Source organism: Peromyscus californicus, unplaced genomic scaffold (assembly GCF_007827085.1).
Source record: "Peromyscus californicus insignis strain IS unplaced genomic scaffold, ASM782708v3 Scaffold_8__1_contigs__length_139910024, whole genome shotgun sequence".
Taxonomy (NCBI): Eukaryota; Metazoa; Chordata; class Mammalia; order Rodentia; family Cricetidae; genus Peromyscus; species Peromyscus californicus.
The window spans coordinates 63,814,545-63,938,582 of record NW_026294606.1 but is presented as its reverse complement, the minus strand read 5'-3'; the positions used below and the strand labels follow the sequence as shown (position 1 = coordinate 63,938,582).

Below are 124,038 nucleotides of genomic sequence, written 5' to 3'. Positions count from 1 at the left end.
TAGCAGCAGGAACCTTGACCCACTGAGCCATCTTAAAGGTCCCATACCACAGGGACCTGTGTTTTAGAAACACAGGCTTAGTATGGTAGTGCACAGCTATAGTATAAGCTATTCAACAGGAAGACAAAGAAGAATGGTGAGTTCAAGGCCAGCCTAAGCTACAAAGCAAGATCCTGACTCAAAATTTAAAAAAAAAAAAAATTAACTAAAAGGGGTTGGAGGGAAGTTTAATTGTAGGAGCCAGAGAAAAATCCACAGAAACTAACCTGGGCTCAAGAGAGCTCACGGAGACTGAACTGACAAGTAGGGAACCTACATGGGACTGACCTAGGTCCTCTGTCACAGTTGTGGAGTTTGGGATTAAAGGTGTGTGCCGCTACTGCCCAGCATCAGGAAGTGGAATGGAGCTAAATCCTGTGTTCCAGGAGATGAAAGGATTAAGAAATGGAATAAAGGGAGTGGTGACCTCAGGGCAAGACCCCACCCAAATAAATTTCCAACTTGTGAAAAGGAATTAAAGAAAAGTTTAGAGCTGGGTGTGGTGGTTCACACCTTTAATCCCAGCACTCTTGGAGGGAGAGGCTAGCAGATCTCTGAGTTTGAGGCCAGCCTGGTCTACAGAGCAAGTTCCAGAACAGCCAAGCTTAGGCAATGAAGGTAACCATCAAAACAGAAAGCTGGTGAAGATAAAATTGAACGAGGGGACCATATTCCAGCCCCAGCAAGCAGTAGAACTTGGTACCTTCGGCCATATAGTTCTGGCTTTAGAGTCAAGGAGCAACTAAGGAAAGCCGCTGAGGCCAGGTATGTGTCATGGGTGTCCCTGAATGGAGGCCTAGTGAGGCCATTGTGTGAGGTTATGAAGTTGAAGCCTGGATTGCCTTGGAGACCCCAAGATGTTAGAGATGCCAGAGCTGTGGGATACCTGCTGAAGAGAACTGCTAAGACGGGGTAGAACCAGCCTAAGAGAAAGAAGTGTGCTGTAGTCAACAAAGCTGAACAGAGTTGGAGATCTGAAGAGTGTTTTGACATCAGACATGGAGATGCAGAGTTTGGAGTTTGCCCAGCTTGTTTTCAGTCTTGCTTTGGTCCAATATTTCCTTACTATGCTCCCTTCCCTACATTTTGGAATGGTAATGTATATTCTATGCCATTGTATGTTTTAAGTGTGTGATCTGGTTTTTATTTTTATTTTACAGGTGATTACAGTTAAGAGATTTCATGAATCTTAGAAGAGCCTTTGAACTTTAGACTTTTAAATAAGTTGGAGATTGTGATAGACTATGGAGACTTTTGTAGTTGAACTGAATACATTTTGCATTATGATATCAAAAGCTTATGGGGGCCAGAGAGTGGAATGTGGTGGTTTGAAAGAAAATGGCTCCCAAAGGGAGTGGCACTGTTAGGAGATATGGCTTTGTTGGAGGAAGTGTGTCGCTATGGAAGCAGGCTTTGAGGTCTCATGTATGCTCAAACCACACCCAGTATCTCAGTTCACTTCCTGTTGCTTTTGGATTAAGATGTAAAAACTCTCAGCTCCAGCACCATGTCTACCTGTGTGCCACCATGCTTCCTACCATGACGATAATGGACTAAACCTCTGAACTGTAAGCCAGCCCCAGTTAAATGTTTTCCTTTATAAGAGTTGCCGTGGTCATGGTGTCTCTTCACAGCATAGAAACTGGAACTAAGATAGGGCTTCATGAGGTAATTTGGGCATTAAACATAAGGTAAGAATGTTGGATATTTTTATTTTCCATTTTTATCCTCTGTTGAGCAACCCATTCAGAGATCTTTTGGTAAATATCTTTAAAATGGAGATCATGCCAGGTATGATAGTGTACATCTGTAATGCCAGCATTTGGGAGGTAGAAACCAGAGGAGCACCAGGCTCAAGACTAGACTATGCCACATGACAAGACCCTATTTCTAAAATTAAATTAAAATAAGCAAGGGGGCTGGAGAGATGGCTCAGGAGTTAAGAGCACTGGCTGCTCTTCCAGAGGTTCTGAGTTCAATTCCCAGCAACCACGTGGTGGCTCACAGCCATCTATAATAGGATCTGATGCCCTCTTCTGGCATACAGGCATACATGAATAGCACTCATACATAAAATATAAATAAATAAAATTATAAAAATAAAAAAAAGTTCAAAGCAGGGACTAGCAATGTAGCTCAGTAGGTAGAACATTTACCTAGCATGCATGAGGTCCTGGGTTTGATCCCAGCACTGCATAAAACCGAATGTGGTTGTACACACCAGTAATCTGAGCACTTGGGAGTCAGAGACAAGAGGAACAGAAATTCAAGGCCATCCTCAGCTACACAGTAAGTTGGAGGCCAGCCTGAGGTGCACAGGACCCTGACTATTCACAACACCTGACCTTCTCAGTGAAAATGTATAAAGCCGTCCCACACCAGTAACAACGCCATTTAAAACTTGGCTTGAACCATTGGGAGGGGATCGGTATTGTTGTAATGGAGCCTTCAAAGCTATACACCCTTAAGTACCCAAGGGTCTTTCAGTGCCTCAGGTAATTCCAAAAATGAGTACAAAACCAAATTTTCAGTGGGACCAGAGAGGGTTAACAGGAGTAAATGCAATTCAAATGCATTAGGAACCAGGTGGTGGTGGCACATTCCCTTGATGCTAGCACTCAGGAGACAGAGGCAGGCCCGATTGATTGATTGATTGATTGATCGATTGATCGCTGAGTTTGAGGCCAGCCTGGTCTACAGAGTGAGTTCCAGTATGGCCAGAGCCAGAGAAACCCTGCCTTGAAAAAAAAATGAAAGAAATGAAAAAAAAAATGAAAGAAATGCGTAGGGTAAATGTATGAAAATAGCATATTGAAATAAATATATTACTGTGTATAATTAATATATGCTAATAAAATGGTTTTTAAAACTGCAAAACAAGTAAGTCATAATTTATTTTTCAAGAACACCTGGGCCACATACATAGTGTGGTGACCTGCTTGTTATTGGGACTGTTTATCTTGTTAAATTCTTATTCCTTGAAAGGGATGTGGAAAGCTCAGCTCTCTGAGTGGGAAGAAAAATAATGAAAGGATTTGAAACGAGGGTTTCATAAAGGGCACAGGCAGCCTGAGGAAATGGTCGCAGACTGTCCAAATGTTGAGGGACCAGAAACATTTTTGTACATTCCTGGCGTGCCTCTGACCAGTCTCGGAGACTTGTGCCAACCATCTCAAAGATGTACCCAGTCCCCTGAACAAGCTCCCTTTCATACCTCCTCTCACAGGAGACTTGCTTTATACAAGCTCTCACTCACTCACCTAGTTAACACTTGAGCTGTTCACAGTCGCCCATTCATGCGTTTCCTCGTTTGTGTGTGTATACATCACACACCAGCTGCCAGCCTGGTTCCCTCGGCTTGGCCTGGCCAACCCCCCACCCCACCTCTGTGCCTTCTTCTCCAGCTTCTATCCAACATCCCCACATTAATCTCCACACTGTTGGGACCCCTGGGAGAAACAGACCTGAATAAGGCCTGGCCTGTTCTCGGAGAGTGGAGTCTTTTGGAGAAGGGGTTGGGGCAACCCCATAAAATCTTGTGCACAGAGAGAGACGGGCTGTATAAGTGAGGAGAAGACAAAGAAGTGTGAACAAAGAAAGAAGAAGGGGGCTCTAAGAAAGGAAGACGTAAGTGAGGAAAGAGACATTGCAAAGAAAGGGCTTTGGAAAAACCATCAAAACTGTCCAAGATTTCTCTAGAGAAGGTTGCTCACCACGGCATGTGGAGAGGGGGACTTCATGGGCATGGCCAGAGTATGACGTGCCAGAGAGCAGACAACAGGGCAGCCATGAGGTTGGAGAGCACAAAGAGAGAGCTAACAAAAATCCTGGCATGTCATGCCAAGTAAATAGATTCTGTTCAGCTGGGTGTGATGGCATATGCCTTTAATCCCAGCACAAGGGAGGCAGGGGTGGGGCAGGGGCGGGCAGGCAGGTAGGTCTCTGAGTTGGAGACCAACTTGGTCTGCATCGTAAGTTTAGGCAGTCAGGGCTACACAATGGGACCCTGTGGGAAAAAGGGATGCCCAGTGGTGGTAGAAAAACCAGGTTGTTTTTACTTTTTACTGGATCTCTAATCTATCCTGGTAAATTTTATGTTATGTGTATTTTGCCATATTTTTTTTAAGGTTTATTTATTTATTATGTATACACTGTTCCATCTGCACATACCCCTGCAGGCCAGAAGAGGGCACCAGATTTCATTACAGGTGGTTGTAAGCCACCATGTGGTTGCTGGGAATTGAACTCAGGACCTTTGGAAGAGCAAGCAGTGCTCTTAACCTCTGAGCCATCTCTCCAGCCCAGTATTTTGCCATAATTATAAGTAGGGAAAAAAGAGATAACATAGTCCCTTTAAATTTCTGAATCTTTAAACAAAGATTTATTTATTTATTATTTTTTATTATTTATCCAGCATTTTATGTACATGTGTTGACATGTTCTATGTGTGTGTAGTACCCACGGAGACCAGAAGTGGGCATGAGATCCTCTAGAACTGGAGCTGCCACATAGGCGATGGGAACTGAACCTGGGTCTTCTGTAAGAGCGGAGAGTGCTGAGCCCCATTCATCAGGGAAGTAAAACCCTCCAGGAATATCTGCTGTACGTGTGTGTGAGGACTGAACAGAAGGACCCTCGGGCCCTGGCTCTTGCGGTTTCAGGCGGTAGTCTCGCAGTAAGGGTTCAAGGACTGAGAGGGAACGATGTCTAATTTCGAACTGCTGAAAAATATCCTGTTCTTGTATGTTAAAAAATGGCTAGTAGTGGCTTTAAACTCACCACTGTGTTGGGAGTCCATTAGTTTCGCACCATAGCCATTTTACTTAAAATGTTAATACCTACGACATGGCTAAAAGGATTTGTAATAATTTAAACTCAAAACAAAACTGTGCATGCCAATCCATATTGTAGAATCAGAGAATGGATTCCCCCAAATTGTCTTCTGACCTTCCCATACCTGAGTTATGGCACACTTGCCCATCCACACACCTCTGTGTGCGCACACACACAGATACTAAGTAAATGTGATAAAAAAAAAAATGTGAAGACCTTCATTTCAGAATCTGTTTTGTCTTGACTTCATTTCTGTTTTCACTTATGTATAGCAAGGAAGTGGTTGTCCGAGGTTTCAAGATGTCTGAACACCGTGAGGCATGGAATCTGATGAATTATCATAATTTGAGAAGTTTTAAAAGCCCTGAAGTTCTTGCCACTTGATCTCTTGGGCAAGACTGGAGAGAAGGGCAGTGAGTGCTGGGCAGGGCAGAGAAGCAGCCGCTGGCAGGCCAGGCTCTGGGCTTCCTGGGGAAGCTGGGAGAGAGCAGCAGAAGGTGGTTGGGATACAACTGGGAAGTCACAGAGCACACTCTTTCCAAGTAAGATGCCCTTTGACCTCTAACAGGAGAAAAGAATCAGAAGTCATCAGGGGTCAGGGCCACCATTTTCCAATCTCCTTGGTTCTCTAGGTCCACTATGACCTCACCAAACAGAGCCTCTACACAAGGCTGGCCTTCAAAACCATGCCCAGGAGGAGAAGAGTGGGTTCTGTGTTTCTTCCTTCCCTTGGCATGGCTCAGCCAGGCCCAGGCTTCCTCCTTGCTAGATCTAGCTGAAGCACAGACTAAGCTCAGAGCATAAGCCACACATTCACGGATTCCTGGAAGGCTAGGGGCCAGGCAGTTAGGCAGATGTTTCTTACCCACAGACCTGATTTATGTGCTCCCCTGGGGCTCTGCCAAGAGTCTTTTCCTGACTAGTCCCCATAAATTCCATCATGAGATCAGAAAGCAGGCCTGTGTCTGAGGAAGGGATAGAGAGATGGAGGAAGGAAGGGAGAGAGGGGGAACATTTATAATAAATGCATGTTCTGCTCTCAAGTGGGTACAGCACAGCGTGCCCCGTGGCGCCTTATTTTGATTCCAGTTTTCCATTTTCATGGACAAAGGTGCTCTCAACTTGCTTGCGTGTGAGTCTTTGTAAAGAGATGAGATGTTGATGCGGCTGGGAGTAGAATTTCAGGATGGGAATCAAGAAGAGATAGGAAACACATAGGTCGAGTTCAGGAGACAGACTTAGGAGCAATAAGACAACGCTGAATTCAGAGGAAAATTAAAAATACTTCCCGGGCCTAGGACAAAATTTACCATCTAGAATCAAGCTTCTCTGTGGGCACAAGCAGTTTTCTGGAAGGCTGGACCAAGCATCAGCCTTCGGGTCCTGGACTATGGTGACGTGAGGCCTGAGAAACTGTGGTTGAGGGCACTGTGGCAGGGCTCAGGCAAGTAGCTTTTGCTCAGCTGGTAAGGATTGAGGGTGAAGGTACTATAACTTGATCACAGGGCCTTCTGCGTGCTAATGGCTACTCTACCGCAGGGCTATGTCCCCAACCCTTTTAAATTAGTTTGAGACGGTCTTGCTAAGTTGCCCAGCTGGCCCTGATTTAGGAGCCTCCCTCCCTCACCTCCCATGAGTAGCCGGGGTGACAGGAACTACGGTGCCAGGCAAAGTGTCTTGATGTCTGAATAACTGGGTAGCCATAACAGTGCCAACGTCCTGGGTTGGTTAGTTTGATTGTCTACTTGACACAACCTAGAGTCACCTGGAAGACAGTCTCACTGAGGGACTGTCTGGATCAGGTTATCCTGTGGGCATGTTTGTGGGGGATTATTTTTGTCTGTTTGTTTGTTTGGAGGGGGGTTTTGAGACAGGGTTTCTCTGTGTAGTCGTGGTTATCCTGGAACTCACTCTAGACCAGGCTGTCCCTGAACTCACAGAGATTCTCCTGCCTCTGCCTTCCGAGTGCTGGGATCAAAGGTGTGCACCATCACCATCTAGCATGTGGGTAATTAACCTTGGTCAGGTCATCCTGTGGGCATCTTTGTGGGTGATTATCTTGATTGCCTTTACTGGTGCAGAAAGACCTCATCTGAACATAAGCAGCGCCATTAGCAGGTTTGGGGCCCGGGACTGTGTGAGAGTAGAGGGAGCAAGCTGAGCGATAGCGTGCGTCTGTATTTCTCTCTGCTCTTGACTGTGAGGGGACCGGCTGTTTCGGGCTCTTGCCGCTGTGGCTTCCCTAAAATAATGGATTATAAACTGGAACTATAAACTAAGATATACCTTTCTCCCCTAAATTGCTTTCTGTCAGGATATTTTTATCACAATAATAGAAATGAAAGGAGGCCCTTCTGTGAGGAAAGGTGCTGTACAGATGCTCTGTGATGCTGTGGGCCGGCACTCAGGGAAATGGACGGCTTTCACAGAAAAAGGCACCAGGCAGGATTTAGAAATGTCCCGACTCACGGAGCTCTCATGTTCCACATCCACCTGTGTCAACACAGACAGCTCCAGGAGGGCTTCAAATAAATTGATTAAAAAAATTACAGCCGGGCGGTGGTGGCGCACGCCTTTAATCCCAGCACTCGGGAGGCAGAGCCAGGCGGATCTCTGTGAGTTCGAGGCCAGCCTGGACTACCAAGTGAGTTCCAGGAAAGGCGCAAAGCTACACAGAGAAACCCTGTCTCGAAAAACCAAAAAAAAAAAAAAAAAAAAAAAAATTACAACCTTGCTGGGCGGTGGTGGCGCATGCCTTTAATCCCAGCACTCAGGAGGCAGAGGCAGGTGGATCTCTGTGAGTTCGAGGTCAGCCTGGTCTACAGAGTGAGATCCAAGAAAGGCGCAAAGCTACACAGAGAAACCCTGTCTCAAAAAAAAAATTACAACTTGTCTTTACTACAATTTGAGTCTAATAAGAAGGTGTTCACATTTGTATTAAGATGCTTCCTTTCTGTAACTCCTACAGCTGGAGAAAGGAGGAAAGATGATCATCTCTTCCCAGGCAGGGCTCAATTCTGGAAACTCCTTGGTTCCAAGTATCACAAATTCCTCTTGTGATACAACCCTTACTTCACCTCTTTAAATGGAGGTTATAATTAGTCCATTAAGAATGAAGGAAAATGAGGCTGGGAGTCGTGGTGCACGCCTTTAATCCCAGCACTCATGAAGCAGAGGCAGGTGGATCTCGGTGAGTCTGAGGCCAGCCTGGTCTACAGAGTGAGTTCCAGGATGGCCAGGGCTATATAGTGAGTGAACTGAGTGTGATGGTGCACTCCATCAATCCCAGCATGTGTGAGGCAGAGGCAGGCAGAGCTCTATGAGTTCAAGACGAGCCTGGTCTACATAGTGAGTTCCAAGCCAGCCAGAACTACATGAGACCCTGTCTCAGAAGAGAGAGAGTGCATGCATGGTAGGGGCCTGGAGAGATGGCTCCCAGTTAAGATTGCTCTTTCAGAGGACCTTGGTTCAATTTCTAGCTTCTGCATATTTGCGCACAATTGTCAGTGACTCCAGTTCCAGGGAATCCAATACCTTTTTCTGGCCTCTGTGAGCACTATACACATGGGATGTACAGACCTACCTGCAGGCAAAACACCCATGCACATAAAACAATAACAAATTGCAGGAGAACTGAGCAACTATTCCCTCATCAATATAGTATAACAATTGCTTACATGCCATTTACATTGTATTGGAGATTATAAGTAATCCAGAGATGACCTGAAGTATATGGGAGCCAGGCATCATGATGCAGGCCCATAATCCCAGCATTTGGGAAGCTAAGACTATGGGATTATGAGTTCAAGGCCAGCCTGGACTACTGAGTGAGTTCAAGGTCAGTTTGATCTATGTAGCAAGACAATGTTTCAAAAACCAAGCAAAATGAAGTGCATAGAAAATGTGCATTGGTTGTATGCATGTATGATGCCACTTTCATATAAGGGCCCTGAGCCCTTTTCCTATCCACAGGGAAGCCTGGAACTCACTCCCCTCAGTCGGGGAGGATTTATCTTCTAAAGTGAATGCTCCATGAAAAGGTAAGTTGGGGGCCTCAAAGCAGAAAAAGATTTGTTTAAAGTTTGACTAAACTGAAGGAATGTTAAGGGCATCTTGATGGCTTTTTGTGCTGTCCTTCCTAAGTACATCCCAAATTCACTCTTGCTGTTTGAGAAGGACCTTAGCCACAGGAACATATGGATGTGGAATGCTCAGGTCCCTGAATGAGTTCCTTCTCATGAACAGCCCATTGAGATGAACACATGAATGTTCCCTTTCAATGCTCTTAGGCAAGGGTATTTTCATTGAGTGATTCAATAAACATTTACGAGGCAGCTAGGCTGTGCCAGGTGGTATGGTAGGCATGAGCCAGGTGGAAATTCCCCTCAAAGAGACCTCAAAGCACCAAAGGAGACTGATGAATAAGGCAGATGAATAACTGAAAACTTTAGATATGAGAGTCCTTCAAAATATTAAACATAAAGTTGTCCTGGGATCCAGACATCCCCAAGAGGAATGAAAGCACATGCCGGCACAAACACCCATACACAAAAGTTCACTGTAGCACTATTCAGAGTGAGCAAATGGTAGAAATAACATATTGATCTAATGGACAAACATACCCTACCCTATTCAGTATTAGTCATCTAATAAGTGAAGTTCTAATTCTTACCACACCATGAGTAAACCTGGAAAACATTTTGCTAAGTGAAAAAAGCCAGGTACAGAAGACCACATATTGTATGATTCTATTCAGTGAATGTCTAGTGTCTAAACTGGGCAAATCCATAGTCATAGAGCATGAATAAGAAGTTGCTTTGGGGTTGAGGAAAATGGGGAAATGGTTACTAATGATATAGGGGTTCCTTTTAAAGGACCGAAGTTAAGTTGATTATGGTGAAGGTCGCCCCATTTTGTGAATAGGCTGAAAGCTGTTGTGCTGTGCACTTTAAATGGGTAAATTATATGGCCCACAAATTCCATCTCAAAAAGCTTGTCACAATGGGGGCTGCAGAGATGGCTCAGTGGTTAAGAACACTTGCTGCTCAACCATGAGGACTGGAGTTCAGATCCCAGCACCAACATTGGGCAGCTCACAAATGCCTGTAACCTACAGGCGTGGTGGCTCACACCTTTAATTCCAGCACTAAGGAGTACGAGTTTGAGGCCAGGTTGGTCTACATAGTGAGTTCCAGGTCAGCCAAGGCTACATAGTGAACCATTGTTTCAATAAAACTAAAAAACAAACAGAAACTCTAAATGTCTGTAACTCCAGCTCTTACGAATCTGATGGCCTATTCTGAACTCCGCAGGCACCACACACACCTGTGCATACACTCACACAGACACGTGCACATCCACACAAAATCCTCCCATGTGGAGTCCAAGAGCCGGGTGAGGTATGAGGGACTCAAAGGGACGCGAAGGCTGAGAAGGTGAAGCTAGAAGCTTGAATGTCAAGGTTTCCACAGCTCTTGAGAACAGAGGACACATGTTAGAAACGAGCTCATGGATATTTTCTTTTCTTTTTTCTTTGTTTTTCAAGACAAGGTTTCTCTGTTCAACAGCCGTGGCTGTTTTGAACCCACTTTGTAGGCCAGGCTGGCCTCCAGCTCACAGAGATATGCCTGCCTCCTGAGTGCTGGGATTAAATGCATGCACCACCACAACCAACTGGATGTTTTATTTTTCATATTCTCATGCAAGAATGTTTTCCTTGATTGACTCAATAAACATTTATGAAGCAAGTAGTTTCAGCTAGTTATTATGTTAGGGATGAATGGGGTGTACATCTTCCTTCAGAAAGACCCCATGGTTCTAACAGATACATGCAGCCCTATCAGAACACACACACACACACACACACACACACACACACACACACACACACACACATAAAGAGGAGAGGCTGACAACTAGGCACACAAACCTCAGAGCCAGGCTGCTTGGGCTCAGTTCCATCTCTGGCTTTACTGAGCTTTATGGCCTGAGCAAGTCACTTAACTCCTTATTCTCCAGTGCCCTCCTTCCTCTGTGATAACAGATTGACAGGAGAATTAGAACTGAGGTCCTTGCAATGGGGCCTGGCAGGCTCTGAGCATCGGTCACGTGCATTGACATCGTATGATAATGAATCACTGACAAGTGACCAGAGGGCAACTCAAGGTCACCCTCCCCAGGGTGTGCAGGATGAAGGGATTAGACTGAAGTGATGAGATGTGGAGGAGGCTGCTGCAGTCATCCGTGGCAGATGATATCCAAGGAGATCAGGAGCAGCAGGGATGGCAGGGAGAGAAGTTTGGATAGACTTCAGAAGAATAAGCACTAGGACCTGGTGACTAACAGGCTAAGGGCAGGAGAGGTTGAGGTGGGCCTTTAGGTGGCTTCTGAGTTTCTGATTTGGATAACTGGATGGATGGATGGATAGATGGATGGATGGATGGATGGTGGGATCATTCATGGAAATAGAGAAAATATAAAAAAGAGAAAATGCAAACATCATGTCACTGGCCAAATCTAGTCCATGGTACTTATGGGATCCAAACCAAGCCTTTATCAATTACTATTACCATTACTGTTATTATTATTGTACATTATTTGTGCACAATAATTTCATGTGAACTTTTCACATATGTATATTCTTGGATCATATTCACCCCTGCTTTTCTTCTCTTGTCCCCTCCTACCTCCCAATAGTTCCTCCTTACCTCCAATATAAACTGTGTTACACGAAATATACACATTATATAACATTGTATATACAATCTGTGTTCCACCTATGAACCTCAGACTCGCAGAGATCCGCCTGCCTGACTCCCCAGTGCCAGGATTAAAGGTGTGCGCCACCACTCCTAGCCTAAGTCTGGTTTGTTTTATGTAACGTGGTGATCTCCAGTTCCATCCATTTTCCTGCAGATGATGTAATTTCATTTTTCCTTATAGCTAAATAAACCACCATTGTGTGTATCTCCCTTCTTCCCAGTCTCCTTCCCTTCCCTCCCCCCTCTCTCCCTCTCCCTCTGTGTGTGTGGTAAGTGTACTTGTTAGTGTATACACATACATGTGCAGAGGCAGGAGGTTGACACCAGGTATCTTTCCTTGGTTACTTTAAAGGTCTTATAATAAAAAACCCAGAGCCAGATATCAGGGTGAAAGCTGAAAGATCAAAGAAGCAGAGCAGCCAGCCACTAGTTCTTACCTCTACGAAATCCTCAGCCTAAAGAGAGTGAGTTCCTGTTTCCTCATGCCTTATATACCTTTCTCTGCCCTGCCATATTACTTCCTGGGATTAAAGGTATGTGTCACCACTGCCTGGTTCTGTTTCTCTCATGTAGCCCAGTGTGGCCTTGAACTCACAGAGATCCAGATGGATCTCTGCCTCCCTAGTAATAGGATTAAAGGTGTGTGCCACCACTGCCTGACTTCTATGTCTAATTTAGTGGCTGGCTCTGTCCTCTGATCCCCAGGGAAGTTTTATTGGAGTATACAATATATCACCACATCCACCTTTATTGTTTTTTGAGACTGTCTCCCTGAGCTCATTGGCTCTGCCGGGCTGGATGGTCCATGAGCTTCTGTGACCTGCCTGTCTCTGCAAGCCTCAAGCATTCCTTCCCCTGCCTTTTTACACAGGCTCTGCGGAGCCAGACCCAGGGCCTTGTGCTGGCATGGCAGACATTTTACGAGCTGAACCATCTCCCCAAGCCATCTTCTTTATCTGTTCAATATCTGTTGATAGGCAACGAGGCTGATTTCATAACTTGTGACACACTCAGAGCATCACTATGAATACAGGCATGTGGCTGTCTTTTTTGTATACTGGTGGTGATGCCGTCAGGAATTTACACACGTGTCAAACTAAGTCCTCTGCTTTCAGATCCTGAACTTTTCTCATTTGCTCCCCTTCCAGTCGCTAGAGTGGTGACCCTTTCTTGAGGTGACACGGATTGTTATACTACAGGGTGAAACATCATGAATCAGCCAGTTTGGCCGTGTGCCCAGCCTGGTGGGCAGCCCTGGTGTAGAAGGAAGACTGAAGACTATGACAAGCTGTGTGCCAATGGTTTGGGATAGAAAGTTCTGAGGGAACTGGGAGATCGTGAGAAGTGGCTAGGGACCATTTTGTGGACCATCTCAGCACAGCTGGTACAAATCTAAGGCCAACAGCATAGAAATGTGAGATTCACACTTAATTCTCACTTAAGGGCTTTAGTACTCTGCTCAGAGGCTCCGATCTCTGGCCATCTTCTCCCAGCCTGGTCTAAGAGAGCAGCATGGGTGGGGGGGGGGGTTACTCTCTAAGTCCTTTGGCGTAGACAATGGCTATACAAAGCCCCAGAGTGGGAATAAGTGACTTTGGGGAAGAGGTAAAGTTTACCCCAAAGTGACTGGTTGGTGACTCGTAAAGGGGCTTGGAAGAAAGTAGTGCTCAGCAGATGCCTGCATTGAACGGGATGGTCTTTCCATGGGCATGGGTAGCTAGGGGGATGTCAAGGTGGCCACAGGTGTTTCCCACAGCTACTCTTTCACTAGGATTCCTGTCCAAGTGGCTCTGCCCCGTGGCCCATTCCTGTCCTGGGACTACGTGCTAGTATAGTCGATCACCTGGAGATCAGAAGACTGTGCCCACCTCTAGCCCTCTGCAAGTGCAGCAGGCGCTCTTAAATGCTGAGCCGTCTCCCCAGCCCAGTTATAAAGAAGTATAACTCTTCTGCTGTTGTTGTCTTCTGCAACCTCGGTAAGCCTAGAGTTCCACGTTTTAAAACTGTTTATAACTAATTCATTAAATTTGCAGTCCTGGGGATTGAACTTAGGACCTTACACATGCCAGGAAAACTCCCTACCACTGAACTATATCCCTAGGCCAAGGGATCCATGTTTCGCTTGACAATAATCACCCCAGGGAACAATGGATCAAGAGAGGAAGGCCTGTAGGCATCATCAGAACGGCCCACATGTCTCAGGGAACATCACCAGACATTAGGGTATAGTCCAGATATTAGGGGCCATCCTTGTCTGACATTTGAATGCAAATGATCTCTCAGTAATTCCCTCTTCCCCTGGCCCCACATGTTACAGCCATGGTTACCAGGATCCTACCCTCCCTCAAGCAAATGCAAAGAACTCATTCTAACATGCCATTGGCCTCCCCCACCCGGACTCGGGCTGAGGATTCTTCAAAGCTCCTCCTTGGGCATGGTTGTTGGAAAGGACACTTCCAATCTGTCCCTGCCAGGACCCCCACCAACTACAAGCTCCGCTTCTGTGGAGGTTTTGCCAGGCGCCAAAAACGTCTCCAGTGCTCTGGCCAGGAGCAGCCAATGGAAAGCACAGCCAGGACCCCTCCCTCTCTCCTCCAGTGGCACCCCAGCTTCCTGCCTCCTGTTGCTCTCTCCTTTGCCTGTCTGCCTGACTCAGAAGTGAGGACTCACAGGGCAGCAGCTTCAGCAGTACTAGGGGCTCCAAGACACCTCATCTTATCCTCTGCCCTGTGGTTGGTCTCTGGAGGTGTACGACAAAGATGTCCTGGAGACAAGTCATCCTCCTATCATCGCTCTTGGCCATGGTGCTCCTGTGTAGTGAGTATGGGAGGGCAGAAAGGGTGGGCTGCAGTAGCTACACAGTAAGACCTTCTTTATATAGGTCAGCTTGCTCAGGTGCCACAGGTAGGAAGGAGTGTGTTTGTTAAGGCAGCTATGCTTGGCGTGTGTGTGTGTGTGTGTGTGTGTGTGTGTGTGTGTGTGTGTACAAGATAATATAACACAGAGAAAAATAGCAAAGATAACAAATAGGAAACAAGTCAGCTCATATGGTCGATTCTCATAAAGATTGGCTATGTGACTGGTATGTTGAGGGGCAGAGGGCCCCACATGTAGTCTAACGAGCTACTGCACCCAGAATTATTGAAGCCCCACTGGGGGCTCTGGTGCTGCAGCCTGTCCCTGTACCCTATCCCACAGTGCTACAAGAGGGGACCAGTGCTTCCGTGGGGAGCAGACCGGCAGCCGGAGAAGAGGCACCAGAAGGTGAGTCCAGGGGACATCCCTACACATGGGACAGGTGGCTCCTGCTCCCCCACCCCATGCTGGTTGCAAAGAGCACTTTTCTGGTTTCAGGTGTGAAAGAGAAGATTTTCATGCAAGAATCTGATGCCTCGAATTTCCTCAAGAGGCGTGGCAAGAGGTCTCCCAAATCCCAAGACGAAGTCAATGGTAAGGAAGCCGGATGGTCTCCCTCCCACAATGGAATACAAAAGCCCTCAGATATTAAGGTGAACTAGAGCTCTAAATGAGCAATCATACCATAACTGGGGCCAGTGAGATGGCCCAATGGGCAAAGGTGACCCAAATGCAATCCCTGGAACCCACATAGTAGACGGAGACAACTGACTCCTACAAGTTGGCCTCTGACCTCCACATGCACACCGTGGCATACATGTGTTCCTAACAAATGAAATAAAAATGTAGAAACAGTATCATATTTCACTGGTTGTGGGTCACAGGTTGGATTACTGTGGCATCAAGATAAGGAACAGTAAAAACTATGCCACATCAAGAGCACCGAGATGTATTCAAAAAGTGAAAAAAACTTAGAGGGAATGTCTGCTAGGTCTAAAAGGAATAGGCCACTTCAGTGTGCTTTAAGGATTAGTGGCTTGGTACACCCAGGACAACAATGTGGCACTCAGGGGACCAGTACTAGGGACCTAAGTGCTGAGAAGTGTAGGCTTGGTGGCAGTTCTGTTGCTGAGTGGCCACAGCCACTTCCTCCCTCTGATTCCAATTTCCTTACCTATAGACCCAGGAAAGAGGCAGGGGGCAATGTATCAAGGGAGGGAATTTTTTGTTTTGCTTTTCTCCAATTTAATTTTCTGTGAATTTTGAAGTCTCCAGGACCTGAAGACTCTGGTTCTTGACCTTCCGACCCAGGAGGCCTTGGACTTTCCTATCCCTGAACTAATTCTTCCAAGCCTCTGAGCTCAGACTGTCCTGGCTGAGTCTATGGCTTGATTAACTTTCCTTGTGTGTGTGGATGAATGAACTCTTTGTGTCCCTTACCGCAGTCAAGGTGACTTCTTGTTCAGGAAAAACAGCAGGATTATTTTCAAATGATGGGGAAAAACAGAGATAGACATGCTTGCAGATCATTCTTTTTTTTTTTTTTTTTAATTTGGAGAAGTCTAACCAACCACAGTAGGAAATTGCCAGACTGCACACACAAATGTTCAAATTTGAAGTAGGCCAATGTCGAGTAACATTGAAAGTCTGGGCTGTAGGTGCAGTCCCTGATTGCAATCAGAGAAGCAACCTCTGGCAGACTTTGTGGGAGGAAACAGGTATGGACAGGGAATTATCTTCTGTCCTGTGAAACTGAGTTGGAATAATGAGGGGTAGGATTAAGCCTGAGGTCTCTCACCTTGCACGGAGGCTCAGGCAGGCAGACAGTGGGGGAGGCCCAGCATATCCAAGTGAATACCCAGGACTTCACAGAAGTACATCAGCAGGGGGCTGGTGAGATGGCTCAGCGGTTAGGAGCACTGGCTGTTCTTCCAGAGGGCCCAGGTTCAATTACCAGCACCCACATGGCAGTTCACAACTGTCTATAACTCCTGTTCCAGGGGATTCAACACTCTCACACAGACATACATGCAGGGAAAACACCAATTTACATAAAATACAAATAAATAAATTCTAAAAAAAGAAGTACATCAGCAGTCACTGGGGCCAACTTCTGTGGACAGGTAGAGGAGCGTCACCTTGGAATAACCTGAACTTGAAACTGCTTTAGAATAAGAATCAGATGTATTTGTGTGTGTGTGTGTGTGTGTGTGTGTGTGTGTGTGTGTGTGTGTGTGTGTACATGCATGTGGAAACCAGAAGACAATTTCAGGTGTTGTTTCTAAGTTGCCATCCACTTTTCTTTTTTAGGCAGGGTCTCTCAGTGGCCTGGAACTTGTCAGATAGTCTAGTCTGGCGGGCCAGCAAGCCCCTTGGACAGCTCTTCCATCCCTGCTCTGGGATTACAAGTGCATGGCACCATGCCCACTTACTTTTAAAAGATGTATACAATGTGTATGTTGGCACATCCTATAAAACACTGTTTTGGTAGAGAATGAGATCATTCTTTGTTATTGTTACATCAGATGTGCAATATTTGGATGGCTTCTTTTACAAAGCTGCTTCTTCAGGAATGGGTAGTCACTCAGAATGTCCTGCCCAAACCTGAGCACTCCTGTGGCAGCTTTCTGATATCTGGAGCCACATCAGAGCTGCCAGTGAGTCAGAAGGGAGATACTGCTATGTAAGTGTCCAGGCTGCTGTGTGGCCTCCATTCGGTCAGCGGACCTCTCTGAGCCTGAGTCACCTCCTGAGGAATCTGTAGGATGTGGAGACGGACTGGACTGTGGACTGTTTCTGTCAGGATAAAGTTTTCTGTCACTGTAAATAAAGGCAGAACTTTAGGAAGAAACAAAGGCCTTCCCTCAGAAATCTGTACTACGGCAAATACACAGATAGCCTAAAAAATTTTTTAAAGGGTTTAATGAGTTAATTAGTAGTCACATGTTTACTTATCAGTATAAGCTTCTTGCTTCCAGGAGGGGTTTGAGGTTTTCTTCCTTTTTCCCCCTTATTTCTTTTTCCTTCTTTCCTCCCTCAACAAAACACAACAAATGAAAACCTCATTCATTGATTCACGCTGGGTTGTGTGTATGTGTCCATGTGCACACCACAGCGTGTGTGTCAAGGTCAGAGGACACTTTGTGGACGCTGATTCTCTCCTTCCACCATGTAGATTCTGGGGTTCACATTCAGGTTGCCAGGCTTGGTGGTAAGTACCCTGCTGCTGAGCCGTCTTCCTGCCCCCCTCTTCTCTTCTCTTCCCCTCTCCCCCCGTACTAGGTATTGACTTCAAGGCCTTGTGCATGCTAGGCAAGTCCAACACTCTGTACCATGGAGTGCTGATGAGCACTGTCCTTGCCTTAGCTTTTCTGCTTCTCTTTCTCCTCTTGCATGTCAGTGTCAGAGGGCAACAAGCTCTATAGTGCAGTCTGTGATGTGAGGGGGGCCTTGAGAATGTGAGGCAATCTGAGGGGCCCACTCTTCCTGAAGTGCCCATGGCCTTCAGTGTGCTTTCCAGTTGAAGGACACCGTTGGGCGCCAAATGTAGATGTAACCAACCGTCTTATTAAATAAGAAACACAGAGCCGATTCAGAGAAGAAAGCCAAGAGGTCAGAGCTAAGAGCCTCACCCTTCCTGATTCAGGGATCCTCTTCAGTCAAGAGAGCTCTCCAAAAGGGACCTACTTCCTGTGTGTATGTTTTTATATAGTCTAGCTGTTCTGCCTTCTCATTGGTTGTAAACCCAAACACGTGACTGCCTCATCACTGCCTGTATGTACCGCCTTCCAGGTCCTTAAAGGCGTGCGCCACCGCCAACACGCACTTGCTATGGCTCTAATAGCTCTGACCCCCAGGCAACTTTATTTATTAACATACAATTAAAATCACATTTCAGTACAAGTAAAATACCACCACAGGACACATTGTAAGAACCTTTAAAGAGCTTTAAGTATCATCTTCCAGAGCATCACAGCTCTCAGACTTTTATTATAGAAGCCATCATGCTTGGTGAAAACTTGTTTGAATATTACTGTTATTTTGCAATGTTGGGAATCGAACCTTAGGACTTGCACATTCTCAGCAAGTGCTCTACCATGGAGTCACACTCCCTAGCTTGTTGACATGTGATTTCACACCCTTCTTAATGGCACAATGGGGTTGTCCCTCCTAAGAAGTGGAAGAATGGCATCTTATCTGCTTTTACTTTTTAAGTGACATTTATGCATTTACTTTGGGTGTGTATGTGCCTTTTGTATGTAGCAAGTGCACACCCGCTACAGTGCACAAGCAGATGTCGGAGGACAATCAGTGGGAGTCAGTTCTCTCCTACCATATGGGTCCTAGGGATTGGATCATGTCATCAGGCTTGGTGACACGCACTTTCACCCACTGAGGCATCTTGCCAGCCCCTCTTATCTACCCTTTTAATCTCACTGCTAACCCCACATCCTTGCTGAGACAGAAGGTATTCATCCATGTGAGATGAACTTTAAAAATTTTTATTTTTACTTGATGTGTACGGGTGTTTTGCCTGCATGTATGTATTATGTACACAGCATGCATTCCAGTACCCATGGAGGCCAGAATAAGGGCACTGGATTCCCTGGCATTGGAGTTACCAGTGGTTGTGAGCTGCCATGTGGGTGCTGAGAATCAAATCCAGGTTCTCGGGAAGAGCAGCCAGTGCTCTTAACTGATGAGCCATCTCTCCAGCCCCTAAGTTAACTTCCAAACCAATTAACCTTTAGAGAGCTCCTTTCCCGTCGTGGGAGTTCCAGTTTCTAAGTGGCCTGGTAACCACTAACTTTGTGACCAGAGCCAAAGCACTTTCCCCTTATGGGCCTCCATGTTCTCTGCAAAATGGAGTGACTGGAGAGGGTGGTCTCTCAGGCCCTTCGTGTTTTAAAGTCCAGGTGAGGCACAAACCACTTCAGCAAAGTCCTCGATCACCCTCTTCACATCAGCAGATCCGGTTTCTCGGGTACAGTGTGGTGCCGCGCACACAGGTGCTCTGCTTGCTCCTTTCTCAAGGGTATCTCTGTTTTCACAGCGGAAAACACACAGAAGCTGCGGGATGATGAGCTGCGGAGAGAGTATTATGAGGAACAAAGGAATGAGTTGGAGAACTTCGCGGAGGAACAAAGAGATGGTAAGAGCTCTCCAGCAGCCTCCTTGCGGGAGGAGAGCATAGTGAGGACAGGCAGCCCAGGCTTGCCCCCACGCTTCCCTGCGGTTGACTGGAGGAGGGAGGCAGGGGCAGGGGATCCATTTTCAGTACCTATCCATGGTAGATGTGAAGAGAACAAGTAAAAAAAAAAGGCTATGCAGGCTTGAGATGTTGTGGAAGAGGACAAAGGACATGTAGGGTTGGGGACACACTGGCTTGGGGACAGAGGAGACCAGGGAGTTATTGGCTGACTGTATGGAAATAAACCCCCCCCCATGAGCACCCCAAACTGTGACTTGGCTCCTACAGGGTTGATGGATGGATATCAAAGTCATGATCATGAGTTCCTTAGAAATCAATGTACTAATTCCAGGTGCTACTTTATCCAGTAAAATCAAGACCACTTACTTATCTATTCACTGCAAGCAGTGTTCTCTTTTTCTTTCTTTTTTTCATTTTCATGTGTGTGTGCTCATGCATACATATGTGGAGGTCTGTGGTTGATGTCAGGGATCAACCTCGATCGCTCTTTCACCCCATTCACTGAGGCAGGGCCTCTCAATCAAACCCAGAGCTTGCCAATATGACTAGTCTCATTATCCGGCTCTCTTTGGAGATGCTGTCTCCACCTCCTGAGGCTGGGGCCACTGTGCCCACTCAGCATTCTACATGGATTTTGGTCTTCACACTTGTAGGTGGTAAGATCATTATCCACTAAGTGATCTCCCCAGCTCATAACACTCTGGTCCTGAGAACAGACGACACAAAAGCGCTGGTTCTTTTTACCCTGCCTTGTACCCGACTTCTAATATCTTTATTCTGTCTTGGCTTCTCAATCACCCAACAGCAACATGGATCCTGGAAGGTTCCCCCACCCACCATGGGTTTCTGTGCCTTCACTCATCTGTCGAAGGTGGCCTTTTTACTAAGCCTTCGTTCTTGTCAATAGAGGAGAACAGATGCAGAGAGCCCAGAGTCTCTGACAAGGCAATGGGCACATCCATTTCCTACACATGGGGCTCTTATCTGCCCTCAGGACATGCTCACACCAGGCCTCAGTGGAGGAGGTGTGGGCGGGGATAGGAGTTCCGGAAGGTTCTGTCTGAACCACAACAGGCTAGTGGTCTTGAGTGTCACCCATAGCAACCATCCGTAGGGACACTTAAGTGAGAGAAGACTGGGAGATTGGAGAAAGGGAGATGGGGGAGAATGAGGATATGAACATTTCTCTGTGGGTCTTTTCCAATTTCAAGCTGACACGCTCCCACACAGTCTCTCAGAGCCTCCTGGTGCACAAGCTTGGGTACAAAGCCTTCACTCAGGTTTTGTCAGCTCTCTGTTCTCCTGGCTTCTGGGCTCTGATGGCTGAGGAGGTCCTTCCTCTAAGGGCGTAGTGAAAAGACTATGCTGCTAGGAACCAAGGGCTGAAGCTGTGCCCACTCCCCTGCAGGTGGCACCTAGCAAAGCCCTGCAGGCAGGTGTTGGGTTCAAATCCTAGGAAATCAAACTCTCTTGGGAACACAGCGTAAGGAACTCAGATTGTCACCTCAGGAGCAAATGCTTCTGTTAGAGATTTGTTGATCTTGGCGAGCAGCTGAGGAGAGCCGTCTTGTTTTTAAAATCCGAGGGTTTGGAATCCAAATTTCCTTCAGTGTAATTTTTACTCACACTGTTCCTAATAACACTCGACACAGTACCATTTTAAATGTTTCAGGCCTTTGCCAGGCCTGGTGATGCTGGTATGGAATCCCAGCACTTACTTGGTGGATTGAAGCAGCTTTGAAGCCAGCCTGGGCTACATAGAGAAACGGTCTCCAAAAACAAACAAACAAACAAACAAAAAAATAAAGCAAGCAAAACGTATCATTTTCAAATTTCTAGCATATGGATGGAATAACACTACTGTTTTCTCTTTGGTGATGAGATGGGATGTGGGGTTTCAGAGGATACTAGGACTGTGGTCCTTGAGTCCCACCTGAACAGAGAGGACTAGCAGGGCAGAGGGTGCTGGGGACTGTCAGTACAGCAGCTGTTGGCATTGAGCATTTGTATGATAATTCCCGCAACATTCCTCTGAAGACAGGACTTACCATTTTCATTTTACGGTTGGAAAGAGTGAGGCTTGGAAAAGGCGCACAGCCACACACGGTGATGAGGTAGGAGACGCCCTAGGAAGGGAGGTCAGGTTTGCCGGCCAGCAGCAGCTGCTCTTCTCCATCACATTCATGGAGGCCTTGGGGGATTGTCCCGCTGGTCCACAACGATGAAGACATGAGCAGGGAGAAAGAGAGTGACCTAAATGGTCTCTCCAGAGCTTAATAAAGAAAGGGGAAAGGGAGCCAGCCTAGCTCACCACAGAATCAGTTTTTGACAAAAGTGGAACTCATTACACCCTCTCCCGGCCCTGCCCCCTCCTACCTTTCTGCCCCCAATGACTGTCACGGTGGTCCAGCTGCCTGGACTGTTACCTTGCATATACCTGCAACTTGTTTTTCCTGTAAAATACTTTTATTTATGTGATTTTTTTCTTTTTCTTTTTCTTTTTTTTTTTTTGGTTTTTCGAGACAGGGTTTCTCTGTGTAGCTTTGCACCTTTCCTGGATCTCGCTCTGTAGACAAGGCTGGCCTCAAACTCACAAAGATCCGCCTGCCTCTGCCTCCCAAGTGCTGGGATTAAAGGTGTGCACCACCACTGCCTGGCTATTTATGTGATTTTTAAGGACTCTGGGTAGTGAAAAGTAACAAATATTGAAAGCTATAAACTAGACGTAACAATTGGCAGGCAATAAGATACCCCTTTTAAAATTATTAAAATTATTAATTAAATTTATTCATTTATTTTATATCCCAACTGCGGTTTCTCCTCCCTCTCCCCCACCCTCCTCACCTGCCAATCCACTCCTCCTGTTTCTGTTCAGAAAGGGGCAGGCCTCATGTGGGTGTCAACAAAGCATGGCATATCAAGTTGAGGTAGGACTAAGCTCCTCCCCTTGTATTAAGGCTGGGCAAGCAACCCCATATGAGGACTAGGTTCCTGGAAGCCAGCCAAGGCGTTAGGGACAGGCTCTGTTCCCACTACTAGGAGTTCCACAAGTAGATCAAGCTACACAACTGTCACACATATGTAGAGGGCCTAGGTCAGTCCCATGCCACCTGCAACTCTTTTTCTGAGCCCCATGCCAACCTGCTTTCAGTTAGCAGTTTTATGTTAAGCCACTGTAAATTTGAGCTCTCCCAGGTGAGCTGCTTCCTAAAAGGGACACCTGATCAACAAAGAGACGTTTAATCAGCATCTATGTCAAAGTCATACCTGGAAGAGGAATCGCTCCACTGAGCTTGAAAAGTGTCTGGAAGGCTAAAACCCCCTACCGGGGCTGGGCTCTGTATGTACCTGGTCATTCCAGGTACCAAATACGAAAGGGGCTCACACAGAAATGAGACATCCTCAGTAGCCATGGTTTCTGACACTTGCATCATCCATCCCTTTCCAGCTAGTTTTGACAACAAAATTTTAGTTTTGAAGCTTAGAAAATATAGAACACGTCAGGTATGGTGGCACATATCTGTAATTCCACCACTCAGGAAGTTGATGCCGGAGGATCATGAATTCTAGGTCAGCCTAAGCTGCATAAGATTTTTATCTCAAAAAAGCAAACAAAACAAAAAACAAAAACAAAAACAAAAAGCAAAGCCACCCAATTTATAGAGAGAAAGTACCATGATCCACCACTCCATGCTGTCAATAATTTCCATGTTTGTCTTTATTCTGTTATTTCTTTGTGTGCATGTGTGCATGCGCATGTAGAGGTGAGAAAACTATTTGTGGGAGTTGGTTCTCTCCTTTCACGTGGGTTTTAGGGTGGAACTCAGGTTGTTGACTTAACAGCAAGCACCACCCCAGACAAAGCACCTCACTGGCCCTCATACATGAGTTTTTCAAGGTGTGGCTTGTCCCCATGTGGCCGTGATGTTCCTTGTTAGTTTGGTGTCTAGTCGTCTGTTTAAGTGACCGAGTAAGGCTCTTTCCCTCATTGGTAGTAAAGGTAAGGCAGCCTGGGTGTCGACCAGCTACGACTTCGACCTTTATCCTCTTGCCTGTGTACACAGGCTCATCGGCCCCTTCCAGCTCTGATCCTGGGAGTCTCCTGGGCACACAGGAACACTTAGCTCAATGTCCCGTCAGCACGTGCTGTGGGCTGATCAACAATTGCAGCTGGGCTGGGTGTCCTCTAGACTGCACAATGACCTTTGTCCTTCCTCCTCAGAGCAGGAAGAGAGGACCAGGGAGGCAGTGGAGCAGTGGCGACAGTGGCACTATGACGGCCTGTACCCTCCCTACCTCTACAACCGCCATCCCATCTGACCTCCCATCTGACCTGGACCTGAAGCAACTGGGGAAAAGGGGCCATGAGACACGCCCCCCACCTCCCCGCCCCACCCACCTCCTGCCCACTGCCTCTCTCCTACAGACAGGCCCACAGGGTAACCCTGGGGGCTGCTCAGGCCAGCAGCTCCTGGGAACACACCACCTTATTCTGACGTCTCGCAATGCCCGGCTTTTGCTTCTTTGTGGATGATTTTTTTTTTTTTTTGAGGTGAGCAACCATCTGTTTTTTCCCCCGTGATCAAATCTACATGTTGTCCCCTTGCTTAGCCACTGGCAACACAATCAGAATGCCCATCTGATAGGACAGCTAAAAGGATCGCAGCAGAAAGACTCTAAGTCTGCTTACGGCCTATTAATAAAAGTGCTGAATCAACCTTGCGTATCGCCGTCACAAAACTCCAAGGGAGCCGTGTGATTGTCGCGCTAAGCACATGCTCTACCACTGAGCTACACCCCTCCCACCCACCCTAACTTTGAATGCTGAGACACTGTGGACAGACAGAATGGAAGAACCACCCTCTTTTCCAGTACCTGGTGCTTTCCTTTCAAAACTAGGAGAATCCAGCTTGAAATACAAGTCCCTTCACAGCAAAAGCTAAACTCACGTCCAGTTCACAGTGGCATGACACTCTTCTGTTGTGCCACGGGTACTTCATCTCTTTCCCCATTTCTCTTTCCTATGGGGTATTCGTGTGGGCCTCTTTACTGGAAGCGTCAATACAGTGGTCATGGTGCAGGTTGGTCCAGTTTCCACTTGAGGAAGTTTCTCTGTGGGGTAACAGGTACTTAGAGAACTTTCTGTGCTTGTTTTTCCTCCATAACTGTTTTATCTTGAAACCAATGGTGTTCTTGGGGTGTGTGGCTAGCTTCGGTGTCCCTATTCCTTATTCAGTAAAGGGGTGAAATGTGGGCCTGGTGACATCAGCAATTTGAAAACATTCACAGGTAAGTCTCAGGGAAAGGGCCCTTAAATACACACTGTTGTTGGAGCCTTCTCACTCTTACCCATCAGACCTCACCAGGTTATCAGTGCACACCCACCTGATTTACGCGTATTCCTACCCACAATGCTTCTGGGTGAGGCCCAGCCCCAACGGAAAAGGCTGTTCAGGAGCCTGTCTGCCATAGTTTGACTGGACTATCCACAAAAGCACGGGGTCAAATGGTTGGCATTCCATTTTGTGCTACTGGAAGGTGGTGGAAACTTCTACAGGTGGGCCCAGAAGGAGGTGTTCTGGGACAAACACCTTAAGGGGATTGCGTATCTCGATGACTTTGCCATATGTTCCCGCCATAATGACAGGCCTCACGCAAAGCTCCAGGGCCAGTCAACCATGGATTGAAGCTTCCCAACCAAGAAGGAACCCAATTCCTTTCTCTTTATATACTGTTTGTCCCCCAAGTATTTGTTATAGGGATGGAAAGCTAACAGCTTTTGCTCTACATTGTCCTCTGGACATGCCATGTAACTGGGGAAACTGGTATAAGCCAAAGGCTTGGCAGGTACCTCAACATTTGATAGCTATCTTTATTACTTATTACCTGAGGATGCTGAGGTTACGTGGGAGGAATGGGCATCTCAATGTTGAGATAAATCTCAACAGGAAGGATTTGACTGGTTGCCTTCCGTCAGCCCAGTCTCATCCAAACTGGAGACTGCGCTCAGGTCTGAGTAGAGCAAAGTTCAGAGATGTTCCCGATTTACTAGGTAAGAGACTCATAGATTCCACCTGCTTCCCGTCCCATCCCAAAGGGACAGGATAAGCGCCCAAACTGTTTTTTATTTTTAATTCCTAGGTTTGTTCTCTTGGGGTTGGCTCCTGTACATCCCTGATCCATTTAGATTGATCCACCTCCATTCAGACCTTCCGGGCTACCAAACATGAATGGTAGTGAACCTTTTAATGGGGCTAATGTGTGGGCTGTGATGCAAGTTTAGCCTGGAGTGAGTTCAGGTGGCTGGATTACATGTTGTGCTAATGATCCAAGAGAGACTAGCCTGGGGTTACTTTTGGTTGGCCAGGACCTAAATAACAACACAGGCCTTTAGGGCAGTACTTTTTTTTTTTTTCTCGAGACAGGGTTTCTCCATGTAGTTTTGGTTCCTGTTCTGGATTTCGCTCTGTAGACCAGGCTGGCCTTGAACTCACAGAGATCTACCTGGCTCTGCCTCCCGAGTGCTGGGATTAAAGATAGGTGTGCGCCACCACCGCCTTCGATGAAACGTTACTCTTTGATGGGTAATTAGGAAGATAAGGCACTTTCCAACTTGATTGACGGTTGTCTCTTGGTGTCTGAGAAGACCAGGTCCCAGACTTACCAATATCTAAAGATGCTCACTTCTTACATAAACCGCGTACGCAGTAGCATTTGCACACACACCCCCCCCATCCTCTTGTATGTTCCAGTTCGTCTCTACATTATGTAAAGGTAATCCAATGTAAATGGTATTATTCTCAAACTATTATTTTGAGAACAAGGACAAAACCATCTGAAGTCAGTGCAGATGCAATCTTTTTTTTTTTTTTTTTTTGGTTTTTCGAGACAGGGTTTCTCTGTGTAGCTTTGCGCCTTTCCTGGGACTCACTTGGTAGCCCAGGCTGGCCTCGAACTCACAGAGATCCACCTGGCTCTGCCTCCCGAGTGCTGGGATTAAAGGCGTGCGCCACCACCGCCCGGCCAGATGCAATCTTTTTAATCTATGGTTGTAGAGCTGGTAAAGGCAAACCCTACACACATCTGCATGTAACAGAAGAAAGGCAAAGTATGGCTCGCTCTACTCTCCAGGGAAACAGGGGTCCTAATCTGGTTGACCCTGCCCATTTGACCCACTTTTCTTCACACCTTCTTGCTGTGGGATGGTCTGTATGTCAAGTGTGTTGCTGATTGGTCAGTAAATAAATCACTGATTGGCCAGTGGCTAGGCAGGAAGTATAGGCGGGACAAGGAGGAGAATAAAGCTGGGAAGTGGAAGGCTGAGAGACACTGCCAGCCGCGATGACAAACAGCATGTGAAGATGCCGGTAAGCCACGAGCCACGTGGCAAGGAATAGATTTATAGAAATGGATTAATTTAAGCTGTAAGAACAGTTAGCAAGAAGCCTGCCACGGCCATACAGTTTGTAAGCAATATAAGTCTCTGTGTTTACTTGGCCGGGTCTGAGCGGCTGTGGGACTGGCAGGTGAGAGAGATTTGCCCTGACTGTGGGCCAGGCAGGAAAACTCTAGCTACACACAGGCTAGTGGACAGGTTGGTAACAGCTGGCTGCGTTCCTATCCAGGGCCACACCACACAGCAGCGGTGTGTCTGAGGGAAGGAAAGCCGGCACCAAGTAGATGTCCAAAAGTCAGATTTGGGAGAACGGCCAGTTAAAAAAGAAGTAAATAAAACAAATCCCTAAGCAGTCCACCCTTGCCTCTTCAATGGCTGCACTTGGCATGCTGGCTCTAGATAAAGAATTCTGGCGGCAGAGGCTGGGGAGAAATTCTTTTACCCTCATTCACCCCTGTCTCCAACAAGGGGTCCATTATACTTAGGTTTCCAAATTCAGCCTAGAGCTCCTTCACTACAAGCCAAGCACTGTCATTCTTGTTAGAACGATGCCAAAGGTAACAGGACCAGGAATCCGAGCGACCAAATTTCATAGGCGACAGAGCAATTTGTCCTTTTCTGGCCTTGTCAAGTGTGGCTTCTGGGCCAGGCTTTCCCTCTTTTCTGAACTTTCATCATGATCCCTCATTCTGAAGAGGAGGTTGAGAACACGTGTCAAAAATGCCTTACTAATTTCATTAGTTTCACATTTTATTTACAGATACTGGGAGGTAGGAGCCTACTGGGAGGTAGACTGGAAAGCACATGCTTACCACGTTCAAGGTCCTGGGCTCAATTCCCAGCACCACCCAAAACAAACTGAGACAGTGACCAAAGACACTGTGTGCTTCAGGGGTGATTTTATTTACTCAGACTTCCTGGGAAGAGGCTGGCGGTGATTTTCCGAAGCCCCACAATGAGCCTTGTATTTTCCGTGTAGTTGTCATGTGCGTCCCCATTTGGCCGCGTTACTTGATTTCTAATTTTCAAACAGTGGTGTTCTAATGCTTTGGTAAGATCTTCATAATTTGGGTTGGTGAGATGGCTCAAAGATGGGGGCAAGACTGATGATGTGTGAGTTCGATCCCCGAGGCCCACATGGTAGAAAGAAAAAACCAACTTTTGCCAAGTTGTCCTCTGACCTCATGCACATTAGCTCTATCTATCACTTGCTATATAATAGTCTTTAACTCAATGAATATATATATTCATATATCTACTCAATGAATTCACACATTCAAAATAAAAAATATGGCTAGTGCAGATCATTCTCTAGACCAGAGGTTCTCAACCTGTGGGTTGTGACCCATCTGATAAACCTCTATCTTCAAAACTATTTACATTATGATTCACAACAGCAGCAAAATCACAGTTACAAAGTAGCAATGAAATAATTTTATAACTGGGGTTACCACAACACAAGGAACTGTATTAAAGGGTCGCAGCATTAGGAAGGTTGAGAACCACTGATTTAGACCATACACAACAATCTTCAGAGTCCTTCATGATTAAAGCAAACACTTGTATTCAGAGTACAGAAAGGATTTTTCTAACCCAGCCCAATGATACACACACAGTTGGCTGGTGAACAGCATACAAGATGATGAACAGTACTGGTGATAACGATTAAGACCGCAACGAGATGCCTCTACACACTGATCAGAACAGCTAAACTTAAAAAAGACTGACAAAGGGCTGGGGAAATGATTGACAGGAGCACTTGCTGTTCTTCCAGGAGGTGAGTGAGTTTGGTTGCCAGGACTCATACAGGGCAGCCACAACAGCCCATAACTCCAGCGCCAGGGGATCTGATGCCCTCTTCTGGCCTCTATGGATACTTGCATATACACAGAACATCTATGTGTACACACACACACACACACACACACACATTAAAATTTAAAAAAGGCTGACATCAGGTGTTGGTAAGGCTGTGGAGCAAATGGAAAATTGAATTCCCATACATTTACTAGATGGTGTGTATGAAGGTACAACCACTCTAGATAAGGCAGGCAGTGTCTTAGAAAGCTACCACACATATATTTATGATACAACCTAGAGAGTCCATTTCTAGACTTTATCTAAGAGACCCAAGATGTATACACAGAATAGAGTGGAGATTTGTAGCAGCTTTAGTCACAGCCCCAAAGCGGAAATGATTCAACCAAAATGTCCAGCAACAGGTGACTAAAAAAACCAACGACAGACAGGCACACCCATACAGTGGGATACTTAGCAATAACTATGGACACATGCAGCAACATGGATGAGTCTCACAACGATGCCACATGAAATATGCCAGCCATTGCAGTGTTCTATGTTATACTATTTATCTTAAACTCTAGGAAAAGACAGAAAAATGGGTTCTTTCCTACATTATTTCCTATGGGCAGGGTCTGGGTTGAGCTCTGACTGAAAAGTGGCTTAAGGACAACTTCCTAGTGATTGTGCTTTTAATTTTAAAGTTTTTAAGTTTTTCTACAAATGGCTTCCAGTTTTAGCCAACTGACCTTTCATTTCTTTTCCAAATATTGGCAAAGGTAGAATTTCACTTTTTGAACTCTCCACAGTTCTGGAGAGACTCAGCGTATCCAAGCTCTACCACAGACAGTAAAGCTGGCTTTCGTGGCAGAGCAGACGTTTTGATGGCTGCCAGTGACATACTCAGCGCAGACTTGTGTGCCTGCTTTAAAGAAAAAAGATTTTATTTATTCGTGTTTTACACGTAGGAGTGTTTGCCTGAATGTAAGTGTACTACAGAGGCCAGAAAGCGGGGTAGGGTGAGTTGGATTTCTTGGAACTGGAGTTACAGACAGTTACTAGTTATCATGTGGGTACTGGATGTGAACCCAGCTCCTCTAGAGGAGCACTGACTGTTCTTAACTGCTGAGCCATGGATCCATCTCCTGTGCCCTTTAATAAATACCTTGAGACATTACTTAGCCAACTGCTGTTTACTTTGTTAAACATCAGCCACCCTGCAGCATCTGGTGTTTCAGCTTCTCTTGGGAAACATTCAGTCATTCAGAAGGTCCCTATCTGCTATTCTGCAAGATTGTTATCTAAAAGATTTCAACTTTCCTCTCCTTGTTTGGAAACAGGATTTTGTTTTTTTAAAAAGTTACTATTTTCTAAACAGAAACAAAGAAAAAACAAAAACAAAACAAACAAGCAACAACAAAAAATCATTGTGGTGGTGCACACCTTTAATCCCAGCACTTAAGATGTGGAGACAGGCAGATCTCTCTGAGTTTGAGGCCAGTCTGGTCTACAGAGTAAGTTCGAGGACAGCCACACAGAGAAACCTTGTCTCAAAAAAACTAAAAACCAGCCTAGCGGTGGTGGCGCACGCCTTTAATCCCAGCACTTGGGAGGCAGAGCCAGGTGGATCTCTGTGAGTTCGAGGCCAGCCTGGGCTACCAAGTGAGTTCCAGGAAAGGCGCAAAGCTACACAGAGAAACCCTGTCTCGAAAAAAAAAAAAAAACCAAAAAAACCCCCCAAAACCAAACCCAAACAAACCATCATGAAGATACATTCAGATCAGCCAGGTTTTCTATAAAGGATGTAACCAGTTTCTGCTAATTGCTAAGCATTTACCCTATTCTAACTGCCTGATGATACAGTAAGGCACCAATAACATCAAGAAAAAAGAGAAACACAAAGTGAGTTTGTATGAAAGTATTTAATAGTTGGTAAAAGCACTAAAAAACAGGATTAAAAGACTAATTCCATTAATGAATATTTTCAAGGCTCATAAGTACCCCTCATTACCCCTGAATATTCTGGGAAACCACACACACAATGCACACAAATTAAAGCCTTTCAATATTCAGTATAGTGGGAAGTGGTTCCACTGTGATTCCAATTATTTAAAATTTAAACGTTTCAAAACAAAGGTAAACATAGACACATTTTAAAGACAGCATGCAGGTGAAGACGCCAGTCATGCCCTGTTCAGATGAGAACACGTGTCCCACACAGTAAAGGTGGCTCCAGGAGCAATCCACTGTTCAAGTTCTAAGTAGCCGTGCCACCGACTTCAGATACACCTCTGTTCTAAATATCAGTTTTAAGTACCTTTTGGTTTAATAAATACTTTATTTTTCTTTGTTAAATTAGAAACCAAAGTCCAAACCCTCCTGTAAGCACAGCACTCCTAAGAGGATGGTGGTCAGATCTCAAGGGAAACGCTACGGTGGCACCTTCTGCCCAGACAGAGCAGGAACACCGCAGTGTGGAATCCAGAGTATGCGACTGTATCTGTCTCCATACCTACTTTCCATAGGATTACACTCTTGACATGTTGTTAGCCTCCAGGGTAACGATCCTTCCGGCTTATTCTACCGTTAGATAGCACCAGCACTCATCCAGGCCAAATACTATTTGAAAAATAGGCTGTCCAGCCAACCTAATCCCAAGAACTGTTTCCTGGGGTAAACTACAGGCTTTGACCTCTAAGGTGCTTGACATACACAATAAAGTTACCTATAATGCCCAAAGCCCATGGGATCTGTCTGCTCAGTTAGTTTTCGAGTCATGCTTTACAGCTTCTCGGTTGTACGTCTGCTTTATTTTACATCAACCCACCATTAGGGATTTCTCTGAGTCCCACAGCAATGTCAGCAGAGCACTTCCCTCTCTGTATCAACGCACTGACTTGATGTCCAACACAAAGCTGAGACAGCTGGAACTCAAGGAAACAGTGTGGCTCTGGTGTCAGCACATCCAGACTCAGCAAGGAAAGTCTAGAACCTGAGTGTTGGGGCATTACACGGACATGTAGCCCAGGCTTCATTTTACATACAAGGAAACCAAGTCTAGTAGTTGGGAGACAGCCATCCTAAATTCATTCTTTTGTCTTTCGGTGTCCATATTAACACTTGAACTTGACTGTGATTTAGGAAAAAAATGTATTCTCTGCCTCCAACAAGGAGACCCAGAAGCACAGCTCTCTGGTCACCTTTCAGTTTCGGGGCAAAAATCTGTGTGGCTTGCTGTAAGGCAGGCACTGACATGTGAACAGGAAAGACCACGGTATCCTGATTTCCCACGTGCATGGTGATGTCAGCTATGTGTCAAACTAGCACACAGGGAAGGAAGTGAGTAAGCAGTGTGCTCACCAAGCACTTCTTTCTCACGGTGTCAACCAGGAAGAAGGGCCACACACACAGAGCCAATCTCCTGCTTTCTCAGAGCCACAAGGAGGAAGGCCAGGTGTGAGAAACCATCTGCAGAGGGTTATTTAAGGCTGTTCAGAAACTTGGCATGCTCTTCGCCTCTTGGCAACAGGGTCTCTCCCCCTATCTTTGGACCAGTCTTCTCCTGGAAAAGAGAGAGCGTGCATAAGAAATGGCTGACCTTTACTTTCCTGGGTCACCAGCTTAACTATGAATTAGAGTGCAGGTAGCACACAGCTACAGGTCTAGAGTGTCCCCAAGGCCATGTGTTACAGCTAGTGGGACCAAGTGCGATTCTTAGATCACTGGGGATGAGACCCTGAAGGAACAGGACGCAGGGTTCTTTTTAGTTCTGAACTATGAGGTGAAGAAGCCTCCTTTGACACCTTCTCCCACCATGTTTGCTGCCTCACCACAGGTCCAAAACCAAGGCCGTAGACTAAGCAGGCAGAAACTGAAGAACTGTGAACCAGACAGAGTAAAGCCTCCTTCTTTTAAAGTTGATTATCCGGGTCATTTTGTTTCAGCAATGAAAACACATTACCATACATACCTTTAGCATTCCGTCCCGCTCCCACTTGTAAAGGCCACAATTACTGAAACAGAAGAAAAAGGCTTTACTCAGTAGTAAGGGATTAAGGAACTCCCAACCCCATACACATAAAGACAACGGAGCGGGGTGTCACTTCGGGAAAAAGCTGGCCCTTCATTCAAGGAAGGTGGTCAAGGAGGTACTCATGTTCTATACTTCACCTACGGTTATGCTCTACAGCTACAAAGAATAAGCCTTCCATGACCTGAGAAATGGCCTTCAACTCCTCTGTAATCTGGAGACTTCAGAGATGAAATTCCAGATGCCGGCAGAACAGGGCCATACACAGCCAGCCCAGTGAGGAACACAATCTAGGCACTAATTTACGTTTACTGGAGAAGAATGTTCTAGGTCAAGAACGGACAACAGAGAAGCGGGAGTGGGGGGGGACACCATTCTTAGAAGTGCTGTCTGCTGACTGAAAAGCTCCAGTTCTTCCATCCATGGGCTGTACACACGCTCACCCAGTGAACATCCACCAGCCCACCACCATGCACACCCTTCACCTGGGGGAGGCCCTAGCTCTCAGGGGTCCCAGGTAACAATCCCAGCCCAAGGGTTAACAGGAGCTATAGGAAGGCATGGGGGTGACGATCTCATGTTCCAGGGACCATAAAGGAAGTACCACAGAGACAGAGAACCCCATGCGAATCTCATACCTGCAGTGCTTATTTGGGAGCCTGTCAAGGGAGATGGTCCTGTTTCCACAAGGACATTTGAAAAACCTCTTCACACCATCATGCCAATGGAGGTTATGCTGTTCGCTGATGCAGGTCTCCAGAGGCCTGAAGTGGGTGTAGGTGCACTGCACAGACCAACATAAAGCCCATGTCAAGTGAGGGCTTTGAAGGAGGGACCCGCAGCTGCTATCAGGGCCCTCCACACTCTGTCACTGCTGGGACTTGACCAACTACTCTTCAAGGATGGTTTTTTTTTTGAAAATTTTGGAGACAGGGTTCTGTAGCCCACACTGGTCTTAAACTCATGCTCATGTAGAGACTCCTATTTCCACCTCCCAAATGCTGGGACTGGAGGCACAGAGTCACCACAGCAGGCTCAAGTGGGTTTCTGGACTCTCTCTTATACCGCCTTTCCTAATGTCTGCCCCATTCCCAGTGAAGCAGAAGCCTGGACTAGCACTCACTGACACCGAGACGGTAGGAAGGCTGAGCTGTGCATGTCTCCATTGCCAGCACTTGGGAGGCTGAGGCGGAAGGGCTACAAGCTCAAGGACAGCCAGGACGCAGTCAGTTCCAGGACAGCCTGAGTTACATAGTGAGATTCAAAAAAAATTTTTCTCTATAAAAATTTTTTTTAAAGTTTGGCTAAGTTCCCAGAGACAGCAATCTTTGACCATCAATACATCAATACCCGACAAACAGCAATAGGAACAACTTGGTCCCGGTGGCCACAAAGCAGAATCTTCCTGCAAATGTTCCGCTGCACAGCTCTGCACAGCTCCCAGTCCGGCAGGGAGCCTGAACCTTGTCTATCTTGTGCTGTTCACTTTCCCGCCTAAGTAAACGACATTACAAGACATGGCCCCACCCCCAAATTCTGAACGTCCCGCTGACCCCCTTATAAAAAGGGGCCCACAGTCCGAGCCCCGCCTCGCACGCACCATCTTGCATGTCACCACTCGGCATTTCACTTCTCTGATGCTCCTCATCTTTTCTTCCATTTGTTCTTTCTTCACCAGTGGCTCAAAATAGGAGTTCTGTGCCTCGGCCTCGGCCTGAGGAGGAAACCCACAGGAGTAACTGCACCAAGTCCAACCAGCTCAGAAGAGTCCAACAGAAATGCCAGTGATTTAGTTCAATAACCACCAAAACAGAACTGGAGACCGACAAAGTGTCAGAACCCTTCCCAGAGTAAACCAACTGCAAGCCAAAGATCATAATACATAGAGAAGAGTCCTTCAACTAGGGGACAACAGGATAAAAACATCTACAGGCATTTGGTTTCTAAGACTAGCACTGTCACTACGCAGACTGCTCCAGTAGACTCCACCGAGGAAGTGCACATGGCCCCATGAGTGACCCTCCACCTGCTGGGAACCAGTCTCTACAAGTGCTCAGGGCACAAGAAGAGCCCAAGCCATTAGAACAGGAGGGATGAGGGCAGGGAGGTGTTTCTGAAGAGTGATGGCACAGCTGTGGAGTTGGGGTAGCTGCACAGGACCTTTGGGGAACACACAGGGAGTTCAGCCTGGGGTCTTTGGGGCCGGCTTTGCCTGCTTTCTGAGTTCTAGCCCAGTGGGAAGACTTTTACAACTTCGTTGTTAGGTATTAATCAATTAGAAGAACGGATAATTAGGAGTAGCAGGGCACTCCCCAGGGGACATTCTGAGAATCTGTTATCGAAATGACGGCTACCTTGACCTAGCAGGTACCAGGGTGCTATTTTTTTCTGCACTCCCCATATGACACAGGAACATTCCTTGTCCTACACAGACACGGCATGCTCTAGGGGACATGTGTGTAGGAACCCGGCCATAACATAGAACAGACCTGTTTTCTACACAACTTGACATACTTGTGCATGGTTGACATACACTTGACTATTCCAAGAATGTGACTAGGCAGCTCCTGTGTGTACTGAAGGAGGACTGTACTTTGTTCTCAGGATAACTCACTCTTGCTCTGCTGAGGCCTTATTTCTAGACTGTCTCATTTACACTTACAGATTCAAGCCTCTGACTACTACATTATTTCTGCTAGGGTAAGCTATAGCCAAGCATTTACAGGAGGAAATATGTATCGTCAGAAATACTTTCCTGTTCTCCCTCATACTAGTTCATATATTATAATGATATCTCTGAAACTGTAAGTATAGGCAATTTATATTATTCATGAATTTTAATAAGGATGCTTGTTACTACAATACTTATTATTAAAGGGGATTGGGAGTGATGGGGTTAACTGTTGGCTGGATGAACCTGAGATGTCAACATAAAAATGTCTGAATGAGGGCTGGAGAGATGGCTCAGAGGTTAAAAGCACTGGTTGCTCTTCCAGAGGTCCTGAGTTCAATTCCCAGCAACTACATGGTGGCTCACAACCATCTGTAATTCGATCTTGTGCCCTCTTCTGGCATTCAGGCATATATGTAGGCAAAACACTGTATACATAATAAATAAATCTTTAAAAAAAAAAATGTCTGAATGGAAAAAATTCCTCTCCTACTGCAGAGACAAGGAAATTAGCAAGTAGTTAGTAAAGAACATTATTTCAGCATAACACAGTCAAACTATATGTAAACATTTTTATGATGTGGAGTCTACTTAATAATACAACAGCTGTTATTCTTCATGGCAAGGACAAATGCAGAGTTAAAATGTTACTTGAGGGTGCCGGGCAGATGGCTTAGTGGGTAAGAACACCCACTTTGGAAGCCTGACCACATGAGTTGGATCCTTGGAACTCACATGAAAAGCTGACTGCAGGAGCATGCCTCTGTAACCGTAGCACTACTAAGGCAGAAACAAGGGAGACGCCCAGAAATTTGTAGACCAGCTAGCATACAGCACAGCAGCTGAGTTGTCCTCTGATGCACACACACACACACACACACGCACACCCCCCATCTGAACTATTCCTGCTTCTCAAAGCAAGCCACACAGCCATATAGGTACTTCTTCACCTGTGTAGAGAAGCAGAAAGTCCGACCAGCACCTTGTTTTGAAGGACACTGATCTGATCCCTTAGGCGCTTACCTCTTTCAGGATGTCTGTGTGCTTGGACTTTGCTTTTAGAATTCTCTGGAATTCCTCTGACTCTAAGTAGGCAAGTTGCTCTCTCCTTTTCTTCCTGGCAGGCTCTAACTCATCTGAAGAAGAACAGCATTGGCTATTGCTGAGAAAGAAGACTGAGGGCACCAGCGCGCTTCACCCACTAGCTCCCTTCTCCTCTTCCTTTGCCTTCCAGGCTCCTCAACCCCAACATCAGGACCCCGCCTGTAACCACCAGCTCCTTCTCCTTTTCCTTTGCCTTCCAGACCCCTCAACCCTGGCATCAGGACCCCACCTCTAACCGGCAGGGTGACTTCAAGAGTGAACAGAAAGCTGGGCAGGAGGGCCCGTGAACCCATTATTGGCCAAGGTAAGGCAGGAGGATCGCCAAGTTTGAAGATAACCCGGGTTACATAATGAGACTTTGTTGAAAAAAACAAAAACAAACAACAACAAAAACAAGTAACAAAAAATTAAGCAGAGAGGTAGAGCCTGGAGCATGAGGTGGAGCATGCTTGACAGCAAGAACAGACTGCTCCTCACTTCTGATTATGATGATAGAAAAGAACAAAAATCGGAATTAGAAGTCAATTTTCAATGACATTTAGCAGATCCTATGCTTTTAACAATAAAAACAGAAAATTAAAACAAAGGAATTCCATTCCTTTCAAAAATCTTTATGCTAATATAAAATACACAAAGATGCAGTGAACAAACAATCCTTTCCCCGTGTGCTCAAACTGTCCATAATTCCATTCCAAGCTAATGTGATTATACAAAAATGACTGGCTGAGCCAGGCAGGTGATCTGTGGCTGTAAACCCAGGCCTCAGGACACTGGAGCAAGAAGAGAGTTGGAGTGAGCGCACCTGGATTATTTAGAGACCAACTCAAAACCAACAGTGTCAGAGCACTAGCACCGCTTAGAACACTTCCTTTACCAACAGGAAGTGTCCCCCACTACGGACGGTGAAGCTGCAATACCTTCAGGAGAAACCGTGCTGCTCTTCTCTGCACGCTCCTTCACTTCCAGCACATCTTGGGGGTCCATTTGCTTCCTTACAATACTGTTTGGATCCGCTTTGGCCAGAATCTGGCCTTTTGCCCTTAATTTGGCAATAGCAGCTAACTAGAAGGAAAAAAAGAGTTGAGATGAGACAGGCACCTGGAGCCCCATTCCCTTGTCCTCTAGCAGAAATTTGGCTGGTGATGGCCCCATGGGAAAAGCTTGATGATCTGGGTTGCATCCTGGGAACCCACACGGTGGGCAGAGAGAGCCTCTCACACAAGCTGTCCTCTGACCACCAACCACATGATGGCGTGGCACGTACACACATCAAAAAGACTAGGCACAATTGCTCAAATTTGACAAGTTGTCCTCTGACCACATGCATGGCGTGGCATGTACACACACATACATTAAAAAGACTACACACAATTACTCAAATTTGACAGAACAGAAATAGGTCTATAAATAACTAGCAGAGAACTAGGTCTATAAATCATGTTTCACAGAAATAAGCACTATGAAATAGCAGAAGTATGTTTAGGGCCCTTTTAGATATTGTTGGAAAGTCTGTCCTAATCTCAAGCCAAAAAATTCATTTAGCAACTTTTAAAATTAAATGTTCTAACACAATACATTTTAGAGATATACTAATTTGATACCTATATGCTGAAGAATGATAGGAGGAAAATATTAAATGTCTTTGTTTACTATAATTAAACCACTATGTTTAATTTCTGTAACTAAACCACTATGTTTCTGTAAGAGTAGAAAATTGTGCATACAGCAAAACCACTGCACATTATAATATAAACCAATATGGAACCTGAGCCAAGGTGTTTCGGACTGTGTTCACTGGTGCTGTGTGTTGTGACGGCATGTAGGGTAGACAAAGTGTGCATGTGGTGGGTTCAGAAGCAAGCCTGTAGAAGTGTCTCCATCAACATGGGCAAGGATTACCAGGAGCAGCCTGGATTCATCACATGTTGGATTCTGAACTACTTTTCTGACATCGTGTGCTCATAACCTTTTATCAGTAATAAAATTTTCATGACTCGTAACTTCAGTCACGAGAGCCTCCTAAATACAGTTGCAGCCCCGGGTTAAGAAGCTAGACCTTTCACCATTATTTTGCAGTCTTATCTCACTAATTACAGGAATTTTTTGTCTAATGCTACTGTCTCAAGCTGTAGACAGTATCTTCCCAAAGGCTGCTTCCTCTAGACTGACAAGAAACTGGATTGAGATAATGGCTCTCACTTTCTTGGATTAGATTAATGGCATTATGCTGACACCGTTATCATTGCAAATTACTTTGAAACTCTTTGGGATGATTGGTAAATGGTTGCTAGGGACCATCTTTCCTGGACATTAGCATACGGTCTGTCACAGAATGCAAAGCTAAGCAATGAAAACAGAAGCCAGGAAAAACCAACAATAAAACAGAACAAACCAACCCTTGGATGTTTATAGTGTATGTGAGTGCTTGTGTGGATGTGTACGAGCATGCAGAGCATGTGAGTGCTTGTGTGGATGTGTACGAGCATGCAGAGCATGTGAGTGCTTGTGTGGATGTGTACGAGCATGCAGAGCATGTGAGTGCTTGTGTGGATGTGTACGAGCATGCAGAGCATGTGAGTGCTTGTGTGGATGTGTACGAGCATGCAGAGCATGTGAGTGCTTGTGTGGATGTGTACGGGCATGCAGAGTATGTGAGTGCTTGTGTGGATGTGTACGAGCATGCAGAGTATGTGAGTGCTTGTGTGGATGTGTACGAGCATGCAGAGTATGTGAGTGCTTGTGTGGATGTGTACGAGCATGCAGAGCATGTGAGTGCTTGTGTGGATGTGTACGAGCATGCAGAGCATGTGAGTGCTTGTGTGGATGTGTACGAGCATGCAGAGCATGTGAGTGCTTGTGTGGATGTGTACGAGCATGCAGAGTATGTGAGTGCTTGTGTGGATGTGTACGAGCATGCAGAGCATGTGAGTGCTTGTGTGGATGTGTACGAGCATGCAGAGTATGTGAGTGCTTGTGTGGATGTGTACGAGCATGCAGAGTATGTGAGTGCTTGTGTGGATGTGTACGAGCATGCAGAGTATGTGAGTGCTTGTGTGGATGTGTACGAGCATGCAGTGTATGTGAGTGCTTGTGTGGATGTGTACGAGCATGCAGAGTATGTGAGTGCTTGTGTGGATGTGTACGAGCATGCAGAGTATGTGAGTGCTTGTGTGGATGTGTACGAGCATGCAGAGTATGTGAGTGCTTGTGTGGATGTGTACGAGCATGCAGAGTATGTGAGTGCTTGTGTGGATGTGTACGAGCATGCAGAGTATGTGAGTGCTTGTGTGGATGTGTACGAGCATGCAGAGTATGTGAGTGCTTGTGTGGATGTGTACGAGCATGCAGAGTATGTGAGTGCTTGTGTGGATGTGTACGAGCATGCAGTGTATGTGAGTGCTTGTGTGGATGTGTACGAGCATGCAGAGTATGTGAGTACTTGTGTGGATGTGTACGAGCATGCAGTGTATGTGAGTGCTTGTGTGGATGTGTACGAGCATGCAGAGTATGTGAGTGCTTGTGTGGATGTGTACGAGCATGCAGAGCCAGAAACTGACACCAGTGTTTTCCTTCCTCGATTACTCTCACCTTATTTATTTAGATTTTAGTTATTTGTAGGTCTGAGTACCTGCTTGTCTGTATGTGCACCATGTGTACACGTGCCCTGGAGGGCAGAGGAGGGTGTTCGATCCCCTGGACTGCAGTTAGAGCTGTGTGAGCTGTCTGATGTAAGTGCTAGGAACCCAACGTGGGTTCTACAAGAGCATCCAAGTGCTTTGACCAGTGACCCACCTCTCCAGGCTCACCCTCCTTATCATTTGAGACAAGATCTTTCCCTGGGCCCAGAACCCCCCACTTGCCAGAACGGCTGGCCAGCTCGGATCCACCTGTGTGCACTTCTCTCCTCCCCAGGTTACATGCAGCCCCCATGCCTAGCTTTTGACACGAGTGCTGGGGATCCAGCTCAGGTCCTCGGGCACAGCGAGCACTTTACTGGGCTGCCTCCCAGCACCCCACTTACCTTTTTAGCTTCTGCCGCTGCACTCAGTTTTGGTTTTGGTGGTGGAGATTCATCAAAAAAGAGGACATCATCCCCTTCTGAGATGCCTCTACCAAGCTTGGGCATCCGGGGGGCTGTGGTTCTTTCCAACCTGGGGAATTCGGCCCCAATCCGAGGAGACTGGGCAGCAGACTGTCGAGACGAAGATGGCACTGCTGGGCTCTGGACTTCACTTGAGCTTTGAAGGAATCTTAAAAGGAACACGAAGTAACTAATATGGGGTTGGGCATGTGGCTAGACAAATGGTGCTCCAGGCTCTGGCCTCCATCCCACAACCCAAACCCCAAGTAAAGAAATGTAAGTAAATATACACTCAGGGCTCAAAAAACTTCAGGTCTAGAACTCTGTCTTACCCTGGTCTGGGAGACCCTCGATAAGCAAGTGAGGACAACTAGCTGTTGGTAAACAATTTCCTTTCTTTGGTTAAAATTCAAATTAGCAATTAAGATCAACAGCAGCTTAGACCCCCAGGGCCTCACCGAATTTCCTTGCTTTTCAGTTTATCCTACAGGAAGGGAATATCCTTCACAAGGGAGGGGGGATGAGATGACTAAAATTCCTAATAGACATGTATGAAGCTTACAAAGAACTAAAAAAAAAAAACTTAACAAAAATAGCACTGCAATCTACACAGTGATTACACACACACACACACACACACACACACACACACACACACACCCCCGCCAGGATTTCTCTGTGTAGCTTTGGAGCCTATCCTGGAACTCACTCTGTAGACCAGGCTAGCCTCGAACTCACAGAGATCCGCCTGCCTCTGCCTCCTGAGTGCTGAGATTAAAAGCGTGCACCACCATTGCCCAGCTACAGTGATTCTTTTATATAGATTTAACATATTAGGAAAAACATTCAAGCCAGGTGTGGTTGTATATGCCTGAAACTCCAACACTTGGAGGTAGAGCCAGGAGGATAGATTTCAAAGCCAACTCGGGTTACTATGTAGCACAGGGCCTTGAACAGACAATTCTGACCTAGCTTCATCAGTATCAGGATCACAGGTATGCACCACACTGTCTGACTTAGAATCAACCTTCCAATAATGATCTAGCTATACTTTATTTAAGACAATTTCCATGTGAGAACATTCTACACACACATGAAATATCCACCCAGCCCTGATCAATTATAGCACAGACACAAAATTAGATGTTAAGTTTCAGGAGATGCAAAAAGCACAAGAAAATATTCTCTTAGTAAAAGAATGTCATATTTTATAGTTGTTTGCAGCACCCACAAGACAGTCCCTTACCTTCCCAAGAAGGATGTATGGCTTCCTACAGGGCCACCCTGTTGCTTGAACTTGTAGCCCCCCTGCCTCTACCTTCAAGGGCTGGGATTATAGGCATGTGCTACCACGCCGACACTTTTATAAAATTGCTTTTACTTATTTATGTAAGTATGTGTGCATGCATGCATGCCCACCATGGTGTACACACAGGAGGTCAGAGGACAACCTGTGGGACCTGGTTCTACACTCTTACTGTGCTGGCCTGGGGATGGAACGCAGCTTGGATGGCTTGGTGGCAATCATGCTTACCTGTTGAACCACCTTGCCAGCCTGACACCTTTGAAAAAACAAAATCTGGGGCTTTAACTTCAGAACCACCACACCCAAACTTCATTTTGTAGATAAAATACTGAGGTCAAGGTCAGTGCTCAGAAAGCCTCTTCACACCTTCCTTCTTCCTCCTTCCCAGGGTCATACTAACTGATCTCCTCAATACCAGCAGGCTCTGGGAGCAGCAGCATAGGTTAGTGGCAGACAACTGAATGTCACTTCAGTTATAACGGAGCCAACCTACATTAAAAACCATTAGAATGTTCTGAGGGTTCCTGGGACGAGCTATCCAAGCAGGGAGTGGAATCTATTCCTCTTACCGTTTCTGTATCTCTTCTGACTTCCTCTTCCGCATTTCTAGCATCTGTTGCTTCTGCTGCTTCAAGAGGGCTGATGCGGAGATAGACTGGATGGCAGGTTTTGGGCTCCCCATTACGCCTAAAACACAGACCATATACTGGGGAGTTATTGGAGAGGTTTGGGGAACATGGGCACACACACTATAATCACATACGCTGACTGTACCTGAAGTCTTGGCTTTGGCTAAATGCTTTAAGTTTCTGGCTCCAAATGTGGGCAGGGACATCAATTCCCTGAACTCCTCAGAGCAAGACAAGCTCTTCTGGGGAATTCCTGAAACATGCAAACATTTATTCTAGAGGATTCAAAATTTAAATGGTTTGATATCATGTGACATCACTTATTAACCTCTATAGTCATAACTTAGTAACTGGTTAGTGAATAAGATGGACTAATAAAAGAAAATGTAGAACTTTTAACTTAAAAGTCAGACTAGCAGGATAGCAAGGGGATCATGAATATCAAATGCTAAGCCCCCAAGGTTGGTGGGGCCCACGGATATGCCATTTCCGGAATATGCATGAGTAAGAGGCCATGCAGGTTACTGGTCACTTTTAGGACCATATGTACAGGTGGACTGGCGGTGTCAGACCTACGCCTATTTTTAACGTGACTGATAAGATCAACCTGGCACTAATGTTGGATGCTGAGAGCCTGACCAGCTATATTTCACTAAGTATACGAAGCCAAGACAAGGTTAAGATTGAGCTGCAGATTTTCCTTACCACTTCTCACCAAACTTCTTCCTTTAGCCTATGCCACATTGCCCACTAACCAGGTGATGAGTGGGCATTCATCACTGGAGAGTATAAGCAAGCCATAACCATTCTCAGTCCCAAATATTGCATCCACTGGAGGCAGAGGAAGGGTGCAGAAAAAATTACCGAGTTTTTGTTTTGTTTCCTGGATGATGGCGTTTGTGCCCTTCACAACCAGATTAGTCAAAGTGGTTTGAACCTTCTTCTTAGGGGCCATAGCTGCTGCCCTGCAAAGACAAAAGCCACCACAGCTGAAAGAGAGTTACTGAACTGCAATGCCTGCAGAAACAAATCATGAGGATTCCCATGCATTTGTTACCAATTGTCCTCAAGCCTCACACAAGCAGCCTTTGCTAGTAACCCAGTAGTTCCGGTTTGTACACAACAACACAGACGGAGAACAGGCAACCTACGGATCTGCTTGAGGCCTTGCCAAAGGGCCAGAAACTTCAAAAAATGTCAGTACTGTGATACAGAAGACGAAGAATTTGTCTTAAAATAATGATGCCGGGTGGTGGTGGCACATGCCTTTAATCGCAGTACTCAGGAGGCAGAGGCAGGCAGATCTCTGTGAGTTTGAGGCCAGCTTGGTCTACAGAGTGAGTTCCAGGACAATCAAGGCTACACTGAGAAACCTTGTCTCGAAAAACAAAAAACAAACAAATAAAAAATTAATGACTGCAAAATTTTAGTATTTTACAATTATAGGTCAGTTTAAAAGTTATTAGAAGCTGGGCAGGGTGGCATATACATATCCCAGCACTAGGGAGATGGAGGCAAGAAGATCAGGAATTCAAGGCTAGCCTTGACTGTATATTGAGTTCAAGCCAGCCTGGACTACATGAAAACCTGTCCTGAAAAACAAAAAAACTACAATGTTGCAGAAATACCATTAGCACTCACCCACAGGGAATACTTAAAATAACCATATAAAGGATACTATATAGCTACTAAAAATAATGACTAAAGAGGCCCAATTCTGTAAGATCAGAAACAAAATCTTTTTCTGTTTTTAGATCAACCACAGTTCCTTTGTACATGTTCTCACCTGTCACATGCTCAGATGCTATCTTTATGGTAAGATGACAAGGCCACACACCATCCATCTGCTCTGGGGTTCCTTTGACAGTCTCGGATCCCAGTAGAGGGCCATGGACACCTGTCCTACCTCACCATGCCCTGTGTGAACTTCATCACACATGTGTTCATGAAGTTAAAGTGGTTTCTAAGAGGTCTACAACCTCACTATATAACAACAACAATAGTAACAACAAACAACAATAATAAAGGGAAGGACTCAAGATGTCCGCACTTCTTTGTTTTGATACTGTAGTTCACATAGCCTAAGCGGGTCTGAAATTTTGCCACAGCTGGGCATGGAGTTCTGATCCTGTTGCCTCCACCTCTCAACTGTTTTCTTTTCTTTCTTTTTCTTCTTTGTTTTTTTGTTTTGTTTTGTTTTATTGTTGTTGTTGTTTTTGAGACAGGGTTCCTTTGTGTAGCCCTTGCTGTCCTGGAACAAATAACTCTGTAGCCCAGGCTGGCCTTGAACTCACTGAGATCTGCCTGCCTCTGCCTCCCAAGTGCTGGGATTAAAGGCATGTGCCACCACCGCCTGGAGATTGTTTTTTCACTTTTAAAAAAAAGTTTTTTATTTTTTTATGTGTGTATGTATGTGTCTGAGTGTAGGTTTGTGCACAGTGAATGTAGTGCCCAGAGAGGTCAAAAAGGAGCATGAGATCTCCTGAAGCTGGAGTTACAGCGGTTGTAAGTCACCTGACCTGAGGACTGGGAAGCAAACTCGGGCCCTCTGCCCAACAGTATGCACTCTTAATGGCTGAACCATCTCTCCAGACTGTTTTCTCCATTTGCAGCAGGGTCTCCCTCTATAGCTTAGGCTGGCCATGGACTCATGTTCTTCCTGCCTCAGTCTCCCAAGAGCCGGGACTGCAAGTGTGGACCACCACATCTGGCTAAACCTAAAGCATGGGCTCTACGTCCAGATCACATGACTCACTCTCCAGCCACTCTGAATGTACTCCTCTCTCCCTAGGAATGAAACCACTCTGGACCACTCAGAGTGGTCCTTAACCACTCTGGCTTCAGCGGTGAGAAACGAAGTTCACGCAAGCACCTAGGACAGTTGAAGGACAGTCCGACCACCAGCTCCCTCTCAAGAGACAAGCACAATCCTTTCCCAAAAGCAGCCGGGGAAATGTCTTACATGGACGCTGCAAAGGACTCAGAAGAAACCCCACCATAGTAGAAACAATCTTGGCACAGGCGCTCTTTGAGGCTGGTGCCTTTTCGGAACTTCTTCGGAATCCGTCCCCCAGAGAAGGTGGACTGCAGATCGGACCGCTTTGCACTAAGCTTCTTGTACTGGGCCTGGATGTGGTACTGGCAGTATTCACAGTCATGCTGCAGGGAAAACACTCAGTGAGGACTAGATGAGCAGCTGGAGCAGTGCAGACCCTCTCCCAGCCTCGCAACACTATGTGCAAGCTGAGAGTCTGTGACTTCCATAGCTCCTCCCATTTGCTCGCCACCACCACAGCACTCAAAGTCCATCCCTCATGATTGACGCTTTCACAGGCAAAAACCACACCAACAGATTTGAGACCCACCAAATTAACAATCTGTGTACACGGCTCTCCATTCTTCTTCTTGGCTTTACAGGTTCCCAGGTCCATAGCTTCTCCCATAATTAAGACTTTTTGCGGATGGTCAATAGATAAGCACACCTGTAAGAGAGAGGTTACGCAGTGCTGAAGACCTTTATCCTAAGAATGGGTGGAGGGCTGTCTGCAGCTGGTTCTGGAAGGCACGTTTGAAGCCAGAGCTCTATCAACTGTAGGCTGGGGAATGCAGAAGACTCCCTCAGCTCCCTTCTCTCTAAGCAACTTTTCCTTCCTCTTGGCTGTTGGAATCCTGACTGTCCAGGCTGGCCAAGTGCTCAGCCTCAGACAACGGATGTAGCCCTGTTTTCCCAGCGTTCCTTACAGCCAACAATGGTCATGTGACTAAGGCCTGGCAAATTAGACTGAAACAGGAATTGATAGGGAAACTCTAGATTTCCCACTAAAAAGTGAGAGGCTGGCTCACCCTCCTTCATCCTGTCCCCAATGGTGGTACGACGCCAGAAGGACAGTCTCCGAATGACCTTGGCTGACTCAGCTCTCCCATTCCCTGCTGCCGATTCTCAGGCAGACCTACCAAGAATACAGGCTGAGATAAGAAGGAATATCCTCAACTGCCTGGGCTCTGTCCTTGTTTTCAGAACGGGACACCTGTCACTTGAGATCAGAAGGCCCAGTGGTTACTAGGTAACAAAATCCAGATCAGAAAGCTTTCAAAACCCCCAGCTAGCCACGGAGCAAACTTGGCTGTGGTAAGACTCCTACACTGGACAGTTCTCCTGGGCCTAGAGGAATTAGCCCCCAAGGAGCACAGGCTTCTGTTGGTTCTTGCAGCCTGTCTGTAACGGAATTGCTCTGCCTAACTGGATTCACACTCTGGTAGCAGAGTCTGCGCACAACTTACCGCCAGATAAAGGAACTTTAGCAGAAAACACGAAGCTGTTCAGAGCCCCCCAACCCAGGATCAGTAAACAGTGAGTACTATTCCCCTCCCAGGGTGAGGAGACACAGTATTCTGCTTCAGAGATATTCAGTGTAAGGCAGAAACTCACTGTGTTAGAGTAAAAATTGGCCCCACAGGTTCACATATTTGAATGTTAGGTCCCAAGTTGGTTGAACTGTGTTGGAGGAGGTATAGCACTGGCGGTGGGCTTTGAGGTCTCCATAACCCACACCAAGGCCAGTCTCTCTTTCTGCTTCCAATTTACAGGTCAGGACGCAAGCTCTTACTCAGCTACTGCTCCAGTGCCAGGCCTGCCTGCTGCCATGTCCCCACCATGATGGTCATGGACTTACCCTCTGAAACTGTAAGCAAGGCCCCAATTAAAGACTTCCTTTTATAAGTTGTCTCGGACATGTTATCTCCTCAAATGATCAAAAAATAAACTAAGATACTCATAGAGACATGACATTACTAAATTACCTATTTCTAGTTTTTTGGGGTTTTTTTGTTTTGTTTTTTTGAGGGAGGAGAAGGGAGGGTCTTGCTATGTACTGGAGGAAGGCCCAAATTCACCACAGAGCCCAGATTGGCCCCAAACAGTGACCTTCCTCATACGATATTAACCTGGACTTATAAGAAAAATTGGGTTGGCAAGATGGTTCAGTGGGTAAAGGTGCTTGCTAAAAACTCTAATAACCCGAGTTCAATGTTTGGAATCCACATAGTAGGAGGTGAGAACCAATTCTGCAAGCTGTCTTTTGATCTCCATATGTATGCTCTGACACCCATGCACCCCTCCGGCCCACAATAAACAAATAAAGGTAGTAAATTAAAAAATAAAATAAAGAAAAACAAGTTTGGCATAGCAATTTACACCTACATTCTTAGAACTTGGGAGGCAGAGACAAGAAGCCTGCTGCTAGTTCAAGGCCAGCACAGGAGACAGAGAAACACACATATACAGACACACAAAGGGAAAAGAAAACCCACTGTTTGACTTTGTTGTTTTGTTTTTATGTGGCTGGATCTTGGACTAAAGGCAATCCTCTGGCCTTGGCCTCTGGACTAATGAGATTACAGGTGTAAACTATCACCCAGAGCTAAATCCCACTGTTACTTAAAAGAAACTCCAAGTTTTTTTGTTACACATGGCCAAATATACTCCCAACCAACAAATGAAGACTTTTCACCATTCTCTACTGAAAATAAAGTCCTTGCTGGGTCAGAGTAGAAAAAAACTACCCATTGCAGTTCACACTGGTCAGCAATTCACCAGGAAAGCAAAGGTAACAGAGAACTCTAATGAAGCAAACTTCATTCACCTGCAACACACTCATCTCTTGATACAACCATGGGCATTTATGCAAAGAATCTAAGGACCCAGAGTGGAGGAGTTCATAAGCTTGGGCTGGCGAGATGCCTCGGCAGGTAACGGTGCTCACTGTGCAAGGCTGAAGGCCGGAGGTCAATCACCAGAACCCACACAAAGGGAAAAGAGGAGAAGTGACTCCAAGTTATTCTTTCATCTCCACACGTGAGCTGTGTCACACACGTGTGTGACTCTCTTCTCTTGTTAATAAATAAAAGAGCAATAATAATCTCTGGGAACCGTGGCACTAATTCAAAGCAGTTTAGAGTAAGGAGATGCACAGAATATTGGTAGGCAATGAGCCAACAAATGACGAACTGGAATAATGTGTACAACATCAGTAAAGCCCAGAGGTAGATCAGCACAGATGTTCTGATACACACTAACTGTATACACCACCAGCCATGCAGTCCAAGCTGAGATTCTTACCTCCTCGGAGCCTTCTTTGGGCTTCATGGGATTTGCATTGAGCAAGCCTATGACAGTCCCTTGCTCTGTCTTCCAGAGATCTTTGTGGACTTCTCCAAACAAGAACAAGGATACACACCGAGTCAGGTCACGAAGATCGTTCAGTTTCCAGACGCTAAATGTTTTCCCCTGCAGTGAACAGCACTATTAATCATTTTTGAACCCTGGCTTACAGTGCCTCCATTTAGGGTTCAAGTGTTTTACTGTGGAAAGATATCTGAATATAATTCACCCTAAGTAAATGGCTGTGAAAGTGCTTTCAAACTCTAAGTTAACGCTTTCCTTGGGCTTTAGTGTTTATTACCTGCCTCATCTGAGACGAGAGAGAAGCACGGCAGGCAACAAGCAAACTTAGTAGAGGGTGTCACCGTCCGACCTAAGCAGCAGGAGGCTAGCCCTCCCCCAGTGTACAGGTGCGTGACGGTGGGCCACAGCCTCCCACTCCCACCCTAGCGAGACAAGCAGCAGCTATAGCTGGATCATTTCCAGCCCGATCACAGGACTAGAGACCAGTGATCACCAACTATGCTGTTACTATGCTGTTAACAGCTAAGTACACACCTCGCCCGCACAGGCTCAAGATCAACACTTCTGGACTGTCATCTTGCTACCACAGAGGATCTCTGGGATTTGTGGACTCAGCCTCTCTGATTACTTGGCCTTCTCCACAGGAGAGATTAGAGTGTCTCAGGGACCAACACAGGTGTCCCTGCAAACCGTGACAACTGAAATGCAGTATGACTGCGTGGGCAATAAGAAGCACACTGTCTCTAAGTCAAGAGTTCTTTGCTAACAGTGCCCTTGAACCCCAAGACTGACTAGTGCTGACTAGAAGTTATTTGAAGAGAAGGACTGACAGGCACCAGATGAAGTCTGGGAGACCGACTGTTAGCCTGGGCAGGCACAGCTCAGGAATCAGTAAAGCAGCTTACACTGTTAGTGCTCTGTGGAGTGACTTTCCTCAGTATAACCCCAAATGTCACCCAGTCCGTCTCTTCCAGGTTCTCAGTTGCCACCTTCTCCTTGATCTGAGACAGCCTGATCAGTTTCCGACCTGTCATTTTCCTGTTCATTTCTGTGGAGGACACTCGAGGTCGCCTGGGTCAAGAAGCCGGTAATTAATGTTATTATTCTGGTAAGAGACTATCTGGCACCTTACCAGGTGGTAAGGGGAACATCTGAGACTTTTGTATAATACCGATTTAGCATACATTTATTTTTATTTAGTTAGTTTTGGTTTCTTGGGACAAGATCTCAGAACATAGCTCAGGCTGGCCTAGAACTCATGATCTTCCTGCCTCAGCCTGGCTAAAGTAAGCTTTTTTTCTTTTTCTTAAAGTAGATTAAAAATTTTCAAAGTATGGGGCTGGAGAGATGGCTCAGAGGTTAAGAGCACTGACTGCTCTTCCAGAGGTCCTGAGTTCAATTCCCAGCAACCACGTGGTGGCTCACAACCATCTGTAATGAGATCTAGTGCCCTCTTCTGGCATGCAGTCACATATGCTGTATACATAATAAATAAATAAATCTTAAAAAAAAAAAAATTTCAAAGTGAGGATCACTTTCTTTTCCTTGAACATAGATTTGCCTAAAGTTAAAGTTTATAATCTTTTGTAATCATATTACAATTATAAGAAGGCCCTGCTATTCTGGTTAAACTGTATCTTTTTTGCTTTGAGACTGTGTTTCATTTTGTAGCCCAGGCTGGCCATGTAGTTTTGCAGGCTAGCCTTAAACTCTCAATTCTCTTTCCTTGGCTTCCTGAGTGTGGGAATTAAAAGCGTCACACCTGAATTGTATATATTTATATATTGAAAAAGTCTAGGATCCTAACACTGCACACAACAGTCTAAACTGCACCTATATAAAGATGGGAAGTTTTACAATAAAATCTTCATCTCTGTTTTGATTTGACAATTTCTGATTAAATATCTATTATCTGTCCATTTCCTTTTAACGGATAAACATTCTTTTTTTTTTTGGAGACAGGGTCTCTTACATAGCCTGGCTGCCAAGGAACTCACTATGTCGACCAGGCTTGCCTTGAACTCACAGAGACCCTTCTGCTGAGGATCCCCCTGCCTCCCACATGCTGCTGAGGTCCCCCTGCCTCCCACATGCTGAGATTAAAGGTACCACCACCATCCTCCATTGTGCAGGAACCCTTCCTTCAACAGCCCCCACACTGCACTGATTAAAGACGGCACCACCCACTGAGGGCTAAGCTCCTCACTCAAGAGCTGCCGACGCTCTGTGGGTCCGCTGCTCGCACACTGCCTCTAGAGGACCCATCTTCTGACAGCACAAAGAGCCATGTAGTGGGTCAGATAAAGGGACTCCAAGGGATGTTACACTACTGACCTGAGTCGTAGGCCCGAGAAGGCTTCCACGGAGACCTGGGGCACCTGAGGCGGCCGTTCCTCAGAATTCCCAGGGGTTCCTGCGCTCTGATTTCTAGTCATCCCACTGGGTTTGTTTCCAGGAACGGTTTGTGGTGAGGGTGCACTTTTTGCCCTTGAAGAGGAGCTTTGGGGCTCCAGAAAATTGGAAATGACCTGTAGTGGTTGTGAGGGTGTACTTGTCCTTGAAGATAACTCTAGAAAATTAGCATAAGTAAAAAGAGAATGACTGAGAAGCAGAAAATCTACATATGGAATTTTTTTTTTTTTGGAGACAGGGTTTCTCTGTGTAGCTTTGCGCCTTTCCTGGATCTCATTCTATAGACCAGGCTAGCATCGAACTCAGAGATCCACCTGCCTCTGCCTCCCGAGTGCTAGGATTAAAGGCGTGCACCACCACCGCAGCAATCAAATCTTTTTTTTGGGGGGGGGGGGCAATCAAATCTTGACAGAGAAGAGCAAATCTCTGTAGCACTGTCCAATAGAACATTGTGTGGGAATGGTCGGGTAGCCCTCAAATGCTTCAGTTCCAGTTCCAAGGGATCACCTTTGCAGGCATCTGTATGCACACAAGCTCATTCTCCCCAACCCTCACACACACACACACACACACACACACCAGCAGATGATGTATTTTCAACAAGGCTAAGCAGTGAGACCCAGCGAGACCTTGAGTACCATACCTGCAGGAGTCTTCGGCATCCTAGCCACCCGCTTGGCTCTGGGTAAGGCAGGGACATCAAGCTCTGCAGAGAAGCATGCTGACTCCTGAATTCTCCGAACTTTCTTCTCCTTAAGAGGGGGCCGAAGAGATGCACCTTCTTGATTGAAAATAAAAGGAATTAGGAATGTTACAGTTTTGGCAGGAGCTGGATGGAAACAGTAATGCTATTGTTTCTTCGTAACAAACATGCATATTATTGCTAAAATTATCGTCACATTACCAGGTGATTCGTGTAAAAGGGCTGCACTTGGAGATTGTTTAATCGATGCTGCTTTTAGCTGCTCCTGTAAGGATTTCATTTGCTCTTGCAGCTTCTTTAATTCATCTATGAAAGAAAATATACTAAGAATCAGGAAGACAGAGTGCTATACCTGACACAGACACTGGCAATATTTCTGTTGTCCTGCCCCAAACCTTGAGATTCACAATACGATCCTGTCTTAGGTGGGGTTTCTATTGCTGTGATCAAACACCATGACCAAAGGCAAGTTGGGGAGAAAAGAGGCTTACTCTTCCACAGCACTGTTCACCATCGAAGTAAGTTAGGACAGGAACTCAAACAGTGCAGGAATCTGGAGGCAAGAGCTGATGCAGAGGCCACGGAGAGGTGCTGTTCACTGGCTTGCTCCCTATGGCTTGCTCAGCCTGCTTCTTACAGAACCCAGAACCACCAGGCCAGGGATGGCACCACCCACTGGGTCCATCCCCGTGATCACTAACTAAGAAAATGCCTTACAGCCTGATCTTATGGAGGCATTTTTTCAATTAATATTCTCTCTTTTCAGATAATTCTAGCTTGTGTCAAGTTGACATAAAACTATCTAAGACAAATGCCCTACTTCAAACTCAGGAATAATTGTTGTACTTCCAAGAGCTTCCGTAGAGAAACAAATGTTTTATCCCTAGTAATCAAGCCTGACACTTGGGCTAGCTATGAGCTTATCCTACAGCTGGGCATAGTGGTGTATACCTGTAATTCCAGCACTCAGGAGGCTGAGGTGACAGCCAGGGTAAGAAAAACAAAAACAAAAACCCAAAACAAACAAACAAACAAAAAACCAAAGAGGGGCCAGGCAGTGGTGACGCAAGCCTTTCATCTCAGCACTCGTGAGGCAGGTGGATCTCTGTGAGTTCGAGGCCAGCCTGGTCTACAGAGCGAGATCCAGGACAGGCTCCAAAGCTACACAGAGAAACCCTGTCTTGGAAAAACAAAACAAAATAAAAAAACCAAAAGAGGAATTTGTATGGATACCTATCACAGAAGTCAAACAATTTATTTCATAAATTGAAATATCATATCTAACACAATAAATGCTGGGTTTTGTATTAGAAGAAACAGTCAACTACTGAATCTTGTTCTAACTTAAAAATACATGAAAAGGTACCAGGACTAAGAAAGGTGCATGCTTCAAAGCGGCAGTTCAGAAATGATCTCTTGCTCAAACAAACTGTGGTAGCTTTGTAGCTCGGTCCCTCGCTGCCATGAACACAAATCCTAAAGTAATATATTCTGTATGAAGCATGAACAGGGTTAGAGCCATTTTTTTTTTTTTTTTTTTTGGTTTTTCGAGACAGGGTTTCTCTGTGTAGCTTTGCGCCTGTCCTGGAACTCACTTGGTAGCCCAGGCTGGCCTTGAACTCACAGAGATCCGCCTGGCTCTGCCTCCCGAGTGCTGGGATTAAAGGCGTGCACCACCACCGCCCGGCTATTTTTTTTTTTTTTTTTTTATTTTTTATTTTTTTGGAGCCATTTTTTGGAAGATCAGTTATAGCTGGCTGACAAGGATGTGAAGAGGACCTTGGATGCTAAAAGGCTGACTTTAAATGCCTCACTCATCAACTCGCTCAAGTTTAATCACGTGCGTGCATGCACACACAGGGCTTTGTTGGTGGTCTTTGACTGTTCCTATTGTTTTGAGGCAGGGTCCCTCATGGAGCTCACAGATTCTGCTAGGTTGGCTTGACAATGTGCCCCAGGGTCCCACCTGTTCCCCAACTCTTCACAGTGGAGTTACAGATACACACCATCACTCAGCTTTTAAGTGGGCACTGTGGATGTGAACTCAGGTCCTCATGCATGTGTTTTATTGACTGAAGGCATCTTTCTAGCCTTTTATTTATTTATTTTAAATAAAGCCATTGGTCACCACCCTCGTACCTGCAGTTATTTTAATAAAAACTGTCAAACTGGTGGTCATTTACTTTCTCATGAATAAGTGGAGAAAGTGAGCAATCAGGGTACCTTGCAACTCCTGATTGGTTTTTTCTTGGCTGGGAGTAGGGACCTTGTTTTCAACTTGCAGTGTAGGAAGTTCATCATCTGTTAAATCCTCCACATCGCCAAAGAGAGTGGCCAAATTTTCCTGCTGCTTTTCTGTCTTCTCCTCTTCTCCATCGTCAGCCTCTTCTGTGTAAGATTCACCATCGCCATCAGCATCAAAAAGCTCATCAAATTCATCAGGTTCACCGTCTTTCAGAGACAACGAGTTACTCTCTTCTGAATGACAAGGCAAGGCGGCCTCGTTCTCCTCCAGCAGAGACGTCAGCAGAGACAAGTCATCTTCCTCCACTAGAAGAAACGGGGGAAAGTAAGTCTACCCCAGGTGAGGTGTCAGTGACAAGCACACCTCAGTCAGTCAGCACTCACGCTGCAACAGAAACTGCAGGGGACCAGCCCCCACCTTTTCCAGGGTTCCTACAAGGAGGAGAGAGGAATAAGAGCTTGTAGATAGAATGATAGGCCTAGCCGACAAGAGGAAAGACAGAAACAGGATAGCTTCGGGGGAAGACCTGGATCCAAACCCACCGGCCCAGAACTTTATTCAAAAGGGCTTTTATAACAATGCCAAGAGGTGAGGCAAAAGACCTCTTCCCTTGCTAGATATAGCCAAGTACAGACCCTTCCAAACACCTGGTACCCAGGCCCATGGTCCAATAATCCTCTTATGCAGTCCTGCTGGGTAAAGCAAGCTCAGCTCTCACTAGGAAACCTCTGTGGGCCCCCACAAGAAACAGGCCTCCAGATCTGTCACGCTGCTGGCTGTTCTGTTGGCCTTTTACCGACTTTCCTGCCCCTGAGTGCTTCTTAGAAGACACTGAGCTAAGGGAGAGCAAGGGAGCCAGGCACTGGGCTAGAACTTCTTACCAGCACTGCTTTAATAAAGAGTCACCTTCCTGCAATACCAACTTTCATGGAATCTGACCAATAGGAATAACTGAAAAACACTTAAACATAGATGTTGACCAGACCTTACCCACTCTTTAATTGTGACTTTTTTCTTTTTTCTTTTTTTGGTTTTTTGAGACAGGGTTTCTCTGTATAGTTTTGGAGCGTTTCCTGGAACTCACTCTATAGCCCAGGCTGGCCTTGATCTCACAGAGATCCACCTGCCTCTGCCTCCCGAGTGCTGGGATTAAGGTGTGCGCCACTACCACCTGGCTAATTGTTACTTTTAAATGGGGAAAGATATATAGCCATCACCTAGAATTAGCTATCATTAACATTTTTGTCATATTTGCTTTTATTTGACCTGTACAAATAAGTAACACATTATTCCACTGGTGATTTCATGCAAAAGATAAAATTAACTCAAATTAAAACATAGTTCTTTTTTTTTTCCCCCGTTTTTTGAAACAGGATCTAGCCCAGGATAGCCTCAATGTTTGGTTTTGCTTTTCTTGAAGCGGGCAAAGTGTAATAAACCTGAGTCAAAAAGAACTGCAGTTTCAGCTGGGCAGTGGTGGCGACAACCTTTAATCCCAGCACTTGGAGGCAGGGGCAGGCAGATCTCTGAGTTCGAGGCCAGCCTGGTCTACAGTGAGTACCAGGACTGCCAGGGCTACACAGAGAAACCCTGTCTCGAAAAAGAAAAAAGAAAAAAAGAAATGTAAAAACAGAGAAGCAAACAAAGCCCAAGAAAACACCCCACAGTGTATTGTTTAGGTCCCATCGGAACCAGCACAGACATTCTGAGTTGAGCTTTGCTAAGGAGAGCAATATTTCTTTACTGGGATTTATCTTTGCACAAATCCCCGAAAAACAAGCAAAATTAGAATGAAACTAGACTAGAACCATTTCAAAAGATTTTCCACATCCAGAGTAACCCCTGAAGTGAGACCCGCCCCTTGATCTGACAGTTTCATGTAACAAGTTACTAAGCACCCCTGCCTTCCCCCTATTCTGTGGCAGAAGGAAGGCCCAAATGGTGGTTCTCCATGAACCAAAGAGGAATCAGTAGAACGGGAAGGCCTTACCATCCATGCTGTCAAGACAATAGTGGAGATGAGCAAGCGTGAAGGCGGATCAGGTAGGTGGCCCAGGAGGTGAGTAATGAAGAATCTTGGCTGTGTAAAAACCAACATTAGAACGTCACCCTTGAGTCTTGGCTGTGTAAAAACCAACATTAGAACGTCACCCTTGAGTCTTGGCTGTGTAAAAACCAACATTAGAATGTCACCCTTGAGTCTTGGCTGTGTAAAAACCGACATTAGAACGTCACCCTTGAGTCTTGGCTGTGTAAAAACCGACATTAGAACGTCACCCTTGAGTCTTGGCTGTGTAAAAACCGACATTAGAACGTCACCCTTGAGTCTTGGCTGTGTAAAAACCAACATTAGAACGTCACCCTTGAGTCTTGGCTGTGTAAAAACCAACATTAGAACGTCACCCTTGAGTCTTGGCTGTGTAAAAACCAACATTAGAACGTCACCCTTGAGTCTTGGCTGTGTAAAAACCGACATTAGAACGTCACCCTTGAGTCTTGGCTGTGTAAAAACCGACATTAGAACGTCACCCTTGAGTCTTCTCATGATGCACACCCAACAAAACCCAAATCCCAGGTTCTGTGGACTGTAACCTTGGGATGCATCCGGCACCTGGCATTTCTCACCCCCTCTTCCATTATCAACAGCTCACTAGCGTCATCCTCCTCGTCCATAAGCAGTACTCATCCACTTGGCTTCCAATTGTGGTTACGGAGGCCCAGCTAAAGTGCAGTGTAGGGTGTGAGATAAGACTACAGAGTCAACAAAGTGTGAACAAAAGCTATTCAGGCCGGGCGGTGGTGGCGCACGCCTTTAATCCCAGCACTCGGGAGGCAGAGCCAGGCGGATCTCTGTGAGTTCGAGGCCAGCCTGGGCTACCAAGTGAGTTCCAGGAAAGGCGCAAAGCTACACAGAGAAACCCTGTCTCGAAAAACCAAAAAAAAAAAAAAAAAAAAAAAAAAAAAGCTATTCAGGCTGGGATCAATTTTAGGGCTGTTACCCCATTTCATTATTATAGCACATCTGAGGTCTACCTTATCGTTGCAGCTTAGGGTGAGATTCTACATAGTTCTTTCTGAGTTGGGATCTTAAGGCCACACTAGTTGGCAAAGCACAGAGGAAAAGAACAATTAAGATAGAAGGATCACATTGAAGCTGGGCGTGGTATCAAGCACCTTCAATCCTAGTACTGGGGAGGTGGGGGCAGGTTGTCAGAACTCAGCCTAAAGAATGATGGTGAATGCGGGTGGTGGTGGCGGTGGCGGCGGTGCACACCTTTAATCCCAGCACTCGGGAGGCAGAGACAGTCTGAGTTCAAGGCCAACCCGGTCTACAGAGTGAGTTCCAGGACAGGCACCAAAACTACAGAGAAACCCTGTCTCAAAAAAAAAAAAAAAAGAGTATGATGATGAATGATGAACAATGCTTTGGGGGAACTGTGAGAGAAGCTCCAGGAAAAAAGGCAGAGGCCCTTTTACCCAATACATTTTGTTCCCTGGTTTGTTCGTGGAAGTGATTTCGTGCCTCCTGTGACAAACATTTGCATTCAATTTGTTAGGCATGGGTTCTATAGATGTTAGGCATGGGTTCTATAGATGTTGGTCGTCAGAACACAGCTACAGGACCCAATCTGGCCAGTGCACCCTGGATCTGGACCTGGTCTCCTGCCCTGCTCTCATGCTTTCCCAGATACAATCTATAGTACGTGCCAGGCAATTGTGTTTAAGTTGGTCTGTTCTGAAAAAGTTCTGAGGATGGGTTAATATTTAGTATGTATTTACTGGCATTTATTCACACATTTTTCTGAACTCAAACAGCCTTCCTTGGATCATTTCTTTCTTTGTTCCATTCATGTCTACAAGTACACTAAAACTGAACTAAAATCGTCTGCAGCATTAGACTGTAGTCTAGTCCATTCTTTAAGGTCCTCAAATCCCAGGTCTCCTAGACAGATCTGCATAGGTCGACAAAGGTCGACAGCAGGTGGATCTCTGAGTTTGAGAGCAGCCTGATCTACAAAGTGAGTTCCAGGACAGCCAGGGCTATAGAGAAACCTGTCCTTAAGAAAACCAAAACAAGCCAGTTGTGGTGGCGTATGCTGGTAGGATTTGCTGAAGAGGCGGCGGCAGGAGGATCATGAGTTTGAGGCCAGCCTGGGCTACACATTTAAGGGGTTGGGGGATTTAGCTCAGTGGTAGAGTGCTTGCCTAGCAAGCACAAGGCCCTGGGTTCAATCCTCAGCTCCAAAAAAAAAAAAAGAAAAAGAAAACCAAAACAAAAGAGTGGACAGCACTGCACAACTCTTCCCTGAGCTTTGAGACAAAACTCTCCCTACTTAGACTAGGTCAAACGTGAACACAGCTCACGGTGGCCTCCAACTCATGAGACTGTTGTGACAATTAAAATGAAAAATCCCTTCCCTACTCCCCTCCCCGCTTTCCCTTTCCTGTGTGGGACTGAGCCCAGGGCCTTCACAGGCACATGTTCTCCAACTAGCTTGCCCTTTCACTGTGTCACGCCAGCTGGCCCAGAACTTGCTAGATAGACCAGGCTGCTTTGAATTCATAGTCTGCCTCTGTTACCATCCCTGGCTACACTTTCGTGATGCTTAGAACTGCATCCTATTACTCAGCTTACGCCTGTGCTAGAACATGCAACTTCAGCAAGTCCAGGTATTAATTATGGTATTTTCTCTTCACTCACTCAACAAACATTTGTAGGGACCCTATGAAGTGTCATCTACCGGGGTATTCCCAATTGTAAGCTTCTTGAGGGTTAGGAGCAAACTGTCTTGCTCATTCCTACCAGTCTCCTGCCCTGCTTCCCCAAATCAAACCAGGATACCCTTCTGGTCCTGACAACCAGGGCATCCTAGAAGTCCAATGGCTCCTACCTACAAAACATTGCCTACGTTTTCCACTTTTTCCAATGTCACAGCTAAAACCCTAATTCAAGTCATTATTAATTTTAAGCCTGAACAATTGTATCACCTTCCTGTCCTGGTTATTTTGTTCCCTACTTGATTCCTCATACCCCAGAGTTAATTCATTCTCTGACTGTCTGTCTGTCTGTCTGTCTCTCTCTCTGATAGGGTCTCTCACTATGTAGCTCTGGCTGGCCTCAAATTCACAGAGCTCAACTTGTCTCTGCCTCAAGCGCTGCAACCACCCCCAGCTAATCATCCCGTTGTCAATGCTATTTTAGGGAAATAAATCAGGCCATGAAATTCTTTCAACTGAAACATTCTGATGATTTCCCATTACCCTTAGAACAAAACTCACAAAGCCCATGAAGCAATGGGTGCTTTCTCCCTTGTTTCTATTTCGTCATCTTTTCTATGTTTATTCTAACTCTATGCCCACCTTCTAAGGCATTTTCCTGCTCGATCATCCTGCTTTCAGCTTCTTGAACCACACACCGCCGTCAGGTTTCAAGTACTTTGTCTAGAAAGCTCCCCTGGAGTTCTTTCTCATCTCCACTTAGCTAATTTCTGAGCCTTTCTAGTTGGCCATACCGTGTAGGTCCCTTTTAGAACCTCCTCTGCCCTAGTCACTGCACATTTGTACGCTATTGTGGGCTCGTTGTCTGGATCCTCCTGAGAGTGCAAGCCTCGGAGGCTAGGGCAGAGACTACGTGTCTGTCTGTAAGAGTCCCGTACAAAGTAGCGTTCAATAGGGGTCAGGAAGAGGGGAGTCAGTGCGGCGGCGAGCATTTTAAAATGGTGCTCTTTATGTAAGCAACCCTAACGGCATTCGGTGGGTTGTTTTAAAAAGACATGACAGCAGGGCACGTACGGGGCGGTGGTTCCGAGAGACTGGAGGTGGCTAAGAGGGAGCGGGGGCGAATATGACCAAAACTGTCATATTCACATGGGTTTACATGAAACTGTCAAAGATAAACTTTTAAAAAACACAGAAGTAAAGGGACGCTCTTAAAAAGAAAACAAACCAAAGCAGGCTCCTTAAGCACAGGAGCCTCCACCTTCCAGCCCCGGCGCCCTGCGTGCTCCAGCCCCGGCCGAAGGCCGCCTGCTCGCCCGATCCGGATCTCGTCGCCTGTCACCTCAGAGCTTCGCGCCTCTCTCCCTCAGACCTCAAACCCCTCGCGGACACCCAGAGTCCCTCACACGCCCAAAGCCCGCGACTACTCACCCAAGACCCGGTCCTCTTCCCGGTCCACGCAGGAACGCGCCAAAAATTACAACTGGACTCCGCCCCACCTCTGACGTCACGCGCTCGTCTGTGGAGGACGCTCTGATTGGCTACGCCGGAATTGTACGATGACACTGATTCTGGGAGGGGGTAAAACACCGCCTCTCAGTAGAGCAACCTGATTGGTGTAGGTCACCAGGCGCCATCTTTGTTATGGGCAAAGAATTTCCGGCTGGTGAATCCTCAGGTTCCTGGGACTAAAATAGAGCGTCTAGCGCCCTCTAGCGCGGAGAAGTTCAAGCGTTGTTACCTTCTCCTGAGCTGCAGGGTTTACCCCTCTCCGTGAAGTTTATGTAAGAACTACAGAAGCCTAGACTTCTACCTAACGATGCTCACTCCTCTCCTCACAGGTTTCTCTGTCCGAACCAGCTTTGCTGATCTTGTGTCCGTCCAGTTTAGATATTAGGATTTAAATACAGAGAGACGGAAGTTTCTACTTTTCACTCTGACATACATACAGAAACCAGTATCTCTTCAGATTTTGTTTCACCATCTGTAAAATGAGGGAGGACTAGATGATATTTTTGGACTCAGAAACCAATATTCCTAGAATAGTGCAGATTTGGGGAACTAGGATTTATATCAAGAGTTGAGAATAATTAGATCATTCTTTAGCAAAATTCAAACTTTATGTATTTACATCCTAGAATGTGTTGATACATAGTACTAAAGAAGTTTCCAAATGCAGAATATTTAGCCTCCATAATAAGAAATACTTCCATGTACAATTTTGTTTGAGACAGGGTCTCTCCATGTAGCTCTGGCCTGGGACTTTCTATGTAGATCAGGTGAACCTTGAACTCACAGAGATCCACATGTCTCTGCCTCTCACATGCTGGGATAGAGTGCTGGGATTAAAGGCATGAGTCACCTTGCCCTCCTTGCTCTTTTATGACAGTATGTAGCAGGGCCTGGCGAGTCTCAGGATTCCTCCTCCTCCTCTTTTTCTTTTTGTGCTGATAATTGAATTTAGGAGTTCATGTGTGCTAAGCAATACCACTCTACCACTGAGTTGTATTTGAAGCCCTGGCCTAGAATTCTTGAAACCTTTGGCCTCAGCTTTGAGAGTGCTGGGCTTACAGGCTTCAGTCACCACACCCAGTGGCAAGTGACACTATTCAGAGATTAAATTTCTCCAATTATTTTAGATAACACAGTTTCAGTATATCTATCCCTTGTGGTCATGTTCGTTTTTTTGTTTTTGTTTTTGGCATAATTAAAACTAGCTTCAAGATGACTAGAAAACAAAAAATCCTGCCATGTACGTGGTTTTTGTTGTTGTTGGTGTGTCATGGATACTAATGCTCCATTTATGAACTCTGTCTCACCATTATTAGAGCCTGAGTAATATCAGTGTGAAGAATTCACAGTCATGGAGAGACTGCAATAACTAGATCAACTAATTCTTTTTTGGGGGATGGGTTGAGACAGGGTTTCTCTGTGAGGCCTTTCCTGGAACTCACTTTGTAGACCAGGCTGGCCTCGAACTCGAAGATCCGCCTGTCTCTGCCTTCTGAGTGCTGGGAGTAAAGGTGTGGGACACCACTACCTGTCTAGATAGACTAATTCTTGTTGGTATTCTGAAGTTCCTTTCTTCTCCTTAACTTTACAGGAAACCTTTGCTTCCCATGCAATATGAGGATAATTCTAACCCCTCAAGCACAGATGGATGTGGAGAACCAAGCAATCTGTATGGAAATTGGTTTAGTGGCAATTCTAAGGAAAGAGGAGATAGTGATTCAAAAAAGAAAAATGTAGATTCAGAATCCATTGAATGTGGGATATCAGGGAGAGAGAAAGGAGGTAGAGGCAATTTAGACAGAAGCTGGCTGATAAATTTCTGACTTATACAATTGGGTATTTCTTGAGGTAATGCACTTTAGTGGGGAACATGGGAAGTACATATTTAATGGAGTCTCTTTTGGGTTTCAGAATGACATGTGTGTATGTTAGGCAGACTTTTCACTTCTGTGACAAAATACCTGAGACAACTTAAAGCAGGAAGGATTTTGGTTCTGTTGTTTCTAGACTTTGGTCGGGTACAAGGGTATGGCTGATGAGGCCAAGCATGGCGGAAAGGTATGGTTGATGAGGCAGAGCATGGAGGAAAGGTATGGCTGATGAGGCTGAGCATGGAGGAAAGGTATGGTTGATGAGGCAGAGCATGGAGGAAGGGTATGGTTGATGAGGCCAAGCTGCTCACCTCAATGCAGCGAGGAAGCAAGATGACAAGAAGGCCAAGAACAAAGTTTATCATTGCTGCACTCAGTGACCTACTTTCTCCAACTAGGCTCTGCCTTCCAAAGTGCCACCACATCCCATCAGTCTAATAAAACCTGGAATCCATCAATGGATTATTCCCCATGACCTCAAAGATACTCTTCTGAACATTGCTTCTACTGGGGGCCAGAACTTCAGTACAGGAATCTTTTGGGGAGGACACTTCATATCTAAACCCTGACACTAAGAAAGAGAAGATGAAGAAAGGACCTGGAACAGCTTGCTTCTCTTCAATCCAGGCACTGAAGAGAGGCTTCACTTTCTTTAGAAAAAAAAAAAAAACCAAAAAACAAAAAACTGGGGCCCACACAGCTTTAAAATATTGCAGGGTTTTTTTTCTTTGTGTTTGTTCTTTTAAAATAGGGTCTTGCCATTTAGCCCAAGCTGGCTTTGAACTCCTGGTAGTCCTCCTGCCTCAGCCTCCCAAGTGGTGGTATTACAAACAGGGATGCCCCATGTAGTGGTTCTTAATTTTGGGGGAGGCAGTGCTGGGGGTGCTCACAAGACCTCTTTGAGAAAATAAAAAAAACTAGTAGCTTTTTCTTTCTTTCTAGAAAAATATATACTGTCAAGAGTTTGCATGCTTTCAGTGGTTCACACAGTTTCCGGAAGCTAGTCCAGATTCCTCTAAGATGAGGGGCCTCAGGTGCCTGGCAGTGGTGGGTCGCACCTTAAATCCCAGCACCCAGGAGGCAGAGGCAGGCAGATCTCTGTGAGTCTGAGGCCAACTTGGTCTACAAAATGAGTTCCAGGAGCCTCTGGTGCAGAAGGCCGGCCAGAAACTGGGAAGTAGAGGAACCAATGACCAGAGCAGCCAGAGTGGATAGAACAGCCTTCATCCTGATGCCCCCACCCTTTATGAAACTGGGAAGTAGAGGAACCAATGACCAGAGCAGCCAGAGTGGATAAGACAGCCTTCATCCTGATGCCCCCACCCTTTATTAAACTGGGAAGTAGAGGAACCAATGACCAGAGCAGCCAGAGTGGATAGGACAGCCTTCATCCTGATGCCCCCACCCTTCATGTGGCCCTGCTCTCATCCTCAACTATTAGTTGATTGCATTTGTATGAGTTTGATTCTTTCTGGGTACTCCATTCTCTATTATCTGTTTGTTTCATTGCCAAGACTCTAGTCTTGATTATAGTTTTTCAGTATTGAGGTTGTCTGAAAACCATATATATACATACTATATATACACACATACATATATATGTATACACACAAACACAAAGTGGTTAATGCCCCAAAATAAATAATGAATACGTCTTAATAGCAAAACAGTAGCAACAACCAGAAACTTAACAAAGCTTTTGACTTCATTATTCAAAACTGTGTTGGCTACTTCAGATCCTTTTTTTTTTTTTTTTTAATTTTCCGGAGCTGAGGCCTGAACCCAGGGCCTTGTGCTTGCTAGGCAAGCGCTCTACCACTGAGCTAAATCCCCAACCCCCAGATCTTTTATAATACCCTCCCATTTAAAATTTAGATGTCACTTTGTTGATGCCCACAACATAGCTTGCTAGGATTTTGACTGGAATTACATTTAATTTATAGATTAAGTTAGAAAAACTGACATCTTGAAATTTTTATATGTATACATTTTTTGAAAATTTCATACATGAATACAATGTGTTTTGATCAGATAATCCTCCCTGACTTCCTCTGATTTCTGTCCTTTCCTGCTGCCTACTTTCCAACTAATCCTCCTGCTATGGGCATGTCTTAATGAAACCACTGAGGTCTTTAGGGGAGCTTACATGAGCACAGAGGGGAGTTATTTACTAATGTGTGGGCAACTTACCAGTGATTACATTACTAAGGAGAATGACTCCCCTTCCTCTGGCAACCCATTAACTGTCAACAGCTCTTCAAGGACGGGTAGGGCATTGTGAGCACTTTCTTCATCCGTGAAGGCATGTTCACGGGAGTCCCACCTTGTGTAGGTAGGTATTGTGCAGGTATCCACACGAGCTGTGAGTTCAGACAATGAACAGAGTATCATAGCACCCCTCCCCATCTTCTGGTTCCCCTCTGTGATATTCGCTGGGCTTTGGATTGTGTAATACAGATTCTCTGCTTCTGCTTAGTTAGTCTTCGCGCTCAACAGTCTTTCACTATTAGTCATTTATTAACAGCAGAAGAAAAACTGAAAATAAGTGTTATTCAACTACATCAGAATAAAAGAAGTCTGGGCAAAGGAATACTCAGAGTTGAAAGGACCAACTATTGAATGATAGGAAATGTTTGCTAAGCAAACTCTGTGTATGTGGGTGGCAGGTGTACAAAGTGGTTAATATCCAAAACATGCTGCTCTAGAAATGGAACAAAACCTAATAATGCAATTTAAAGATGGGCAAAGGACTGACTGGAGTAGACAGACATGTCTTCAAAGACTCACCAACAGGTATATAGAAGTCTTAAAATAACTGACCACTGGGAAAATGCAAAGCCAAACGGCAGTGATATATATCTCATCTGTTAAGAAAGCCATTACCAGAAAGACAAAGAACGAAAACAACAAATGTTAACAAGGATGTGGGGTTGGTGAGATGGCTAAGTTGGTAATGTGCTCACTGTGCAAGCCTGGCAACCTGAGGGGTTTGCTAAGAGTAATTTTGATTGTCAGCTTGAATGGATTGCTAAGAGCCCTGGAGATTGGTAGCTCTCCCGAGTTTCCAGAGAGGGATAGAGTGGCACTAAACATAAGCAGCATACCCGGCAGGTGGGGAGCCCGTGGGATCAGGCATCTCTCTCTGCTCCCTGGCCTCCATGGTGTGAGCTGCCCAGGTCTACCATACCTGACCCGAATTAAGCACCGAGCCAAACACAAGCTTTCTTCCTCTCCAATTTTCTGACAGATGTTTGTCACAGTGACAAAAGTCTGATTAACACGTGCAGATAATCATGCTATTAACACATGGATGATGACCAGGCATAAAAATAACATGCATAAGCTGGGTATGGTGATGCATGCCTTTAATTCCAGCAGTCAGGAAGGAGGAAATAATCTTTGTGAGTTTGAAGCCAACTTGGTCTACATAGTGAGTTCCAGGACAACCAAGGCTACATAGTGAAAGCAGGTCTCAAAAAAACCAAAACAAGAAAAGGAAGAAAGAAAATAGCATGCACATAGGCCCTATAACTTGTAGTAACTGGTAAGATGGAACAAGGCCTTAGAACAGAGAGTAGATTCAATAAACCAGATAACACACACAGCATTTACAAGTTGTTTACTATACAAATCATTGCAGCCACTATTCTGTACAGTAGATCACTACAGCATCTCTCTCCTGAGACTTCATACCCTTTGATCACATCTTCTCCCCCTTCTCACACCTTCCCTCATGTGCTGCTAACCACCATTCAGCTCTCAACATCTGTGAGTTCAATTTTTTCAGAGTCCACATATAAGTGAGATCATGTGGTATTTATGACTGGCTTATTTCATTTAACATGATGTCCTCCAGGTTTATCTATGTTAAAGTAATAAGATTTCCTTATTCTTAAAGGCTGAATACTACTTCATTATATATGTATATTGCATTTCTTTAGATGATGGACACCTAGGTGCACTGTTTCCTAGCTACTGCAGAAAATGCTGCTACAAAGATGGTGTACAGACATCTCCCCAATTGTCTTCATTTGAACTTGCCTTCACCTCTAACCCTCTTCATGATCAAACAAATGGCCTTATCCAGACCACTGAGTTCTCACTTCACAGTTTGGATTTATCAGATAATTATACTTGAACAAATTGAAAGGATTTTCCCAGTAACTTCATTGTGAAACCATTTGGTTTCCTCCTCTATCTGGGATACTATAGAAACCTACTTTATCTAGTATAAAATCATAAAGAAATTTGTACTAGAAACTATAAGAAAAGAAAAAATTTCACTGTCATTTTAGAAATGTCATTAACAAACATTGTCTCTGGGGTGCAAGTGGGAGAATCAAACCCAACCACTGCTGAACCAGTACAGTGTTCCACTGTCTTGCAGTGTGGGAAACTGTTCAGGATGGAGATAACTGTAACTTGGATAGGATGTCCCCTTGAGATGAAGCAACTGTTTGGACTCTATTTAAATACACAGCTGTGTGTATTTAGAGATCTCATGGTTAAACAAAAACAAAGCAGACCACCTCATGTTCTCTTAAATGTTTTAGGACTTGATACTGTTTACTTTTGTGACCTGTTTAGTTCTTGCTAGCCTTTTTTTTTTTTTTTTACAGAAAATATGGCGAATCCCTATTTATTCTATGTAGCCCTGGCTGGCCATGAGCTGGTGATCTCCTGCCTCAGTTTCCCATGTGCTGGAATTGCAGGTGTGCTTTGCACCACCATGCCTGACTCTGTTCACCATTTTAGCAGGAATCTCATTTGAACATGTGATGACCCCCTGAAAAGGATCTGCTCCTGTTATCATGAATAAAACATTTCAGTATTAAGGTTATATTAATAACCTTAATATACATACTACAATGTTACTGGTCATATATGAGCCATGGGATAGACTTGTAGCAAAATCTTATTTCGTGATAACTGATGTCTGTAAGCTTCTACTTCATGTGGGAAGCAAAGAGCTGCCCTATTTAAAATTAAACTATGTGCTATACTAGCCCATACACCTCCAGTACAAAAAAGACTGAAGGTGTGGTCACACTGACCAGCTGTAGGAAAGCACTCCACTCCTGAGCCGCATTCCCAGCGCTCACCTGGTCTGATAGCAACAGAAAGCTCACAGTGCTAAGGCAGAGAGCCAGATGGAAGCTTCTGAATAATTACACATAAACAACAACATGTCTGTAGGTGAAGACTTGCCTAGAAAAGTGCTCCAGACACATTTCCCGACCATTTCACTTTGCTGTCTCGTAAAGGTTCTTAACATATGTCATTCCGGCTGACTGCTCTCAGTGACTCTCGGGAGGGAAGTCACTGGATCTCTGATTGGAAGGGTGGTAACTAGGTTCTACTTTGTAAGTTCATGTTGGTCCAGAGATGGTCTCCTAAGGACGGGTACATTTTCTTTCTCCTGAAATAAGGATAATGTGGCAAAAATATCCGTGTGACAACAAATAAAACAGAAGTACAAGTCTTGGGGGAGAAATCTGGCATTTACCAACAGTTTGGGGAGCTGAAACAACGCTCAAATGATGCAGTCCATGACATGGATCTGCAGTGTGTCAATGTCCGGCAGAACTTCTCCACATTTGGGGCAAGAGTGAATCGGAATACTCCGAGGCTGCTGCTGTCCCCAACTCATGTCCTCGGCTCCTGGGAATAAACAAGTGGTGACATGTGCCATCAGTTCCATCTCAAGAGCACTTTGGCCTGAATTTCGTAACAGATGGTTAATGTGAACATGTGTTAAACTTAGTAATCAGTATCTGGTGGGATGCAAATGCATACTTTTGGGTCATTAGTGGAAATTATGACTATGCACACAGAAAAATCTAGAAATAGTAACATTTAAACTGCATCTCAAGCTCAAGGTCTGTGAAATCATAGTTTCAATTCTAGATGCAGGACAAGACACATTCTATTAAGAATTAAGTCCACAAGAGTAAGAGGTGGATGGGATATAAACAAAAGAGTGATTAAACAAGCTGGGGAAGGTTTCCTGGAAGGACATGCCCATTCTCAGAAGCAGACAACCACCTCCTTTATTCAGTAGATGGGGAACCCTCCAGGATGTATGAAAGTACCACTCTGTGCTGGGATATCAATGAGGTGGGGAAGCCAGGTGAAAAGGCAGCAGGTACAGCCTCAGGCACGGGGGTTCAGCACGATTAGGAGGAGGGCCCCTGGCTCTGCAGAAGGCCTTGTGGGTATGACGCATCTTTCCAGAGGCTCATGCACTGGTCCTTGGATGGCAGCACTATTGTGGGTGGGAAGGCTGTGGGACCTTTAGAAGGTGTCGCTTATCTGGAGGAAGTAGGTCGGTGCGTGTGTGCTGGGGCTCTGGGGTACCCTGACCCTGTCCTCATCTTTGCTTCCTGTCCACCATCATGTGAACAGCATCCTCCTCCACATGTTCCCACTGCCATGATGTTCTTCACAAAACGTATTTGAAATGCGTCCCAACTCTAAGTAGATCTTTGATCAAAAAAAAAAAAAAGTTGCCATTAATGCTGAAAAGTGCTTCTGCTTCCAGGGCATCTTTATGCGACCTTTATGGACCACATTTTTGGCTTTTTAGAGTCTTAGACTAGTAACTGGTTCAGCGCCCAAGCATCATTTTTGGAGTATGACAAAGAAAATGGCCTTTAACATATGTTTGCTTCAAAGCACACTGCTTGAATTTATGACACAGAAGACTATTACATGACTTGTGGTGAGCAAGTTTCGGGCTTTTTTATTGATTTGTTTGCAATACTGAGGGTCGAACTAGGGCCTCAGGCATGTTCAGCAAGCTCACTATCACTAGAGCAAGAAGTGTGGGGTAGGGGTGAGTGGGTATAGATTTTTGTATGCACATATGTGTGTGGGTATGCTCAACGGTGCGTACACGAGTGGAGGCCACAGGTTGACGTCTAGTGTCTTTCTCTGCCATACTCCAACCTAACTTTTGGAGACAGGTTAGCTTTTATCCCCTGATGCTGAAAGTGCCCGGGTTAATATTTATGTCAGGCCATGTGTTACCTATCTCCTCTACACATGCTCCATGAACGCATAGGTTTATTGTTTGGATTTATTTTGTGATTTAGGACTTTTGTTTTTAATCAGTATATGCACGTATATGTAAAATATTCATTTTATTATTTTTCTATTCATGTATGTTTGTATGTGTGTTGTGTGTGTTCAGGTGCTTACAGAGACCAGAAGGGGTCAGATCCCCTAGAGCTGTAGTTCCAGGCAGTTGTGAGTGTCCTGATGTGGGTGCTGGGACCTGAACTTGGGTCCTCTGAAAGACCAACAAGTATTCTTAGCTGCTGAGTCATCTATCTAGCTCCTTTATCAATGCATATTAATTATTCAAAACAGTGGGTTTCACTGTGATACTTTCATACATGCATATTAATCTTTGTTTTATTTATTTATTTGTTTTTATTTATTATTTATTTATTCATTCATTCATTCATTCATTCATTTATTTATTTATTGAGAAAGACTAGCCCAGGCCTGGAGTTCTCAATCTTCCTGTCTCTGCCTCTCAAGTACTGGGATTACAGGCATAAATCACAACACTTGGCTGCTAAACTTATTTTTAACTTATTTCCTATAAACAGACTTTGCTGGGGGGCGTAGGGAAGGAGGGAGGGCCAGACAGAGAGGAAATACAAAGTGGCATTCAGAGAGACTGCCCCCGGATTTAACAGTTTACCATATATGCTGAGGTTTCGCTGCCGCCGATTAAACTGTAGTACTACATAAGCAGTCAGTTGTATGTGTGATGGCTAGTTTTCATTGTCATCTTGCCATAATCAAGAGTCACCTGGGAAGGCAGTCTCAGTGAGGGACTGTCTAGATCAGGCTGGCCTGTGGGCATGTCTGTGGGAACTGTCTTGATTATGTTGTGGGAGCACCATTCCTGGGGTTTGGGTCCTGAGTTAGGTAAGCATGGAAAGAGCTAGCTGAGTTCTAGGCATGCATGCATTAACTTTTCTCTGCTCTTGACAGTGGCTGTGAGGTGACTGTTTCAAGTTCCTGCTGCCCTCACTATCCTGCAATGATGGATGATAGCCTGCCTGGAAACGTGAGTTAAAATAACCCTTCCCTCTAGAGCTTTTGTTGGGGTATGTTATCACAGCACCAGCAACAAAAGCCAAACAGAATGTGAAAGGTGAAAGGCACCTGGGATGGTCTAGTACTTAACCTTTTTTTTTTTTTTCCCAGAGCTGAGGACCAAACCCAGGGCCTTGCCCTTGCTAGGCAAGGCTCTACCACTGAGCTAAATCCCCAATACCAAATGTTATTTTATTTTATTTATTTGTTTATTTATTTATTTATTTATTTTTTCAAGACAGGGTTTCTCTGTGTAGTTTTGGTGCCTGTCCTGGATCTTGCTCTGTAGACCAGGCTGGCCTTGAACTCACAGAGATCCGCCCTGGCTCTGCCTCCCAGTGCTGGGATTAAAGGCGTGAACCACCTCTGCCCGTTGTACTTAACGTTTTTTAATCCTGTGAAATGTAAGATGACATCTTGTTGGTAGAGCATTGCCATTAACTTTGTTCCTAGCTATGTTAGGTCTTTGGATTTATTATTTTTTTTCCTATATAGAATCAAGGACAATACTTCCCTTTTGATAACTTACTATAAATTTCAGAACATTGTTACTGCATAATAAATCTAGCACTATGCATTTAAGACCTGGACTTGTCTAGCGTTTCATGAGGATCTGGGTTCAATTCCTAGCATCACAAACAAAATAAAACAAAGCAAAACCTTTCTAAATAAATGCAAATAGAGGCTCAGAGTGAGTTGAAGAGGGTGATTCAGATCAGCACATCGTACACTGGAGTGACATGTGGCTGGTGAAGAGTCTGGGCTAAAACGGGAGGGTTTTGGAGATTGGAGAGAGGGTTTTGGAGACTGGAATTGTGGGGAAATACGAGGTGCTGTATTTTGACTCGTTTGATTTGGGATCCATTCTACACAATGCAGTGGAGTTTTCCCTTGAAATCCTAGCTCATAGGTAACTCACCTCTTTGAAGCAGATAAGCCTGCTGGTCGGAGTCACTGGTTCTTGCCCCATGCCGGCTCTGCATTTCCATCAAGGATTGCCTGCTGGGATCAAAAGCAACACTACTTGTGATGTACTATAACCTTGCAACAGGACACCATTAAGCAGCAAATAAAAGTGTGAGGCTGACATTCATAAGAACCAGAATTGACTTGAGAATGTAGCTTGGTGGCAGAGTGCTTGCCTAGCATGCACAAGGAGGCCCTGGGTTCACCCACCAGTGCCATGAAACAAAGTGAAACCACCCGGAACTCAGGACTAACTTGATTCTTGTTTTCTTTTTCTTTTTCATTTTTAAGGTGGGCTTTATCTGTATAGTACTGGCTGTCCTGGAACTCAGAGTTCTGCCTGCCTCTGCCTCTCAAGTGCTGGGATTAAAGGTGTATGCTATCACCACCTGGCTCTGTCTTGACTTTTTTTTTAAATTTTTATTTTATGAGCATTGGTGTTTTGCCTGCATGTATGTCCTTGTGAGGGTGTTGGGTCCTCTGAAACTGAGGCTACAGAGAGCTGTGAGGTGCCATGTGGGTGCTGGGAATTGAACCTGGGTCCTCTGGAAGAGCAGCCAGTACTCTTAACCACTGAGCTTCCTTCTCTCCAGCCCCTCTAACCTGATTCTTTACTACTACCAGGACAGAATGTGACAAAGACACTAATCAGGCCTTTATAAAATCAGGAAATAACCAAACTCTCTATTGATAGCAAAGTGGATCAGAGAAAAGTGGTATATTTCTGGATCAAGACATTCATGGCAATTACATAGAACAAATTATTTCACTTGCTAAGAGAGAAAAAAAAAAACAAATTAAAACCCATAAAACCTCACAGGGTGGTGGTGGTGCACACCTTTAATCCCAGCATTTTGGGGGAAGGCAGGCAGAGCTCTGTGAGTTTGAGGCCAGTTTGGTCTAAAGAGCGAGTTCCATATAGCAAATTCTAGACCAATCTGAGTTACAGGATATGACCTGCCTAAAAACAAACAAACAAACAAAGTAAAAAAATAAGTTTTTAAAGTCAGAATTTGGTATTTTCTTTTAAAACATAATTTAAGGCATGGTAAGATACTGGGATGCATAATGTTATATTTTTTTTAATTTTATTTCAAAGCAAGAAGTTGTTCAGGTTCCTACAGCTGTCAGGCTTCTGTCAAGCTCTGCTCTCAGCTGAACTAAGAGTGAAACCTGAGCAGATGAGGTGGAGGGAGAGCGGTTCTCGGATGCGTGTAAGGACACGGCTTCTACAGCGTGCCTGTGCGTGCTGACCTGTGTGCTTTCCCAGCGTACCTCCTCTTGCTCTCTCTTACCTGCCCCCATCCTCAAAGTCATTGCTCTCTTTCAGCAAAATTGCCAGCTGCAAGGCCAGCTGCTCCTTTTCTTCATGAATCTTCTCTCTTGCTGCTCTTTCAGCATGAAAATCGGAACAGTACACCTCCATCTGTTAGAGGAAAAGGTAAGTAAGTTACCATGGAGACGAGCACGGATTCAGGGATGACCTAACCCTGACCTATCTGAGGTCAGGGTCAGTGCTGCACCTGTGGATAGGATTTGGGTATGACAGACTTCTGCTGTTAACTGCTGTACTAAAACATGGCTTTCCAATGCCATTAAACAGTAGATACAAGTTGTGTGTATGTGGGTGCTTTAAGCAATTGGAACCACCAAACTGAACTGATATAAATGGCTTAATGCATGCATGCACCATTAATTCAGTAAAATATTCTTTAAAAACAGTATTCAGGAATAACAGATAGCAAATGGTTTACCAGAATGTTAGTCTTAAGCTAAATTTAAAATAAATAAATACACATTATTTGTTGAATTCCAGAACTAAGTCTTATATTGGCTGCTCACTTCATCTCATTAAAAGTCCTCAGGATAGCACCTGGGAGATGGAGGCAGGAGAATCCTATGTCTGTTCAGGTCTATGTTGCCAGTCCTGGACTACACAACAAGACCCCGTCTTTAAAAAGTCCTGGAAATATGAACTCGTCATCATTTTTCAAATGAGCTCAATAGTCCTCAGTCTTAGGAAAACCTGGCTAAGAACAGCAGCACAAGCCTGTAATCTTAGTGCTCCAGAGGCTGAGGCAAGACGATGTGGAGTTCTAGCCTAGCCTGGGCCACATGGCAAGACTGTCTCAAAAAAGAAATTGGTTTAGTTCTCTGTGGTGATATTTTATTTGTACTGAAATGTGGTGATATTTTATTTGTATGTTAATAAATAAAGTTTGCCTGGAGATCAGAGGAAATAGCAAGCCATTTTAAAGAAATACAAAAGTCAGGCAGTGGTAGCACATGCCCTTAATCCTATCACTTAGCAGGCAGGACCTCTGTGTGTTCAAGGCCACACTAGGGAACAGAGCCAAGTGTGGTGACACACGCCTTTCATCCCAGTACCAACCATAGAGACCTGGAGGTTTGTACAGACAGGCAGTGACAAAGAAGTGAGGTAGCTAGGCTGAGATAGCCAATGAGAGGGCAGAACAGCAAGGCAATAAAGGAGTGGGTAAGACAGAAAGTAGCTCGCATTTGGACGCTGCAGAGTTGGTGAGGTAAGGTTGGCTGGGGGCTTTTCCAATTTCCCTGATCTAAAGCTTTCACCCCTATATTTGGCTCCGTGTTTTTTATTTAATAGGACCACTTAGAAATTGGTCTACAGTTCCCTCAGTGTTTGGACCTAGATAAAGTCTTACTTTCCCTGAACTCTCCCATGCATTAAGCTACTGCCTGTGTGGTCACCAGCCTCCACTTGGCTCCAATGATCTTTATGTCCTGGTGTTGAAATTCTTCTGTGGTCTATTTCCACAACAGGGCCAGCCTGGTTAACTCAGATGTTACGGAAGGGGGGGCTGGTGGATTCTGAAACTAGGTCATAAAAGATACTGTGGCTCATGCCTTGCTCTCTTCTGGATCATTTGCTTTGGGGGAGGCCAGCTGCCATGCAGTGAGCAGGCCTCTGGGGAGGCCCACACATGGAGGCCTCCTGACAGCCATGTGACCGAGTCATCTTGCAAATGGCCTGCCAAGTCCATTTTTAGTGCAGTCTCATGAGAAACTGAGCCAGACCCCTTTCTCCCTTGCTTGGCTGCTCCTGGATTTTCCCCTATAGAATGAGATAACAAATGTTTGTTTCTGTCTTTAACTGCTATGCTTTGGGATAATTTGCCACATAGGAAAGTAGATAACTAATACATTATGGCAGTGATTTCATTGTTCTCAAATTATAACATGAAACAATCCATTTCATAGTGAATGGAGGTGATCTGAACATTGTTTTAATAGTAGTTTTTAATCTTCTTTTACATTCTTTTCTTTTGCTGTATTTTTGGAGACAATATCTCATTATGAAGCCCCAGGTGTCTTGGAACTCAATATGCAGACCAAGTTCACTTCCAACTGTATTTGTGTCATATGACTTCCTGCTTTCTGGGTGCTAAGACTGCAGACATGCACCATTGCACCTGGTGCCAAGGTTTTTTTCTTTTTTGAGACAGGGTCTCTCTGTGTAGCCCTGGCTGTCCTGGAACTCACTCTGTGGACCAGGCTGGCCTTGAACTCATAGAGATCCACCTGCCTCTGCCTCCTGAGTGCTGGGATTAAAGGCCTGTGCCACCATCATCTGGCTTTTCTTTTCTTTTTTTTTTCAAATTATTTGTGTGTGTGTGTTCTCACGTGTTCATGTGCATGCACGTACACATGTGTGCAGTTCCTACAGAGGCCAGAAGAAGTTGTCGTGCAGCTGGAGTTGCAGGGGGTTGTGAGCTGCCTGACATGGGTTCTGGGAGCTAAAGTTGGGTCTTCTGCAAGAGTCGTATATGCTAAGGCTCCTCTCAAAACTATAGTTACCAAAGGTATGTAACTCATATGTAATAAAGAGATCATTTTAGGAGGCTTCCATCACTACTGGGGTGATGAAACATACTATGGCATGAGTAAATGATCACGGGGGGAGACTCACTTCTATGACTTTCTAGCTTTGAGCTAGTAACAGTGGAGTCTCTGTGCTGTCCGTTCCTGCACAGCACTGAGAGTGTTAGATACCTTCTGATATGAATAAAGGAGAGGTGCTGAGTGAACAAGAGCATCTACCAAAACAAATGCCAGTGTTTGATATGACACTGACACACACACACACACACACACACACACACACACACACACACACACACACGACCATGGGGCAGCAGAAAAGCCCAGGAATGTGGGTTACCCAAGGCTCCAGGAAGTAGGCTCTGTGATGCTCCTCTGGCAAAGAAATTAAAGCCATAGGCACAAACTCCACTCTGGGGTTTGGCCACAGTGGGCACCTGGTGATAATGAGTCCTCAGATAGCATAGCAAACTGCTGGCATCATTTCTAAGTACATAATTCAAGGATGTAAAGACATGGGAGCCCTCCTGGGAGAATTCTGTTAATGTATTTTTATGAGACAAACTGGTAGTGTTTATTTAACTTTAAAATAAGCAATATGCTTAATGATGTAATTGGCGTGTGTGTACATCGGTGTATGGGTGCATATGTGCACACGTACATGTGGAGGCCAGAGGACAGCCTCAGATGTCATTCCTCAGGGGCTAGCTACCTTGTTTTTTGAGAGAGCACAGCAACCCTCACTGGCCTGGAACTCCCAAGTGTGCTAGACTGGGTGGCCAAGGAACCCCAGGCATTGGGATCACAAGCACATGCCACCACACCCAGTTGTTTTTTTTTTTTTAAACTTGTGTTCAGCATTGTATTCCATAGCAAATCTTAAGGTAGGCATGGCAGCACAGGCCTGTAATCTCAATATTTGCAAAGTAGAGGCAGAAAGATCAGGAGTTCAAGGTCACCCTTGGCTACATAGCAAATTTAGGCCCTGTCTCAAAGACAAAACAAAACCACCCACTGTCCCCAAACCATCATTTATAATAAACTGTATAAAATACAAAATATTTAGAAATAAGTCTTATGAAGATGAGGAGAAACTACTGAGGTTGAAAACATTACTAAGAACCAAGAGGCCAGTCCCGGCTATATGATACTTTGTCTCCAAAATATTTACCCAGGTATGATGACCCATTTCTTTAGTCTTTAATACTAGGACCTGGGAGTCTAAGGCTGGTCTTAAACTCTTGATCCCCCTGCCTTTACCTCTTAAATGTTGACATTTCAGGCGTGCACAACCATGCTTAGCTTTGATTTAAAATTTTAAAAAATCCATTGGGTAGGCATGGTGGCACATGCCTTTAATCCTAGCACTTGGGAGGCAGAGGCAAGTGGATCTCTGTGAGTTTGAGGCCAGCCTGGTCTACAGAGTGAGTTCTAAGTCACCCAGAGCTATACAGTGAAACTGTGTATTAACAGAACGGAACAGCACAGCACTGGCAGAAAGAACATAAATGCACTGTGTGTGTATGTTAAGCAGCAGCACCACTGTCGTCACACTGGAAGTCTGATCAGGGCACACCTCACTCAGCTCCTAGCCCAGACCCTAGCTCACCTGAGCCCTGAGCACAGCCATGGTCTCCAGGTCCTCCTCCTGCTTAGCGATGGTCTGCTTCATCTCGTCCATCTGAAGCTGCTTGGATGCCAGGGCCCGCTCTGCCAGCTCCAGCTTTTCATGGAGCTCTTGCAGCAGCGTCTTGTCCACCTTTTCTGCCTGAAAAAATACAGCTTCATTCTAGAAATGCCTTTGAAACGATGCAGCCTACTTAAGGAAAACAGAAAGGTTTACACTTAAAAAACCACCAGCTCTAGTCTGTTACTTAGTAGTGACAACTCATTCAGGAAGTTGTAGTCACTTGTGACTTGCAAATAATCACTTCCTCGTTTCAAACAATTTCCTTAAAGGTAACGCTGAGTGTAGCATTGTTCACAGTATATGAGTGCAGATCTTTTTTTTTTTTTTTTTTTTTTTGGTTTTTCGAGACAGGGTTTCTCTGTGTAGCTTTGGGCCTTTCCTGGAACTCGCTTTGGAGACCAGGCTGGCCTCGAACTCACAGAGATCCGCCTGGCTCTGCCTCCCGAGTGCTGGGATTAAAGGCGTGCGCCACCACCGCCCGGCATGAGTGCAGATCTTTAGCACACATCAAACACTAGATAACTGTCAAACACACAATAATAACAAGCCCTACTCTGATGAGCTTGCCAGGCATGGATACTGTTATTTATCTTGTTATATGTTTTTAATTAATTAATTAATTAATTAATTAATTAATTAATTAGAGACAGGGTTTCTCTGTGTAGTTTTGGTGCCTGTCCTGGATCTCGCTCTGTAGACCAGGCTGGCCTCGAACTCACAGAGATCCGCTTGGCTATGCCTCCCAAGTGCTGGGATTAAAGGCATGCGCCACCACTGCCTGGCATGTTTATATTTAAAAGGTCTTTGCTGGGCATTATGTCTCATACGTTTAATCCCAGTACTCAGGAGGCTGGGGCAGATGGAACTCTTTGAATTCAAGGCCAGCCTTGTCTACATAGTGAGTTCCAGGCTAGCCAAGGGTACATAGAGACTCAGTAAATAAATAAATATATATATTATGTTATAATAGGTTGGTTTTTTGTTTTTTGTTTTTTTTGAGACAGGTTTTTTTGTGTTAACAGCCCTGGCTGTCTTGGAACTCACTCTGTAGACCAGGCTGGCCTCAAATTCACAGAGATCCACCTGCTTCTGCCTCCCAAGTGCTGAGATTAAAGGCGTGCCCCATCATGCCTAGCTTTTTTTTTTTTTTTTTTTTTTAAATGAAATAAAAAGGGCTGGGAAAGTAGCCAGTCTGAAGTGCCTGCTGTGTGTACGAGGACTTGAGTCCAGATCCTCAGCACCCATGTAAAAGCCAGATGTGATGGTGACTCTCGTCTGCAACCCTAGTGCCAGAGATCCAGAGACAGGAGGATACCTGGCTTGCTGGCCAGCCAGCCTAGCCAACTGGTGAGCTTCTGGTTCAGTAAGAGAGACACTGAAAAACTAAGGTGGACCATCTCAAAAAAACAGCAAACACTGACCTCTGGCTTCCACATGTATACACCAGTATGCATGTGGATACACACACACACACACACACACACACACACACACACACACACACACAGAAAAGGAAAAGAAGAAAAAAACCTGGGCCTGTAATCTTAGCTATTGAGGGGACTGAGGCAGTAGGATTGCAAGTTCAGGGTCTGCTTAGGTAACTCTGGGACTCTAAGAGGTGAGGGGCAGAAGAGGAGGATGCAGCTCAATGGTAGAACTTTTGCTTAGCAAGCAGGAGGCCCCAGGTTTAATCCCCACTATAGGAACAAAGGAGGGAAGGAGGGAGTGGCAAAGAGCATATTTGTAAGGATATAAATTGAAAGACTTAATTCAAAGATGCCATGGTCTGTAAATTTTATATCATGCTTGGGCATTGTTACTAATTTAAATTAAATGCTGTAAATCCAGGGTTCCAAGTTCACTGCCAGCAGGCAGGATGCCCTTGCATAATTTCGTTCAGCAGATGGCCATAGCCAGCTGTCTCCCTGTACACTGTTCACATAGGAGCCCAGGCTCTCAGGCCTCCTCCAAACAAACCGTGAGAAATAGGAAAAGCCCATGCTCTGGTAGACATCAGCACCATCTCCATATACACAGCACGTTCTATCTAGGAACAGCATGAAGAGCTACAATGATTTTAACACAATTGATTAAACTGCAAAGTGATTTCTGAAACCAGACTTAGTTGAGGGGTCATGCTTTTTTTTTTTTGTAGATATAATATTCAATGGTTTCCATTGACCAGGCTACGGAAGTACATTTTTTCTCTATAAATACCTGTTTTTTGGTTAGGTCTTCAATTGTTTTCAGTGCATTATTATGTTCTTGAAGAAGCTTGTTGTGTGTTGATTGCAGAGTGGCTAACCTGGATCTATTAAAATATGATATTAAAAATGGAATCATGAGAAAAATATCACAGAAACTCATCCCGTTGTTCCCTAACAGCCTTTGAAAACTCAAGTAGAAAAATCTCTGCTTTCACCATCCCACCAACTTTTGTCAGCTTGACACAACCTAGAGTCACCTGAGAAAAACGTCTCAAGGAGAGATCGTGTTGCCCATCAGCCTGGCTCGTGGGCATGTGTGTAGGGATTGTCTTGACAACCCAGTTGGAAAGCAGGTGGCGCCTGCCACTCCCTAGTTTAGGGCTCTGGATTACATAAAAGTAGAAAAAGCAAGCTGAGAACTAAGCACTCATTTCTCTGCTCTTGACTGTGGATGTGCCTAGCTGCTACAAGCCCAGACCACGGTGACTTCTTCCCAGTAGGGGCGGGAATGTGGAACTGTAAACCAAGATAAACTCTTCGTCCACGAAGTTGCTTTTTTTTTCTGTGATATTCTACCACAGCAACAGAAAGGAAACTAGAGCCACCACATATCAGCATTTTTCTTACCCTCAAAAGAAAATGGTAATTTTCAAAAGACTGTCTTTCCCCCAAAAGATAGAATAAAAATAATTTTTATATTTTTGTTACAATACAACTCAAAAATTTAATCTTCCCAGAGTCTCCATATGATTTTCAAGTCCTACTTCCAATCTGCATCTGGACAGCTGTCCTTCCCCTCCTGGGCAAGTGCCACCCCGTGCCACTCACACTCACTTTTCATCCTCCGTTTTGGCTTGCTCCATCTTGATTTCAGAGCGCATGCTCTCCACCTGCAGCTCTAACTTCTTGTTGCTGTAAACAAGCTCTTGCTTCTCATTCAGCTCTGATGGGGTTGCAGAGTTTTTCCTTTCCAGAGCCTGACACCTGAAAGAGATGAATATTTTATGAGGAGAAACAATGCTTTGACACGTCCGTGGCTTCTGTGCAAATCCTCAAAGGACTTAAAATACATAGCGAGTTAGGTCTACAGGATTTATGAAGGCAAAATAAAATACTTTGTTTTTTTGCTTCCTATTTGCTTTTTGTTTCGTTTCCTTCTTCCTTGCTTCTTAATGAGACATGGTGATATTTTAAACCCCAATCAAGTGGTAGTTGGCTAAGGAGCATCTCATAGTGAAAATCCCCGGGTACCTTTCAGAGTTTAAAAAGTCTGTCACAAAGACTTGGATTTCTGACAAGGATTCAGTAAGAGGAAAGGAATGCCCCCGAGCTTCTCTTAGAGATCAGAAAAAGAACTAAGGCTGGGGGAGGTGAAACTCCTTGACCAGTGTGACATCAGTTTAGTTTAGTTTGGTTTGCTAGCTTTGGCTAACTCTTTAACATGTTTATTTCCTTGTTTGTTTTGTGTGTATGTGTAGGGGTGTGCATGTGGAAATCAAAGGACAATTTGGAGGAATCAGTTCCATCCTTCCATCATGTGGGTCATGTGGGTCCTGGGGATGGACGAAGGAACTTGGGTTGTCGGGCTTGTGGCAAGGGTCTGTCCACCAAGCCATCTCACCAGCCCCTGCACCTCCTTTTACACTACTTAGTTCAGGCTGGCCTCAAACTGCCGACCATCCTCCTCAGCCTCTCCAGTGCTGAGATTAAAGTAATGTGCCACTACTCCTGGCTGGGTGACGTCCCACTCCTAGCCCTACCTCAGTATTGGGTGCTGAACAGGACCTTGAAGATTCTAGGCAAGCACTCGGACCCATCGGCTAAATTCTTAGCCATCAGATGGTTCCTAAAATCAAGAAAAACAAGCAGGGGCCAAACTATTAACATCTGTGTCGGTTTTAATGACTGAAGGGACCGACTGGGATGGGCCTTTTCTAAATAAATCCCCACTCGATTATTCTTATGCTCACTCCAGACATCTTTTCCTTCTTATTAGTCTCACAGCTCTGTACAAGGGTTACATAGGCTGGCGCTCTTCAAGCACAATCCGAGTCCTCTTGTGTCCTCATGACCTAAGTGACAACAATGGCTTCAGGCTTATACACCAACATCAAAACTCTCTTTTTTCTGAACCATATTTCAGTTAGGTCCCTGCCTTTCTTTTAGTCAGGAGTACAGTAACAAAACCATTGTGATACAGTAACATACTTCGTAAATCATGTAATCAAATTAATGAGTTCTTACTTTTCTTGAAGTCTCTTCTTCATTAGCTCAGCCTCACTGAGTTTCGTGTGTGCCTCTTGAAGCTCCTTAAACAGAGAGGTCACTTGAACGTTTAACGTCTCCACTTCGCTTCCAACCTACCAACAGACAATGGCAGACATTCACATGAGGAAGCCATCCGAGAGGAAATGAACCTTGAATGAGGAAACAGTCCGCACCACTAGCATCCAGCAAACACTGATAGCCCAAGTAGATTTAATTGGGGCAAGACTTCCCCAAGTGCCTTGTGTGAAAGCACTCTTCTGGGTAGGTTCTATTTCCTTGTAGAGCATTAACTATTAGTCTGAGCATGTGTGAGAATGGATTTGCTATTAAGCCCCACCCTACTCATGCTTCAGGGATCATAGCCACAGAGTTATCAAAGTGCAGTCTTATTCATGGGGGAAAGACTCGGCCCCTACTGCCTTGCCAACTTCTGCTTCTAGTTCATGTCATTATTTCTGTTAGACAGCTCTTTTCCTGGAAGTCTGCCAGTTGTCAATTTGTACACGAGTTTTAAGACAGCCTAGAAACGTCAATACTTTCCCATAACTTGGTTCATTTCAGTTAATGGTGTGCTGTTCCCCTGCAGTCCTCTCTTCATCTAAGTTCACTGTGTTCTCTCGCCACATGCCCCATCACCCTCCCCGTTTTACTTTGGTAGCCATTGCTGGTCTGGAACTTGCTATGTAGCATAAGCTGTCTTCAAACTCAAAATCCTCCTGCCTCAGCCTACTAGGCACTGGAATTATGGGGTGCGCACCAACAGGCCAGTCTTTGAAATGTTCTCCATGTCTTAGGGTAGGGACTCAGAACCAGACAAGGTGGCACACAGTCTGTAAAGCTAACACACTCGAGGCAGGAACATCAAGAGTTCTCCTGGGCTACATAGTATGTCAGAGCTTAGCCTATAGCTGTACAAATAAGATGCTGTTGTCCTTCCCACCCCTTGAAAAAAAAAAGAAAGAAGTGGCAAATTGTGTGTGTGTGTGTGTGTGTGTGTGTGTGTGTGTGTGTACTGATGAATAAATTGAACAAAAGGATCATTTTATATGTCTCTCTCCATGGACTGCTGTGAGTACCATAACTTCCTAGCTTTGGGAATGTTTCCTAAGCTTAAGACTCTTCAGGTGGGTAGTGATGGCACACGCCTTTAGTCCCAGCACTGGGGAGAGCCAGGCGGATCTCTGTGAGTTCGAAGCCAGCCTGGTCTATGGAGCATCAAGATCCAGGACAGGCACCAAAACTACAGGGAGAAACCCTGTCTCAAAAATTAAAAAAACAGGGGCTGGAGAGATGGCTCAGAGGTTAAGAGCACTGACTGCTCTTCCAGAGGTCCTGAGTTCAATTCCCAGCAACCACATGGTGGCTCACAACCATCTGTAATGAGATCTGGTACCCTCTTCTGGCCTGCAGTCATACATGCTGTATACATAATAAATAAATAAATCTTTAAAAAAAAAAAAAATTAAAAAAACAAAAAACAAAAAACAAAAAAACTCTTCAGGCTCCAAGGCATATCTCTGTTACTACACAACACTGAATATATATTCTGGAACATTTTTTTTCCCATGACAACTTTCTGTTTCTACGAGTGCTGAGACAGAATCAAGACCTTCCAATTCTAAAAGTTTCGGAGTCATGTCCACAAGGATCTCAGCATAACATAGTCAAAATATCTTTTTCATGTGGTGGGCTTGTTGGCTTAGGGATTTAGGGGATGGTATCAGTCAAGAGGAGAATTGAATGTTTTATGTAGTACAGACTGGGATACATCTTATTGTGACTGGCACAGAGTTCAAACCCAGGACTAGAAAACGAAAGACAAACAGGAAATACCCAGTAACAAAAGTCTCCATCTCTAAAGTACATAGCACAATGTAAGGCTTGAACCCACAGCTACACCTCCAATGGGGGTATGACAGTCTCTTGGGAGTGTTGTACCCACACTTTCTGGGTCTTTGTCCTCTTCATTCTCCTCTTCTGTGTGCCCCTCTGTCTGGGTCTCAATGTCAGAATGGTCATTTGCTTTCTTTTCAAAATCTGAAATTCTGAAAACAACAACAACAACAGCAAAGGCATGTAGAAAAGTTTTCCTTTCTAAAGAGGATAAGCAGCTGTAGAAGCACTCCACTGGTGTTATCAAAGCCTGGATAAAAAGAGATGTTTTCAAAGTCTCTTTATATTTTCCTCATTAGCAGTGGTCTTGTTCTTTATCTTAACACTGGCTAGAACTGCTGTGACTTAAGGTCAACACACACGGAACATAGCTGTCTCAATACAGATGAAGCAAAGAGAGGCTGTGGTTGAAGGTGGAAGACTGGCTGGCATGGTGATGCAGGACTGTAATCTCAGCTACTGGGGAATCTGAGGTGAAAAAGTCACCAGTTCAAAGGCTGCCTGGGTGAAATTGTGAAATTGCTGTACGAGGCAATTTCACAATTTCAGAGGACCCTGTATCAAAATACAAATAAAATGTAAAAATAGAGCTGGGGCTGTGGATCCATGGTAGAGTCCTTGCCTAGCATGCCTATGTCCCTGGTTTCAATCTTCAGTACTTAAGTCTATACACATAGTAGGTTTTGTATATGCATGTAATTTCCCTCCCACTACAAATCCTACGAATGAGACTTTCTCAGCCACGTGCCTGCAGGAACAAAGAGACAGAAGCAGCAGCAATAAACAGAAAGGACAGAATGAGTGGGGCAGGGTTAATGTTCTAAATCAAGAACAGGGAGAGCCAAGAAGTTACCCATGTCATACTGTTGAAACTTTTTATGGCTTGGGAATTGGGGATACCATGTGTATCCATAGGATGGGGGCTAAAAAAGGCAATTGAAAAATGGCAAAATAAGGGGGCTCAGGATGCAGAGATGTCAGCACAGTGGAGGGATTGGGTTTGCTACCTAAAGGAAGGGAATTTATAACCACAGCCCTTGCCTTCTCCTTTTCATCTCAAGAACCCTGCTGTCTAGAAAGACATCATCTAAGCAGGAGACGGAGACATCCTCTCTGGAGAACTGCTCTAGGAACAGGCAAAACATTTAAGGTTTTAGACCCAGCCTCACCAAGACAATGCCCAAGCTGAGTTCCCAAAGCTTTGAGTGGCTTCCAACTCTCCTCCCTGCTAAATCTGACCAGCCAAGATCACTAGACTTTTGAGGAAAACCTTGAAATAAAACATATTCTGTACTGAAAATTGAACAGATGAGTGTAAAGGAGAGATTATCACTAACATCCCTAGAGACCCAAGGCATTATTTGCACCCATTAAAAATTAAAAAAAACACCCTAAAAAGATAAACATTGGTCGGATCTGAGAGTGAGCAAGAGAACACAGATGGCATAGAGGATCACATTTAAGAAAACCACATGACCAGTTCTATCTAAAAGTAATAAGGTGATAGCAGATTCTAGAAAAGTGAAAGAGGACCAAGTTTGGACATAATCCCTACATTAATGGAGACTGCTTTGTAAAGAGCTCGTAAATGAAAAGGTTCAGTGGAAGTCAGAACAAATGAATGAAAAACAGTCTCAACACAAAACCTGCATCACATTACTGACTCCTCGGGACACACTGAAGAAACTGCAGGGGTGAGTGAAAAAGTTCCACCCAAAAAGAATCCGAATCAGAAAGGCAATGGGTCTCTCAACAGCAGTCAGAAGCTAGAGCACGTCAAAGCAATGCTTTAAACTTCACATGGAAAACAAGCCTAGAGTTCCCTGTTTAGCCAAACTGTTCATCAAGAATAAAGATGAAGACTTTTGGAGAGGCAGATCTCAGAAAATAGTCTCCTCTCATATTCTTTCTCAGTACATCAGTAGAGATGTAATTAAGAGATTGGGAAAACTTGGAGCTACAGTTTGAACATCCCCTCCAAAACTCATGGGGAGACTTTAGGGGGTAGGGGATTTTTATTTTTATTTTGTGTGTGTGTGTGCACATATGAATGCAGAGGTCAGGAGAGGGCATCAGATCCTCTGGAGTCACTCAGTGTAGGTGCTGGGGACCAAATTTAGGTCCTCTGTAAGAGCACTATATGCTCTGAACTGCTGGCCATGTCTCCAGCCCTTCATGTTGCCACCTAATTACCATGGTGCCATAGCAGCCCCGCCCTCAGGAAAGCTATCATTTCAGGAGTGGGTTCCTAATAAAAGGCTTGACTGTTTTCTGTTGAAAGCCTCCAGAACTGTGGGCTGAATCCACTTCCACAGTTTAGAACTCATTCTGCTAAAGGAGCAGAAAACAGACCAAGACATTAAGCAAATGCTTAAGTGGCTAATTTTGCACTGAGATATAAAAAGTCTAAGAAGGAAAAGTGATCATTGCACAGAGCATGGTCCAACTGTGAGCACACATATCCATTGTGTGCATGTGTCTAAATGCTCAGTAATGTGAACACTGAGTAGGCATTTGACTAAAGCTCCAAGTTATCGATTTCAGCTGGGGACAGGAGGTAGAGCAAGTTCCAGAAATGCATGTAGTGTGTCGATGATGGCTGTACAAGACAGCTAAGTCTTCCTCAGCCTTACTTAGGGGTCAATATGTCACCATTAAAAATCTTCAAAGAAAACAACAGTTCAAACCTTATCCATGAAGGCAGCTAGCAAAGGAACCAGGCAGATGGGTTGAAAGTGACTGAGAAGCAGAAGTGTGGGTGGGAAGGGGCTGTTCAAAGCACTGCTTCTCCACGGGTTCCTGTCAAAGCACTGCTTCTCCACGGGCAGTCTGCAAAGCCAGTCTTTGTTTATTATTTTTGTGTTGCAAACTGTCAACCCTAATTGGTATGCAATACCGTCTAGGCTGAATCCATGGGGGAGATTCAGCCAAGATTCTAGGCTGAATCCATGGATGAGACACCAGATGGTAAAGGCAGGAGGGTGGCTTATTAACACTGTTGTACCGTTCACATTGACACAGGTTTTGACCTACATTTGAATTACAAGTTATCTTAATTTTCTAGGGCAAATATTCACTGAGTCATCTTTCCCTTGCTATTTAAACCGGGGCTATACTCCCTAAGAACTTCTTTCTCCTTACTGGCGTATTTAGAAAATACAGATTAAGTCAGTTGTGGTGGTGCACACTTTTAATCTCAGCACTCAGGAGTTGAGCAGGTGGGTCTCTGTGAGATCAGCATGGTCTACCACAGCATGTTTCAGGCCAGCCAGGGCTACATAGTGAGATCCTATCTCAAAAAAACCTGAAACAACAAAAACTTAAAATAACAAACAAAAACAAAAACTCAACATGACAGACAAAAACCAAAAACAAAAAGCCCTAAAATAGCATGAAACATGAAAGCCGCACATACCCCAAAGAAGAAAGGCAAACCTACTACTGTCCTTTCCCCCATACGTGCCCTAAAATTTTATTTTCATTAAAATTAAATGTAGAACACCTGTATCTCTCTTTCCAGTGATTGGGGAGAAAGGCAGAAAGCTGGCCCACTTATCTCAGAAAAACACAGGGTTGGTCTTGCAATGTGTTTGTGCCATGACCGATTTCAGTGTGTGCAAATCAGGCTGGGTGACCATGTGTCCATGACATGTCTTGGCTTCAGTCCTGCCTTGTCTGAGAAGCACCCGCTACCCTGGTACCATGCAGAGAATATGAATCTCTGCAACGACTTATTGCCTTGCCCTGTTAAATACTGAGAGTCATCTGGGCCACAAGACAGAAGTTCAATGTCATTGAAAAAGGGACCTTTCCAGGGTACTCAGGGTTGGGTGTGCACCTCTAAAGAGCTATACACCTTCCGGTATCCAGGGAGAAAGCTGTGTTTTGTTTGAAAGCAGGAAGAAAGATTAGGAATATCTGATTAGCAAGCTGCCAAGCTTACACATCTATTTTTTTATTCACCAGTATTACGGAACAGAGTACTGGCGTACCCAACATTGTAGATGAAGCTCAAAAACACTCTGGTGAGTGGAAGAAGTCAGTTACAGAAGACCAATGCTGTATTGATATCCATTATTCAGAGATCCCCAAAGACAGAGAGTCAGCTACTGGGAGAAGTGGGTAGTGAACACTGAGGGTACTGATTCTTTATATGGAGGAAATGTTCGAAGACTAGATTGTGGCAATGGGCATAGTCATGTGACTAAAAGCCTTGGAATGTACACTTTAAAGGGAGACGTTCGTGGCATCTTATTTGTGTTTTGCTAGCCCATTAATGTTTCACATTGATAGTTCATACCTTTCTTTGGCTTCTCTGAGTGCCATTTCAAGTCTCTCCACCTTTTGGTTTCCTTCCCTCAGGCAAAGCAGGAGTTGGCTCACAGTTAATTCCTCAAACTCCACATAGGTCCTGGCATCTTCTATAGATTTGGTCCTAATAAGACATCACCAGCACATTCAGTATGGAAGTTAAAAGGGTTTTAATCTCAACACAAGTGTCAAGAGTAAGAACAGAGAAGCCCAATACAACTGAAACCAACATCCTCCAGTAAATTCTCAACTGCCCCAAGCATGCTGATCCTGTGGACTGTTTAACTCTTCTATGAATGCTGGGAAGGCTGTGGGAATGGCTAATATAATGCTTCAAGGAAGCTAACCTCATTATGTGAGCGCTCACTCCAAAGAGTTACTGCGATCTGTAGAGATCCGGTTTCAGAGAGGGCTGCAGACAGGTACATTCAGGCCATTGCCCACTCCAACTTGTTAGAGACTTATCACCTTTGTGAGTCAGGTAAGAAAAACTCTGGTTTTGGTTTCACACAGAGCAGAGACATGTAGACACTACTGACAAGTGTTTTTCTAAGTTTCAGAATCTGGTCAAGAGACACAAACAACCATGACCGTCAGCCAGTGATGGAATGTTCAGAGTGATGACCAGGACGGCAGGGATGGCAGCAAGTCTTTCAGTCATCTGCTAGGCTCACACAGCTACCAGCCAGGATTAAAGGCTCCAAAGCTGGAGCTCCAAGCCTACAAACCAATATCAGATCCCTTACCAGACTCACAAAAGGTAAGAGCTACTGGCCTGAAAGAGGAAATAGCTTTTACATATGAAAATAAAGGAAGAGGAAGTGGCTTAAAAATTACAAATAGTTTTCTTTCTTCCCTCTATTTCCAGGAAAGTCTTGATATTAAAAGCAGCAATTTAGGGAAAGTTGAATTTTAAATACAAAAAAACCCCAAAAAAACCAAAACCCCAAAACAGGAATAACACTCACGTATACCAATTACTTGGGTGAAAAACTGTTGTATTATTTACATTCTCCACAACATGAGAACATAGGGGCAGGCATTAAAAAAAAAGTTTTGCTACTTTTTCTGTGTCATTCTCTATGCATATTTATCAAGTAATAGAAAAAAGTTTTTAAAAGTCTGTGAGGTAGGAGATGCAGAGAAATTCTAAGCAAACTGACAGGCAAATGGACTAATGTTGCATGTCCACACACAGAGAATAAGCAAACCACCAGCTTTGGGTAAATTGCCTTCAAGAACCAAGAGGTTCAGTGCCTAGATCTTCTACCGTCTCTGCTCAAAGGCCCTTCCATGACTTGTGTGTTTCCTAGAACCTGCCGGGGAAAGGCAGATTTGAGATTCCATCGGTAAGTTCCCTGACATTTTTGAGGTTGATGAGATGGCTCAGTGGGTCAAGATGTTGCCATCAAGTCTGATGGCCTGAGTTTGATCCTCAGAATCCACATAGTGGAGGGAACAGGTGTTTATAACCTGTCCTGTGGTCTCCACATGTGTGCTGTGGCATGTTCCTTCCCTAGCATATACATACACACTAATAATAAACTAAGGAAAAAGATCTGGGGCACTTTCAAGAAATGTCCCAGTGACTGACAGCTATCACGGCCATTGTCTTGGTAACCAGTATTGGCTACTGTGGCTTATTATAATCAGGAAAGAACAGGGAAGAGACAAAGGGTACATCCCATTTAAGGAAGCTGGGCAGCCTGTTTACTTCAAGCAGCTCTGACAAACAAATGAGCAAACACAGGACTGCTGATAGGAATGAGTCCCTTTTTGGTTGAGGATGAATTTGCTTACACTTCTAAAAAAAAGGAAACGCCTCTTCACAGAGGCTCAGCACTTGTTAGCCCTCTGTTAAAAAGGCACCAGACATTGTTTCCATTTGCCGCCAGTTTGGGCTGCACCATTAAACACTATTGAAAATGAATGTTAGCAGGTGGGGAGCTAAGGCAGGATGGTTGCAGATTCAAATCAAACCCGGATTACAGAGGAAGACCCTGCCTCGGAAAACAACGTCAGTTACTTTTCTTCAGTCCATCATGCCTAACCTCCAACGACAGGCTCAAAGTGACAAGACTGCCCCTTCTGTGAGCCCGACAACTCTAGAGTTCCACCACCTACATGTTGATGGCGTCTGTTCTTGTAGGTCTAAGACTGTTGTTCTTCAGTTCCTTCACTGCCCCCTCAGCTTCTCCTTCCTGTAAACACAAAGACAAAAGGGACTGAATACAATAAATTTGCAAGACAGATTCCTTTCCCAAGGAAAAAGACAAAAGATTCCACCCAAGGAAAATACTCAGCTTTTGTATGAGATATGATCTAAACTGGGTCACTCAAATGAAACAGAAAACACTCTCCTCTGGGCCTGCACACCCTGTCAGGATTATAAATATGTAGGCAGGAAGGTCAGTCTCCTATCACAGAACACCCTCAACCCAACTCCATAAACGTGGGGATGAGGCTTACAAAGCAATGGTTTTGCCAAGGCAGCTGCCATTATAAATTTGCCTGCACCACTGCCTGTTAGGGAACCAAAACCTAAAGACTCAGACTGACAGGGTTTGTGAGCTGGTTATATTTCCATAAGCTAATGGAGTAAGTCGTCACAAATCCTCCAAGATGGTTTGGGATGCTTGGGTTACTCTCATTCCTAAGCCATGGCCAGAGTTTTCCAGCTCACAGGAGGAGTGAAGCACATTTACACTCACAATAACTGCCACCCGTCTGGGAGGCAGCAGATGATACTAACCCTGGGAGAGACCTCTTTGAAAGCTTGTGATAAAATTTCTGGGTTTCCTGACTGTTATCAGCCATTTACAGGGCTAAAGCTCTAACTTTGTGTTTCAGTCATCTTCAGCCACTTGTAGACAAGTATGCTTTTCAAATCCTCATACTGGGCACCCTGAATGAATTTCTTAGAGGGCCATTTTTCAACTGTACTGATCTGTAGGGCAGTTGGTGAGTAAGGAGCCCCACACTAACTACCCCAGATCTGTCTACTACCTTAGCTGTCTTGCAAGCTGCTCTCCACTCCCTGAGCTTGTCTACAAAGTCCCCTCCTCTCCTTAATCTCTTTTCCCACATCAGCTATGAACTGTGACCAAGTGGAATGACACTTCCGTTACAAAGGGTTTTGTCCTAGTGCGCTTTTTACCCTCAACTCAGGCATCTCTGAGCATCACTGAAGGAGAGAGCCTTCTAATGCTTATCCACCTGCTTTTTTCTCTTATGAGACTCAGTATACCCAGATACCATCAAAAGGGACACCCCACAAGAGCTCAGAGATTAAGACACACTGCCCCAGTTGGCCAATTCACTTGGGTTGCACAGAACCGAAATTTGATAGCTCTGACTTCAGACTCTGGTCTCAGAAGCCAATTCATGGCTTCTAGCAGGGAGGTAAAGAAGAGCTCCTCCTCACTCTACACCCAGAGTAACTCTGTTCTTCCTGCCCCACCCCAATATTTATTTTTATTGTTGATTATATACATGTATGTATTGGTGTGTAAGTGTAGGTGAGTACAGGTACCATCTAAGGCCAGAAGAGGGTGTCAGTGCTCTGGAGCTGGAGTTAAAGGCAGTTGTGAGCCAATGTGGATGCTGGGAATGGAACTCAGGTCCTCTGGAAGGGCAGTACTGTTTTAATTGCTGAGCCATATCTCACCCCCCTCTTCTTGATACAAGGTTTCATGTATCACAGGCTGCCCTTGAACTGGCTATATAGCTTAGAATAACCTTGAACTTCTGATCCTCCTGCCTCCACCTACTGAGTACCAGGATTACAGGTTTATGCTACTACACTCAGTTTTGTTTTGTTTTGGTTTTGGTTTTTCGAGACAGGGTTTCTCTGTAAAGTAGTCCTGACTCTCCTGAAACTCACTCTGTAGACCAGGCTGGCCTCGAACTCACAGAGATCTACCTGCCTCTGCCTCCTGAGTGCTGGAATTAAAGGCATGCGCCACCACTGCCTAGCTACACTCAGTTTTATGTAGCACTGGAGATGGAACCCAGGGCTTCATACATGAAGCATACATTGCCAGGCTTATACAGCTAGTGTCAGGTCTAAAGGCAACTCCAGTTCCCTAAACTACAAAGGCAGTGCCTATGTCTAGAAACGACAGTCTTGGCCATGTCCAGTTTGCTTCTTTTCTCTTTGATACAGACTCTTCTAGATACCTCTGGATATTTTCTCTCTCTTATCCACAATCAAAATCTCCCTCCTGCCGGGCGGTGGTGGCGCACGCCTTTAATCCCAGCACTCGGGAGGCAGAGCCAGGCGGATCTCTGTGAGTTCGAGGCCAGCCTGGGCTACCAAGTGAGTTCCAGGAAAGGCTCAAAGCTACACAGAGAAACCCTGTCTCGAAAAACCAAAAAAAAAAAAAAAAAAAAAAAAAATCTCCCTCCTAATAGTGGAGGGGCCAGTTCAATGGCTTCTTTATGCACCCCTCACATGTATACAGGACAACCCTTGTCCGGTGCTAAACACTTAAAAATAAACAAGCTTCCAAAGAGGGCTCTCCAGGGTTAGCATCATCTGCTGCCTCCCAGACGGGTGGCAGTTATTATAAGTGTAAATGTGCTTCACTCCTCCTGTGAGCTGGAAAACTCTGGCCATGGCTTAGGAATGAGAGTAGCCCAAAGCATCGAGAACCATCTTTGAGGATTTGTGACGATTTACTTCATTAGCTTATGGAAATATAACCAGCTCACAAACCCTGTCAGTCTGAGTCTTTAGGTTTTGATTCCCTAACAGGCAGTGGTGCAGGCAAATTTATAATGGCAGCTGCCTTGGCAAAATTTAATAGCCAATTTATCTCTGTTACACTCTTACTCCTCATTTGGCTTAGCTGTGTTGACAGCAAATTGTGGGTAATTGTTTCATGTGTCACCAGGAGGCTGGCTTGCTTGCTTCACATGTCCAATTTTCAAGCAAGCACTCTTACCAATTAAGCTACACAATCAATACATTTTATTATTAAAATGTATTGATTGCCGGGCGGTGGTGGCACACACCTTTAATCCCAGCACTTGGGAGGCAGAGCCAGGCAGATCTTTGTGAGTTCGAGGCCAGCCTGGTCTACAGAGTGAGATCCAGGAAAGGCGCAAAGCTACACAGAGAAACCCTGTCTCGAAAAACCAAAAAAAAAAAAAAAAGTATTGATTATTATTATTATATTATTTGTGGGGGTGATTGCTCTGTAGAGCAGGTGCACAGGTCAGGTGACAATTTTGTGAAGTCAGCGTTCTCCTTCTGCCTTACTGTTGGGGGTTCCAGAGGCCAAACTCAGGTTGTCGGGCTTATGTGGCAAGCACCTTTTCCGGCTGAACCATCTTTTCAGTCCCTCTTATTTTTAATTATCATGTTCCTCACTAGACTTTGCAAAGAGCCTATTAAACACTATTAAAAGGAGTTTAGGGGTTGGTAAGAGCCTATTAAACACTATTAAAAGGAGTTTAGGGGTTGATAAGATGGCTCAGCCAGTTAAAACACTTGCCATCAAGGCTGATGACCTGAGTTCAATTCCTTGGATCCACATCGTAGGAGAGAACCGATTCCTCAAAGTTGTCCTCTGACCACCACACAGTTTTATGGCACTTACATAAAAAATAATTTGAGCTGTTTAAAAATCACCCAAACATATGATCACAATTTTGCTCTCCTAAGTGAACTATTCAACACAATTCTGAGATTTTGTTTGGGGAAAAAAAAGACAAAATTCATGCTTCTGGTTTTCATTTGGGATATTTTGTTTGTTTTCAGATCAGTTATAAAAATGTCCAACTTGGCAGAAACAGGTTTGGGGTGAGGACTCTATCTTTTGTCCAAATAGTTGAGTAATTTTTTTTATTTTAGCTAGTATTGGATTCCAATATAAACAGACCCTTGTTAGGCCTCATCTTACACTTCAAAAATGGGAGCAGATTTATCTCTGTTATACTGGAGTTTCCTCATTATTTGAATAGGCTATGTTGACAACACATTGAGGTATTATTTTTCACATGTCTAGAGCGGGGAGGGTCAGATGTTTGCTTCATATAAAAAACGACCACAATTCTTACAGCCATCCTGATCTCAACAAAGGAATCTTCTGAGGAGCCACTGGAGCTGAGCTTGAGCTGCAGTTCTGAGACGATGCCCAACAGGTCTGCCTTTTCAGCCTGAAGGCGCATCACCTGGGTCTTCAGCTGCTCTACTTCCTGCTCCAAGTCTGCCCTGGGGAGCCTGGAGCCACTTATGGAGCCCTGGGAAGACCAAGAATGAGTGAGTACACAAATCAGACCAAGGGGCTGGCCAACAAACTTGATGGCCAAACATCACAGACAATGTTCATGCCTGCTCGCGCTCTCTCTCTCTCTCTCTCTCTCTCTCTCTCTCATACTCACTCAAAGCAGGCTATCATGTAGCCCAGGTTGGCTTTAAACTCAGAGCTGAGATAGCCTTGAACTTTGGAGCCTCCTACCTCTACCTTCCAAGTGCTGGTATTATAGACATGTACCACGATGTCCCATTTTATATTTGTGTGTTGGGGATGCACATGTGGGTGGGTATGCTCATGGTATGCGTGTGTGTGTGTGTGTGTGTGTGTGTGTGTGTGTGTGTGTGTGTGTGTGTGTGTGTGTAGAGGAAAACATTAGGTATCACTCCTCAGGTGCCAACCATCTTGTCCACCTTTTCTGTTTTTGTTTTATTTTGGAGACAGGTTCTCTTATTAGTTAGGACTGGACTATTAGGCTAGGCTGGCTAGCAGTGAGCCCCAGGAACCCACCTGTCTTTGCATCCCCAGCACTGGGATATATACACACATCACCATGCCTGGCCTTTTCATGTGTGTTCTGGGTCCTTAGCACTTCCTTAACTGAGCTCCATCTCCAGCACCATGCCCGTTTTTTAGAAAAGGCACTTTTCTAACATCTTCATCTGCTATGATTTTAGAAGATTCTCCCTCTTATTTAACAACTTATTTTGACACACCATATAAAATGGGAATTTGGGGGCTAAGGGTAAAGCTGAATGGTAGCTTGCCTCAAATGTGTCAGACCCTAGGTTCAATCCACAGAGCCACACACGAAAAAGAAAAAAGAGCCAGGCGGCGGTGGCGCCCGCCTTTAGTCCCAGCACTTGGGAGGCAGAGCCAGGTGGATCTCTGCGAGTTCGAGGCCAGCCTGGGCTACAGAGTGAGTTCCAGGAAAGGCGCAAAGCTACACAGAGAAACCCTGTCTCGAAAAACAAACAAACAAAATTTAAAATAACTTAATGACAAGAAAGAAAGCTTCCACAGCATGCTAGAAGCATGGGTTAAAATCCCGAAAATAACCAACCAGACTCTGACAATGATGTACTCGGTCGGATACTGTAGTCCAAAATCTCAGAAAACAGGGACCAAGAGCTGTTAAAACACAACCTTCTACCTTTTCCTCTCCCCACAGACACCTACTTATCTCCACCTCCACCCCCTCCCCCAACAGGTGCAGTCAGAAGCCAGTGCACCAAGAATGTGATCTGGCTCAGAGAGGCCTCTCCAGTTCTCCCAGTATGCTAGCTGCCAGGTATATTATTACTCTATGCTGGTGTTGTAAGATTGAAAAACGTAAATCTGAGAGAAAGAAGAAGACAAAACCTCAAAGATTAAGAAAAAGTTAGATTTCAGCGTATATAGAATCAATAATACACATTAATTGGTACTGCGCACATGTGAAATATATGTCACATATTGAGTTGACCCTGTTGTAATGACCACACATGACAGCAAGGGGAATGGGCCTGTTGAGATGGGGGGCTTTGTTTCACAGGGAGGACAGACTCAACTGCATTCACTGATCACTAGGGGTGTGGTCCTCACATTCTCTGAAGTCCCAGCCTCAGTCTTCTTGAGTCGGAAGGAAAATGTGACACCACATAGTCCATAGTTTTTTCTATGACCTTCCAGGCCTCCCTGCTCCCCTCCTCAGGAAAGCCCGATAGCTTGATGTACAAGACGCCATGCTTCACGCCCCCTTCCTAACTTTAGTACCTCTCTAATTATAGTATATAGAATTCTTAAAACCCTCTTTGTTGTCTTTTGTTCATTACTGGGGATTGGACCCAGGATCTTGTGCATGCTAGGCAAGTGCTCTACCACTGAGCCACACCCCAGCCCTAGCATGAATTTATTGTTTTTGAACACGTGTACAAGAGCACTTGCCCATGCATGTGGGTGTGGAGACCAGAGGCTGTGTCAGAATATCTTTGTCAATTACTTCCCGACCTTATTTTGATTTCTTTTTATTTTTACCTTATTGTCTTGAGACACTGTCTCACTGAACCTGGCCGTCACAATTGCAGCTAGGCTGACTAGCCAGGGAGCCCCCCACCCCCATCTAGTGTTGGGGTACAAACTCACATTGCTATACTTGTTTTTGTTTTGTTTTTATTGTTGTTTGTTTAAGACAGAGCCTTGCTATGCAGCCCAGGCTGGACTCCAACTTGTGGCAATCCTGATTCTGCCTCCTGAGTTATCCTGGGATAACAGGTATGTACCAGTTCACTACACATGGTCCTAGAATGGATTTTTAGATAGTAAGCTTAAAAAAACAAAAACAGAAATCTCAGTGCTCCATCCTTGGAAGGGTTAAGTATGAGGTTTGGAAGGAATGGATGGCAGGTGTCACCCAGATGTCACCTGGGGTGGTGGAGGGCCAGCTGGGATCAAGTGTGCTCTGGTTTGTCCTTTAGTAGTACCTCTGACATGCACTCTCAGGGATGAATGAATTTCACAGGACCTTTGGGTTAACCAAAATGGGACCATTTTCCTCTTCAACCATGGGAGCCCAGCAGTCAGTATCCCATATCACAGCATGGCACTCCTAAGTCATTTTTCAAAAGCAAACTGCAAAGGGAATCATCACTACTTAAAAGGATAACAGGTCAAAAAAGTAAGCACTCCAAGGTACATTTGTAAAATCTAATTTTATATCAAGGATATAAACTAAGAATTAACAATTGGATGGCTCTAGGCAGAGGTCCACCTATCATTTTTTTAAAAAAGATTTATTTATTTATTATGTATACAGTGTTCTGCCTGCATGTCAGCAGAGGACACCAGATCTCATTGTAGACCATTGTGAGCCACCATGTGGTTGCTGGGAATTGAACTCAGGACCTCTGGAAGAGCAGCCAGTGCTCCTAACCTCTGAGCCATCTCTCTGGCCACCGACCTACCATTGTAATGAATATGAAACACTGATTTATAACCTGAATATGTTTTTAGTTTTGTTTTTTTTTTTTTTTTTGAGACAGAAAGTCCCATACTACCCAGCCTGGCCTGGGACTCATTATGTGGTCCAGGATGGCTGTGGGCTCTCGAGTCACCTGCCACAGTCTCTATAGTGCTGGGATTATATTGTAAGCCACCACGCAAAGCTCAGAATTATCTTTTGACTATATTGTATGAGATCTTATAAATTTGGGTTTGTTTGTGAGATATCTATCTATACACACACATACGCACACGCACAAACATATATCATATTGGTATGTATGTATGTATGTTTATGTGGGTATGTGCATGAAGGTGAACATGCATGAGGGTGTTTTCTATGGATGTCAGGGATCGACACTGGGGTGTTCCTACATCACTCTGCATCTTAGTTTTTGAGACAAGGTCTCTCACTGAACCTGGAGCTCACTGATTTGCTGGCTGGCCAGTGACTTTCAGGGATCTGACAGTCTTGGCTCCTGGTGCTGAATTTACAAATGCCAGATTTTACATGGATGTTGGAGATCAGGTCCTCATGTTTGCATGGCAGGTACTTTACAGACTGAGCCATCTCCTCAGCTCTGCCCTTATCAATATCCCTCCCCAACAGAGATTATATATGACCCAGCCAGTGTTTCCAGCAAAACCACGCTGCTTCTAAGACCATATAAAACACCAGTCCAGCCTGAACCACAGTCCGGACCAGTAAGGTTCTACTGCTGCTGTGGAACAGTTTCCTCCTGGACAGAAAATTTCCTTCCTGCAGGAAAGCTCTTTAAACAGGAAGGTGAACAACTCAAAATAGCTTCAGGAAGTTCCTGAAATCAACCAGCTCTCACAAGGTCGCTCCCTGCCAGAGTAAGCAATAGAAGCTGAGAGTCCCCCTCTGACTGAAGGAAGCTGAGCTGGAAAGACAACAAGAGAAGAGAAATACAAAGAAGACTCTTGAGACCAGACTGGCTATCTGAGAAAAGTAGAAACCAGCCAAGGTGCCTGGACGAGGTTCAGACCAGAGTCGCTGGGAAAGGACACTCTCCAGCTGGCTGAGCTGCCTGCAGGCTGTGCAGTGTGCTGCAGGTCCAAGCTTTTGTGAGCTGTCACCCGTGCTGGGGTGGGCCTTGGCGGTGCAGCTGACTTTGAGTTATTTCTGCTCTGTAAGTAGCCACTCACCCATAGTCCTGTAAGTAACCCTAATGAAACTCACTGGTTCACCAAGTTGGACTTTGGTGGTATCCGTACTTTGGTCTGTTATGGGATTCTTATCTGGAGTGAGCAGACGTGTATATCTCCCCAGGAAAGATTCTGTCACACAACTGCATGTACTAAGAAAATCAAACCACGGTGGCTCACGTACTCACTTCAAATGGCTTTTCTGATGTCTCTCTTAGTTTCCCAAGCTCTTCCTTCAGTTTCTCATTTTCATGACTCAAGGCCATCAGGCGCTCCTTCGCTTCTTTGCTCTGTGTCTCAAACAACTGGCGTTCTTCCTTCTGCTTCTCTGTCCAGGCCGAAAGCTCCTCAAATCGCCCTTTCATAGCCTGATTATTTAGCTTCATGGCTTCTGTTTGGGGTTCAGAGAGAGGGAGTCACCCACGAGGGAATGGATGGAATTTCATGAGTCAGCTCTCCCCTCTGGCCATTTCAATACCCTGGGGCTGTGGATCTACACAGCGCCAGTGGCCTGGGCTGGGCGCATCAGCAGGAAAAAGGCTATAGTGATGTGAGTAGAGTTTGCTCACAGACAAACTAGGACACCACTGCCAGTCCTTAAAGGTCACAAGAAAGGCCAGGCATGGTGGCTCATAACTGTATTCCCAGCATTTAGGAGGCAAGCGGTAGGATGATGAGTTCAAGGTCGCTCTCCACTACATAGCAAGCAGGAGGCCATCCAGGTCTGCATGAGACACTGTCTCAAAACAACAAAATCCCCCAAATAAAATTGATTTGGGGATATAAATTTCTGTTAATGACCAGAAGTCTGGAAGACTGAAGAAAGTCCTATCATTCTTTGATTACAATGTTTAATTAATTAGCCACAGCTTGAGATATCAGAATATAATCCTTCCTTTGAAACAAAGTTTTCCTATGTCTGTAGCCCAGGATGGCCTTGAACTTGCTATGTAGCACATGACAGCACTGAACTTGGAATCCCTTGTCTCTGTTCTGGAGCTAGGATACAGCCCTGTGCCATCAAGCCTAGCTTAGAATGCTTTCTCCTGACAAGTAATATTTACACCTAATTGTAATCACAGAGGTGCCTCTCTTTTGCCTTTTTTTAAATTTTTTTATATATTTTTTTATTTTTTCCCCCTCCCTCTTGCCTTTTAAATGGGCTAAATGTCATTATACTATTCTCTGAGATGGAATACTTTTTTTTTTTTTTTTAATAGTGGTAAGGATCCACCCTAGGGCCTCGCTCACACATGCTGGGCAAGCGCTCTATTACTCATCTAGACTCTCAGCCCCTAAACAGAGTACTTTTGAGTCTGACCTATGAAAACATGTAAACCGAAAGCCTTGTAGCCCTGCTCAAAGTCTTGTGCTTCCAGATGACATCCCGGCTCACCTTTCAGCTGGTGGTTCTCAACCAGGAGTTCCTTCATTTGCTGCAACAGTTCCTCAGGCGTGAATGTGTCCAGGCTGGGGTGAACCATATTGGGGGGTCCATTTCCTGGGGTCTCACAGGGGCTGTCCCCCTTCTCAGTCAGGCAGCTCAGAGGTTGATGGGACATGGTAACAGGTCCTATGGAAAAGTCATAAGCTAAAATCATGGCTTTCGCCAGTTTGCCACAGGCCTCGGAAAGGCCCACAAATCCATTAGCAATGAGCAGTAGTTATTCCCAAGGTTGCTGGCTCTCCCTCCAGTTGCATTGTGAAGACTTTCCCTTTAAACATCCAACTGCATTGGCCACCTCCATGGGACCATGTGTAGAAAGGGGCAGAACTGGAAATGAGATGTGAAGCACAGGATGTGATAATGATTAGGATAATATCTTTAGCCTTGGTGAAGGATCACTTCATAAATCCCCTGAAATCTTTTAAGGTCAAATCTCCTGAGTTTGAGTGAATTGTTTAGGAATTAGATAAATTTCAATAAAGCTATTAAAATCTTCATTTATACATTTATTGAAGGCTATTAAGATCTCTATATTTTATATTTATTGAAAGCTATTGAAATCTCGTATTTTGTCTTGGATTAAAAGGAATGGAAGGTAATGTTTATTTTTGGCAATTCTTAGGCTTAGTATGTGCTGAAACACTCTACTAGGCACGCCCTACTCTTTTTTTTTTTTTTTGACACTCCCTACCTTGATCTTTCAGGTGAGGAAGCAGGTGTAACAGCTTGCCTAAGGCCAGAAGTGGCACATAGCAAGGCTGATGTGAAGACCCATCTTAAAATAAAAAAAAGGCGCAAGTAAAGTTTTATTTTTATTGAGGATTTGATATGATATTTATCAGTGAACACACACAAACACTAAAGCAGCTTGATACCTACTGTGTATCCTGAAAACATGTCTACGTTATGGCTTTACTTCATAGATGTGTCAATGAGAACACACAAATAAGAGTAAATGTCAATTCCACTTCTGTAGTAGAATACTTTAAGCTGTGTTATTTTTGTTTATGTTGCATTTCTTTAACTCTGTGAAGCTGTGTTACTGTGCCTGTCTAAAACACCTGATGGCCTAATAAAGAACTGGCCAACAGCAAGGCAGGAGAAAGGATAGGCGGGGCTGGCAGGCAGAGAGAATATATAGAAGGAGAAATCTGGGAAAGCGGGGTGATCTAGCAGCTAGAGGAAGAGGACTCCAGGGGACAGTCACCCAGCTACACAACCAGCAAGCCACAGAGTAAGAGTAAGATTTATAGAAGTAAGAGAACAAGAAAAGCCCAGTGGCGAAAAGATAGACGAGATGTAAAGTTAAGGAAAGCTGGCTAGAAACTAAGCCAAGCTAAGACAGGGCACTCATAATTAAGAATAAGCCTCCATGTGTGATTTATTTGGGAGCTGGGTGGTGGCCCCCCAAAAAGGGCAAAAACAAATAACAACACACTTCTTTATTACCTACCACTCAGGCAAACAGACATCTTTCCAATGACTGGCTACACACACATTCCAGGCAAAAATTCTCATCTTCATGAATATGGTAGCTAACATCATGAACTGATGTGGATAGATCATAAAACAATACAAAGTAAGAGTACACACACACACACACACACACACACACACACACACACACACACACACACACACACTGCCCTATTCTACAAAGGGCAAATGACTGAAGTCCAGGGAGATGACTCAGTATTTAAAAGCACTCGCTCCTCTTTGGCTCCCAGCATCCATGTCAGTTGGCTGAAAATTGCCTGTAACTTCGGCTCTAGGAGATCTGACATCCTCTTCTGGCCTCCACAGGCACACACGTACACATAAATTTAAAAAAACTTAACATTTTGGGGCTGGAGAGATGGCTCAGAGGTTAAGAACACTGGCTGCTCTTCCAGGGGACCTGAGTTCAATTCCCAGCAACCACATGGTGGCTCACAACCACCTGTAATGAGATCTGGTGCCCTCTTCTGGCCTGCAGTCATACATGCTGTATACATAATAAATAAATAAATCTTTAAAAAAAACTTAACATTTTACCTCTAATAATTAATTACAAGATAAATTTAAATCCATCTATGCAACAAATGGCATCAAATGATAATGCTTGCCATACAACTATGATGAAGCAGAGAGCCACTGGTACCACAAAAAGGCCTGGGATGAAGAAGGCACATGAGCTCATGTTGGTGAGCACTCCCGCTGCCCCCTGCCACACTTAATAGGAATTGAATCTAGAGCTTCAGGCATATTAGGCAAGTGCTCTACCACTCACTGAGCTACAAACCCAGTACCCAATCTTCCTTCTAACTAGGGGAGAAGGCATTGCTCTCAGACTGCCAGCTCATCATGATTAAGGTGCCTGTGTGGCTCCATGAGTTGTATTCCACAGTACATGAAATCAGTCCCTCTTCTGACAGGTAGGAGAACCACCCTCTTTGCCGTGTAGTGTGCATGCTTAATACCCACATATGAAAACAAGACCAGATGCACAGAATGAGGGCTGCTTTCTATGCCCATAGGAGGCAGGATCCTGGGCTCTCTGCAGGTTCTCTAAAATCAAGAGTCTGGTCCACTGCTTCTAGTCTGAAGAACTTGAGGGTAAATCATAGTGCTAGCACTGATGGGGAGAGCAGGCTGGCTGTATTACTTAAAGCATCTGCTAAGAAGAAATGCATCTCATGAAGTCCATGAGGAGGGTGGCAATTTCACTGACAAAGCATTGCTTATTTGAGAGCCTCATGTACGGATATGGGTTTTACCTAACTGAATTGGTTTAAGATTCCTTTCTTGTACCCTTTCTGGGTTAAGCCCATGTTTATGACTTTCCATAAAATTTATTTTTGCAATGGAGTATGATGATGCACACATATCCACTGCCTTAAGATGCTGAGGCAGGAGGATCACACATTTCAAACCATTGTGGGCTGTATGGTGAATGAAAATCTGCCCATGCAAAATAAATGAAAGGGTCTGAGGAGGTGGTCTGAAGATCAAATGCTCACTGTGCAAGCTTGAGGACTGGAGTTTGGATCCCCAGAACCCATATCAAGTCAGAAAGGCATGGTGGCCTCCTGTAATGCCAGCATTTGGGAGGCAGAGACGGGATCCTGGGGGCAAGCTGGACAGCTAGACTAGTTGGAATTTGGAGTTATAGGTTCAATGAAGAGAGCCTATCTCAATAAATAAATTAGAGAGCAGGGGCTGGAGAGATGGCTCAGAGGTTAAGAGCACTGACTGCTCTTCCAGAGGTCCTGAGTTCAATTCCCAGCAACCACATGGCGGCTCACAACCATCTGTAATGAGATCTGGTGCCCTCTTCTGGCCTGTAGTCATACATGCTGCATACATAATAAATAAAAACAACAACAACAACAAAAAACTAGACAGCAATCAAGGAAGATGCCTGGCATCAATTTCAGAAATGGTGAACATCTATATACATACATATAGAAGAGAAAAAAAATCAATTAAAATTTTCATCTCTGTACATAATGATGTTGGTGATAACATTTCATAAAAAATGGAATTTTTTGGAGCAGCAGTACATTTTTCTGAGGTATTTAATCTGCAAAATTCATAGAAACACTTGACAGATTTGTGTGTGTGTTGGGAAGTGGGTGCCAGGTACAGAACTCATGGATACTGGCAAGCACTCTAATGAGCTACACCTATACCCAACATACTCCTTTGATTTTGTTTTTATCTTTGCTTTTTGAGACAAGGTCTCATTTTATAGCTCAGGTTGGCCTGAGACTCATTATGTAGAGAAGATTGCCCTTGAATTCATGGTGATCCTCCTGCCTCCACATGCCAAGTGCTGAGATGACAAAGATCAGCCACTATGCCCATCTCAAAAGATTTTAAAAAAGTAATAGACATCCAGAAGATGTGTTTAGTTCCACCTTATTATATGTGTAAATCAACATCTCTCAATCTATTTTTCTTTTAAGACAGAGGCTAGCTATGTAGCCCAGGCTAGCCTCAAACTGGTAAACTTCCTGCCTTAGCCTCCTCAGTGCTGGGATAACAGGCATGCCACCACACTTACAGCCAGCAACAAGTTATCTCTTCATGGCTTTATCAGAAGAAAAGGAAAGAAGGAGGGGGAAGAGCAGAGCGGAGGAGGAGGAAGGGGCAAAGGGAGGACGGGGAATGGGAAGGAGAGGACTGTCCTGAAGACTGCTCTCCTCCTTGACCTCCATATCTGCACCGTCACTAAACCTATGGACGAAACCACAGCAGAACTGGCCTTGGTTCCAACTGTTCCATCAATACTTCTCACTGGTTCCGGTCACCAGATTTGACAAGGACACTGGAAGAAAACAGGGCTGTCCTAGGTGAGACAGTAGAAAACCAGCTGTACTGATAGCTGAGTGTGGCCTTGGGAGCCACCTGGCCTCCACAGACCATCTACTGACTCATCAGTGGATAATGCTCCTCATGGGTCTCAGCTCTGCAACTCCAAAATGTATGCTTAACTTTCTAGAAAGGTCACAGTCCTACCTCCACCCTTCAACACAGGCATGCCCAGGGCTCCTCACCCCACTGCCCCCTGCCAGCCCCACCATTACATTGACCATTCTCACAAACATATACTCATCTAGTCACATTGTTGTTGAATGGTGTTAGGAAAATTAATTCCATAATTCAAATGTCATGGTGAATTAGAAGCTAGCATATACTGCAAATTCGAGCATTTAAATACTACCACCATTTCACTAAAAGCGGTTTGAAATAACAGTGGGAGACTCAAAGGACACTTCAGGATTTTTGAACACTTTAAAGGTATCAATGTGGATTACCACTACACAGTGGACATGTGAAATATCTACTGGTAAAATGCAGTAAGAGAATACTTAAACCTTTAAACATTTTTATTCTTCCTTCCTTCCTTCCTTCCTATCTGTCTGCCTATCTGTCTGCCTATCTGTCTGCCTATCTGTCTGCCTATCTGTCTGCCTATCTATCTATCTATCTATCTATCTATCTATCTATCTATCTATCTATCTATCTGCCTATCTATCTGCCTATCTATCTGCCTATCTATCTATCTATCTATCTATCTATCTATCTATCTATCTGCCTATCTATCTGCCTATCTATCTGCCTATCTATCTGCCTATCTATCTATCTATCTATCTATCTATCTATCTATCTATCTATCTATCTGCCTATCTATCTGCCTATCTATCTGCCTATCTATCTGCCTATCTATCTGCCTATCTATCTGCCTATCTATCTATCTATCTATCTATCTATCTATCTATCTATCTATCTATCTATCTATCTATCATCTGTGTGTGTATGAGACACACACACACACACACACACACACAAAGCGTACCAGCACATGAATGAGCACAAGCACCATGCCATCTATGTGGGGGTCAGACGGCAGTTTGTTTCTGTCCTTCCATTCCATCTGGGTCCCAAGGATGGAAATCAGATCATCATGCTTAGCAGCAAGAACCTTTACTTGTTAAACCAACTCACTGAAGCTTGAATGTCTAAGTCTTTAACTTCCTCTTAAACTACAGTCAACCGAGCAAACACAGAAATACATACATATCTTTTTATGTATCTTCAGAGATTACAAAAATGGTAAAGAAGCATTTATTGGAAGGTTCCCTCTAACAACAGGACTCCTCATAGAAATGCAGCTGATTTGGGTTGATCATTTCTAGGCAAAGATATTTAGTAAGAAGGGGAAGACGGTGCATACCTGTAACCCAGCACTTGGGAAGCTGAGGCAGGAGGAATGCCTTGAGTTTGAGGATAACCTGGGATACACAGTAAGTTCCAGACCATCAAAGTCTACAATATGAGACAAAAAAATGAAAAAAAAATAGCATGAGAGAAACAAACCAAAAAATTTTATAGGCATGCATGATGGTGCAAGCCTATAATCCCATCACTAGGTTAGCTGAGGCAAGAGGGTTGCCAGAAGTTCTACACTAGCCTGGGCTACACAGCAAGTCCAGCTTCAAAGTAAAGAAACAAGAGATATTTAACAATGGGAGAATACAATAAGAAATACAGGATTTGTCAAGACTTCACTAACAAGAAGGACCAGGAACTAGCAAGGTAGGAAGTCAGAAGCAACTCTCCAGCTTTAATCCCTAGCTGTGCTTCCTAGGCCCTAACCATGTATACTCTCATTCTTAGTTCTGAGGTCATGTAATTATAGTAATGACCTGACCCTGAGACATGGGCACAAATCTCATTCCTGAGTTGGCCTTAGAGATAATCTACTCTAACTTCTTATTCAATACAAGAATGTCTGTGTCGTTTCCACGGTGTGTGGCTGCACAAAGCTGGCTTAGAACACATGAACCATGACTGTCCCATGACCCCCAACTCCCAGCAGGCACTGTCTCTTCCATTACAGGATGGCTCTGACAGCCAGAAGGCCATGTGCCAGGGGTTTTCTGCCTTATGCCAACTTCCATCCACTGGACACTGGATGCAAAACAAGCTCAGTCCTTTTCCCTGGTGTAGATGAGTCTTCAGGTTTATGAATGAAGTTTTAGCAGGTTCAATACCTCCATAGGTAAATGAAGTCTCTCTTTTTTAAAGGTATGTGTAGGTGTGTGTTCGTATGTGGGTATGTGCATGTGAATGCAGGTGCCAGAGACATTGAATTCCCTGGAGCTGGGGCTGCCTGAAATGAGAACTGGGGACAGGACTCAGGTCCTCTGGAAGAGCAGAAAGTGTTCTTACTGCTGAGCCACCTCTTCAACTTGGTAAGTTAGTTTTAAATAATGAAAACCGTTTCCTGTAGAGAGTCAATAGTTGGCTATAGGTAAATTGTAGTTTCTGTTCACACAAGGAGCTGAAGGGGGCTAGCAAGATAGCTCAGCAGGTAAAGGCACTTGTCAAGCCTGATCACCCCGGTTTGATCCCCAGTATCCACATGTCAGAAGGAAAAAGTGACTCTTACATGCTGTCCTGAGTTCTTCTCACATGTGCCACAGCATGCATGTGTGCACTCACACACCCTACTGACAGGATAAATATATAAATGTAATTAAAGGGAGATTGAGTAGATTCCATGGCCACACGACGAAACCCACTATCTCTGTGGAAAAGGAAGGTGGGACACACACACATCTTCTTTCTGGAGTAAAAGCAGCCTCGCTGTTGCTTGCTAGGAATGCTATTCGTAAGGCTATTTCATGACCTACTAATACACAGAAAACAGAAACAGACAACTCCCTTCTGAAGGCAGGATCATGGCAGTAAGACTTCCTTCCTTCCATTCCCTCTTCTCCAAAATCTAAAGGGGTCAAGTCCAGTCACTTCTCCCTCCAAATGCTTCCAAACTCTCATCTCTCCATCCCTAAAGGCTTAAGCTTGGGCTTTAATTTTGCTTGTGAGTGGCAAGGTTCAACTTTCACCTATTTTGTCTATTGCTGTGTCCCCAGTACTGTGGTGCATACAAGAAAATAATTTACCAGGTTTTCATTGAATGAATTTTAATAGCATTCTTCTCTTTCCATTTCAGTCCTGCTGCAATTTGAGGTTGGGGAGAATTATTTATTTTTATTTATGTTCAGGCTTACTTATCCATATACATCAATGTCACCTCCTGTCACCAAGCCACAAATGCCACATTAAAGGGCTCATGGTTCCATGCATTCTTGGCCTCTGTGTCCTTGTCTCTGCGGTGTCCTCTGCCTGGAAAATATTTGGCTCCCATTTGCTCTGGCCCACGCCCACGGGGCAGTTTCAGTGTCCAGCTCAAATATGACATTTTGTGGAGAAGCAGCTCTTCTGAGCACCTAAAAGCCATCTGTATTTCCAGCTCCTCAGCCCTCCCAGCAATTATACCAGTCTTATACCATCTACTTCCTCTCCACCTTTTCCTTACTAGAGACCGGCACACAGCAGCCTCTGAGTGTTTGCTGAAACAAGACGAAAACACAGCCTAATGAGGGCTATTTAAGCCCAACACCTGTAAACCGCTTTCTGCTGTGTTAGCGCAAACCCCACGTGTTAGTATTGTTATGACTTTCCCGCAGTTCTAGGGTGTTCACATCCAGATCCTTTCTAACCGTATTTTTAAAATCAGAACTGTTTTTCTCTACCATTGCAAAGGATCTGGACATTCTTATATAACACATATTCTAGTAACTTGTTATCATACACATGCCAAAGCAGAATCAAGGAAAGCTTTAATAAAGGTAATTAAAAAAAAAAGGCTTTGGGAAGGGTGGTGGTGCATGCCTTTGATCTCAGCACTTGAGAGGCAAAAGCAAAGCAGATCTCTCTGAGTTCCAGGCCAGCTGAGTCTACAAAGTGAGTTTCAGGCCAGTCAGGTAGACATAGTGAGACCCTGTCTCAAAATCAAACCGAAACCAAAGATTTTAAGGGTCAGAAAGATGGTTCAGTGGGTAAAGGTCCTGCCAAGCCTGATGACCTGAATTGGATCCATGAATCTCTCACAGACTATCTCCTGGTTGTCCACGTGTTGAATACCGTGGCAAACATGTGCATACTTTCGTGAACACACATGCAACACACAAGCATGCACACACAGAGAATTAATAAATATAATAAAATTTAAAGAGTTTAATTTTTTTCTTTTGAATTTTGGCTTTCCAGAAAATCCAAAGAACTCATTAACATGCTAAGTCTCTATAATAAAAAAAAAAAATCAGGCAAGCAGATTTGGGGATCAGCAGGTCTGTTCCATGGCCAGAACAACTATGTGCTACTTAAATGAGGGAGTTCATAATAACCAATTCCTTTCAAGTTTATATCAGTCTCACCAAATATAGACACTTTCTTCTCTCTCTCTCTCTCTCTCTCTCTCTCTCTCTCTCTCTCTCTCTCTCTCTCTGCAATTTACAGGCTAGTTGTAAAAACTGTAGTTACTTTCATGGTGTTGCACACAATACATAAAGTACTGCTCAAACAGGCTCAGTGTAAACAGATCAAACACGCACACAGTCCGCAATGAAACTTCACTTGTCCAATCAAATGCAAGGCAGTCTCTGGCAGTGGCCTCTGCTCTGTCCAGCTCTGCCTCATTATCAGCCCTGAGGCAATGGGGCTCCTTCTCTCCCTAGGTCAAAAGAGTGAGGCTGCTTTGGGTAAAAGGGCAGCTTTGGAGATAGTTGTGAAAGCTCGAGTGGCCGGATACTGCCTTATTTCTTGAGGCTCTCCCTAAGGTTTTCCATTTCAAGCTTAAACACCTCTGGCATACATTCCTGCATATAGGAGTCCTGATAACGGAGGCCAGGTCAGGGGCTGGGTTTCATTTTCCTCTGAGGCTTGTTTACTGTATCCAATTTACATATTGCCTGTGGTAAAAACCATTCCTTTAAAGTTCTCAGCTCCGCCTTTAGTCCCAGCACTGGGGAGGCAGGGGCAGAAGGAGCTCCGTGAGTTCAAGGCCAACCTGGTCTACAGAGTGAGTTCCAGGACAGGCTCCAAAGCTACACAGAGAAACCCTGTCTTGAAAAAAACAAAACAAAACAAAACAAAAAATAAAGTTCTCAGCTTCATTAAGTTCATTTTCATATATTCTCTCTCTTCCTCTCTCCCTCCCTCCCTCCTCCGTCCCTCCCCACACACATACAAATATACAGGGGTGTATACACATGCATGAATATAGCACACTCTCCCAGATAGACACAGCAATTTATGTACCCTTCTGTAAGCGTGTCACTTTGGCAAGGGGTCTCTATTCTTTACTGTTCCTGGGCCACATCGTTCAGAGTGCCTTCATGCCTTGCGACAGCACCTTTAACCACTTCCTCCTTATAATGAACCCACTGCTTGCTTAATCACTATCAACCTGGGACGTCACCTTCAAACCACCTCAGTGGCCTCAACTGGAAGTCACCTGCGGCCAGCCAAACCCGTGTTTCACCGTCCCGGGGAAAGAGGAGGGTCCTCTGGGGCGGCCGCCACCCGCCCAGACCCCCACCCACATCCCCGCTGCCCTTTCACACCAGGTCAGGATCCGCCTGGGCCCTGGAAGCCTTCCCAGGGAAGCCGTCCTACGAGAGGGCCGCCCCAGCTTCGTCACTCTCCCCGCCGCAGGCTCCCGGAGACGGCGACAGCGAGAATCGCTGCCAGGATGGAGTGGAGCCCGCCGGCCGGGGAGAGTCGCCGCGCTCAGCCAGCGGCCGCCACCCCCCGCCCGGCTCACCGGCCGCCGGGATCCGCTCCTCTCAGGTCACTGCTTCGTTGGCATCTTGTCCCAGTCCCAGAGCTCCGGATGCCGACGCCCACCAGGGACCGGCCGGGGCGGGGGGGGGCGGCGACCGGACAGCCGGACGGTGACGCGCGGCCTCGCGACCCACCGGGCGCCGCTCAGCTGACCGCAGCGCCCGCTCCCGCCCTAGCCGGGGAATTTCCCAGACCACGCCCACTCGGACACGCCCCTGGGAAACCACGCCCAACGCCCCGCCCCTCGGCATCTCTTCCTGAGCCCGGCGATCCACCTCCGCGATGTGGCGCGAGTGAATTGGGAGGAAGCCGAAGTGTCAGGCACCTGGCGCTAACTACAGTAAACTATTCACCAGACCAAATGGGCCGAGTCGGGCTTCCCTGTGTCTATAGAGAAAGAGCAGAATCACATGGGGTCTTTGAGCCCTTCAGAAGGGTCTCAGGCATCCTCAGAGCAAGACCTTCATCTTTTCGTCTCTCAGCTTCTCTGCCCATTCCCATCTGAGTGTTTGTTTAAACCTTACAATTAGGCAGCATACTCTCCCACTGATCCCCTATCCTCTTTTGGAGGCTTCAATTAAAAACCAAAGCAAAATAAATGAAGGAAGGAAGGAAAAAGGAAGGATAGCAACCCTGTAAAATGTTCTTGAGCTCTTGTTCGCCTAGATCAAGCCGTTAACACGTGGCTGCATCAGATGACCCAAGCAGGTGAGATTGATGGGTTGTTTTGGCTAACATTCAGGAAGCAGTCTTAACCGCGATGGAGCTATACCATACTGGAGGATGCCACTGCAGGGACTGGAGAACGAAAAGCTAGAAAACAATAGAGAACCGCCCTTGTTTGCATTCCTAGTCCCTGAGAAGACACCAGTAAGGTGGCATCGCAGGACACAGATGGCCTTTGATCAGAAGGGTGAGCTCCCAGCAAAGCGTTGCCTTGACAACCAGACCCCCAGCGAAAGGTAAGTAGGTAGAAACTGGGCCAGGTTCCTAGGTGGCTCAGAAGAGAGCATGAGATCAGGTTTTGTGCACAAGGTCAAAGGGATGTCATAACCAGGGAAGAATTTCATTTACTGACAGAAGGGCTACAGTGGTGATAAGGAACAGGTGGTTGTGGTTGCATATGCACCTGCTCACAGGTTGGAAGGGGAGGTAGGGATCCTCATCAACACAAGGAACTGAGCCAAGACCTGCCCAGTCTATTGCACAGACCAGATCACCTGCTGTCCTTTCCAACACCTGGCCCCAAATTAACCCTAGAGCCAGGCACAGAAAGTCTGAGAAGTTGTGTGTGTGTGTGTGGGGGGGCACCCATCATTTTTCTGATACTTTCTACAATCAACACAGAAGACTTCTATGACCCCTGGTCACATCTCTCCACCACCAATCAATTATATTTGCGGGGAATATCAGCTGAATGTCCTTTCATTCTATTGAGTTCTGACACCATCTACCTGCCTGTGGTGGTAGATCCCATAGGTAGGAATGTCACCCTAAAGATCTGCTCTAGTCTCCCAGTGCCAAGTGGAAGCCCCAGATTATTTTACCTGAGTTTCTGTTCCACTAATCTGCTGTAAATTGAGTTTTGCAGGTCCTCCTCTTTGGGTTTCATTCATTTGCCAAGCAGCTCAAAACTCAAGGAAACACGTTTACCAGTTTATTACAAAATATTTGAACAGATACACATAAACAGCGAGATGGGGAATTGTGTAGGGCTAGGTCTGAAAGTGCTCCTAAGACAGACGATTCCTCCCCTGTGGAGTTGGGTGCCCCCACCTTCCATTCCTCATGTATTTAGATATCTAGGAACTCTTGGCTTGATGATGTAGCTCAGTTGATAGAATGCTTGCCTAATATTTATGAAGCTCTGGATTTGGTCCTCAGCATCATAAGAACCACATGGTAGGACTTTACTGGGAGCCTATAATCATGGAATTTGTACTAATCCCAGCATTTGGGATGTTAGGGGCAGGAGAATCAGAAATTCAAAATTGTCCTTACTACTACAGAGGGGATTCAAGGCCAGTCTAGGTTACAAATCCCTCCCCTCTTCTTCCCCATTTCCCCCTTCCCTCCCTTCCCCTCCTCTCCCATTTCCTCCCCTCCCTTTCCCTCCCCTCCCTTCCCCTTCCCTCCCTTCTCTTCCCCTCCCCTCTCATCTCCTCTCATTCTAACTGATAGTTAAACAGAGTTGTTATAACTTTCTCTTTTGACTCTATTTTAAGCCATGGTGAGATAAGGTAAAACGACAATCCGGGAAGCTGTGAGGGTACAGAGAAGAGGCCACACACAGGCTTACCAGGGCATGGAGTGGGAGGGCAGGAGAGGCAGTTCCAGGTAGAAAAAGTACTCAAGGTAGCTATCTGACAATTTGCTCTTCCTGAAATATACTCCACAATGCCACCCTCCACACACACTCCCCCACACACTCCTAAGTGATTTCCATGACCTTTATCTGTCTCTGTGTCATTCTTGGGCAGTTATCCAAGATGACCACAGTGCCACACCCTGTCCCAGAAGTTGTCTTTTGCTCAGACCCAGCTTGGTTCTATAAGTGATAGGTAAGGACTTTGGATCACCTTGCAAAACCAAATCTGAGAGTGATAAACTAAACCACACACTCTGATCAGGACTATTTAATTACATATACTGTTTTTTCAGTGTCTCATTTCATAGTTTAGGATGACTTGGAACTCACTATGAAGTCCAATGACCCTGAACTTGTAGCAATCCTCCTGTCTTGGCCTTCCAGGTGCTTACTTAGCACATTACCAGCCCAGCCTGTTGGGGCTGCTGGAGCTGGGGTGGTGGTGGCTGCTGCTGCTTCTGCTCTGATTTTCTCCTCCTTCCTTCCTTCTTTTCCTCCTCCCCTTCCGGCCTCCTTCTTTTTCTTCTTCAACAGGGTCTCATTTTACAGCCCTGGTTGGCTTGGAACTTGTTGTGTAGACTAGGCTGGCCTAGAACTCACAGAGATCTGCCTGCCTCTGCCACCCTCCTACTCCCAGTGCTGGCATTAAAGGCATTTGATACCGTGCCTTGCTTTACAATAATTAATTTGTGTGAGAGCTGCTTCAGAACCTCTGGAGGTGCAATGTTCTATAAACTACAGACATATTACCCTTTTAAAATCCCTAAAATTCATGTTTCTGAAACCACCTACTGGGACTGGAGAGATGGCTCAGTGGTTAAGAGCACTGGCTTCTCTTCCAAAGCTTCTGAGTTCAAGTCCCAGCAACCACATGGTGGCTCACAACCAGCTGTAATGAGATCTGGTGCCCTCTTCTGGCCTGCAGTCATACATGCACATGGAACACTGTAGATATAATAAATACATAAATCTAAAAAAAAAAAAGAAAAAGAAAAAAGAAACCACCTACTACCCAAGGATGGATAAGAGTGCCTGGAGTGAGTCACATGCTACTTGTTAAAAATTACAGGTCACCATTTTTCTGGACTAAACTGAAGGAGGTCCGAACACATCAGGCTGAAACAAAAGGGAGTCCCTCACCGTCTCAGTTACTTTCCTACTGCTGTGATAAAAGTGCCTAAGGTCATGCCGTCCTGTTCCAACTTCACGTTGTGTTTGCTTCGACAGTTCTCAGCCCTCCACCCGCCTCTCTTGAATGGTCACAGCTGCCTTGGCAACACATTTGAGATTTCCACAGCCTTGACCATGGTCCAGATGTTATCAACCAATGTAAATAAAGTGAACTGAAATAACTAAAGATGATTGAAGTCAAATATCATTGTTCTGTTATGTCTGAAATAACTTCTATCCTCTGCCAGCAATGAACATTTCAATGTTACTTTGAACCTCATCCAATTTTGATGTAAATTATGGTCTTTGTGGTATTTGCCTTTAAAAATGCTGTACCCCTCAGCTTGGGCACCAAGAGACTTCAGAGGCAGGAGCCCACTCTTTTTCTGGCCATTAAGAAGATGATTAAAATTTTTAATTGGGTTAATCAGCATGGCTGTCAATAACTGTCTCATATGGATCATTTCAAAATACCATGACTAAGGCAATTTATAGAAGGAGGTGTAAGAGCCCATCATCATGGGAAAGCATGGGAGGAATGGCATGCGTGTTAGCTGGAGCAGACGCTGAGAGCTCACATCTCAATCCACAAACGACAGCTGGGAACGTTTGTGGCTTTTGAGTCCTCAAAGCCTCTCCCAGTGACATACTTCCTCCAGCAAGGCCACTCCTCCTAAGCCTGCCCATCAGCCACCAGCTGGGGATCAAATATTCAAATGCCTGAGAATATGGGGGACATTTCATCCTAACCATCACAGTCATGCTCAAGGTCCACTCAGCTTGCTTAAACTAACCAGTGTGTAACATGCAGACAATACTTAGACTACTTAGGGTCAGCCTAGGGAATGGGGGAAGGTCCCCGTCCCTACTCCCTTTAACCCTTCCCTCCTATTCCTCTTCCTGCTAAGATGTTAACTGTGAAATGGTCTTTCTAGAGCATCAGAACCTAGAACCTCTGGCGGCCTCAGGAATGCCCATCCTTAGTCCTTAGTCATCAGCTTTGTAAGTCACTGTGAGGTGTAAATTACAGCATTATGCTTATGAAAAACACTGGAACCAGTCCCAGGAGGTCAAAGTGCATCACAGTGTCTTGGCCAGAGTGCAAAGGAGATAATCGGTCCTGCAAGACAGAGTTCTGCTCAGCCTGTAGCTTTCCCATTCTCCTACTCTTCTCTTTCTCTAAAAACCCTTTGTACCCCTGATTCCTCCAACAGAGGTTTTGCAACAAGAGTCCCCCATTCTTCTCTGCTAAAACAGCTTTTTGAATTTAAAACAAAACAAAACAAAAAGCCATTGTTTCTAAACTTAACTGGCCCGAGATAGGGGTGAGCAAGCCAGCTTGGCCAGTAACATCATAATCATTAGAGTCAGTTCTAGTTAGTCAACATTAATCTCCTGCCTTTACCTTCATCTCCAAAATGTTGGTATTACAGACATGTGTGGCTCAGTTAAATAATTCTGCTTTAAAGGAAATGGAATCATTTATTCTGAAATAAATGTGATTGGAAATACAGATGCAGGTTAGTCTGGATAGCATTTCACAGTACAAAATGTTGTACAAATGTATTATTACAGTAGTATTAAAGGTCAGGGCTCTATTGAGGCCCCTTACAGAAAGCAATTTCCTCCTCTGTGAAAGAATGAAATCAACCTCTGGTTGGAGATGTCTTTGTCTCCTCCATTAAGTGTTACTCTAGACAGTCATCTAGCCAAGTATGCTGGCTGGTTTTATGTCAACTTGACACAAACTAGAGTCACTGGAAAGGCATGAGCCTCAATTGAGAAAATATCTCCTTAAGATCCAGCTGTAAAGCATTTTCTTAATTAGTAATTGATAGGGGGAGGGCCTTGCCTATTGTGGGTGGTGCCATCCCTGGACTGGTGGTCCTGAGTTCTATAAGAAAACAGGCTGAGCAAGTCATGAGGAGCAGGACAGTAAGCAGCACCCCTCTGTGGCCTCTGCATCAGCTCCTGCTTCCAGGTTCCTGCCCTGTTTGAGTTCCTGGCCAGACTTCCTTCAGTGATGAATAGCGATTTGGAATTGTAAGCCAAATAAACCCTTTCCTCCCCAACTTGCTTTTTAGTCATGGTATTTCATCACAGCAACAGAAACCCTAACTAAGACACCAAGGGAACAGGAAGGCTGATTCCCCTTAAGCCATGCTAAATAGATGGGAGGAATAATTATCATAGTAATGAGATAATGTGCTTTTCTTTCCTGGAATCCCTGCTCTCTGTGCAGTTACTTAGGGAGTGGTATAAGTGTTAGAATCCAGCTGCTGCTCAGGCCACAATGTCTGCAGCAGTTCTCTTTGGGATACCAACAGGCACCCTACTGAGACACTGTCTGTTACTCTAGCTGACAAATTTTCAGGTGTCAGGATCCCCACCTGAGGAAAGTAGTTTACTTCACCAGGGCTATTGGTGGCTGTACATCCTGCCCCCACCTTGTTTCCTGACTCCTGCTTGGCATCAGACAGCCTGGCTGCAGGATTGTGCTATGAAACCACCTCCATCTTCAGGAAGGTCTAAAACAGACCCCCACTTCTGCCACACGAGCCTTGCTATGGTGTCTGTCTTTGGCATGAGGGCCTGACTCTACTCACAGTCCCTGCCATGCTGTTGTCTGTGTGTCTGTTTGTCCATGTAGTAATAACCTTTCTAATAAACTCCTTGTGGTGGTTTGAATGAAAGTGGCCTCCATAGATTCATAGAGAGTGGCATTATTGGAGGTGTGGCCTTGTTGGAGTAGGTGTGGCCTTGTTGGAGGAAGTGTGTCACAGCAGGTGGGCTTTGAGGTTACAGAAGCTCAAGCCAGGCCCAGTCACTCTCTCTTCCCGCTGCCTGCAGGTTCAGATATAAACCTCTCAGCTACTTCTCCAGCACCACATCTGCTTGTGTGCCACCATGCTTCTCACTGTGGCAATAATGGACTAAACCCGCCAACCTGTAAGCCAGCCCCAATGAAATATTTCCCTTTATAAGAACTGCAGTGGTCATGGCGTCCATTCACAGTAATAAAACCCTAAGACTATCCTTATCCCCCAGTAGTCTGTCCCAATCCATTTGTACCCTGACCCTGAAACCTTTCAAGCCACCGCTGCTATCTTAAACATGCCTACTTTTCTGAGTTTGTAAGTTTTTCTTCTTTCTATTTCCTAAGCATGCTTTTCCTGACACTTTGGGCTTCCTTACTCTTTCCCTGAAGCACCCACCCACCACCTTTTGCCATGTGGCTGCCCGTCGGCCACGTGCCTGACCTTCTTTGCTGACCATGCTGGCTTACCTCAAACAGCGTGGCTGGCTTGCTTCCTTTTCTCCATCATCCTCTTACGGGCAGGGCCAGAGATTTACAGTTTATCTGCCCTAGAGTTTTTCTTTTAAACTCTAATAAAATTGTTCTCAAGCTTTCTTCTGAGTCCATTCTTAAATTCTTTTATTAGCAAGACGAAGAATACCAAGAGGGGATCCCAGTTTTCCCAATGACATGGAGCATACAAGGTGGGACCCCCACAAATTTCCAATAGCATTATTCACAGAACACAAGAAAACCATAGATCCGTTAATTTACAGATTCTGTTAGTGGGGACATCAGACTGATAAGCTACATAAAGCAAGATGGGAGAAATCTCTTTCTTGAGTTTCAGATAGAATTAGTATTCTTAGCTTTAGAGTTAGTGAAGCCTAGAGGCATGCTAAGCTTTGCCATGTAGTTGAAAAATTCCTATAATAGAAGAATATTAGGCCAGATTCAAAAGTTAAGGCAAATATCATAGGTCTGATAGCCCAAGGTCATTTGGCCTTTGCTATACAACATTCCATCTCTCTGCCACCAGATGCTTGCTCTGGCATCTACGTGGCGCTCTAGTCCTTGTGATCTGAATTTAGAATTCTTGCAAAAGAATTTAGATAGGATGCATAGAGCATAGTATGTAAGTTAACTATTTTATTGCAGAATACAGGAGAACACACTCTCAAGAAGTGAGAGTGGACAGTAGCCGAAGAAACCATTGTGTCCACCTACATTTTAAGTAGGTTTTATCCTATTTAAGTCTCTAGAACAGACTTGCAGTATTTTCCTCCCCAGATGATTGACTGACTGATTAGGATTAACTCTTTTTTTTTAAATGTACATATGAGGTTTTTGCCTGCGTGTATATAAATAATATGGTGATATTTTATTTGTACTGAAATGTGATTTCTTTTTTTCGAGACAGGGTTTCTTTGTGTAGCTTTGCGCCTTTCCTGGAACTCACTTGGTAGCCCAGGCTGGCCTTGAACTCACAGAGATCCACCTGACTCTGCCTCCCGAGTGCTGGGATTATGAAATGTGATTTTAATTGTATGTTAATAAATAACGTTCCCTGGGGGTCAGAGCTATTAGAGCCATAGCAAGAGCGTGGTGGTGGTGGCGCATGCCTTTAATCCCAACATTTGGTAGACAGAGCTAGGTAGATCTCTGTGTGTTCAAGGCTACAGCCAGCATTAGAGACACATGCCTTTAATCTCAATCCCAACCATAGAAGACCTGGAAGTCTCTACAGACAGGCAGTGACGAGGCAGTCATGTGTTTGGGTTTACAACCAATGAGAAGGCAGAACAGAAAGACTATGTAAAGACAAACACACAGGAAGTAGGTCTCTTTCGGAGAAGTCTCTTGGCTTAAGAGGCTAGCTGCAGGGTAAGGTTCTTAGCTCTGATCTCTTGGCTTTCTTCTTTGCATTGGTTCTGTGTTTCTTATTTAATAAGATGGTTGGTTACATCTACATACACCATATATGTGCCTAGTACCTGAGGCAGCCAGGAGAGGGTGATGGATCCCCTGGAACTGGAGTTACAGATGGTTGTTAGCCACAATGTGGGTGCTGGGAACTGAACCAGGGTCCTCTGGAAGAGCAACAAGTACTCTTAGCTGATAAGCCATCTCTTCATCCCCAAGTTTAGATTAACTCTTGAGGGAGGAAATAATGTCTTTATTTTCTACCAGAGCAATGCTAGCTATATAGTAATCAACTGAATTTCTAGACAGCATATAACGCCATGTTTCCACCCAGAACCTGATACACAACTCAGATCTCATTCTTTGAACCAGTAACTAGAGTTTCAATTCATGGTTTTATTAGCTGCTGATTATGAGAAAGGAGTTCATCCCTAATGAACTTTAAGCCTGCTAATATTTACCTGTCAGGTCCAACAGAAACCCAGGACAAATGGCTAACTGTGGTGCTTATTAGCATATCAAAGTCCATGCTGGCCTCTAGGCTCCTCTATATCACCTGTCACAGAGTCCATGCTGGCGACATCCCGACATCCCAGCTCCTCTCAGTTCTCACCCTGCACCCTATCATAAACTTCTCCAGCTCATGGACTTCCCTTCCCCCAGCTTTCTATTCCTATATCACCCTGCCATTTCAGCCATGTGCTCTCTTAGTCCACTTGCTCCCTCCCCACGCCCCCATTCTCTCATGTCCGGGTTCAGCCTACAGGCCATGTTTAGTCTATGACTTTCTCTCTCTGCTCTGAACTCTTCCAGATGCCTCCGGCTGTACTCTCCCTCATATCTACAATAAAAGCCTTCCCCTCAACCATAGCTTGGAGGGGTCAGGTCCTCACTTTATATACTAACTAGCTAGGTAACATCTACACGATCCATGTTCTAGATCTCCATGGTCAAGCAGTCTGCAGGATATTTAATGTAATTCCCCAGAGAAGGTCAGGTCGGTTTCTTAGCGGGAGTGAGGCTTTTATTCTCCCTCACCCTTCTGTGAGTAGCCAGAACCTCAGTCATCTAAGACTAAAATCGAAACACGCTTCTTGCTGTTTCAATGATGTGGTTTTGTGGTAGGCAAGTGAATAGTGTGTACTGGCTTTTAATGAGATGTTAATTTGTATGCCAGGCCCCTTGTTTTCCTCCTTAACTGTGATCTGCTGTTTTGAGCTGGTGACCTGTCCCTCTGTATTCCCTGCCTTAGTGGTATCTGCATGACTCTAAACCACAGTTCTTAGAAGAATAACCATTTTTTCCTTCCTGTTTTTTGAAAAAGCTGATCTAAAGAGATAAATTAACTACCCCGGGTGTGGTGGTTTGAAAGAAAATGGTCCCCAAAGGGAGTGACATGATCAGGAGGTGTGGCCTTGGAGGAAGTGTGTTGCTGTGGGGGTGGGCTTTGAGGTCTCTTTTGCTCAAGCTTCGCTCAATGTGACTTTCAGTTGACTTCCTGATGCCTTCCGGTCAAGATGTAGCACTCTCAACTCCAGCACCATGTCTGCCTGCATGCTGCCATGTTCCCTGTCATGATGAAACTGAACTGAACCTCTGAAACTGCAAGTGAGGCACCCCAATTAAATGTTTTCTTTATAAGAGTTACCATGGCTGGGCAGTGGTGGTGCATGCCTTTAATCCCAGCACTTGGGAGGCAGAGCCAGGCGGATCTTTGTGAGTTCGAGGCCAGCCTGGTCTACAGCGCAAGATCCAGGACAGGCACCAAAACTACACAGAGAAACCCTGTCTTGAAAAAAAAAAAAAAAGAAAGAGTTGCCATGGCCTGCTGTGGGATGGTCTTTCTGTATGCTGTGAATGTGTGTTGCTCTGATTGGTTGATAAATAAAATGCTGATTGGGAGGAAAACTTCTGACTACAATGGCCATGGTGTCTCTTCACAGCAATAGTAACTCTAACCAAAACACCAGGTGTCCTAAAAGGAGTGAAGAGAGAGGCAGGGTGGGATGGGGAGGTCACAACAGTTAGACAGAACAGTAACTCACTCAGCTTAGGAGAAGGGAGGGGATTGGTGGCCTCATACACGTCTAAGACAGAGCTCTTCAGAAGACAGCTATGTGGCCTATTTATTGTAACTCAGACCTTTTGGCAGATCCTAGTGCCTAAGCTTGTCATTGCAGATGTGTTTTATAGTGAGGGCATTAGTGTGAATGCTGGGTTGGAGAATAAATGGCCTTTGTTCCAAAGCTAACAGAAAACTCTTCTGGATTTTTGTATGGCCTTAGGAAAGGAAACTCTGTACTTCCAAGGTCAAGAGATCCCAGGAAATGGGTTTCCTTAGACCCCTGCAGGCAGAGACTGGACTTTAAGAAAGAAAAGATGTGTAACATTTAATGCACAGCTTAGCTAACAGACTACTCGTACTCAGTGATGCAGATACAGACCACTGTATGGACCAAGATTCCACAAACAATACATGCCAAGAGAAGGAAAACAGGCAGGAAAAGACCAGTTGTTGTCTGTGGTTGGGAGTGGCTTTCCTTACAAATGAGCTCATGGAAATTCAGGGCAATGATGGATGTATTCTAAACTGGATCGTGATGGTGGTTATGCAATGGTGTAGATGTCAGTGGATGTCATTGAATTGTGCATTCACAATAGGTCAACTTTGTGCCATAGAGGTATTTAGTCTAAACTCTTGAGACAAAAAGATCTTTGGAATAAAGGGTGTATTCATCTGTTATACATGCTGGACTTAAGTCACTTTTATAGTGTAGTGATCATTATTGTCACCTCTTACAGATGCTAGCCAGAAAGAGGGCCAGATCCCAAGACTGATTTCTCACAACTACCAGCAGATAGGCTACGTAGCAGGTAGGAAAATGTCTGCTGACTTAGAGCTAAGAATATTCTCAGAGTAGGAAAAAATTGGGTATGTGTGTGCATCTGGAGAGATGGCTTAGTAGGTAAGAGCACTTGAACAAATGTGAGGTCCTGAGTTTGAATCCACAGCATCTATGACTTCATTCATTTCTATAATCCTGGGGCTATGGCGGGGTTGGGTTGGGTTGGGTTGGGGTGGGTGCAGAGACAAGAGGCTCTTGGGGGTTTTCTGGCTGCCAGCCTAACTTCAGGTTTAGTGAAAGGCCCGGTCTCAGAGGAATCCAGCAAAGAGTGAAAGAGCAGGGCACTGGACATCCTCTTCTGGCCTCCATTCACATGCACATGGTCATGTATACCTGAATACACACACATACACACACACACACACACACACACACACACACACACACACACACACACACACATTGCATTTACCACATATATTCACACACACACACACAAAAGAACAGGAAATAAAAAATTTGAGGAAGACATAGTTGTTTACATGGAACCTATGTTGGTTAAACCTACATTGGCTAAGAAAGGCACAATAAGGAAAAGTATTTGGTGTTTCTGCATTGGTTGGTTTTAGAACCAGAGTCGATTATTAGTCTGGGACTTTGAGATAAGGTTTAATAATGTATAATAGCCTGTTTGTTTTAATAGAATGTTTTTTATTAATTATTTGAGAATTTTATACATGTGTACAAAATATTTTAATCATATTCACCCCCTATTCCTTCCTTTAACTCCTCTCAGATCTGCCCACCCCAATCACCTCCCTACTTTGTGTCCTCTTCTTTGTTTTTTGTTTTGTTCTTTTGTGCTTTTTTTTGTTTGTTTGTTTTTTGTTTTTGAGACAGAATTTCTCTATATAACAATCCTGGCTATCTTGGAATTTGCTCTGTAGACCAGGCTGGCCTCGAACTCAAAGAGATCCACCTGCCTCTGCCTCTGCCTCCTGAGTGCTGGGATCAAAGACATGCACCACCATACCAGGCTGAATCCTTTTTTTAAAATACATTTTTATAACCCACCAGGTCTAACGTTTGCTGTCCACAAACTGATGGGCATGGAGCCCTCCACTAGAGTGTGATCCCTCTACCAGGGGCCATACCCTTAAAGAAGATAGTCTCCTTCTCAGAGCAGCCATCAATTGTCACTAGCGCCTCAGCTAGGATTGGATCCTATCTAGTGAATCTAGTTTTTGTTTATTTGTTTGTGTTTGTTGTTGTTGTTTTTTAAACAAATAGGATTTCCTGTACCTCAGGCTGACCTAAAACTCACTATGTCACCTACACTGGCCTCAAACTCATGATCCTCCTGTGTCAGCTGAATGAGTGCAGGATTATAAGTGTGCTACAATGGCTGACTTGATCTAGTGTAAATTTGCGTCACAGAAGCTCACTAACGAACTCGCCTTCTCTCTTCTCACCTCCATCCTCTGGCCTGTGTAATTTAATTTAGGACATTGCAAGTTTTCTCTTACAGTAAACACTTCTACAAAGCTGCAGAAAGAATATCAAAAAACACACCAGAGTCTGGACCCTGTGGCACACGCCTGCGGTCCTAGCTACGCAGGCGCCTGACCTGAGAGGGTCATTAAGCCCAGGGGTTCAAAGATGGGCTCGGCAACAAATCAAGACCCAGTGTCACAAACAAAAGCACACTAGAGGCGGAAGCAGTAAGAATTAAGTCCAATAAAGGAGACACCTCACCCAAGTATGGTGGTGTATGCTGATAATCTCAGCATTTGAGAAGTAGAACTACAAATCTGAAAACAGTCTCCACTATTCAGAAACCCGCAAACAAACAAACCAAAAGGGAAAGGGTGGGGGAAGGCCCTTTATGTGTGACCTGCATTAATTACTACTTTGCAGATGAGCAAGGTCTATCTTTTGCCCTGGCTTACCATTGGGTCCAAATATTCAGAGGATGGATTCTCCTATAACTTAAATAGAGTTAGCATATGGCCCAGAAATTCTGTTTCCAGGTACATCTAAAGAAATGAAAAGAGGGACTTAAACAAGTGTCTGTATGTATATGCCTCTGGTTGTAGGTTTCCCTGGAAATTCTGCATGGTGGTAATCATCTCTGTTTGAGAAGCAAAGGGTATAGCTTCAGCAACATCAGAGAAAAGATCCAAATCAGAGTCCAGTCTGTAGCTCAGGCAAAAATACCAAGTCCTGAGAGAAAAAGCTGTGCTTCCTGAAAAGCCGGATCCCAGTAGGAGTTTATCTTTTGGATGATGGGTTGATGCTCTGTAATATTAGTATCAGAGTGTTGTGGTGTGACGTGTCCCCCATGGCCTTGTGTGTTTGAATACTTGGATCCCAGCTGGTGGTGCTGTGTTGAGAGTTTCTAGGACCTTTGGGACCAGGGCCTAGCTGGTGACTGTAGGCCACTAGGGGTGGGCTTTCAAGAGATAGGACCTAGCCCTGCTCCTGGGCTGCTTTCTGCTTTCTGATCTACTAGGATGTAAGAATCTTCTCCATGCATCTCTACTATCATGGAGCTGTTCAATCATGGAAAATGAAATCCCTCTGAGCCATGAGCCAAAATAAATCCTTCTTGCCATAAGCTGCTCCTGTTTGATACTTAGGACAGTGGCAGGAGAATAATTAAGATACACAGTAAGATGACCATTTATTAAGCACTGTCCACTCTTTTCCCATTGTGGGTAAAAGCTGTGTAGTTCTTGTTATTTTTTCCATCAGATCAAAGAAGAGCATAGATGAAATGTTGAATCCACACTACTTTGCTTTGTTTTTGCTATTAAACCATTGAGTTCCTGGGCCAAAACTTTTCTTTTAAAGTATTATCTTGTTACTTTCTCATTACTTTGATAAAATGCCCTGACAAAAGCAACTTCAGAGAGAAAGGGTTTATTTGGGGTTATTGTTCCTAGGGGATACAGTCCACCATGGAGAGGAAGGAGACATGGTGGCTGGAAGGGAACACATGAGGTCAGCAGCAGGGAGGCTGGTCACATTGCAGTCATACTCAGGGAGCAAAGAGCAAACAGGGTGTCAGGTTGGGCTATAAAGCCTTAAGGTCTGTTTCCAGTGATTCACATCCTCCAGTGGGGTCCACAGCCTTCCCAAACAACAACCCCAGCTGGGGACCAAGTGTTCAAACATGTGAACCTATGGGGGAACATTTCACATTTGTGGTAGTTTGAATGAGAAATGCC

The 124,038-nt window shown here is 44.9% G+C and overlaps 3 protein-coding genes across 10 annotated transcripts; 1 reads left to right on the top strand and 2 right to left on the bottom strand.

Annotated features, from left to right (window-relative positions):
- Nucleotides 1-14,226: 14,226 nt before the first annotated feature.
- On the top strand, nt 14,227-45,608 carry Ucma (upper zone of growth plate and cartilage matrix associated). 7 transcript variants are annotated; one of them, XM_052727466.1, is made up of 7 exons: nt 14,227-14,450; nt 14,832-14,897; nt 14,988-15,083; nt 19,543-19,641; nt 36,723-36,832; nt 36,903-37,006; nt 45,510-45,608. In XM_052727466.1, exons 1-6 carry the CDS (start codon nt 14,393-14,395, stop codon nt 36,987-36,989), a joined length of 516 nt encoding a protein of 171 aa, XP_052583426.1. In that variant the 5' UTR covers nt 14,227-14,392; the 3' UTR covers nt 36,990-37,006; nt 45,510-45,608. The 7 variants fall into 7 exon arrangements, with proteins under 7 accessions (XP_052583426.1, XP_052583425.1, XP_052583427.1 ...); XM_052727465.1 differs by lacking the exon at nt 45,510-45,608 and having other exon boundaries at nt 36,903-37,574; XM_052727467.1 differs by lacking the exons at nt 36,723-36,832; nt 36,903-37,006; nt 45,510-45,608 and adding an exon at nt 34,606-36,596 and having other exon boundaries at nt 14,229-14,450.
- Mcm10 (minichromosome maintenance 10 replication initiation factor) lies at nt 32,347-65,594 on the bottom strand. Its single transcript, XM_052727462.1, has 20 exons — nt 60,413-65,594; nt 56,253-56,342; nt 54,241-54,567; nt 52,219-52,323; nt 51,958-52,095; nt 51,237-51,471; nt 49,808-49,973; nt 48,837-49,004; nt 46,084-46,200; nt 45,681-45,877; nt 43,583-43,683; nt 42,864-42,971; nt 42,659-42,776; nt 40,724-40,952; nt 37,620-37,764; nt 36,622-36,734; nt 34,528-34,641; nt 33,566-33,711; nt 32,868-32,910; nt 32,347-32,459 (listed from the first exon to the last, which is right to left on the bottom strand). The coding sequence occupies exons 2-20, from the start codon at nt 56,257-56,259 to the stop codon at nt 32,376-32,378; spliced, it is 2,661 nt and encodes an 886-aa protein (XP_052583422.1). The 5' UTR covers nt 56,260-56,342; nt 60,413-65,594; the 3' UTR covers nt 32,347-32,375.
- A 118-nt stretch (nt 65,595-65,712) lies between these two features.
- Optn (optineurin) lies at nt 65,713-109,883 on the bottom strand. Of its 2 annotated transcripts, none has more exons than XM_052727464.1 (14): nt 109,685-109,883; nt 99,478-99,654; nt 98,270-98,472; nt 93,736-93,918; nt 89,797-89,873; nt 87,662-87,796; nt 83,411-83,513; nt 81,445-81,560; nt 80,035-80,184; nt 79,211-79,304; nt 76,913-77,071; nt 72,738-72,868; nt 71,396-71,475; nt 65,713-68,025 (listed from the first exon to the last, which is right to left on the bottom strand). In XM_052727464.1, exons 2-14 carry the CDS (start codon nt 99,641-99,643, stop codon nt 67,898-67,900), a joined length of 1,725 nt encoding a protein of 574 aa, XP_052583424.1. In that variant the 5' UTR covers nt 99,644-99,654; nt 109,685-109,883; the 3' UTR covers nt 65,713-67,897. The 2 variants fall into 2 exon arrangements, with proteins under 2 accessions (XP_052583424.1, XP_052583423.1); XM_052727463.1 differs by having other exon boundaries at nt 71,396-71,478; nt 109,685-109,882.
- Between the last annotated feature and the right edge of the window lie 14,155 nt (nt 109,884-124,038).

Coding starts and splice junctions, on each gene's coding strand:
- Ucma (XM_052727466.1), top strand. CDS start 14,393: ATGTCCTGGAGACAAGTCATCCTCCTATCATCGCTCTTGGCCATGGTG. Junction 14,451..14,831: donor GGCCATGGTGCTCCTGTGTA/GTGAGTATGGGA, acceptor CCTATCCCACAG/TGCTACAAGAGGGGACCAGT. Junction 36,833..36,902: donor CCTCTTCCTTTGCCTTCCAG/GCTCCTCAACCC, acceptor TTTGCCTTCCAG/ACCCCTCAACCCTGGCATCA.
- Mcm10 (XM_052727462.1), bottom strand. Junction 40,953..42,658: donor TCAGAAGAGATACAGAAACG/GTAAGAGGAATA, acceptor GTTCCTTTTAAG/ATTCCTTCAAAGCTCAAGTG. Junction 37,765..40,723: donor CAGCGGCAGAAGCTAAAAAG/GTAAGTGGGGTG, acceptor TTTTCCTTCTAG/TTAGCTGCTATTGCCAAATT.
- Optn (XM_052727463.1), bottom strand. CDS start 99,643: ATGTCCCATCAACCTCTGAGCTGCCTGACTGAGAAGGGGGACAGCCCC. Junction 80,185..81,444: donor AAGAAGAGACTTCAAGAAAA/GTAAGAACTCAT, acceptor CATCTCTTTCAG/GTGTCAGGCTCTGGAAAGGA. Junction 79,305..80,034: donor GCCAAAACGGAGGATGAAAA/GTGAGTGTGAGT, acceptor ATATTTTAATAG/ATCCAGGTTAGCCACTCTGC.